General features: G+C 35.3%; 8 protein-coding genes and 3 long non-coding RNA genes across 19 annotated transcripts; 5 read left to right on the forward strand and 6 right to left on the reverse strand.

Moving 5' to 3' along the window:
• The first annotated feature begins 11207 nt into the window (after nt 1–11207).
• Nucleotides 11208–13579, forward strand: LOC103853485 (uncharacterized protein At4g22758). Its single transcript, XM_009130383.3, has 3 exons — nt 11208–12402; nt 12646–12850; nt 13063–13579. The coding sequence occupies exons 1-3, from the start codon at nt 12073–12075 to the stop codon at nt 13260–13262; spliced, it is 735 nt and encodes a 244-aa protein (XP_009128631.1). The 5' UTR covers nt 11208–12072; the 3' UTR covers nt 13263–13579.
• A 2181-nt stretch (nt 13580–15760) lies between these two features.
• LOC103853492 (protein cornichon homolog 5) lies at nt 15761–19156 on the forward strand. The gene is made up of 4 exons (XM_033285632.1): nt 15761–18139; nt 18331–18512; nt 18629–18751; nt 18897–19156. Exons 1-4 carry the CDS (start codon nt 18068–18070, stop codon nt 18925–18927), a joined length of 408 nt encoding a protein of 135 aa, XP_033141523.1. The 5' UTR covers nt 15761–18067; the 3' UTR covers nt 18928–19156.
• Nucleotides 19157–21786: 2630 nt separating this feature from the next.
• Nucleotides 21787–33911, reverse strand: LOC103853491. Its single transcript, XR_004455577.1, has 2 exons — nt 33824–33911; nt 21787–28710 (listed from the first exon to the last, which is right to left on the reverse strand). It is a non-coding gene; the product is annotated as an uncharacterized LOC103853491 (long non-coding RNA).
• Nucleotides 33912–36323: 2412 nt separating this feature from the next.
• Nucleotides 36324–42675, forward strand: LOC117132083. 2 transcript variants are annotated; one of them, XM_033285613.1, is made up of 2 exons: nt 36324–37670; nt 37759–42675. In XM_033285613.1, exon 2 carries the CDS (start codon nt 38361–38363, stop codon nt 40023–40025), a length of 1665 nt encoding a protein of 554 aa, XP_033141504.1. In that variant the 5' UTR covers nt 36324–37670; nt 37759–38360; the 3' UTR covers nt 40026–42675. The 2 variants fall into 2 exon arrangements, with proteins under 2 accessions (XP_033141504.1, XP_033141505.1); XM_033285614.1 differs by having other exon boundaries at nt 36324–37269; nt 37355–42675.
• On the reverse strand, nt 41988–46119 carry LOC117132082. The gene is made up of 11 exons (XM_033285612.1): nt 45651–46119; nt 45432–45515; nt 45216–45320; nt 45036–45134; nt 44505–44954; nt 44374–44430; nt 44223–44303; nt 44092–44148; nt 43783–44000; nt 43615–43696; nt 41988–43482 (listed from the first exon to the last, which is right to left on the reverse strand). The coding sequence occupies exons 1-11, from the start codon at nt 46005–46007 to the stop codon at nt 43300–43302; spliced, it is 1773 nt and encodes a 590-aa protein (XP_033141503.1). The 5' UTR covers nt 46008–46119; the 3' UTR covers nt 41988–43299.
• Nucleotides 46120–57013: 10894 nt separating this feature from the next.
• LOC103853493 (AT-hook motif nuclear-localized protein 1) lies at nt 57014–62957 on the reverse strand. Its single transcript, XM_033285630.1, has 5 exons — nt 58732–62957; nt 58149–58216; nt 57931–58062; nt 57682–57843; nt 57014–57592 (listed from the first exon to the last, which is right to left on the reverse strand). Exons 1-5 carry the CDS (start codon nt 59198–59200, stop codon nt 57545–57547), a joined length of 879 nt encoding a protein of 292 aa, XP_033141521.1. The 5' UTR covers nt 59201–62957; the 3' UTR covers nt 57014–57544.
• Nucleotides 62958–65465: 2508 nt separating this feature from the next.
• On the reverse strand, nt 65466–73670 carry LOC103853495. 3 transcript variants are annotated; one of them, XM_033285611.1, is made up of 7 exons: nt 73172–73344; nt 72469–72696; nt 71495–72291; nt 71214–71396; nt 70206–71059; nt 66985–67137; nt 66582–66718 (listed from the first exon to the last, which is right to left on the reverse strand). In XM_033285611.1, the coding sequence occupies exons 3-6, from the start codon at nt 72279–72281 to the stop codon at nt 67102–67104; spliced, it is 1860 nt and encodes a 619-aa protein (XP_033141502.1). In that variant the 5' UTR covers nt 72282–72291; nt 72469–72696; nt 73172–73344; the 3' UTR covers nt 66582–66718; nt 66985–67101. The 3 variants fall into 3 exon arrangements, with proteins under 3 accessions (XP_009128642.2, XP_033141502.1, XP_033141501.1); XM_033285610.1 differs by lacking the exon at nt 66582–66718 and adding an exon at nt 68807–69024 and having other exon boundaries at nt 66987–67137; XM_009130394.3 differs by lacking the exons at nt 70206–71059; nt 71214–71396; nt 71495–72291; nt 72469–72696 and adding exons at nt 65466–66186; nt 66281–66508 and having other exon boundaries at nt 73172–73670.
• A 245-nt stretch (nt 73671–73915) lies between these two features.
• Nucleotides 73916–91954, forward strand: LOC117132089. The gene is made up of 2 exons (XR_004455581.1): nt 73916–78104; nt 87997–91954. It is a non-coding gene; the product is annotated as an uncharacterized LOC117132089 (long non-coding RNA).
• Nucleotides 91955–99462: 7508 nt separating this feature from the next.
• Nucleotides 99463–100814, reverse strand: LOC103853497 (zinc finger A20 and AN1 domain-containing stress-associated protein 7). The gene is made up of 2 exons (XM_009130395.3): nt 100559–100814; nt 99463–100166 (listed from the first exon to the last, which is right to left on the reverse strand). The coding sequence occupies exon 2, from the start codon at nt 100136–100138 to the stop codon at nt 99620–99622; it is 519 nt and encodes a 172-aa protein (XP_009128643.2). The 5' UTR covers nt 100139–100166; nt 100559–100814; the 3' UTR covers nt 99463–99619.
• Nucleotides 100815–102648: 1834 nt separating this feature from the next.
• LOC103853499 lies at nt 102649–108289 on the forward strand. The gene is made up of 2 exons (XR_630258.2): nt 102649–107387; nt 107520–108289. It is a non-coding gene; the product is annotated as an uncharacterized LOC103853499 (long non-coding RNA).
• LOC103853498 (YTH domain-containing protein 1) lies at nt 108197–111311 on the reverse strand. 6 transcript variants are annotated; one of them, XM_009130400.3, is made up of 9 exons: nt 110745–111254; nt 110194–110276; nt 109913–110124; nt 109579–109830; nt 109420–109496; nt 109098–109359; nt 108728–108784; nt 108590–108642; nt 108197–108511 (listed from the first exon to the last, which is right to left on the reverse strand). In XM_009130400.3, the coding sequence occupies exons 2-9, from the start codon at nt 110270–110272 to the stop codon at nt 108451–108453; spliced, it is 1053 nt and encodes a 350-aa protein (XP_009128648.1). In that variant the 5' UTR covers nt 110273–110276; nt 110745–111254; the 3' UTR covers nt 108197–108450. The 6 variants fall into 6 exon arrangements, with proteins under 6 accessions (XP_009128648.1, XP_033141509.1, XP_009128645.1 ...); XM_033285618.1 differs by having other exon boundaries at nt 108590–108784; nt 110745–111288; XM_009130397.3 differs by having other exon boundaries at nt 109098–109496; nt 110745–111283.
• Between the last annotated feature and the right edge of the window lie 6397 nt (nt 111312–117708).

The raw sequence follows: 117708 nt of genomic DNA on the forward strand, positions 1-117708 counted from the left end.
ATAGTGATCTCGGCCATGAACAGCCCACACAAGAACAAGGGACTTTCATGGGAATTTGATCAGGCCAAGGCCTTAGGATCAATGAATCTTTCCTGTAACAACATAAAACATTCCATAGCACAACATATAAGAAGAAACAGAGTAGAAGAAGTCAGAGTAAGGAGTAGCCAATCGATCCAAGCCGGCCAGGCTCACACGGCCATCATCCGCGGCCTTGTCCGGTTACTCTTGGCCACACCTCTCACCTTAGGAGTTCGGTCTCCAGGGGCGACTTCCTTCTCCTTCTCCTTTGCCTTCTCCTTGTCTTTCTGTCTCAAATCCATCCTCTTGATCACACGCCCAAACACACCAGGAACACTCAAGAACAATCTCTTGGATCAAATCGGCCGATCCAAAGTTTCTGTCTCTCTTTCTCTCTTGAATTTTCTCTGTGTTTCTCTCTGTGTGGAATGAGTAAAAACCGACCAGAAAGATCAGAAATGAGAGAGAGAAGACGATTTAAACTGTCCCCAACCGCCTGGGCGAACAGTTACCAAAATCCCTTCCTTTCTTCCCAAAACCGTCCCATAACCGTCCCATAACCGCCCCTTGGCGGTTTCTCCCCTTTTCTTCCTTTGGCAAATCGATCACTGAGCCTCAGCTCACACTCTGGGAGCTTGCCCGCTCCCTATCCCAAGCCTAAGACCCATTTGGTCGAACCGTCCTGCACCCAGACCATCGGCTCGCCCAGTAACCGTCCCGGACTCGCCCACACTGATCCAAACCAGAACGCACCGTTCACTGGATTGAGCTGACCCCCAACTGTTCCCAGCTGATTGAGCTAGCCCACCAGCTCCTGTGAGCTGAACAGATCATGGTGAACTGATTACCAGCTGAACCGAGCTGATTGAACTCAAACCAACACTCGTCCAGCTGCCTAAACACTCACCCAGCCCCTTTACCCTTATTTCCATCGTATCCTGGTTAAGTCTCAGCTGACTGATGCCCTTAACCTTCATTCAGGGCCATGATACGCTTGTCTCAAGGTCTAATGACCTGACTGGTGCGTCTCCCCGCACCATGGCCCGTCCGGCCGATCCTATCTAGGATCGGGGACATGACAGCGTGGGTGTGAGAAGCCGGTTGATCAAGTAAACAGCCGTGGAGAAGGCATACGTCCAGTAGTCTTTTGGTATGGAGGCCGTGGATAGTAAAGTGAGGCCTGTCTCAACTATATGCCGATGTTTTCTATCTGACACACCGTTGTGTTGGGGAGTGTGAGGCGGAGACGTGAGATGTGTGATGCCATGAGCTGCTAGGAAGCTTTTCAAAGCAACATACTCACCACCATTATCTGAAAAGAGTGTTCCTATGGAGGTTTGGAACTTCTTTTCAACAAGAGCTTTGTAAGCAATGAACACTTCTTGAACCTGCGATTTCTTTTTGAGTGGATAGAGCCACGTGTACCGTGAGTAATGATCAACGAAAACAACATAGTATTTGAAGTTGTCAATGGATGTGATAGGAGAAGACCACACATCACTGAAAACATATTCATGAGGCCGAGAAGAAACAATAGAAGAGTTTGTGAAAGGTTGTTTGTGGCTCTTATTAATCAAACAATCAGAACAAGATAAGTGTTTTGAAGAACAAGCAATAGTTGGAAGAGAAAACTGAGAAACAATAGTGTTTAAAATAGAAAAAGAAGGGTGGCCGAGCCGAGAATGCCACGAAGAGAAAGATGTTTTCGGATTTGATGAGGTCACCATGGCCGTTGGAAAAGAGTGTTGAATCGGCCACTGATATAACTCATTCTTAGTCCTGCCTTGGAGCAATGGGACCCCCGTGCTGAGATCCTTCACCTGAAATGAGGCAGGGAAAAATTCAACCGAAACACGATTAGTGTTGCATAAACGGTACACTGATATAAGGTTCTTATCAATATCAGGAACATAGAGAATGTTTTGTAAAGACATATTCCGAGTTGGAGTTGAGAGAGTAGAAGAACCAGTGTGTGATATTGGTAAACCTGAGCCATCAGCAATGAGAACATCATCGCCACCTTGGTAAGGTTGATGGAGAGAGAGGTTGTTTAGGTCCGACGTGATGTGGTGAGTGGCACCTGAGTCAAGAAGCCAGTTCGTTGCTGTGTATGGGGAGTTAACCACAAGGTTTGCGCGTGGTTGCCAAGGTCGGAAGGGACTTGCTTGTTGGTTTGTTGGTGTCGATGCCTGAAGTTGCTGCTGGAGCTGAGGGCAGCGACGTGCGCTGTGACCCTGAGTGTTGCAGAGTTGACACTTACCCAAGTAGGGTTTGGACTGACGCTGCTCATAGCGCTGGGAAGACTGCGAGTAGTTGTTGTCACCGCTGTTGTACCTCTTGCTGTTGTTGTTGCGATTGTTGGAGAAGTTGTGCTGCTGCTGTCGATGTTGAACTGCATTCGCAGACAGAGGGATCACAGCAGAGGGAGCATCACGGTTGGCCAGGAGTTTGGCCTCATGGTTGAGCAGGCGTTCATGTATCTCAGTGATACTTGGAGGAGTATCTTTGCCCTCAATTTGATCCACAACCGTCTTGTAGTCGTCTGGTAACCCACCGAGAATCACTTCTACTTGATCTTCATGATCATACGGCTTGCCTAGGATTGCAAGTTGATCAAGTTTGGTGATGGCGCCTTGAAGATACTCATCAATCGACTTGTTGCCTTTGGTGTAGTGCTTAAGCTGATCCTTGAGTTGTTTGATGTGACCACGACTAGGTTTGGCATAGATGGAGGCGAGTTTCTCCCAGATCTGAGACGCAGTTGTCGTGCGAGACACGGTAGGTTGAATCGAGGTGGATATGGCTCCAAGAAGCGCGCTCTATATCAACTTGTCCTGACGAGTCCATCGAGTGAACTCTGGATTGTCAGAGACGAAATTGTCAACGGTTAGTGTTGGCGGTGGAACCACAGCAGAGGTGTCGAGATGAGTAGCAAGGGCATAACCATCCAGCAAAGCATGAACTTGTATGCTCCACATGAGATAGTTGGTGCTTGTGAGTTTGGACACATTAGACATGTTGATGTGAAGAACGGTAGTGTTGTTGTTGACGATGGAGATGACTTCATTGGTGTTTGATGAAGAACTCATGGTGGCGGCTTAGAGAATTTTTAGCTAGGTTTAGGAGCGTAAGCTCTGATACCATATAGATTATGGAAAGTGATGATTCTTATTAGAGGCCTTGTACAATACTTATACACGTTAGAAGAGAGTACTAGGTCTAAATTAATTACACATAAGGATATCAACTATCTATATTTACATATATCTTCAATACTATATATAAACTCATAAACTCATAATATATTTCACCTCAACTCATTATACAAATCTTCAAAACACCACAAAAGTAGTAATCATATAACAAACAACAAAAAACCTAATAAAATATGGATTAACTATATTTAACAAAATAACAATACACATAAGAAATAGGGAATTTTCATAAGAAACGTAAAAAGAAAGTTTTATTAAAGATATGGAAAATGTTCATTTCATCATTGTGAAATAATACTAATTGCATGCATATATCTATTTCTACGCTTCTATTTAAGTTTTGATAGCAATATAGAGTAAATCATGCATGTACACCATTGCAATTATTTTTCCTAATCCAAAAAAACTATGTAGGACTGTCTTAAGACTGCAATAAATCAACACAATAGGCAAAAAAAATTAATACACTCCAGTTTATTCATTTGCTATGTATCGTCTTCTTCATCACCATCATCTGTTAGATCATATCTTCAATTGACAAAAGATTTACATCAGTTTTGATCGAAGCGTAAGAGGAATCAAGAAAGGAGTTTAGGGTTTATAAAATGATGTGATTGGGTTATTTATATTTTATCCATTCTTTCTTTTTTGTTTGTTTCTTCTCCAGTGTTTCGCTAGAGAAACACGATGACAATAAAACTTGAGCTTTTCGAAGTTTAATTTCTCCGAAAGAGTCAGAACAAAGGAATAACAGATTTGAAATTTCTTGAATCCATAGAGAAAAAGGTATGGTTTATGTTGTGAGTTATCTCCATTGATTCTAGATTTTGCTTTCATGTCTTTTTTAAATTGAGACAATTATGACAAAGCAGGAAAAAGACAAGAACTTTGTGTAAGAAGCTTTGTTGTTCCTCTTCTTTTCAAATATGTTCTTGTATGAATGTCGTAACTGGTTAGTCCAAATTACTAAATCTCCAACATTTATGACAAATTTTCTTCCTTTACGATGAATACTATTGTAAAGTTCGAAACTTTTAAGGAATAATATTCTCTTGTCTTAGATTTGGACTCTCTTAGATTTGTACTCAAAACCTATTATTTGCAGGAGGAGACATGGAGGATGACGACTAGCCGGAAGAAAACAAATTTACATATCCATTATAGTCTTCGTCTTCCTATCATCCTTTATTTATTTTGATTTTTATGAAGCCTTTTTAAGAAAACACATATGCATATCTATCTTAATTTAATTGTTATCTGAAATACTCTTAAAATATAGGTTTTATTTGGAGGTACTGACATTTCAAATCTTTACAAACATAATTATATTGCCAGATTTTAAAACTTTTATTCGGATTAACTTAGTAATATCAGGTTAAAACTCATGCATACATATTACAAAATCTCTTATAATAATCATCTCAAACCCATAATGTATATCTTGCAAGCCTCCGCCTCCACTATCGTGTTCATGAAAGTTCCCGCTCAAGTAATGTTGTTGGATTATCAATTATCAATAGTTGTTCACAGTGTCGTCCCTAACATTTTAGTGGCCTAAAGCATATTTATTTTCATATGTGGCCCTATTTAAAATTATAATGGTACATATTTTATTAATATTTTGAAATTTTGAATAAAAAATATAATATATATAAATCATCACTAAAAAATTGATTTTATTTAATATTTGTAAATTTGGTAGTTTGGGTAAGCTAAAATTTTGGTTTTATAATTTTCCAAGCATGAACCTTTTTTCAGAAGAAAATGTTGACTTTACTTGGTTTTACGGTGTATTAAGTATAATCTAGTAATATACTGGTGGATTTTTTTATTGGAAAATTTGGTTTCAAAAACTAAAAATTTCCATATAGGTTGAAACCCATGTCTATAATGAGACAAAAAAACAAAAAAAAATGGAGTAAAAGAAGAGAACAAAAATAATTTGGTTAAATAACTTTAAAGTTGAGGAGACAATTGTATAATTGAGAAAAAGAAAATAAACCAAAACAAAAAGTGTGAAACCATCTCCTTAACAATATAATCGAACACATCAGTAACTAGAAAATTAAGTCACTTGAGCTATACATATTTTAGATACGTAGCCCAAATTTTGTTTCATTAATTGGTGGCCTAAATCAGCTACTTTACCGGCCTTATGGAAGGAACGGGTCTGACTTGTTCACTTTTAGATATTTCTTTTTTTCTTTCAATTTCGGTTATATTGGAAGCTACACAAATTCCAGTGATAAGAAAGAATGATGACCGTCTGAATGTTTGGTCTTCTCAAGATTAAAGGTGTTGGGCCTTTTTTTTTTTGAAGCAGGTTGTATTCAAATTGTAAAAAGAAAAAACCTCCAAAAAGATAACACACACCTCACAGAAGAGGATTGGAAGGAAAGAAAGAAAGAAACAACAGAGAGTAGAGACATAAGATAAAACAGTAAAGAGGGAAAGACACAATAGGTGCTTAAAAGGCGATAGTTCGCACACCCATAGAGATCACAGAACCGACTGTTAGGGGCTATAGATCATGGAGCAGGGCCTCTCTTCGAATGGTATGATCTAACCAAGCAGGGCCTCCTTGAGCCACATAAGGTGTTGGGCCTTTGGCATCTGAATTCTAGTGACGGTAATTACGAGTTTAGTCCAAAATAAAAATGCAATATCAGGTTATAAGATACATATAAATATTACTCCATATATTTTAATTCCTCAAATTAGTCTCATGATATATTTGAACATTATACTTTACTTTTGGAAAGATGTGTACTATTTCTTTTTGACAAAAAAAGATGTGTACTATTACACATGCTATCTGGATTAACTATGTAATAATGGATAACTTCATATCCATGTCAGTATATTCCTTATCTAAAATACTCCAAACATTTCGATTTTTGTTTGGAGCTAACCGACATGTAAAATCTCTGTTAACGGAATGATATTGTTGGTTATTACAAGTTTAACTAGGAGTTTTACCCCACATGCGAGCATAGTTATTTAACAAATACTTATTAATAAATATATTATTAGTTTAAAGATCAAAAAAATTAAATAAAACATTAAATTTATACTATTTTATGAATATTTTAATTTCTTAATTTCCTAATCTTTATTGATTTAACAACATTATTTTTGGGTAACAACACTAATATCTTGTAAATATGTTGTTATCTTGAACAAATTTTTATTATATTAATTTATAAACAATGATATAATTAAATAAACAAATATATAATTGTTAATATAAAGTGATGTTATTAAACCAAATTCTAGGAATTAGCATAACCTACAAAATCTCAAAATAAATCAAAATCACAAGAATGTTAAACCAAACTTAGCTTTACATATTATATTAGTCAAAGTAAATAAGAATATTGATATATGTATAATTATATTGTGAAATACTTCCTATAATAATTGAATAAACACTCAAGCAGACCAACTATGTTGACAAACAAAACATTAATATGTAATGTATATTTGAGAAAATTTTAATTTAAACAAAGTTATAATTCTTTAAAACTCTTGAAAAATTAAAATTAAATAAAGTAAATTTTCAATTTTCATAAATATAAGGTACTTGTTGTAACAAAAAAAATATTTTGAAAATATTCTTTGTTGAAAGTTATTCTTGAAATTAGATGATAACAATAAATATTTAGTAAAAATAAAAACAAAGAAATATTAAATTTTCAACTTAAATAACAAATACAAGTTATTATTGCAACTGAATGATAAGAACAAAAATAAAAATATCATGAAAATCACGTTAACAAACAAATATACATCAAATTTATTGTTATTGTTTATATACTTCTTTTTAGTATTTTAATACTAAAATAAATTTAATAATTTTAAAAAATATGCCATGACATATTATGTTTAAAAAAATATATAAATCAATTTTTCTTATTTTGTATAAAATTATTTATAATATTTTCATATAATGATAAATCTAATTATGATATGTGTATATATAATACTAATTATAAAAATAAATAAATAAGAATTAAAGATGTAGATAAACACAAAATAAATACATGGAATTATCATCTTTTTTTTTTCAAAAATGTTTTCCATTTATTTTTGAGATATTTTTATAATATTAGTTTGTAATCAGTTAAATAATGAATTATATAGTTTATTTATTAGATATTAAAACTTTAATTAGTCAAATTAAAATTAAAATTGTTTAATGACTAATCCTAAAATCGTGGAGAATATGACAAATAAGCAAATTCACTTCTCAAATAATAGTATAGATCAATATCCGGTTATACTACTCTGTATATTTTAATTACTCAATTTCACATTATGATGTACATACTTAGCATTTGTGTTTTTCTTTTTTATGGATATATTTAGTGACTATCACATGTGGTATGTAGATTAACTCTGTAATATACGATAATTAAAATTTACAAAAACTACATCTATTACAAATATAAAGTACAAACACATTAACAACACTTTTTCATTCAAGTTTCTGGACTCCAATCAGATTTCGTCACTTGCGAAAAACTGTCAGCTAACATTTCATTTTTGATATTTTTGAAGTTAGCTGTGTGTAATACCTATAAAAAACAACACGTGCCACTCATTTAAAATATCTTTCCACTCTCATCTACACATTAACATGATTTTTATTCTGGCAGAATACTGATAATTACTATTTGTTAATAGATTTGACAAATGGCAAGAGGGATATAAACTTCATTCCATCAACACTCTCTAGGTTTTCAAATACAAAAAATTTATGTTTATCTACCTATTTGCCGACCATGTTTTGTATATACATCAAAACTATGTCTTTTGTCTGCGAACGCGGACATAATCAGAAATACTTATTAATTTATGTCTTATTAATTTAAAAATCAGCATAATAAGTTTTTACTTGTGTTTTTAAATTTTTTAAATAAAACATTAAATTATTTATAAATGACAATTATTTCATCAAAATATATAATCTATAAGAACATGGTCCTATTATTTATCTATTGTTAATAAGTCATACTACGACCATCTAAAAAATTACTTAATATGACATATTTTATTATTTACATTAATAATAAAACAAATATAAATATAAATTTATTTTTAAGTATAGCAAATTCTGTTGAGAAACATTCTAACAATCTTAGTGATTTCTGCTGATGTGTTGCTCATAGCAGAACTTTCCAAATAATTGTTATAATTTGATTGGTTGATGGTTTTTAATTAATTATTTATTTAATTAAAGTTTTTAAAAAGAAACTAGCTCTAGAATTACCTAATCTAATATATGTATCCAAACATAAAATTAAGCATCTTAAATATAGATGAATTAATATAATTTATTTAAATAAACACTTAAATATCATATATTACATTATATAAAATAATCATATACATTTAAATACATATGATACTACGGAAAAAATTATAAAAACAGTTCTTAATATATTTATATTAGTAGTGAATATAATAAATCATAGATTCTAGAAAACTAATTAATGTAAACCTAATAATATTAATTAAACTCACTCATTCACTATATATATTCTAAAATGATTCAAATAAATGCAAAACAGTCAAATATATAATTTTAAATTTTTTTGTCATTTTCTAATGACAATGTGATATCATAGATAAGTTATCACTTTTAGAAATGATTTAAATATTTTTATATTTTATATGGTAAGTCATTTAAAATTACATTAATCATGAAATGTTATTTAATTCATCTATTAATATAAACAAATGAATTAAAATTATTATATGGTAAGTCACTTAAAATTATATTATATGGTAATTCATTTAAAATTATTATATAGTAGGTCATTTAAATTAAATTAATCAAAGAATTTTTCACATGCTTTTCACAAATTTTAACAAATTTTATACAAATTTAATTAATACTATTGGATCTCACATTAATATTAAGTATATATGTATAAAATAACAACATTTCGTTATTTAAAAATTTGAAAATTATTTTTTTCTTATTAATTAATCAGATTTAATTAAATGGGTATGTTTCAAAAGAAGAAATGGTTTGTTTAACCCATTTAAGTTTTATGCTAAACACTAAATAAAAAATGAGTGAGAAAGTGTGATATGTGATTTGACAAAATTATGAGAGAAATTACTTAGGCTACCATTTTCCTAATACATGTTTTCATGTTTACATTAACCAAATATCCTTGGTTTTAAAGAGATAAATCATTTTATATATTAATTGAAAAGTCACTTAAATATATTTTTCTTATGTATTGTTAATAGGTTGAATTTAAAAAAATAGTTATAATTTGATTGGTTGTTGACGTTTATTGGTTATTTATTTTAATCAAATCTAAAAAATAAAAGGTAACTATAGAACTAATTAATATAAATTACCAAATAACACTTGTAATATTACAAATAATGATTTATGGTAACTAATTGTAGAATTGGAGAAATAATATATATGTTTTATCAATTTCCTTTTCTTTATCAATTATTTATATATAATTAAATAAAATACTTTAATTTTTTTTAATATTAAAAAATTAATGGTTATATATTGTTATATAAAATAATTAGATTTGCAGGTAAAAAATTATTTGAACTTTTTATTTTCTAAAAACCACACAAAAACATTTACAAAATATTTTCATAATAAAAGCATCTGATCATTGTATTGATTCTACACAACAAACTCTCTTTTGATTTCTTGAAAGCTAGAGTATTCTCAATTTTTCACCTGTTAAAATAAGATATAAAGTAATTCTACAACCAATTATCTGAATTAATTATAATATTATTTTTCTGTAAGTGAAATATTTGTAATGATTAAGATTTACGTTGTTGATCTATTTTAAATATTGCTTTTGAGTTTTGACTAAGGTCTAATGAAAATTTTGATTATCCAACTATTTAAAATTAAAAATTAAAATTTTACTTATTATTCAAAAATTATAACAATATAAACATAATATATATTTCATCATATAATATAATTACCCGCAAATTTACGGACAAACATCTAGTATTTAATTACAAATTTATATATCTAATTATTTAAGTAAAAATCTATATTATTAAAAGAGAAGTACCAATATAAATTACCCCTTAGTTTTTCATTTTATTTACACTCCAATGCCACTGAAGTAATAAATGATCCTTTCTTTTAGTAATATTGTCTTTTACAAATAATAAATGTATTTCCTATTTCTAATTTTACCAACAAAAACGGGAAACAATGACTTGAACGTAATCTGTCTTTATTATTTAAACTACAGTGTAAAAAAATCTTAGGAAAATGAAATCGTTCAATAGTTCTTAACTATAGTCTGCAGCCTTCTTCTTCATCTATAGGTGATGAACATGGAGGATAACTTTAGTTTAAAAAAAATTAAAATTCATGACTTCAAATCGTCATTGCTATGATACATATATTAATAATTATTCTTCCGGAAGTTAATGTTCAGTCACGTTCTCATAGTCATAGATATATTACTGTAACCTATAACAAAGATATATACATATTTATTTCTTTATGTAAAATTCAAATCATCTATACAATCGATTTTCTAATCTTTCTAAACTAGCAAATCAATAAATTCAGAATCAAAACAGAATATCTTTTAATTTATTAGTCTATCCAAACTTATAATTAATTTCAAATCTTTATTATATCTATAAAATATAGAAACTATAGCCTAAATTTTTGGTAGCTATTATATTTACGTAAATAATAATATATATACTTATCTTTTATATAGACCTGTGAAGTTGCTCTTCATAGAAGAATGAAACACTCGATCTTTGTATTTGAAGTATATTATTCCCGAAAACAAATACAAGATTGTAAGAATAGTAACAAAACAAACAGTTGAACAATATATTACCTTCTGCACAAATTTTTTGGTCTTCTTCTGTCAAAACTTCACCTAAAGCAGGGTGGCTCAAGAACTGCAAATCTCTCAACTCTAATCAGACACAAAACATGTTTCCAAGTTATATATATATATATATTCACTGGTTAATAATCCCGCCGGTACTGAAGCCATTAAAAGAACACCCAATAATTTGTTAGGCACTGTACGAAGTATTTGAAATACAGGAAAGAAATACCATTCAGGTAATATTTCCAAAGGAGTTGCAAAAGGATCCGCAGGTTCACCAATCATTGATGGTTCTAAAACCGCTAAGCCTACGTTACAGGCAATGGTACCAAGAATGACTACTGGAAAAATATATAAAAGATCATTGGGCCATGCGGGCTCTCCGTAATAATTATGACCCATACCTTTAGCTAATTTAGCTCGTAATACAGGATCATTCAAATCTGGTTTTTTTGTTATTGGGATAGGTGAATTCTTATGGATCCATCCCCCGAGGGAACCGGACATGATAATTTTTCATCATCCGGCTCGAGCAAGAATTAACCAAACTAAATTAATACATACAAAAAATATATATGTGATGACGCTTACCTTCGTATTTTTTTGTTGAGCAACATGACTCACAATAGTTGTTTCATCTCTATGTTCGCACACAACTTTTCTGGAATCAAACACAAACAAAATAAATATATCAGAGTCAAAGAAACACAACGAATTCAGACAACCATATGAGGGACATCATAACTTTGCTGATTCTATTTACTTTCATTTAGTACAAACAAAAAATTTAAAAGAGAAAATTAATACCCGCGCGGTCGCGCGGATCCAGGACTAGTATATATTATTGAGAAAGACAAAGAAAAAGAACCGAAGTCATTGAGAATCCTCCATTTCACGTCTTTCCTAAGCAAACCAACAAAACTTGCTCAGCTTCTTCTTCCTCCTAGAGCAGAGACAAACTACCAAAAATGTCAGATTCATTTCACCGGAGAAAACTCACGTCATCGGACTTATACCGAGGCCGGAGCTCCAGGACCACTAGACGTAAGGTGAAGCACCAAGTCTCTCGTCGTAAGATTCGTTCAAAGTCTAATAAAATCCTCAGCCGAAGTTTCTCGGAGCCGAATCTCCACCAAAGCATCGCTGTTGAAGATGATGGTGATCGACTTTGCTCTACGCCGGTGGTAGATCTCCCGGAGGAGATCGTTTACCTCTCCAAGATCCGTTCGGAGGTTTTCGCTTCAGCTCCGTCGTTATCTGGCTTCTCTTCACCCTCTTCTTCTCCGATTAACCAACAGGTAATCATCATCAAATGAATTGTTTTACTTAGTCCTCCATGTCTCGAAGTTTTTGCTGTTAGAGCCAAGTATTTCAGATGTTACAAATTAACCCATTGACCAAATTAAAGTCCCTTATTCAGTCCTTCAGTTATCAAATTATATATTAATTCAAGCCACAAATTTAGAGTGTTATATATTAAACCCATCCTTATGTTATATATTAAATTCCATTTGGTTATATTTCTTTGATTATAAAATCAGGTTTACAAGAGAGAAGCAGAAAAGGTTGTGATCAATGTATTAGTAGAAGGAAGTCCAGGACCTATAAGGATTTTGGTTAAGCTAAGTTGCAGCGTCGAAGAAACGATCAAGATGGTTGTGGACAAGTATCGCAAAGAAGGACGAACACCGAAACTCGATGAAGATCTTGCCTTTGAACTGCATCAGTCTCACTTTAGTATCCAATGTAAGCTATACAAATTTTTGGCTAAGAAACCGAACAAAAGCGTGAAGTTTTCGAGCTATTTAGGTCAAATCATAGAACAAGACCTTCGTCTATTAGATATGTTAAATGTAGCTATATAATTCAACAACCTTAACTAAATGTTTAAACTCTTGATTTTGAATTTTAATAATTTGTAGGTGTTGACAAAAAAAAATGATAATAATCATTTGTAGGTTTGGAGAAAACCGAAATAATTGGTGAAATAGGTAGTAGAAGCTTTTACATGAGGAAGAAAGAACCTGAAAACATGATTCTGGTGATAAGGAATCTTCCGTCCTCATCGAACTTGTTCCAATCTTTTATCGCACAAAAGATTGGGAGAATTGTGAGGAGGACAAGGAAGGTATGGAACATGTTGGTATGTGCTCAGTGAACAACAAAACCGGTTTTAAACAGAAACAAAGTATTGTTCTAGTTATGTTTTACACTTGGAGCTACACATAATATTTACTTGTGTTAGCTCAACTTTTCTAAAAGAGAATCAGTTCTTTGTAAGCTTATTTACTTTATGACTTGCAACATATAGCTGATCCAAAAAAAAAAAGACTTGTAACATATAAGCTATAGCTATTATATACATTCGAATGTAATTGTACTCTAATTTTACTCGAAAATTTCATTTTATAAAAAATCGAGTTGTAAATAGAACAGTTTTTACATTTGTATATTTTTGGCAGTGTGAAGTTTTTTGTTTTTTTGGTTGTTGGCGGGGAAACTTATTATATACATGAAATCATCTTTTTCGTTATGTTTATCACTTTGGTTTGGTTTGTTTATTCGCCTGGGCGAAGCACGTCACCGGCGATTAGTAACCAAAGAAATTGTAACGGTAAGAGATACTGAAACGTGAAAACTTTGATATTTTGAAGAGGAAACTCCTGATATAGACAATCTGGTTCTACTTGATTTCATTTGATTCCACTTTAATCTGGTTTTAAACTTGACCACTTAGAATCGTCTAGTTCATATAATTAAATAATCATTCATTAAGAAAATAATAATAATATTATTAGGGAATATGATTGAATGAATTATATTTATACAACTGAGACATTGAAAACCTACAAATTTAAGTTTGCAATTTTAGAGAATGTAGAATATATTAAACATTATATAAATTTTGTAAAAAAAACACTCAGCCAATTCCTAAACTCAATTGTTAAGCCATAATATGATCAAGAATACTCTATCATTTTCTATTATAAATGATGAAAGTATATATAATAGAATCAAATCAGAAATATATTTGATGACAACAAAAATAAAATCAGAAAATCAGAATTATATTTGCTGACAATATATGTCAACAAAATGAAAAAATAGAAAATATATTTGGTCCAAGTTATTTCTCTTAGTTAGTGACGGTTGCCTATACAATATATTATATATGCAAAACTTTCTTATTTTGTTTCTGATAAATCTTTTAGCTTTATTATCTAGATTTTTCAGTGTTATAATTTGCTTGTAAACTCTTTTTTAACCTAGTCAATTCTAGATGACAAGAAAATAAATTTGTTACAATATTAGGTATCTCCAATAGTTTACCTCATTTTTTTCTTCCAAACAAGTTTGTATTTTACTCTAACGGTTTTTCTCATTTTCTTTCGAAAACAATATTTCAAATATATTATATTATTTTTACGTACTATTAATTCTAGAATACTTATTATTTCATAAAATTCAAAAGTTATACCCAAATAGAATTTTATTTTAACTAAATCTCCATACATAAGTTTAGTTTCTGTAAAAACATAATGATTTATAGAAACTTCTAATTACTAAAGTATTAATAATTTCTCTAAAGTATAAAATATAAATATTGAATCTTTTTAGATATAAAACAAAATTATATAAAAGTGTAAAGACTAAATAAAAAAAACTTAACACAAAAATGAATTTGTGAACAGTGTTCTCTCAAATTTGAGTGAAAAGAAAACACTATTCACAAATTCATTTTGGTGTTAAGGTTTTTTATTCACAAATTTGAATGAACACGAAAATAAAGATTTAGCAATTTAATGTAGTTTCTCTCTCCTCTATCTCCTTTCTCTCCCGACCCTTCGTTTCCAAACCAACCGTCTGTGCTCTCCCTCCAGCGAACGGCAGTGCGTACGCGCGCGTGCTGCGGCCGGTGGGGCTCTTGAAGATGCAAGTGGAGCTTGTAGATGTCAATGGTCTTCCGTGACTAACTAGGCGACGAAGTCACTGATGCTGGATGCATTAGTCGTTACTACATAAGGTATGCGGAGTGGTGGGTTACCATGTGGATGCAAGATATGTTGAGATGGAGAAGGATAAACTGAGGGTTTATGTCTTGACGTAGTCGTTGAAGTAGTTGTTGAGGCAATGTGTGTCAGAGAGTGAACCAGGAGGCATGCGGAGTGGTAGAGACCATGTGGACGCAAGATGCTAAGCTGGCGTGGGATAAACTTGAGGAGCAAGTTTATACCGTGGAGAAAAGGCAAGAGATAAACTTGGGGAGCAAGTTTATGCCTTGAGGAATAAGTACATTTCAAGAAAAGGAAAGTGTACTTATTGATATGGAAGTTGTCCATATTCATGTTCCTTGGAGACTAGGGTTTCAGGAACGTGGAGATCACTATAAAAGAGCTATGGAATCGTCTGTATTCCTTAAGACACTAGCTATTATTATAGAGTAAGGGTGAAAATCCCTTAGGGGTGTTCTTGGGTCGTGCTGAAGCAGATGCTAAAGTACTGATGGGAAAGAGACATGTTTGGGTAGATTAGGAATCTGTCAGTAACGTGTGTTAGGGTGTTAACACTGACGTGTAAAAGCTGATAAGCAAGTCTTGTAATAGATTGTTTAGGTGATTTCTAATAAAGCATAGTTGGTTGCTTGTATCTATTTTGTCTCTTGATTTATCTTCTGCATTACTCAATTGTGGTGTCATCTTTGCACTAACAGCTCTTTCCCTTCCTGATTTTCTCTTTTTGCTCTCCATCGTCTCTTCCTCTCCCCTTCCGATATGTGCGTTCTTCTAGGTCGGGGCTCGCGTTTCCGGTGGAAGCTCCAGTCGCGAGGAGTCTACACTTGGTGGAGGTGGCTCCTTCTCCGGACTTACGGCGAGGGCTGGGCGAGGTGGGGCGGATCTGAGTCGGATTTTAGGGTTTATGGAGCGGCTCCTTTTTTCCTTTATGGAGCGGCTCCTTTTTTCCTTTTTGGAACGCTCATGATCTCTGTTGTCGTGGGCAGATAGCGAGGGTTCGTGTCAAGGCTGGTTCGGTGGTGCTCTGCTGCTCCGAATCTGTGGCTTTGTGCTTGTGTCGGTTATAGTGGTAGCTATTTAGGGTCTCTTCGGGTCGGAGAGATTCCGGTACTTGCGCACCGTAATCAGGAGTGCTCCGGGTTCTTGTAACTTTGGAGGCGAGGGTTGAAGTTGGATGTGACCGTGGTGGAAGTGTCTTGTGTTGTTTCTCGTGTGTTTGCCTCTGGTGTTGTCTCGAGTTGTCGTCTATGGCTACAAGGGCTTTCCTAGTTGCCCCAAAACTCCTTCAAGCTCTCTTTCCCGGCTTCTCGTTCAGTTTATTCCGTGTGTAGGCGACGGCCTACTTTCAAGATATAGTCTCGCTCTTCATTGTGGTATCACTCTCCGTTGGCTCTCGGGATTGTTTGTTTCGTGGTTAAGAAATTGTTCTTTGGTACTTAAAGAATGTGGATGCGGAGACGGCTCTCGGGAGTCATTAGTCGTTTCAGAGTCAACATCTAGTCCTAGCTCACATCCCGGCTCCGTGGTCTTGGTCTTGTCCCAATCTGCGGTGGTGTTGCGGACTTTCTTGCGTGGGTACTAAGGCTGCTGTTCGGGAGGTGGCGATGGTTTCAACCCGATTTTATGCAGGTTCGCTGGATGGCAGAAGCGAGTGCTTGCTCGTTTAGGGATGTGGTTCAAACGTCATGTGGCGTTACTTCCTTCCGGCTTTGGTGGCATTGCATAGCCTTGGTAAGTTTTTGAAACCTCCCCTTCGGTCATCTTGAGCTTCATAGATAGAGAAAGTTACATGTTTGTGGAGATCATCGGGAACTAGCTACTCCAGAGACGTCAAAGGAAATCCCGGCATCCGAGGCAACGAGGAGAATCTCACTTTCGTGAAAATCGCGTTGATGGTTGAGAACAGCTACAGATATCGAAGGATTTCGAAAAACAAACTAGTGGAATATGCCGGATTTATTGGGTGAGCGAAGCTAGTCTTGTAATAGTTTGATTTCGACATTTTGTTCCAAACAAGCTTATAACCATATCTGATTTCCGATTCATCGGCAGATTATATATATTTTATTTAAAAAAAAAAAATTTTTTAAGTGAACACTATTCATAAATCTATTTTTTCTCACAAAATGATGAAAACGGTTTTTTTCTCATTTTTGATGTTTTAGAGATGGTTTTAGTTATTTTTGAAACATTAAGAAAATCACATTACACTAAGGGAAGAATATGCTTTTCGATAAAGGATATTCTTATATCAAATTTCTATTCGAAAAGCCAGTTGTTGGTCGGTTGACTCAGTTAATGTAGGGCCACCGCCCGAATAAAATTTTATTTTATATAGTCAAATAAATTTTTTTTAAATGAAACCATTGGACAGTGTCGCAGTCAAAAAAACAAACAATCGCAGTTATTTTAAATATAGCGTTAAAAAAAAAAGTATATCATTCACATTACTTTAGTTTTGTGTGTGTTTGAGCGTTGTATTCACATTAATCTCTTCGAGTTTATAACATAAAGTATTCAAACAATATAGGAAAATTAGTTTACAGACGGAAAATTAATATTCTTTGCCTAGTATGCAACTCAAGCACGTAATAGGCACGATCATTATTTACTGGCTACTTGCATACAAATGGAGAATATTGAGAGTTGTGGCTAATGTCAAACTTCCAAATATGCTCTAAATCAGAATATTGTATTAATCAGTGTGCATCACATATATATACAAGTAGATAATCCAACCGGGTTAAACAAAAAAAAGAAGATAATCCAACCGGATCCAGTGGGATTTTAATAGTTTTTTTAAAAACCAATTCTTATAAATTCCGTTTATAAATCAGATTGTACCTGCAATTCCCAAAGCTTTGACCAAAACACCGTCCGTGTTCGACAATACAGAGTCAGAGCAAGGCGGTAGCAACGACGGATATTGAATTTCCCGCCACGGCTAAAGATGGGCGATTTACTCGATTGGATTATCTCCTTCTTATTCCTCGTTACCCTTCTCATCATCGTGATCTACCAGGTTTTTACTTCTCCTAAATATATTGTTAGGTTAAATTAAACTATACCGTAGTTTAAAGAGAACAAATTAAAAAAATATTGACATTTTTATTGAATTTGGCTTCGATCTTCTGAGTGTAGTTTGAATCAGATGATAGGTTTTTGTAATTCGATTAAATTTGTCATTAATTAATCATTTTATTTGTAATGTAGCTGACATGTTTGGCGGATCTAGAGGCTGATCACATAAACCCTTACGATTCATCTACCAAAATAAACCGGGTGATTCTACCGGAATTCTGTTTGCAAGGACTTCTATGTGTGTATTATGTCTTAACCGGACATTGGTTCATGGCGATTTTGTCTCTTCCCCACCTTTTCTACAACATTAGACTGTAAGTAAATCATTCACACATCCTCATATTGGTCAATTTTTCGAAGTCAACAGGGTAATCGATTCAACATATCCGGTTTAACTGAATATTGTCTTTTTTTCTATTGCCGGTTAAAGATACATGAAAAAGGAACATTTGGCAGACGTTACAGAGATGCACAATACAAATAAAGGGGAGCAAAAGAAACGACTTTACAAGATTGGTCATATCGCTCTCTGCACTTTTATCACATCTTATTGGTAAAATTCTATCTTAAAGCACTATACGTTCATGTTATCCTCATGTGTTTTTTGTTTTTTTTTTTTTTGTAAACTGCTCTATCCTCATGTGTCTCGAAGCTAATTTCCTATTCTAATTATTTGTTGTATTCGTTTTGGTTTTAAGGTTGATCCACTCGGCATTGGGAGACATCTAAGGCTTGAGAAATCAAGTCACTGTACTTGACCAACTTTTATTTCTTACGTTTTAATCACCGATTCTTGATGGATTTTGTTGACCACGACAAATCTGTATGTAGTTCTTGATTTTTATGTTTTATGTTTTTTTTGTTGTTTTATTATCTTTTTGGCTTTCTTTTTAGTTCATTACACACCTCGTAAAGACGTTGATCAATTGCTTAAACTTTTGAAACTAACGTTGAAACAGTTTTTGGAAAGAAACTCTAGACCCTTGGAATTTAAGGTTCTAGATTAAGATTATCTTTTGACCCAGAAAAAAACGATTTAAGATTATCCATGTATGACCTTGTGCCGCTAGAAAAAGGTGAAACAAATCCAATTCGAATGTTGTAGATTATGTCAAGAGTCCTAACTAGATTTGATCGAAAGCGCAAGTTTTTTCTTACTTAAATTTACCTTATTAAGTAGAAGTACTTTAAGATTTGTTTGGAAACATGGAGAATAGTAAAAACTAAATTATGAAAATAATAATAATAGGTTTTGGAAACATGGATAACAGTAAATTAGGAAAAAATAATGAGCTTATGCTATTAAAAATTTTGAAAGTCCATTACATTATATCAAAAAGTAATGGAGTTATGTTACTTGATACACATGTTCAAATCAAAATAATAATTTAAAATTGATTTATATCAAAAATTCATTCAAAAAATACACATATTCAAAAATTAAATTTTACTGACATATTTTCTAATAACCATTATAAAAATGTTATCAATATATATAAGAAAAATACAATACAAATCTCAATTTCAAACACCAACTTAAATTATGGTTTTTATATTTCACATTAAAATATAAGATATATATATATGTGATTATTTATATGACGTATAAAATATTAATTATAAGGTTACTTATTTGATGATACGTATAAAATATAATTAATTATATGATAATACATATTTTTGTAACTTATGATGACACACATATAAGATATATAATAGTGATTAGGGGTGGGCGTTCGGGTTCATTTTCGGGTCTGTTTGGGATTTCGTGTTCGGTTTCAAATCTTTGAGGATTTAGTTCGGATTTGGATAACCAATTTAAATTATTTTAAAAAAATTAAAATTTATTATATGCTTTAATTTTTAAAAAATCTATAAACAATATAAATATTACAAAAATATTACATATAAATTTGAATAACATATGTCAGTGTACCTAGCTTAACATTTAAATTTGGTTTGGTTTAAATATTTGGATAGAGAATTAATAATTATTTAAGTATTTTTAGAGTTTTGAGTATATTTTAACTATATTTACGTTTGATTATTTGTACATATTTTCAAATATTTAAACGAACTTAAAGTATCATATATATATATATTCTGGATGTTTTTATATATTAAATCTAAAAATAATTAATATATATAAGTATATAAATCTATTTTGGATACCCAAAATACTTCGATTCAGATCATATTAGGTTTCAGTTCTTCAAATACCAAAATTTTGAATAATTTGGATATTTAATCAATTTTGGTTCGGATTTGGTACTATTTATTCGGATTGGAATCGGTTTGGATCTACGAATTCGAGTTTTTTGCTCAATCCTAAATAGTGACATCAAAACAAATAGCATCATATTTTTTTTAAATACATCCGCGCGGGTGAGCGGATCAAAATCTAGTCTTACTTATTAAAGTAGAAGTATTTTAAGTTTTTCTTTGGAAACATGGATAATAGTAAAAAATAAATATAATGATGTTTGGAAACATGGATACTAGTAAATTATGAAAACAATATCTACCTTATTAAAGTAGAAGTACTTTAGTATGGGTTATTGGTTGTTGTATTTTAATGGATTTGAAAATCCAAACTAAATCTAGTGTTATTGGTTCTATAATTTTCAAATTTGTATTAAATCATGTTTTATTGTTTTAATGATTCATAAATTCTATATCAAATTAAGTGTTATTCAATCGTACGGATTTACTAATAAATTTGATTTTATAATGGATTTGAAATGATTTGTTTGGATTTTTTTGTTAAAATACAAAGACTCAAATCCGAGGGAAAACCTATGGATTTGTATATACTAATCCGAAATAATTTAAAATCAGCATATTTTACTTGGATTTATAAATACTACTTGAATTTTTAAATCAATCAAAATATATAAACCAATAACACCTCCTAAGCTTTTGTTTGAAAACATGGATAGTAGTAAAAAATAAATATAATGTTGTTTGGAAACATGGATAACAGTAAATTAGGAAAAAAATAATGGGATTATGCTATTAAAAAAAATTGAAAGTCCATTACACTATATTAAAAAGTAATGGACTTATGTCACTTGATACACATATTCACATTAATAATTTAAAATTAATTTATATAAAAAATTCATCCAAAAAAATACATATATTCAAAAATTGATTTTTACTAACATATTTTCCAATAACCATTATAAAATTATTATCAATATATATAAGAAAAATACAATACAAAGCCCAATTTCAAACACCAACTTAAATTATGGTTTTTATATTTCACATTAAAATATAAGATAGATATATGTGATTATTTATATAATTGTACGTATAAAATATTATTAATTATAAGATTACTTATTTTATGGTACGTATAAAATATAATTAATAATATGATAACACATATTATTGTAACTTATGATGACACACATATAGGATATATAATAGTGATTAGGGGTGGGCGTTCGGGTTCGTTTTCGAGTCTGTATGGGAGGGATTTCCTGTTCGGTTTCAGATCTTTTAGGATTTGGTTCGGATTTAGATAACCAATTTAAATTATTTTTAAAAATTTAAAATTTATTATATGCTTTAATTTTTTTAAAAAATATAAACAATAGAAAATATTATATATAAATTTGAATAGCATGTGTCAGAGTACCTAACTTAACATTTAAATTGGTTTGGTTTAAATATTTGGATAGAGAATTAATAATTATTTAAGTATTTTTGGAGTTTTGAGTATATTTTAACTATATTTTGTGTAACTAAACCCCCTCTCCCGGCTCAAATATAACTTCCTTGTGGCCCTTGTTGGCATGTTTAGTATACTGCTGAGTCCTCCTCTCCAAGTTCTTTTTAACCTTCTAATGGAGCTCCTTGACATAAGCAGCCTTAGCTTCACAAGTTAAACTGACGATTTCTACTGGAGGTAAGGGTTTAAGATCCAAAGGAGTGGTCGGATTGAAACCATAAGCAGCTTCAAATGGTGACATCTTAGTAGCTTAGTGCTGAGTGACGATTTCTACTGGAGGTAAGGGTTTATGATCCAAAGGAGTGGTCGGATTGAAACCATAAGCAGCTTCAAATGGTGACATCTTAGTAGCTGAGTGCTGAGTCCGGTTGTATGCAAACTCTATGAAGAGAATCCAGTCCACCCAGTTCTTCATATTCTTCCCAATAGTGGACCTAAGCAGCGTAGTGAGTGTCCTATTGACAACTTCAATCTGGCCATCTGTATGGGGATGAGAAGTAGTGGTGAATAAAAACTTTATACCCATCTTCTTTGATAGTGTTCTTGGCTAATTAATTTGCTGCCTCGGTCGGATACAATGGTCCTTGGTACTCCATGTAAGCACACAATCTCTTTAAAGATCAGCTCAGTTGTCTTGGACGCGTCATTCACCTTGGAACAAGGTATGAAGTGTGCCATCTTGGAGAACCTGTCAACCACAATAAAGATGAATCCTTGTGTTGAATCTTTGGAAAGCCTAATAAAAAAATCCATGGAGATGTCCATCCAAGGAGCTGTAGGAATCAGCATTGGCATGTAAAGACCATGAGGTTGCACTCTAGACTTGGCTTTCTTTCAAGTTACACATCTTGCACAATAAGACTCTATTGCCTTCTTGAGATGCGGCCAATAAAAGTTCTCCTAACTACAGCCAGGGTCTTATCTACTTCAAAGTGTCCCATAAGCCCTTCTCCATGAGCTTCTTTGGTGATTAAGTCTCTAAATGAACACTGAGGAATACACAGTCTCCTGCCTTTGAATAGAAACTCCTCATGTAAGTAGAACTTTCTTTGTGGTCCTCTTGTACAGCTTGATGAGTAGATATCAGCAAGATCTGGATCTCCTCCATACAGATCTTTGATGAATTCAAACCCCATCACCTTTGCCTCCATTGTTGCAATCAGGGCATGCCTTCTTGAGAGTGCATCTGCTACAATGTTCTCCTTGCCCTACTTGCACTTGATGATATAGGGAAAGGTCTCTATAAAATTCATCCAGCGGGCATGTCTCCTCTTGAGATTGGTTTGGTTTCTTAGATGCTTGAGAGTTTCATGATCAGTGTGCACCACAAACTCCTTAGACAACAAGTAGTGTTGCCATGTTTCTAGAGCCTTCACCAAGGCATACAGCTCTTTATCATAGGTGGGGTAGTTAAGAGTTGCTCCACCAAGATTCTCACTGAAGTAAGCCACGGGTTTTCCTTCTTGAATCAACACAGCTCCAATCCCAATCCCTGATGCATCACACTCTACTCCAAAGGTCTTGTTGAAGTCGGGTAAAACCAGTAATAGGGCATGAGTTAAACGGTTCTTCAAGGCCTGAAAATCCTCCTGCTGAACCTTTCCCCAAGTAAACCCAAAACTCTTCTTCACCACAGCAGTAAGAGTTGCAGCTATGCTACTGAAGTCTTTGACAAAACGCCTGTAGAAGCTGGCTAACCCATGGAAACTTCTGATTTGACTGATGTTTGTTTGTTCTTGTCAGTCCTGAATTGCTTTCACCTTTTCCTAATTAACCTGTCATCCCTGTGAACTCACAACAAAACCTAGAAAAGCAAGTTTATCAGTGCACAATGTGCACTTCTTGAGGTTTACACTTCACCCAAAGATTACTAAGCTCCTTGACAGGTTCAAAGATGTGTTTCCAGAAGAGATCCCACATATTTTATCACCACTCCGAGTTATAGAACATCAGATAGATTTCATACCATGAGCTGCTTTGACAAACAGACAAGCTTATAGAGTAAACCCAGAAGAGGCCAAAAGCTAAGGAACTCATCAGAACCTGCACTCAAAAGCTCCTTAAAGATCATTAGTAGCACTGTGTGTTTGGTAGCAACAGCCTTTCTTACATAGCTAGGCCGGATAAGACAGTAAGACTTAATAGATCTCTCTTTCTCCTTAACCATTTGCAAATGTATTTCATGAAATTGTGCTGGTGTGAGAGGTGCTAAGCTTATCGTACGCTTATCATGCATGAATGTGTACATATTAGATCGACCATCATGTTTGGTTTCTCTGTCCCATTGCCATGGTCTTCCTAACAATACATGTCCAGCTTGCATAGGTACTACATCACAAACTACTTCATCCTGATACTTACCAATGCTAAATGGAATGGTTACTTGTTCTTTAATTTTAAGCTCAACCTTATCATCTAGCCATCTTAATCTATATGGATGAGGATGCTTAGTATTTTCTAACCATGTAAGCACTAGCAGCATTAGTGCAAGACCCTCCATCTATGATAAGATTACATACCTTGCCTTTTATGGTGCAACGGCTGTAGAATATGTTTTCTCTTTGGATGGTCTCAGCTGGCTGCACCACGACACTAAGCACGCGCATGATCATCAAGTTTTCTCACACATCTGAATATTAAATCTCTCCATACTCCTCTTGAACCTCAGGTGCTTCTTCATCATGGGACTCATAACCGCCATCATCAGTGAGCATCCTAACCCTCTGGTTTGGGCATTTTCTTTCCATATTTCCCCGACCTCTACACTTGAAGCATGTGATGTCTCTGGCTTGTTGAGGATTAGTAGTTCTGGCTGGCTTGGTTCTGGTATCCTTATTGGGTTCAGTGTAGTGGGGTTTAGGCCGAGTGTCTCCTTCAATAACCTTTCCTTTATCTACTGGCTTATTGTAGTTGCTGTTGTTTGAGCTCCAAGTAGATTGAGACTTGCTTTGGGTGCCCTTCTTCTTGATGCGTTGCGCAGCTTGCACAGCTAAGTGAAATAGGTCTTTGAGGTCGGTATAAACTTGTCTCTCAACCTTACAGCTTATTCTGTCTTGTAACCATCTATGAACTGATCCATAGTAGTCTCTTCATCCTCATTAAGGTCCAGACGGTTTCTTAGTTTCTCAAACTCTTCATAGTACTCTTCCACTGACTTGCTTCCTTGCTCAAGTGATCTGAACTTCCTATGCAAGTGTCTGTGAAAATGTTGTGGCACAAACGTCTGTCTCATTGCGTCATTCATGTCTAACCAGGAGCCTAATTGCCTCAGGTTACTTCTTCTTCTGTTGGAACACAGTCTATCCCACAAGGAAAGGGCATTGTCAGTGAGCTGATCAACTGCCAAGGCAATTCGTTTGGGACCAGGGTGGTTGTAATAAGCAAAGATGTGACCCATCCTCTTTTCCCAATCAAGGTAAGCTTATGGATCAACCTTTCCAGCAAAGCCTGGAGCAGTCATCTTGATATGTTCCTGCCCTTGATTATGGTTTTGCTGGCGTGGAGCTCTATGTAGGGGCAAGAAGTCCTCTTCCTCAAACCCTTGGTTACGGTTTTGCCGGCGTGGAGCTCTAGGTGGGGGTAAGTAGTCCTCATCTCCTTCTTCACCATAGTCATCTGGTTGCAGCCTTTCTCTCTGGTTTTGATAGGGAGCATACTGCTGACCCGTATCTTCATGAGTCTGCTGGTTCCTGGTACTAGTCTCTGGGTTGTCGTTGATGCGCACACCATCTCTCCTGTTGTTTTGACCAGTTGGAGGGGGATTGTGTTGGTTGGGATTTAGAATCCTATCGATATTCCGGTCAGCTTGCAAGGGAGGCCTCTGCTCAACCCTAGTCAGTCTATCTCCAAGGTCTTGGCGCATGAACCTCATGTCTTCTCTCAAAGCATTAAGAATCTGCATCATGGTAGCTTGTTTGGTTGCTTCTCCCATGGTACAAGAGAATATGGACTTTAGTTCTTAACAAGTAAATAAGAGAAGAACGAAAATAGAAAAACAAAGATAAAATGGAAATATGAGGTTTCCTCTTTTTTTAAAAAAAATTGGAAAGAGGCAAATACGAATTACTTTTTTTTTGAGTTTTCGGGTTTATAAATTTCAGAAAGTGAAAAGGAATAAAAGGAAAAAGTTGACTGCAAGCAAGTTTTTAAAAGAAATTGAAAGCATGCAGTGTCGTGAGAACGTTTTCAGGGGCCTAAGGCAATTTTTTTCTTTTGACAACATTTGAGGCAGTTTTTTTCTCAAATGATATTTTCATTTAAGATTTTGGTCTGTTCACATAAAACTAAAATAGTAGATATAGTGACTATGTTTATAATTGAAATCTAAAAAGAGAATCCAAACTAAATTCTAGAAAAAAAAAGATATATACAATCAACCTTTTTTTGTGCAGTATGTATGTAAACATATATAACACTAACTAATGCATTTATATACAAAATGGGGCCCTAAATATTAACTAAAAATTATAGGGCCTAAGGCCATTGCCTTTTTCAACAAGGGGTAAGCACGGCTCTGAAAGCATGGTCGACAAAAAAGGAAACTCAACCAGAATGGAAAAATCTCGACCAGAAATAAGGAAACTCTGTTATGCTACTTTGTAAACACGTTTTTATGATATTTTTTTGAAAATATATGAATTTAAGAGACAATAAATTCGACAGGATGAAGAACTAGAATCTCAATACGGATATTCTCGGATAAAATTATATATTTCATACTAAATCTATTTATCTGTATATTTATAATTATTACGATTTCCTAAATTTAGTATAATATTAATAATCAAATATTTCAATCGAGTTGTTAAGTTATTATTTGCATTGTTTAGTTTTCATTTTCCATTTGCCGTAGTTTTTCCAGTATATAAGGTTGCTATTTCATTCATTGATCACATAGTTATCATGGAAGCTATTATATCTTTCGATAGGTTGGACACTCGATCTTTGAATGTTTCTTTACGAGTCCAAGTAGTTCAAAAATGGACCGTGAGGAATGGAATGTTCGGTTACAATTGTCATATGATACTGATGGATGCAAATATGAGTATTGGTTATAATACATACAATACTCAGTAAATTTATATTGTATATTATAATATTTTGCTAACCATACGATTTGTTCTTATAGGGGCAGATGATTCAAGCAACCCTTAAGAACTCTTTAATGCTTAAATTCTATTATATACTAATAAGCATTGCTAGATTAGACTATCTAATTTTAAAGTAGCCCCTTCTATGGGAATTACCAGGGTAACTCGTCATAAGTATCATATTTGTTTTTCAAAGACTACTCGCGTTAAATTCATATTTCAAGAAGAGACATCCGGAAAATTCTCATCGTAAAATACAATGGGATTAATTCATCCCAAAATTTTCATTTGGTTATAACTCTATCCTTATCGTATGTTTAGGTAATTTTATTATATTACAATTGAATAAAAATGTATACTAACGTTTCTTAAACTTTATATTAGACATATTAGGGGCTCTAATATCAGTTGGAAATTTGGAGTTGGGCTTTAACCAAAACGTTGGAAGTGAATTTCTCAACCCTATCAGTATGATATCCTTAGCCTTAACTGATAACAAGTAAGTGTACATTTATATTATCAATGTTTTTTATTTTAATAATTATGCTTATAAAATTATATTATTCCTATATAATTGTGTGTTTGTTCAATCCTACCTTTAGCCTCGAACGAGTCACTTGTGTTGCATATGGGAAAATGGCAGGACATGTTGATACATTCTGGTTGCGTGCTACGATTCTGGAAAATTGACGTTCTAGACGGTTAGAATTTAACAGATCATATGTTTATTCCACTATATTTTATATTGACAGTATGATACAATGGTCCATATTTGTATAAAATATATAGGGGGATATAGAGAGATTACCAACATTCAAGGATGCTCTGAGATAATTTCCAATCCATTAATTGAAGCAGTTACAACGTTCAAAAAAATGTTCGTAAATATATTCAATTTATTTATAATTATTTTGGCAATATATGTTAACATGTTTTGTGTTTGACAGGTCAGAGAAAGGCAAAAGAAAATGGTTTCAGAGGCGTAGTGAACAATCTATGTGTTTTTTTTTTTTAATTTAAGTTTCGCTATATGTACTCTTTTTATTTGTTTTTCATAATATTTATTTATCATTGTTTCATCCAATTTTTGGAAAGTTGGCATAAGAATAAAATATTAATTTTATGAGTTAATATCACGTCATTAAAAGCTTTTCCCATATATTAACTCAAAAATGTACGTATTGAATTACTTTAGTTTGTTGCCAAAAAAAAAAAAATTACTTTAGTTTAAAATCGTCTATAGTGAAAATAAAGTTGGCAAGCAAAAACATTTATATTAGTGCTTCCCAACTTATATCATTTATGCTCAACATTTTTAGAGGTTCTTATAATCTCTTTATAAATGACTTATTTTTTTTTAATTACCAGACATTAATCCAGGACAAAACTCGATGAATAAGTTTTGTAGAAGTATCATCAAGAAGGACATAGCATATTGTTTAAAAATAAACAATATATAAAGCTTAGACTAGAGCAACTATCCAAGTGGAAGATTTGGCATTTAAGCCACTAATTAATTGTCAAAAAGATGCACCAAACCAGACAAAAAGAAATATTACCCGCTAAAAATAGATGTCTATAATTTAGTCTTGCAAATCTTGAACATCTTAATCACCATCATCATCATCTTCGCCATCCACTACTTCTCCCTCTGGAACATGACTCTATAGAAGTCGCAACATCCTGATATAAAATAATATGAAAGTGTTGTTTGTATTGATGTTCATGACTACGTATATATACACGGTATCATCTCCTAATACTACTAGGTATAAGTAGATATGGATAACTACAACATCAAAGTATATCGTTATCACTAACTCTAGTCCTTATCTCTATACCCCCCTCAAGTGGGCGATGAAACTTCTTGAATCCCCAACTTGGACAAAAGATACGTAAATGTAGTGGAAGGCAGTGACTTAGTGAGTAGGTCAGCAGGTTGTTCCTTCGTTGAGATATGCTCCATTGTTATGAGTTTGTCTTGAACAGCATCTCGAACCTGATGACAATCATTTTCTATGTGTTTCGTACGTTCGTGAAAGACAGGATTCTTAGCAATGTATATGGCCGATTGACTGTCACAAAATAGCTTCATCGATTCCTTGTGTTGCACGCCAAAGGACGTTAGAATCCTCTTCACCCATTTCAGCTCTCGTAACGTGTAGGCCATCGCACGGTATTCTGACTCTGCAGAGGAGGCAGACACCGTGTTTTGTTTCTTAGTTTTCCACGACACCGGTGAAGAACCGAGAAGGACAATGTAGAAGCTTAAGGAGCGACGAGTCAGCGGGCATGCACTCCAGTCAGCATCACAGAATGCAGTCACTTTAAGCGAGGAGTTTGATCGTAGGAGCACACCTTGAGATGGAGATCCCTTGAGATATCGTATAACTCGTTGAGCTGCATCCCAATGATCTTTGCGAGGTGTTTTCATGAACTGGGACAGGATGTGAACTGCGTAGCAGAGTTCTTGACGAGTAAAAGTTAGGTAGATTAGTCGTCCTACAAGCCGTCTATAAGGAGCAGGGTCAGTGAGTGGTTGGCTTTTAGACAAAGCGAGCTTGTGGTTGAGTTCAATAGGTACTGCTGATGGCTTGCATCCCAGGAGACCTGATTCTGCAATGATGTCTAGGGCATACTTACGCTGAGAGATAAAGATACCATCATTGTTGCGAGCAACTTCAATACCAAGGAAGTACTTCAGTTTGCCTAGATCTTTCATCTTGAAGCACTTGCAAAGGTAGTTCTTAAATTTCTGAAGTGTAGATAAGTCATTGCTGGCTATGATGAAGTCGTCAACGTAAATGAGGATGTGGAGATTGATTTTGCCACGGATGTAGGAGAAGTGTGAGTAGTCTGGCTTACTCTGGATGAAGTCGTATTTGATTAGTGCATCACTGAGTTTAGAAAACCAGCAACGAGGAGACTGTTTGAGACCATAGATTGACTTTCGTAGACGAGCCACTTTAGTCAGATCAGGACCTTGAAATCCTTGGGGAAGTTTCATGTAGACCTCTTCTTTCAACTCTCCATGAAGAAAGGCATTCGAGACATCCATTTGATGGACTTCCCATTGTTTTGCTGCAGCTATTTCAAGTAGTATACGGATGGTAGATGGTTTGGCGACTGGAGCGAATGTGTCTGTATAGTCGAGGCCCTCTCTCTGACGGTTTCCTTGTGCCACAAGTCTGGATTTGCGACAGAGGATTTGTCCATTGGAGAGGTATTTTGTTTTGTAAAGCCATGTACTACCGATCAGCTTCTTTCCTGGAGGAAGTGTAGTTACATCCCACGTCCCATTTTCAATATGAGCTGTATGCTCTGTGACCATAGAGTCGCGCCAAATTTCATCTTGTACAGCTTGTGCATAGGTCTTTGGGTATATGTCATCAGTTATATAACTCGAGATGGGATACAAAGTGTTGTTACCTGAGACCGTAGTAGAAGAACCAAGAGAAGAGTCGGGTAGAGCGAGAGGAGTGTGTATATTTTTATGAGCAGCATTGGTTACATAATTCTTGAGAAGAACAGACGGTTGTCGATGGCGATGACCGCGTCCTAGAAGCTCAGGAAGACCAGGTGATGGAGGTTCAGTATTACTCGCATGTTGGTCTGATGTAGGAGAAGACATAGTGTCAGTAATAGGAGTTGTAGGGGGTTTCAGATGTTACTGGTTCTGGGCAAGGAGTTGTGACAGTGACATCTGGTGTATTTGTCGCAGTGGGAGTTACCACCGGAGTTGTTACCATTTGAGGAACTGTAGTAATTGTGGGAAAGTCATCAGTAATGACATCAACTGAGACTGGTAAAGGAGTAGTTTGCTGATGAGTTTTGTATCCAGGGAACTGATCCTCAAAGAAGACCACGTCGCGGCTGGTGAAGAACTCATTGCTGTCGATATCATAGACATTCCAAGCTTTCTTGCCGTGGGGGTAACCAACAAATAAACAACGTCGACTTCGAGCAGCGAACTTGTCTGTGTCTTTTGGTCGTTTCTGTGCGAAGCAGAGGCAGCCAAACACCCGAAGAGAAGAGTAGTTAGGAGACGACCCATACAACAACTCATATGGGGATTTTCCACCTAAGAGCCGTGATGGTGTGCGGTTTATCAGGTGAGCTGCAGTGAGGATACTCTGTCCCCAGAACATGACAGGAAGATTAGCTTGAAATAAGCATGCACGCGCGACGTTAAGGATATGACGATGCTTACGTTCAACTCGTGCATTCAGTTGTGGTGTGTCAACCGAAGAAGTTTGATGTAAGATACCTTCTTGGCGTAAGAAAGGTTTGAGTTTTGAAAACTCTGTACCGTTGTCTGTCCGGAACGTTTTGACTGAGTGACCGAACTGACGAATTGCCATGGCGCAGAAGTTTTGTAATAGGATAGGAACCTCTGATTTTTCGAGCATAAGGTGAATCCACACTGCTCTAGAATAATCGTCAACAATAGTGAGAAAGTATACTGCACCACAAGAGGATGGAGTACGATAGGGACCCCAAACATCACAATGTACTAGTGCAAAAGGTTCAATAGCATTATTAAAACTCTCGTGAAAAGCTTCACGTGTTTGTTTAGAAAGAAAACACACATCACACGACTTGGTGTGACCAAAATCCAAAGCAACATTATCTAGAACTGGTAAAGAAGATAAAACACTGTGAGCCGGATGTCCTAGTCGTCGGTGCCAAAGTTCTGAAGAAGAAGAAATCTTTTCCTTTCCAGCTCTATTAGACTGTGCAACCGTTACACCCGTGAAATAATACACACCCTCTCTCTCTTCACCGGCTCCAATCAGGGTCCTCGTAAAACGGTCCTGTAAAACACACAAAGTATCAGTGAATATCGCAATACATCCAGTCTGCTTCAGAAGTTTAGAAACTGATATAAGCGTGCAGTTAAAATCAGGAACGTATAAGACATCTAGTAAAGAACATGATGAATTGAGAAACAGAGTTCCCGATTGTGTTGCGCGAGAAGTGCGACCGTCTGGGAAGGTAACAGACGATGAGGCAATGTCTCGAACGTTATGAAGTAGTGATATGTCTCCAGTCATATGATGGGATGCCCCTGTGTCAATTATAACGTCAGTCAAAGAAGGTTTACCGGACATACGATCAGTAGACAGTTGAGACTGCTGGTTCTGTAGCAGATTGATCAGTGCGGTAATCTGGTCCGCAGAGGCAATGGAGTTTCCCGAAGAAGTAGACGGTGCAGAACGAGAGGCATTAACGCGACCACAACCTCGTGAACTGTTTCCTCGTCCACCGCGACCTCTTTGAGACTGTCCAGACGATTGATTGTTCCTTTGTTGATCATTGAACCAGTCGAGATAACCATGTAAGAGAAAGCATTCTGAAGCTTTGTGACCTTTGCGATTGTAGTGAGTACAGAAGCGGTTAGGATCGCGACTGCGGTTTGTTGCAACGCCCGCTGTAGTAGGAGTTTCAGACGTGACAGCAAAACCGAGTACATCTTGTTTTTGTTCAGTGGTTCGCATGGTAAGGATGTGTTGCTCAGCTCGGATTACTCGAGAGTAGGCTAGGTTAAGATCAGGTAGTGGTTCTTCGTCAATGATTTGAGATCGAATAGCACTATATCGTGAATCATCAAGCCCAAAAAGAAACTTGTGGACTTTAGCATATTCACGTTCCTTCTCAATATGAGATGACGCATCACAAGTACAAACGTATGAGGATTTGAAGTTCTGTAGTTCTTCCCATAATTTAGATAGGCGACCAAAGTAATTGAGGACAGTTTCACCATTCTGTTTGCAGTTGGAGATCTCGTCCTCAAGTAGGTGCTTACGCACACTGTTCTTCACCGAGAACCTTCGTTTTAGTGATTCCCATAACTGAAAAGCATCAGGAATATGACCAACAGTAGATCGCACAAGAGGATCAATCGACGTGCGTATCCATCCAACAATCATCGAGTTGGCCGACGTCCATCGAGCTAGATCAGGGTTCGTCGAGGGTTTAGGTGTAGTACCATCGAGGAAGCCAATCTTCTGTTTAGCCTGGAGAGAATTCCAGAACTCTGTTGCCCATTCTGAATAGTTGTCGCCTTTAAGTATTACTGGCGTGATTAACGCGCCTGGATTGTCAGAGGGGTGTAGAAAATAAGGGTTTACAGAACTACTTTCAGTAGTAGGAGTAGAGGTAGTAGATGGAGTAATTGTTGAAGACGTAGAAGTAGACGTAGGAGATGAAGTAGAAGGAGTAGTAGCCATGACTGTTATTTTATCAATCACGTTGTAGGAAGAATCTTAATGCGGAAGCGAAAAAGAAACTTGAGAATTTTAGGTCAAGGATCGTTTCTGCTCTGATACCATAAAATAATATGAAAGTGTTGTTTGTATTGATGTTCATGACTACGTATATATACACGGTATCATCTCCTAATACTACTAGGTATAAGTAGATATGGATAACTACAACATCAAAGTATATCGTTATCACTAACTCTAGTCCTTATCTCTATATGATAGCTTGATCAATGTTGTGATACATCCCCTATTGAAGTGAAACATCAAGTGGAACAGAAGCTTCCCGCATTCTCCACAAATACATTGGTCTACCAATTAACTCCTCATCTCCTACAAGTGGTCTTATCACACACTGATGAACAAGGACCTCATGAATCAGATTAGGAAATCCAATTGGTTGTCGTCCATTTGATTGCCTTGTTGTATCCAATATCTGATCGTATACTAAACGACCAAAATCTATTGGCTTCTTCTGAACAAGAGCATATAAAACCGCATACGCTTTTTCACAAGGTACACAACATTTTTACCTGGAATCCAATTTGTCATGCATACATTGTACAAAACATGATATACTGGACTAAGATCATCAAGCCGAAAACTTTACCATCTGTTCCTATGACCTACAGTCAAATACGCAACAACCTTATCCAAATTATTTAATTCCCACACATGATCAACATTCGGAATTCAAAACACACTATTGATTAAAATGGAAGAAAGCTCAAATGTGTCTCCTCTAATCATGACTCCGTTACCAGATCCAAAAAAAAAATTGTAAGATATTCTCTAACAATTCTAAGAGAGAATGCTCTAAGATTCGTCAGTGTGTTCATCAAACCTACACTAACTATGATTTCGCGAACTTCCTGAAGATTAACCTCAGCTGTTGACATGATACCTTGAGCTAGAAATCCTCTCATGCAAAGATCATTGTACTTGACACGAGCTTCATCAGAGATGATTGAAGAGAATCACGTTCCAGACGACTTCTGCGTCTGCTTGGACCGGACCGGAATACGTTAAATCCGCCATTGATTGAATTAGGGATTCACAAAAGAGAAGTATAAGATTTTTCTCCGGTTTTCGTTTGTAAGAGTTGTGCTGAGAATCACAAACGTCATATCACTAATTGTTTAGCATGCGGGAAGCTTGATAAACACACATGTCGTATTCAGAACGCATCTTAATTAGCCCAACACAGTTGATATTAAATGAATATTGGGCTAATTATATACCTCAACTAAAAATCTCTAATTTACAAAAGTTCATAACCATATCATATGTAGTAGATACTTGAGGGTATATTCATATTTTGATCAACTAACACATTTATCGATTTTTCCTAATTATTTATGTATTAACCTATTTTATTTTCTTATTAATTTTTTTAAACAATAATCTTTTTATTAGAATCCAAATTGTAATTCATTTACTCCCTACAATTAAACCAGATTGATTCTAGATTATAACCCTTATTTGTCAACATTTAGGGTCAATAAAAACTACATAATATCTCCAATTTGTTAACAAACATTAAACAATTCACGATCCCCTAAATGTGAAAATTTAAATTTGCTATTTTCTGCATTAGACATAGATAGTAGATATATGTATCATAATTCATACATAAATTGTAGTTTTTTCTTTTTTTCTTTTTATTTTTTCATAATTATGAGATGCATATGTTAAGATGATTAATATAATTTAATAAAATTTAATGTTATTCTTCCATTATCAACAAATCACAAGTTCTCTAAAAAAATATCAAAATATTTATTTATTAAAATTATTATAAATTTAAACTATATACAAAAATTACTTATTTCAAGTAATATTTATATGATACAAGTTATGAGCCCGTTGCATTGCAACGGATTTTGTTTGATGTTTTAATTTAATAAAAACCAAAAAATAAGAAATAATTTTATCATAGTTTTATAATGTTTTTTGCATATGTTGTCTGATATTTATTTTATAATTAAAACCCGTTTTCACACATAAGTTCAAGTTTATATTTTTGTTTTATAATCATGGTGCATAGAGGAATTATTATAAACTTTGTACATAGGATTAGAGAAAATACTATACCTAAATGTTTAAAACTAAACACATCCTGAAATAAGAAATTGAAAGAAAAGTAAAAAGAAATGAAAGTCAAGTACATCAATCGAGACAATGACAACATTATGCATGTTCTTATGCACTAATTTAATTTGTACTAAATAAGTCTTTAACAGCCGTCTTGCGTTGTCCATATAGATGTGGAGCAACCTTTTTGGTTTTCTGAAGCTACATGAGTCTCTTTGTTGTTGTCAAAAAAAAAATTCAATTAAATAAATCTTTAACATTTTATTTTGCTAGGATTTTTTAAAAAAAGGAAAACATTCTATTTTATAAATCTCCTTTTTATTTATAATAAAAAAAAATTAAAAATAATATTAATTAAATATTTTTTAATTTTTTTTAATATTTTAGAAAAGAAAAATTACTATCATATAACCTATTACAATTATCGCTGTTTAGAATTTCAGAAAAAAATTGCTATCAGATAATTACTTTTAGTTATTAATAAATAATTAAAAATTACTATTTTACAATTCCTATCAATACTAGTTTTACACTTCTTTTGTTAATTAAATAAATTTTTACTATCACGTTCATCATCAAGTACTCTCTTAAAAATACTATCAAATATATTTTTACGATTATCTTTTGGGTAGGACTTAAAAATATGATACAAATTTGTTTTGTTTAAATCTTTTTATAAAAAGGGAATAAAACTATCCAATACTCTTTTTAAAGTTTTTTAGGATTTTAGAGAAGGAAATTAATATTCTATAATCTTTTAAAATTATATTTTGTCTAGGATTTAGAAAAATAAAAATATTTCTATCAAATAATTTTCTTGAGATAGTATTAACTATTTTTAAGAGTTGCCATTTTCAAAATTTGTTTTTTTTTTCAATATCTCTAATAGGTTTTACAATTTTTCTTGTTAATTAAATAAACGTTAATATCATGTTTATCATTAATTTTCTTAAGTAAAAATACTATTAAATAAAGTTTTAATAGAGAAAATAATAATAATAATAATAATAATAATAATAATAATAATAATAATAATAATAATAATAATAATAATAATAATAATAATAATAATAATAATAATATGTGGAAGCTTAAACCTAAATATAGATGTTAAATGATTGTAGCGGTTTTTGGTCATAATTTTTTAATATACAAAATAATAATTATAATAATATAATAATATAAATTAATATTTATTAGAAACTTTGAAGAACCAAGCTTGATATAATAAGATAATAATAATAATAATAATAATAATAATAGTAATAATAATAATAATAATAATAATAATAATAATAATAATAATAATAATAATAATAATAATAATAATAATAATAATAATAATAATAATAATAATAATAATAATAATAAGACTATTAAATAAAATTTATAAGTAAGTTTGAAGGAAAATATTTTTATTATTTTAATATATATATTTTTGATTATGAGATAGTTTAAGAGAAAATGACACAAAGAACACCAAACAAAGTTTTCCTCCCCAAACTAGCACTCAGGATCAGAAGTCACAAAAATAGGTTTCACTAAAGGGGTAATTTACCCTTATGCCCTCTTCTTTAAGTAATTAAAAAAAAATTTTGAAATCAATTGTCGCCGTCCTCGTTTCATCGCTTCTTCTTCTCTTCATCGCTGTCTTTCGTCGTCGTCGTCTCTCCGTCGTCGTCATCGTCGTCGTCTCTCCGTCGTTGTCGTCGTCGTCTCTCCGTCGTCGTCGTCGTCGTCTCTCCGTCGTCGTCTTCGCCTCTCCGTTGATCCGTCGTCGTCGTCTCTCCGTTTATTTATCGTCGTCGTCGTCGCTTCTCAATTGATCTGTCGTTTCTACGTCTATTCATCTCATTCTCTCTCTCGTGTGTCTGATTTGATTAAGGTTTGAATCATTTCATTTTGTTATACATTATCTAGGTTTTGTTATATATTATTCATTTGTTGATGAATTGAAGTTGATTTTGTAGAACAATGGAAGTTTTGTGCATCTGTGGACAATGGATCTCAAAAGAATCTCTCCAGTGGGAGTTTCTTGTTGATTTGAAGAGGAATGCATCAATCATTTCCATAGAAGAAGATCTACTGTATGAAGATTTGATGAAGATTGACTCTGAAGATTTTAGTGTTAAAGAGGAAGAAATCAGTTTGAGTTATGGTTTTTCATTGGATATGAAATGTATTATTGAAAATTTCCCCCCACTCTCGATAGGTAATACTCGTCAGCTCAGAACTTTCATTTCCAAGACTAGAGCATTTGATGGAACCTGTCGTTTGTGTGTTAAGGTTTGTATGATTTTTTTCTTACTTAGACTTTTCAGGATATGCTTCATAACCAAGTATTATGCCTTACAGAACTACTTGACTTTTGCAGGTTAGTACTGATCCAGCTAGCTGTAACACTCAAGCTTCTGATACATTTGCTTCTACTGTTCCATTGAATGCCAATCCAGTGATTCTTTCTATTGTGCAGAGAGAAAAACAAGTACATTGTCCCTAATTCCCTTTTTCTGTTTGTGTTTGCATGATATGCTTCATAATCAAGTATTATGCCTTACAGAACTACTTGACTTTTGCAGAGTCTTCTATATGAAGGTGTTTCTACAGTTCCTCTGAATGCTCTTCCGGATTTTAGTACTGATCCAGCTAGCTGTAACACTCAAGCTTCTGATACATTTGCTTCTACTGTTCTATTGAATGCCAATCCAGTGATTCTTTCTACTGTGCAAAGAGAAAAACAGGTACATTGTCCCTAATTCCCTTTTTCTGTTTGTGTTTGCATGATATGCTTCATAATCAAGTATTATGCCTTACAGAACTACTTGACTTTTGCAGAGTCTTCTATATGAAGGTGTTTCTACAGTTCCTCTGAATGCTCTTCCGGATTTTAGCCCTGTCCATATTGGACTTTCACCAACCACGAGAAAAGCTGGCGATATTAAGGTGAATAGCTATTTTAAGACAAAGAGAGAGTTGATGTTGAGGATGAAGAAATGGGCTTTAGAGTGGAAGTTTGAGTACAAGACTGTCTCTTCTAACAAGTCAAGAGTGCTTTTGAGTTGTGTTGATGAAAATTGCACGTGGAGGATGCGTGCTATCAAGCTACCTGTTTCAGATTTTTTCGTTGTTAAAAAGTATGTTCATGAGCATACATGCGATACAACACACAGGAAAGCCAACCATAGACAAGCATCTGCAAAGTTGTTGGGTTCTTTGATTTGCAGCAATTATGGAGAAAAAAAGGAAGGTCTCAAACCGAAACAGATCATTGAACAGGCCAGGATGCTGCATGGTGTTCACATCAATTACAAACAAGCTTGGAGAGTGAGAGAAGAAGCTCAGATTTTGGTTAGAGGGACTCCTGAAGACAGCTATTACAATTTGTCTAGGTGGTTGTATAAAATCACAGAAACAAACCCTGGTTCCTTGACTTATCAACATGTTGATGCTGCAGGAAAGTTCAAGTATGCATTTGTGGCTTTTGGTCCATCGAAAAGGGGATTCTCATTGATGAGGAGAGTTATTGCAGTAGATGGTACATTTCTGAAGGGAAAATTCAATGGGACTTTATTGGCAGCTTGTGCTCAAGATGGGAATTATCATCTATATCCTCTCGCCTTTGCAGTGGTTGACGCAGAAAACGGCGCCTCTTGGAAATGGTTCTTTAGAGGTTTGAGCCAGAAGATCCCGGACGCTTCGGATCTTGTTTTTGTATCAGACAGGGCTAACTCCATTTCTTCAGCGTTGGAGGATGTATATCCCTTATCTCACCATGGAATTTGCAGGATCCATCTGCTCCGCAACATCACTCCTACATATGCGAAGACTGGGTTGCTACCTCTGGTGGAAAGCGCTGCTGATGCCTATACGTGTCACGAGTTCTGGTTAATCTTCAAGGACAAAAAGGATAAATGTCCTGAATTGGCTAAGTATCTGGAAGAGTCTGATTTTAGGAAGTGGGCACGAAGCTATGCGCCTGCGAACAGGTATAATATCATGACTACCAACATTGCAGAGTCTCTCAATTCTATGTTGAGGATGCCTCGTGAGTTGCCCATTATCTCTCTTCTTGAAACTATCAGATTGACGATGACCACTTGGTTTTTTGAGCGACGCGAAGCGGCTGCGAAACATAAGCACCTGGTTACTCCAAAAGTTGTGCAGAAATTGGTATCTAGGTTAGGTGCCGCAATGTTGTTGAATGTGTATCAAGTTGATCGAAGCGAGTTTGAGGTGAAGAATGAAACAATGAAGTTTGTTGTTGACTTGGAGAAGCGGCATTGCACATGTAATGTTTTCGACATTGACAAGATCTCCTGCATCCATGCCATCGCTGCTGCTAAGCATATCAAGAGAGATGAAAACCGTTTTGTTGATGCTTCTCACTTGACAGAAATGTGGGCTAAAGCTTATGCTGAAAGCATACATCCTGGTGGAGAGTTGTCAACGTCCACCTATCCAGAGAATATTGATGAACTGTCTTGCCCACCTCCAGCTACCAAAAAGAAAAGTGGCGCCCTCCTACAAAGAGAAAGAGATCCGTTGGCGAGTTTGGGGTTCCTGGATCTAAATCTCAGTCCCACAAGTGCAGCAGATGTGGCACAGGAGGGCACAACAAGATCACATGCCAGAGGCCTATAGGATGAAGTTCTACATTTTTACATTTTTATCGATTATTATTTGGATGTTGGCTATTTGATGGTTACATGATATGCACAAGACCATATACATTTTTTCTTTTGGAACCCTATCCTGAATAAGTATGATTTCTTCCAACTTTTGTAATATACAACATTATCTTTTGATCTCATTTCAATTCTTAGTTTAAACTTCTTTGCTAGAAAAAAACACAGTAATATTCAACTATTCTGGAATCCCATCCAGAAATCCCGAGTTCCTTTCCAAGGTTTATAATACAACATTTTCTGTTAAGAATATTTATGTGGAAAAGTGTAACAGATGATTCTCCTCGGTCTAGCGGCTAAAACACCTATCTGTCGAAATTGTAACGCTTGACTCGACCCGGGTTCGATGCCCCTACTAATCAGAGTTTTTAAAAAAAATTTAAGTTGAATAAAAATAAAAGAAATATATTACTTTACTTACAACATGTAATGACTGAAATTAACTTGGCCTAGTGGCTACTACACCTTAACTCCCTCTTTCCTCCTAGTCATCTTCAGGTTCGAATCCTATGAGATGTGTATATATATTTTTTTTTTCCTCCAAAATTTTGCAAATCACATTATCAAATTTTCCAAATGTGTAGATATTAATCCTTAGTTTTGATCTCATTTTATTTTTTTCTAGTTTAAGAAAGAAGCACACTAATATTCATGTATATTATTCATGCATACTCTGGATGCCCATCCTGAACTATCAAAGATCTTTCCAATGTATTATACTATAAATTGTATGGCTAAATTCAATTATGTGGAAGCAACTAACAGATGATTCTCCTCAGCCTAGCGGCTAAACCACCAAACCTATGATACCGAAACATTTGTTCGATCCGGGTTCGACTCTCCTACGAGTAATGGTTGATTTTTTTTTTTGTTCAAGCATATATCTCAGGAATCGAAGAGTGTCTTCCAAACGACATCATGTAACTCAGTAACCGAAGAGTTTCTTTTCGTCAAGATGGCTGTTATATGATTGGTTATCTCAGTAACCGAAGAGTTTATTTTAACTGACTTCAATAATCGAAGAGTTCCTTTTAGTTCTATAAATATAAGGGACGATATCAGACTTTTTATTCACTCACTTCATTTCGTCTGATTTATCCTTTTGCAATATAAGTTAGTTTTCGATTTTTCTCATTTTCCATTCAATTCATGAACTTTTTTCTATTTCTATTTTATCGTAACATCTTAGTTTCGATTTTGTTGCAGGACAAAGTTTCAATGGAAGGAAGTTCAAAGAAGATGATGAAGCGTCCCATAGAGGAGGTTTACGGATGTGATGCCGCCGAAGGTTTCAATAAGGGAAAGAAGGAAACTGTGGTACATTACAGGGCTCTTCTTCGTTTGTCCAACGAATACAGGCTATCTGAGAATGATTGGAATCTGGCATCCAGCAAAGCAAATTCAATTGCTGTCCAAATCGAGTTGCTTGAAGATATTATCAAAGCTGATGGAAAATTTGATTTAACTGCTGAGTTGGAGAAACTTAAAGAAGAGCACTCGGAAGCGGAAGGAATGCTTGCTGATGTGAAGGTCAAAGTCCCTGATTGGGATAAACTTGGCGAAAGTTGGCTGTGTCATGAGTAATTTTATGTTATCATCTTCTCTTTTTATGTTTTTAAGGACCACATTATGTTTGATTTTCAGTTTTTATTTTAAATGAATAAGTACTTTAAGCCGTGTTCGATCCCCAAAGGAATTTGTTTTTGGAAAGCTATCCTTAATACCTAAAATGATATCCAGATTATATAAATCTATCGTCTGTGAATAAATAAGTTCACATTTACTCTGTTATCGAGTATCCACCATAGCCTAGTGGCAAGCCCTTATCACACAATAAGCCGTGTTCGATCCCCGTTGTGTATACTCACGTTTTTTTCTGTTTTTAATTAAATATTCAAAAGTTATTTTCGTTTTATTATAGCTTTTTGCAAGTATAACACCCTTGGCACAACGGCTGCACACTTTGATTCATCTTTCGAGAGTTCACGAGTTCAATCAACATCAGATCACATTCTTTTTCATTTTTTTTTGTAAACTTTAAAGGAATTTGTTTTTGGAAAGCTATCCTGAATACCTAAAATGATATCCAGATTATATAAATCTATCGTCTGTGAATAAATAAGTTCACATTTACTCTGTTATCGAATATCCACCATAGCCTAGTGGCAAGCCCTTCTACTCTTAGTGTACCCTTATCACACAATAAGCCGTGTTCGATCCCCGTTGTGTATACTCACATTTTTTTCTGTTTTTAATTAAATATTCAAAAGTTATTTTGGTTTTATTATAGCTTTTGGCAAGTATAACACCCTTGGCACAACGGCTGCACACTTTAATTCATCTTTCGAGAGTTCACGAGTTCAATCAACATTGGATCACATTCTTTTTCATTTTTTTTTTGTAAACTTTAAAGGAATTTGCTAGGCTATGGTGCATTTTGCTTTCTCACTCTTTTTCTGGAAACTCATCCTAAAAGTACCATAAGCATTTGACAATTCATCAATACATCCTAAAAATATTTCAATAACAATCTAAATGAAAAAAACGTTAGGGATAATTCATTACAAACTTAAACTTAAACGTTAGGGATAATTAATATCAAAGTAGAAAAACAGAGTAGAAAACAGAACAAATATGACATTTTCACTTCCTTTGACCTTCCTGGAAATCTTTATCCATAAACTGGTCGAAGATCTCACAACATAGCTTGCTTCGTAAGTCCATCGCAGTTTCATCATTTATATTAGCCATGCTCTTCAATCCCAGTGACCTGCATTCCAGCATCTTCACAACAAAAATACCACAGTTGTATGGAAATTTTGTCTTTGGAAGCCCTTCTGCAAACTTAACTTGAAATGGACTGATATCTTCGAAATTAACCTCTTCACCAAGAAGTTCCATCTTATGGCACTAATCAACACTGTCATAAATACCCAAAATTATACAATAAATCAATCACCAACAGACAATAAAACTGATTTTTCTACACTGAATGATAAAATTAATAAATCACAAAGAGTTTTTACCTGCCAGTTCTTGGATTTGATTAAGAGCACGTTTGATATTTGCTTTTGGAAGACCACAATGGAAGAGTGTGATTGTGTTGTCCATCAATTGTATCTCCACCCCAATATAGTGATAGCTCAACTTATCTTCAATGACACCATATATAACATCAACATCTTCCAGCCATACCTTCTTTGGATGTATTAAACCTTTCACAAGTTCGCCTACACAGCCCTCCAATAACGTTTTTTTTTCTTATGTGGCTTCCTGACAGATTCATAAGCGTACCCAACCACTTCTAAGAATTTGACTGGTACAAAGCATGCTGCTGGAAGATTGTTGTTGCGGAACCAAGCACCTTGCTCAACCCTCTTACAATTTAGCATTTCAAATGCAACATTTATGTGCTGCCAATGTAACAATATAGTTAGAAACTTCATATAGAACTGCTATAACATGGACATCTAGCATAGCTCAACTCAACCTCTTCCTAAACATATGACACAATCAAATAGAAGACAGAACAGAGTGTTGATTACCTCTTTGTTGAGATTGTTTTCTGCATCGTCCATTTTTTGAAAGAACTCTTTTTCAATTTCTTTTCCATTGATATAAAACGGTCTGTAGTTGATAAAATTAACTAGTATCAATCGAAACTTTTACAAAATAAATTAGGAATATTTATGCGAGGACAAAAAGTTGCTTACACACGATATATGCCCCGTAGATCCATCCAGTGTGCAAGCCTTGAAAACCGAGGAAATTCAGGTGTCACAAATGGATCAATTGGAAGGATTACCTCAGGTGTTACAGGTATAGGAGGGTTTCTAGGTCGTATTGGCCTCTTCTCTTCTCGCTGTAGAAAAGGAAGCAAATCTACTGGCTGAGCATTTGCTTTCTTCTTCTTACCAACATCAGGCTTCCCCTTTAATTAAAAATAAAGACAAAAATTCAGGATCGTTTTTATCTTTATACTTGAATGCCTTCCTAATATGAAGTAAAAATATTTTTTATACCTTTTTTGCATGATCGTCTTGACTTGGTTTCACACTCTTACCCTGCTTTACTTCCATCTGTGAAACAAAACCGATATATCAAACTATTGACCTGAACTTCAATTCAAGTGGATCTTATTCATTTTTATTACCTCTTTTGCCATTTTCCCAACACCATCTTCTGATGGACCAGCTGCTTCATTTTTCTTACAAGCGACAGCCTTCGCCTTCCCCTTTTTGAATGACAAAAATTCAGATACATTTATATCTTAATTCCTAGTATGATGTATAAATATTTCATACCTTTTTATCACCATCTCCTTCACTTGGATTCACACTCTGCGTCTGCTCTTCTTCCATCTGAAAATCAATACCGAGATATTAAACAAATGACATTATTTTTCAATTCAAGTGATCCAAGGCATTTGTTTTACCTTTTTTGTCATCTCCCAAACACCATCTACCCATTTTCTTGGTTTTCGCATCTCAGAATGGTGGAAGTAAATTTGTTCTTTAGAATTGTTCAAAGAGACAAAACACGAGCCATCAAACAAAATGACTTTAACTTTTCCAGCGCACCAGGCACCATTGTCGAACGCCTCCACGTCCTGCATTAGCTCATAACTTTTCTTCGCTCCAGATCTCTCAGGTGGTGGTTGAGGACGTATTCTGTCAATTGATACACGTGTCTCAACACTCCTTTTCCTCTTCTTTTCGTCCAGAGACGGGACGGAGTACTCAACTTTCACCATCTCAACCCCATCAACCAAATATGTTGCCAACACATTTCCTGGATACCATTTATGACAAGTATTGTCATCTTGTGATGAAATCTCCACATTTGCTCCGATCTCAAAGGGATTTTGAACTCTGCTTTCTACATCCTGTGATGGTTTAGATTCAAGGATATCCAGTCATTTTGATAGTTGCTGTATATTTATTAAAGGTTTTAATGAAAGTAATACCTTATTTTGCTCTGTTAAAAGATTTCTGCGAGCTCGGGTATTTGGCTGTGTGTCGGAAATGTTTGGTGAAATGATCTCATTCATAAGCTCGTGAGTCTCCTGAATTCAGGAATGGTTGAATGAACACGTACAAGGGCTTCCAAAAATTACTTGAAAAGTCCAATTTTTTAAAGAAGGTACCTGCTGCGTCTGAATTGGAGTAAGGACTGGAGTCTCAATATTCTGTTGAGCTATTGGAGAACCAGGTGTCTCTTTCGTGATCTCATTCATAGGCTCTCGTGTATCCTGAAGTCAGGAATGGGATTATGAACACGTACAAGAACTTCCAAAAATTAATTTAAGTACAACCAAATTCATAATTTTATAAATACCAACAGTTTTCAAAATTATACTTGCCTCATTGTTAAGTTGTTCATCTGCTTGATCTGCATTGGCTTCACCTTGTCTGGAAGCCGTCTCATGAAATGGAGTTGTGTCAGTCTGTGCAAGTACAACAAAAATTAGGAAGGCAATCCTAAATATGTATAACATCTTCCAAAATTACTTGACAACTCAAAAAAAAACTGAATCAAGAACTAGATAAACATTAATTTTAATTTCCGAAAAAAAAGTTACCTCATTGTTTGGAGTTTCATATGAAGTAACTCTTTGTAGTTTCTCTAGTTTTGTCACACGTTCTTTAATCTGTTTCCTGTCTTTTTCAATCAAACACAAACGATCGTTCATGATCCTTAAATTATCTCCCACCATCTCGCTGATTCTGTTGATCTTTGATTCCAAAGACTCCTCCTGATACGAAGAAGAAGCTTGACTCATCCCTCCATTCCCAAACAGTAAAGATGCTCTTCTTATTTGTTCATTAGCACCGTATAGGTCTACTGACATGTTTCGCCAATCTCTAATTTTAAACTTATAACCTCTCTTGGATAAATCGGCCATGTCATCCAGATCTTTATTAGCTTCGTCTTCCATGCAAACATCAGCTTCTGGATCATTAGAAATAGGAGGTAGGATGCATGTGACCTTAAGCTGAAACCATAAAAATAATTAGCTTTTAAATGGAGAATCATAAGGCAAAACAGAAACAAGAAAAAAATAATGTAAAAACTTACATGATCTTTGATTTCAATTAGGAGAACATCTATCAGCTGTGGAGAAGCTATTTGAAGGTACTTCTCACACAAAAATATTGGGGTAGACGGTTGAACGCTCAGAATAGGAACAACTTGACTGAATGCATACTGTAGCAAAGGTACTGACTCAAGTATCCATATAAGAAATGCCATAGGGAATCCTTGCAAATCATAATTGTTTTTGTCGAGGCTTTTGTCGACAGCTCTCTGAAGTGATTTTAACAGCAAATTATAAGCTGTTCTCCCCCATGGGTATGTCATCAAGACATCCATATCCTGCGCTATTTTCACATAATCCAAAGTAAAAGTTGTGCCACCGTCGAGAAGGCTCTTCTGTAGTAGTATGCTCTCAATCAGGAGGAGCATTGCAAGGCAGAATCTCTCATCAGAAGCATCTTCTCTTGTGTTTCTGAGCTGCTTCTCCACGTCCTTTACTGTATGAGTACGCCCTTTTAGGAAGTCCCACTTAAATTTCTCGGTTTCCTCTCGTGGTTCTCTTGCTTCACCACTACATTTCAAACCAGTCACCATGTGGAATTCTCTTATAGAGAACCTCATTGGCTGAGCACCAAAATGGAACCATGCTTCGTGTCTCTTCACTGTCTTGATGCTTTTGGTGAGAACTGCGTGCACTATCTTAGCTGATAATTTCAAAGACCTCTCTCCAAGCTTGATCACCGGTCCCAAAAACGTCCCTCTTATTCTGTTGAACTCATCATTTCCTAGAATTTCCTTAACAGTTTTGATATAAGCAACTATCGAGTGTTGGTTTATCGATATCGTCTTCTCTGGCTCTGATCCAATCGGATACCTCAGCTCAGGCAGTGCTAGTCTTAATGGTAATGGATCTCCCATCTTGTTTCTATCCTGCGTAAACAAGAAAAATTTTATTGTCTAAATTAATTAAAATCCAATTTTCAGGAAGGGTTTTCTGAAACAATACAAATCCTTCCTGAAGTCTATACACATGCTTTCACATGAACTAGAATTCTACCAATCATATTAGGTTAAAACGAGCAAGTCTATACACAAGCAAAAACCAGGAGACCAATCTCTCAGAAAGAAAACACACATAAGGTTGAATCTGCAACATACCTTAAAGAGATAGAGCTCTAGAAATGGTTTTTCTCGGAGAATAGAGAGAGCTCGCGTAAAAGATCGAGAGAGAGAGAGTTCTGGAGATGGGTTTTCGTCGGAGATCGAGAGATATGGAGATGAGAGAGAGATTCGAGAGGCGGAGACGAGTGAGATTCGAGAAGTTTGAAACGGCGAGAGTGTTGAGACGGCAAGAGTTTTGTCTTTTTTCAATCGAAATGTATTGTTTTGGAAACCTATCCTATATTAATTGGTTTAAGTATGCTTATGTAATATTCTTTAACAGATGATTCTCCTCAGACCAGCGGTTAAACCGAGGCATTTCATAACTCAAAAGTCTCTCTATCCCCGGGTTCGATAAGTGGTGGATTCAAAATCAATTTTTTTTTTTGTGTTACAGTTTGGAGTTAAATACAATTAAATGTAATTCATTAACAGATGATTCTTCTTGGCCTAGTGGCTAAACTCCCACACTATCCAAATACGCAAACTCTCTCCCTCTGGGTTCGATCCTTTGTGGATCTAAATTTTTGTTGTCTGTAAACATCACAATTTTAAGCTTACCATATACATGTCCAATCCTTAGTATATAATCTCATTTCATTCTTTTTTACATTTGAAACACTCTAACATTTTTTTCTGGAAACCCATCCAGAAACATTATTTTAACCTTCCAAGATATATGATACCCAAAAAAAATACTTGATATCCTTCCAATCTTTCTTATGTAACCAGACGCCAACAACATAACAAAATAAACAGTCATAACTAAAACCGAGTCTTAACTAAAACAAAAAATGTTTTCATTCATCATTCTCATTTCCCAAAGCTCTCATCCACAAATTGGTTGAAGATCTCACAAGACAAGGTTCTCCTTAGCTCCAATGCATTGTCATCATTAATCTTTGTCATGTCTCCTATCTTCAATGACTGGCACTCCAGAATCTTGACAAGAAATATCCCACAGTTGAAAGGATGTTTTGTCTTGGGTAAACCTTGTGCCTGCTCAATCTCAAATGGAATCATCTTCACTTTATCTACCTCATCACCAGAAGATTCCACCAGCAGTTCGGAAATCAACACTGTCATATTTATAAATCAATATCAAGATAGAATCAGTTGAATATTTCAAACCAAGAAACAGTTGAATACATCAAATACAAATTGTTTATACATACCTGCCAACTTTTTCACTTGAGGAATATCAATGCTGTTGCTTTCCTTTTGAAAACAATCATATACTGTGATTCTTTTCTTCTTCAAATGAATTTCCATCCCAATTCAGACATTGCTTTTTTTTTCAAGAGTAATCCCATACACAACATCAACATCTTCTCCCCATGTCTTCTCTGGATATACCTTCCCTCTCACAATATCTTTAAATAAATCGTTGAAAATCTTTTTACCTTTGACCTTTTCTTTCTTGTAAGCCAAATCATCAGAGAGCAAGCAATGCAAGAACTCCATAGGTAGGAAGCACGCCTTTGGAATCTTGTAGTTGTGGAACCAAGCAGCATTCTCATTTCTTCTGCAATTTAGCATTGCAAAGGCTCCATCAATGTGCTGCAAAAAAAAAGGCAAACATTATCTAATTTGTTACTATATAATTCCTGAAACTAAACAAATCCTTCCTGAATTTTTTTTTAAAAAAAAAGCTCAAGGCAAGAACATATGTAAACAAATTACCTCTTTCTTAAGGTCCTTTTTTGCATTTTCCATGCTTTGAAAGAAAGATTTCCTTATCTTATTATCATTGATTGATAGGGACCTGCAGTCGATTAAAGATTCAAAGGAATTACCAAACCTCTTATACATAAATATAAGAATATATAGACAAGGACAGAAACATGCTTACGTTTCATGCATGCCGGGCTTTAATGTCATCCAATTTTGAAGCCTTGAAAGCTTATGTTCCGCAGGAGTTGAAAACGGATCAACTGCAGGTATAATCTCAGGTATTACAGTTAAAGCCGGATTTCTGTCAGACTTGAATGGAGTTTTTGTGTCTCTAGATCGTTTAGGCACCCTCTCGCTCCTTCTTAGGAAAACATTATCCATTCCTGAATTTTGTGATGAGGCAGCAGCTTTCCTTTTCTTATCAGGCTTCACCTTTAATCAAACAATAGACACCAAGCAAAATATTATCAAATTTGTTGCAATCGGAATTTCTGGAAACCATTCCTGAAACTAAAATGTATGTATATCAAACAATTCACGTGAAGTATAATTCTAGTTATGATTTACCTTATCTGCCATCTTCCAGACTCCATCTTTCCATTCTCTATGAATTCGCAAATCTGAATGTTTGAATAGAATAGTTTCCATAGAAGTATAGAGACACACCGAGTATGTGTTATCACCAAGTACCATGCTAATTTGTCCGCTGCTCCAGCCATTGTTGTAAAAGGCTTCTACCTTATCCATCATCTCAAAGGATTTTTGGTCACTAGTTGGTGTTGCAGGACGTATTTTGTCAGCCGTGATAGTATCCTGAAGTTTTGAAGTCTATGTTGGTCTGTGAAGAGTGTCGTGTACTCAACTGTCAGCTCCTCTAGTCCTTCACACAGTTTAAGATCAACAACCTTTCCTGGATACCATATTTCGTCATCAGTAGACAAAATCTCAACCTCTGCGCCTATTTGAAAGTGAGCTAGAAGCCTGCTTACTTCAACCTATTAAAAATGAAGATTCAGTAACATCAGCGGTTTTAAATTGTTAGAATAATAATTAAAGATCAAATATACTCGATGCATACCTCGTTTGTTTCTGAAAAATCTATAGCACTTGTCTGAAGATGCTCTGTTTGCTGAGTAATAGGCGGCATCTTCGAAACATCTGTGGAAACTAGCTCAGTAGTAGGTTCTGTAGTATCCTTGAGATTTTCTTCTGCTTGATTCTGCTCTGATGGTGTCTCATCGGATTGCTCTCCCTCACTTGTCTGAACGTGCTGTGTTTGCGGAGTAAGAGGCTGTGTAAGAGGTTGTGTCTTCGAAACATCTGTGGAAACTAGCTCAGTAGTAGGTTCTGTAGTATCCTTGAGATATTCTTCTGCTTGATTCTTTCTGCTTGATTGTGTATGCTCTCCTTCACTTGGAGAAAAATATTGGGTCGCAGTTTCTGTCTCACTCTATAAGACAAAGGTAAATGGTAAGAGTTAGTTGAATAGAAAAATATTACATAAACATTTTAAATATTTCTTCTTACCAAAGCATTCTTATTTTCTTCAATAACTAGTGCAATTAGTGAAGACAATGGAGAGGAAGGTGTGTGATGCACAGCATGTGTATCCTCCTGTAATAACAGTAAAATAAAAGAGGTAGTTATGAAGAAGTTTCTACAATTTAAAATTCAAGTTGTACTTATGAAAGACATTTCTATGCTTACCTTTTTATTGTTTGCTGAAATGATCTCAGTCAATGGCTGTGTAGCCTCATACGTTTCCTCTGCAAAAAAAACAAAAAAAAGTCAGGAAGGGGATCAAAAACACGTACAAAAGCTTTCAAACATTACTTGAAATCTCCAAGATTTTTTGAGCATTTACCTGCTGTTTCTGAATTGGAGTAAAAACTTGAGCCTCAATACTCTTTGGAGATATTGGAGAAGAAGGTGTCTCATTCATTTCCAGTGTTTCTTTTTGCAAAACTTGAGTCTGAGCAGCAGGTGACTCAATCACAATCTGCAAAAAATATCAGGAAAGGCCATCATGAATACATTCAATTATAATTTCTAGAGTAAATATTACCTCATCATTTGTTTTTCCTTCTTCTTGATTAGTTTTGGGTGGTGTCTCATCAGTAGAGGTTTGTGTTTCCCTCTGCCAAAAATTAGAAAGGTCTATATATGTAAATCACCCAAAACTAATTGTAAACTCCAACTGTCATTGAGCATATACCTCTTTTGTCAAATTAGGAGTAAAAACTTGAGTATCAAGGGCAGGCGTGTCATCCGATGGCTCTCTCTCAATATGTAAAAATTATCACAAAGTCAATCCAGAGTACGTTCTAAAGCTTCCAAACATTAACTTAAAAATCTAAGATTTTTTTTGACCATGTACCTGCTGAGTCTGACTTGGAATATAAACGGAAATTTCAATACTCTTTGGAGCTATTGGAGAAGAAGGTATCTCATTCATTTCCACTGTTTCTTTCTGCAAAACTTGACTCTGAGCAGCAGGTGACTCACTTGTTAATTTCTCTCTCACAATCTGCAAAAAAATATCAGGAATGGCCATCATGAATACATTCAACTATAATTTCTAGAATAAATATTACCTCATCATCTGGTTTTCCATCTTGATTAGGATTGGATGGCCTCTCATCGGTAGACGTTTCTGTTTCTTTCTGTCAAAAATCAGAAAAGCCTTTATATGTAAAAAAAAATCACCCAAAACTAATTTGTAAACTCCAACTGTGAAAACAATATCATTGAGCATATACCTCTTTTGTCAGATTAGGAGAGAATACTTGAGTATCAAGGGCAGGAGTGTCATCATCTGATTCATTCATTGTCTCCTGCAAAAATCAAGAATGCATTCAAAAATATGTACAAAAGCTTCCAAATATTACTTCAAAACTCAACAATATTTTATTGGTTACATACCTCATGTGTCAAATTAGGCTGTTGAGACATTGGAGATAAAGGCGTCTCACTCGATGGTTGCGTGTAATCCTGCAAAAATCAGGAAGGCATTCAGAATTTTGTACAAGAATTTCCAAATATTTTCTTAAAAAAGTTTGAGCATATACCTCATTTTGTTATGACTTTGGAGATGCAGCTGATTCAATCATTGTCTCCTGCAAAAATCAGGAATGCATTCAAGAAGTACAAAAGCTTCCAAATATTACTTCAAAACTCAACAATATTTATTGGTTACATACCCCATGTGTCAAATTAGGCTGTTGAGACATTGGAGATAAAGGTGTCTCACTCGATGGTTGCGTGTGAGACATTGGAGATAAAGGTGTCCCACTGGATCGCTGTTTGTCAAATATTAGGAAGGCATTCAAGAATATGTACAAGATCTTCCAAAAAATACTTGAAAATGCAAATGTAAAAGAAGATGTTTTGAGAATTTACCTTTTGTGTCACGTTAGTGGGAAAAACATTGTTGTTTCCTTCCAACTCTGACACACGGGCTCTAAGATGTATGTTTTCTTCTTCCAGTAATGACATTCGATCCTTCATGCTCTTCAGATTCTCCTCCATTACCGTGATGATCCTGTTCACTTTTTCATTTACTGAATCCTCATCAATCGGAGTAGAAGCTTGGCCAGTCTCCTTATTTGCCATCATTTGAATAAGAGCATCCAATGTGTCAAATGTGTCTACATACCTATTTTCCCAGTCATCGGCTGTAAACTTGTACCCTTTCTTTGTTACATCTTTCACTGTTTCCAGCTCGTCACTATATTTGTCTTCAGTGGAGATATCATCTTCTGGATCATGAGGAATAGAAGGTAGTATGCAATGGACCTTCAGCTGAGAGTATTTAAAAAAGACCAATGAGAAACATATTAAAAAGAAGAAGCCAAATAAACTGAGAAACATATACTTGGAAAAGCTTACCTTTGTATCAGCTTCAACCTGTAAAACCCTATCAAGTGATGGATTCTCTACCTCAGTGTATTTTTCACACAAGTAAGTCGGCCCAGGAACCTCAACTGTTGGTACACACTTACTGAACTTATTCCTTAGCAAAGGAATCGACTCTAGTATCCAAAGAAGGAATACTAGAGGATAACCTTGCAACTCAAATTTGGATTTATTCTCCAAATGATTCGCGACAGCGTTTTGAATTGACTTCATGAGCACAATGTAAGCCTCTTTTCCCGATGGATATGTCATATCCTGTGCATTTTTCGCATATTCCAAAGGAAAACTCTCTCCTTTGCTCTTCCGCAATAATATGCTCTCTACCAGGATGAGCATTGCGAGGCATACTCTCTCCTCAGAAGCATCTTCTCTTGTGTTTCTGAGCTGGTCCACCACGTCACTTAACTTATGACTACGCCCCTTTAGCAATTCCCAATTAAATCTCTCGGTTTCCCTTCGTGGTCCTTCTAATGCACCACAACATTTCAAGCCTGTCATCATATGAAATTCTCTTATAGAGAACCTCATTGGCTACGCACCGAAATGGAACCAGGCTTCATTCTTCTTGACAGAAACGATGCTTCTAGTGAGAATGGCGTACACTATCTTTGCTGATAACTTCAATCCTCTCTCACTGAGCTTCATTATAGGTCCCAGAAATGATCCTCGGACTCTTATCATCTCATCTGGTTTTAGGATGCTGTCGACAATGGAGATATACTCTGAGCCGGAATATTGGTTGATTGCTGATTTTTCCTTTGGCTGTGAACCAATAGGATACTTCAGCTCTGGCAGTGCTAGTTTTAGAGGTACTGAATCTCCCATCTTGTTTCTATCCTGCGTAAACAAGAAAAAAAAAATCCAATTTTCAGGAAGGGTTTCCTGAAATAATACAAATCCTTCCTGAAGTCTATACACATGCTTTCACATGAACTAGAATTCTACCAATCATATTTGGTTAAAACGAGCAAGTCTATACACAAGCAAAAACCAGGAGACCAATCTCTCAGAAAGAAAACACACATAAGGTTGAATCTGCAACATACCTCAAAAAGATGAATTACGCTCCAACAACTTTGTGTTCCCACAATTCAAAAGTCTTTCATTTGCTTCGCTGGTTAATAAGAAAGAGTAACAAACAAATCAAAATCAAAACGCAAGCTTCCCAAATTTTAATTCAAAAACCCTAACTTTAAAAGTTACATAGTGATTTGTGTCCGATTTTGAGAGTAGAGAGTGTGACGCTGATGATTAGATAGCCGGAGAAGATGATTAGCGAGCCGGAGAAGATGATTAGCGAGCCGGAGAAGATGACTAGCGAGCCGGAGAAGATGATTAGCGAGCCGGAGAAGATGATTCCCGAGCCGGAGACGATGATTCCCGAGTCTGAGAAGATGATTCCCGAGCCGGAGACGATGATTCCCGAGTCGGAGACGACAGTGCTGGTGAGGGTTTGAAGATTCCCGAGAGGAGACGACACGATTCGCGATTGAAGGAAATGAGATTTTTTTTTATTCATATAACAAAGGGTAGTAGTGACATTTTACCCTTTAATGAATGTCATTTTTGTGACTTTCATTTCCTGGTGTCATTTTTGTGACATAAACTTGAAAGGTGTTCTTTTGGACAATTGCCCATAGTTTAACACATATCACATTTTTAAATATATAACTGACATGTGTTACAATCATGTTAGTTAGCAATTTTGAAGAACCAAGGTCAATATAATATTTTATAATAATATTTTTATTAAAATTTTAGATAAGGAAAATTATATTAAATAAATTTTTTTCAAATCTGTTTTTTAGGTTTTGAAAAGGAAAATTTATAAAACAATTACTACTAAGCATTTTTTAAAAAACAATTTACTATTAAATAATTTTTATAAGTAGTTTTTTTTCAAATTTGTTTTTATTATCTTATTACATATATTTTTAATCATTATATATTTAAACACATGTCACATTATTAGAAGGAAAATTACTATCAAAATCTTTTGTTAATATCTTAGTATATATACTTTTAATTATGAGATATATTAACACATGTCATAATCTTAAATATATAATTATCATATGTTACGATAATGTTAATTAGCAAGTTTGAAGAACCAAGTTTTATATGATAAGATTATTCTGCTATATGCGGAAAGTCATCTAATCTAATTGGGTATTTAATGAGTTTTGGCTCATAAATAAATGATGATGGCACTCATGTAGATACTGATCAAAATAAAGGGGATGTAAAAAAAAAAAACTGATGTTTTAATTGTAATTAGGTGTTTCGTCCGCACATGTGGGCATAATCATCTTACGAATACTTATTATTTTATGTCTTATTAATCTAAAAATCGGCATTATAAAATTTTAATTGGTGAACATGTTGAAAAAAAAAAATTATGGTGAATTATTTGTTCCTCAAAATTTATACCAGTTTTTCAAAATATATACCAATTATGTTGAAAGTTTAGTCAAATTATTGAAAGATAGATCCCACTTTTTTCTTATAAATTTCTCATGGAGGAATGAATTTATAAGAAAAAAATTTCCCTATGCAATTTTGATAAGGAACAAATTGAACAAAAATTCATATTTTTTTATTTTTTAAATTCCTCAAATGAAATTGTATTTTTTATTTTGTTCATTTTTTTCATTCTTCTAGTGGTGACCAACTGAAACTATGGTGTTTCACGGATTAAACTTAAACTGATTTAAAGTAAAAGCATGAAAATTTGTTTTCAACTCAGTCACAAGTTAAGTTATTATTATGATTTTAAATAGTTAAATCAAACATCAAATTATTTATATATGCCAAAAAAACGTTCATCAAACTTTGTACTTATTATTGTGTTAAAAAGTTTTAAAACACTCATATATTAGAAATAGTTTAGAAAATATCTTTATAAAAATATTTTTGAGTAATATTTAATTATAAACTGTTTTATATCTTAGTTTTTTTTACTTTATAATAAAGATATTGTTTTCAGATAGCAACACAATATATATATAAGAATTCTCTTAATTTTTAAATATATATTCACAATTTTATTATATTAGTTTATAATTAATTATTTAATATAACATATAAATTTAATATTATTAAAATAAAATGCGTGTTTTATTATATATAAAATTCATTAAGGGTTTTGTGAAAATTAATAAATACTCAGTTAAAAACTAATAATAAATCAGTGACCTATATAATAGCTTAAACCTAATAAAATATGACAAATAAGAAAATAAGAATTTTTATATAACATATAGATTTAAATATTATTAAATCAAAATTCCTTTTTAGTTATATATAAAATTCATTACAGATATTTTTTTTTAATTAATAAATTAGTGATTCAGCTAAAAATTATTAATAAATCAATAACTAAGTTAAAACCTAATAAAAACATGACAAATAAGCAAAATTGACTAAAATCATGGAAAACATGACAAATAAGAAAAATCAAAATAATTATATATCTAATTACATATTTTATAATTATATTATTTAAATTAATAAATTATGAACCCAACTAAAAACTATTAATAAATTAATGACTCAGCTTAAAACTAATTAAAACATGACAAATAAAGAAAATTACCTAAAATCATGGAAATCATGACAAATAAGTTAAATCACTTCATAAATAATAGTATAGATAGATAGTTAGATTATTGATGGATCACGAGAGATTGATTCTTTCTCTCGGAGGATGTCTGATGTGGTTCTTGTGCTACCGTACGAGGAATGCAGTTCAAAGAAACATGTTATTTTACTGAGATAGCAAACACTCTACTATATATATGGATATATGCCTGTCTGTATATGAATTTACAGTTTGGTGACACCAGTTTTGGAAGTTTTATATGATCACCGATAGAATCAAGATGGACATCTTTGTTTGTCAAGTACAAGCTCTGCTCAATCTTTATATGAAAAAGTGGAAACTTTTTTCAAGGTATTGAAATGATTCAACTTGTTTATAGTCATTTAAATTAAGACAGTGTTATAAGAGAGCATTTAACCTTGATAACCATAGACCGAAACTAAGATAATACTGAGGCAATACATGGATGATGGATACTTTGCAAAACCGGAACCATGACCGGTTTAAACAAATTTTAAGGAACAAAAAAAGATGATTCAAAATCCAAATACAAGAAGGAAATAAAGCTAGATCATGCAACAACAATGGAACCAGCTTATACGACTTTTAAACCCTTAAAACTACCAGTTTAGTAGAACACTTATAATGGCTAATGTTGAAAATCCGAAATGAACTTAGTAAGGAACAAAAAAATACAGAGGATGATTAGATTTTTCAAGTTAAATTGACGTTAATATCAGAAGACTTGTTTCTTGGATCACAAAAAAAAGGTTGATTGTATATATCTTTTTTTTTCTAGAATTTAGTTTGGATTCTCTTTTTAGATTTCAATTATAAACATAGTCACTATATCTACTATTTTAGTTTTATGTGAACAGACCAAAATCTTAAATGAAAATATCATTTGAGAAAAAAACTGCCTCAAATATTGTCAAAAGAAAAAAATTGCCTTAGGCCCCTGAAAACGTTCTCACGACACTGATCGGAAGAGACGAGACCGAATATATTGTCTGGTCATCAGCTGTACTAGAGATGGGAATCGACGCGGTTGGGCTCGACAACATGAAATCATGTCTGTTCTTTTTCGGTTAATGATCTTCCTGATCTTTTCCTGCTATGAAACTTCCTACAACCACCTGTTTGATTCAACAAACACATGAAACTTAAGTCTCCGGTTAAAGACAGCTGTAGCTCTTTGGACCGGAAATATCAGAAAATGGTTAACCTGAACCGGACTTGCGGCTACTAGTAAACCGGCAACACCACCGCCTACTACGCGCCCGTCAGGACTTGCTAAAGAAATGCTCATTCCTCCTGTTCTACTCCGAGTTCCGCCTATGTCATTAGGCATGAATGAACCGGACAATGATAATATCTCAAAGCGACCCTGAAAACACACAATAAACCATAAAAAAAATTCATCTTATACATCATCAACAACAAAATTGATCGATGAGATCTCAAAATCACATACTTCGTATGTTAATGTACCGCCGGATGAATCATGCTGACGAAGTGTTACACTTGAAATGACACCGTTTGCTGATAGAACACAAATGGCACGCGGTCCTTGTTGAGAAAACGATATTATCTTCATCGTTACATCCTAATTGAACCATCACTCATATCTCGGTATAAAGATTATAAAAAGAACTAAGAGAACCGATCCAAGAAAAATTCCGATGAGTTTACCTCACCGGCGTTGACCGCAATTACATGTGGTGTGAAATTACCACCGACGGAGCAAGGAACCCATTCACCTACACAAAACACAACCACAAGAGCATTTATACTCATTGATATTATGTTTTCAGTTCTTTTATGTAACCGAATTCTGTCGCTAGAATATAAATTAGAAACCTCTAAATGCACCTTAACGTCTAAATGTGTTACTAAATTAAGCTTAATGTTTTATGTTTTCAGTTTTTCATAAGGCAGATAGTATTGTCGGTTGTCGAATCGTCTATGTAATCTTTCTTATATCATAATTGTAAGATCATAATAAATCAGCGTTAAAAAAAAAAATAAGCTTAATGTTACATTAAAGAAGTGACAGTCAAGAACATGACTTATATATATGTGTACTTATAGCCCATGGGACACATCCATAAGCATGTACAAATTAAACACCGATACAAAAGAAAGAGGGGATATATTTCTAAGTTAAGGGGCCCCACTTTAAAAGCATGCATGAAGTTCTACGAAACTAGATTCCGACAAAAACTTTTTTTGTTGAAACTCAATAGAAACAGAGAAGAAAATAGAAAAGATTTACCCAAATTCTCGACTTGGTGATGAAACTTTGTTCTGTTAAAAGAGTTTGTTGGTTTCATTTTGCTGCGTTTTTCAGAGGCGGAGAAATCGATGACGTGTGAACTCGCCGGAAGAGGATGCGAGGGTGCCGGCGCCGATGAGATTGGCTTAGGAGATAACGCCACAACTGCTCCCTCTGGACCGTACTTCCTAGGTCGTCCACGTTTCTTCTTCATCGGTACGCCGGAGATACCTTCCATCATCGTCGTCGCCGCCATAGAAATTTGCGGCGGCGGAGCTACTATGGCGAGCTGGTTCGTGTGATGGGACTGTGGTAGTGGAGGAGCGACGCATTTAGGTGATGGATTTGAGCTTTCTGATCTCGCAGCTATGTGAAAATCTGACGGCGAGTCGGATCCCACAACCGTGATACCGCCGCCGTTACCGGCCGTTGATCTAACTTCGCCGGTAGACTCCATCTCTAAAACCATTAGCTTTTCCTTTTTATTCTGTTTTTCATTAATTCATTTAAATTTCGGGGTTTGATTAAAGATACTCAAACACGAGATTAAGAACAGAAAGAAATTTAATTAACAAAGAAATATAATTAAGATCTAAAACAAAAAAATCATACTGAAAATGTAAATATTAAGGAGATATGTTTTAAGGGAAGAAATATATGGCAAAGAACAGAACACACCTTGAAAATTAGTTAAAAATTTGAGAGGAAGCTGGGGAAAATAGATTTATTTATGCTTTGTGATTTACATGAGAAAAATATAGAAAACTTCTCCAGAATAACCATTTTTTTAAGTTTTTGTCACAAAAATAATACTCATTGAAGAAAAACACCAAAATAAGTTTTATAAAAAAATATTTTTTTTATTTTAGGATTAACTATTCTAGACTTAAAATTTAGAGTTAAAAAGTGAGATTTTGGAGTTAGGGCTTCAAAATTGTTTTAAAAAAAATATTAAAATTTTCAAAATAAAAAAACTATTTTAACCATTTTTTAAGGCTATTTTATGATAAAAAACTTAAAATGACTATTTGAGATAATTGACCAAAAATATATATATAAATTGTGTGTTTTTGATTTTGGAAATATCGAAATAAAATAATACTGTTTTCTCTTTTTTTTTCTAATGGGTTTTCAATTTTTCATTTATATTGTAAGGTGTGTTTCAGCTAATTTACACTGTAACTTTTTCCATGTCTTCCCATTTTATTTTAATCTTGAATAAATAAAATAATGGTGATAATGAAATGTAGAATTGCGTGTTATATGTGTTATATTAACTTTTTTTGGAATATATAGATATTCGTGTTTGTAGCTGGATCCGACGGGAGGGGATTAATAAATAGAAAAGTTAGTAAACTAATAAACAGTATAGTGGACAAAAATAACGTAGTATACAAAATTCATTTATTTTAAATAAAGAAACATTTTGTAAAAGGCGAACATGGCGTGCCTACAATTTTTCTTGCCGTCAGTTATCTATTTTATTTCTAAATAATAATTTTTCCAATTGAAAATAAAATTTCCTTAATTAATAATAATCGGGGTTGGAGTAAAGGAGAAGTAAAACTAGGCTGCTAAAATAATGAATAAATAAATAATACAGGAAATTATTTCATTTTAACTAACGCTAACAATTAAAGAAAGATTTTTTAACAAAAAAAAAATTTTAAGAAAGCTAAAGGCAAGAATGACAATTACATGGGGCCAGCATAAACGTATCAAGCGTCATAAAACTATATATATATATATGTAAATATTAAAGTCAGCCCAGATATACTTTAGTTGTTATCAAGATTATTATTTTTTATATGATTTGTGGTTTGTGTTCTAGGTTTACATTTTTTAAAAATGTATATGAGACATAATATTTTCTTAATTTAAAATTAACCAAAAAACTAAATACAAAATTAATTTCCTATCATTCTGTATTAAAGTTTTGGTGAAATTACAACAAGTTAAATTAGAAATATGAATCAATCATGAATTGTAGAAATATTTTAAACTTAATTTTGTTGGGACCACGAAGAAGCATTAAGTCTTACCAATAGAAATGCACATCTAATTCAGAAAATAAGAGTAATTAAACAAAGCGTCATGGCGTATAGATAAGAACGAACCATTTTAATCACCGTATATATATATATATATGTATATTTTTTTGCCTTAATAAATGGTTTCTGCCAATAAAAATAATAGCGATGTCCTCGATGTGCATTTTCGCTCCGACTTTATTTTATTTACCTTTGAATTAATATAATGATTTCACATTACTTTTTATATGTGATTTTCTTCTTCATTAATAATTGTGGTTGGAATTCTGAACTAACAATTTCCCTTATACAGCTCACAGGAAAGATAAGTATGTATAAAATATTAAAAAGGTAAATATATTAATAGCGATTACCTATTATTTTATGCTTATTAACACCACTTGATTGGAAACCCATAGAGTTTGAATTGATCAAAAAAAAGTAAGCTTCAGCTAAGCAACTTTTCGTATCGTATCTATGTTTTTACTAAACTTATAAACCCAAGTGTTGAAAACTTTGATGGAAGCAAGGAATTTGATACTTTCAAAATTTAATTCACCTAGGGTGGGGGGAGTCATGCAGATAAAAAAATGTAACGTGCTACTCTCTATTTTCTATAAGTTTGTCAGGAAAATTTTCTACACATCTTTTGGTTCGAGTTATTATTGAATAAACCATTATTATTCTATCCGTGTGAATGGTATTTATTATTCATACCACAAAAAAAAAGGAAATATCATTATCATTGATTCATTTGGTGCTGCTGTTGATATCGCATTTTTCATTTCTGGTGAAATGGCTACAAGGAATACATAGTGTTAAATTATTTTACGCATTGTAATTAAAAAACGTATGATGGCATATTGACAATATTTGCAATGCTCATCATCTAAAGCTTTTATACAAAAATAATAAACTTCTCGGCGTGCTTTATAAAAATATACAACTGGTTATCAATTCCAATTACAAGAGTTACGCATCGAAAAAAAAAGTTACACATCACCTATTTTATTACTTTTCATTTTCCAGTTTCATTTGCTCATGTGAATTTAAATTCAGCAACCAGCAAAGGTGATTTACGGTTTATCCGCGATTACAAAATTTTGTTTTCACTGAATAATACAAGTACTGAACCAAATAATATCAAGGTTTTATAAAAACAGATAATCAAAAACTATCACATTTACATCTACCCAAACATTACACAACAAAAATGTTACTGTAACATCCTGTCCGTGGTATATAGAAAATGATTAAGAGAATTGATTTGGTTATCTATATCATCAAAGTGTACTTAACTTTTCCGTCACACATTCGTTTAGAATTCCGGAATTAATCATGGTTGAGCTGGAGTAGTATAATGATGGATGACCTATCGGAAGTGATTCACGATGCCAAATCATAAGGAAATGTCATGTAGTGATTTCAGGGTCAGTAAACAAGAAGAATGAGCTTCTCAAGAATTAACGTACCACCAATCGGATGGGATGGGCCAAAGGCCGAGTGAGCGGGCGTAGGTGACCCATTAACTGTAGGCGGCCGAGGCGTTATAATTGGTATCAGAATCGAACCCAAACAAATTTGGAATCAATGAGAAACCACACTAACATGGATAACGATCTTGGGGTGCAACGAAGGCGTTGCGTTCTTTGAGAGAAGGTGAATTGTAACATCCCGGTTTATGGTTGTGACAATTCATCCCGCTCACTCGGAACCCGGTTCACAGCCCTGCAGGGCACCGACCCTAACCTCTCACATGTGAGTCCTCACTGACTCTCCCATGTAGGTTATTTGATGCGCTTGGCGTTACTCGAACCCAAGACCTCTCCCTTTAAGAACACTCCAATAGGATGAGTTGTCACCAATTGATCTAACCTACATGGGGGAGTCAGTGAGGGCTCATAATTGAGGGGTTGGGGTCGATGTCCTGCATGGCCAGCCTGGGGTTCACGGGACAGGTAGTTCCCACCGGGCAGATTGTTAAAATAAAAGTCGACTTTTTATGTTACAACCCATCCCGCTTACTCGGAACCCTGCTCACAGCCCTGCAGGGCACCGACCCTTAACCCCTCACATGTCAGTCCTCATTGACTTCCCCATGTAGGTTAGATCAATTGGTGACAACTCATCTTATTGGAATGTTGTTAAAGGTTGGGGTCTGGGGTTCGAGTAATGCCAAGCGCATCAATGACTTACATGTATGGCCGGGAGGGGTGCACATGAGAGGGGCTAGGGTCGGTGCCCTGCAAGGCTGTGAGCCGGGTTCCGAGTGAGTGGAATGGGTTGTCACAGTGGTATACGGAAAAGACTTAAGAAAATTGATTTGGCTACCTATGTCACCAAAGTGCACTTACCTTTTCGGACACACATCTGTTTAGAACTCCAGAGTTAAGCGTTCTTGAGTTGGAGTAGTAGAAGGATGAGTGACCTATCGGGAAGTGATTCGCGATATCGTGCGAGCGAGACCAAAGTACGGGAAAATGTCATTTGGTGCTTGTAGGATCAGTAAATAAAAAAATGATCCTCTTAAGAATTAAAGCAACGCATCGTCGGATGGGATGGAGGCCACAGACCGAGTGAGTGGATGTGTGGTGGCCCATTACCCGTGGGTGGCCGGGATGTTATAATTACATTCAGATTTAGAAAGATCTTTTGGCCAAATAGGGTAACCAGTAGCTACATAGGATTGTCTACAATCCTCCCTTGTAACACTTGAAGCAACTAAATGAGCACCAAGATTAGAATTGTTGAATTCATGCTTCAATCTCCAAAAGAAAATTATGTCTAACAAAGAAGTGAGGCAACGCAAGACTCCTTTAAAGCAGGCCACTCAGGAGTCCAATAAGATTCTTGGCTTCAGCAACAAAACATCACACGAGGGAGTTGAGACTATACATACTTTCAGTGGCCCAGTTCTAAATTTCAAGTGAAGCTTCGTTTAGTCTATGGAAACCAAAAAAGAAATACTTTCCACTATGGAGAAGAACTTTCCCATTTTTGTTTCTTAGAACCCAAACAGATCCAACAACTTCTGAAGATTTGTCTAATGAGGAACCAATATTATTACATTTTAACCAGCTTTGAGGAAGAGGCATCCAAGCATTAATATGGCAATAAAAACTGTTAACAATTCTCAAATCTTGTTGACAATCAGCACAATTCACTTAAAACCAACGGTTTAAGTCAATTATAGCTTTCCTAACAGTATCAGTTACACCGAAAGCCATTTCCTTCAAAGATGAAGTTGTTATAGATTTTCCAGAGCAATCAAGGGAAAACACGGGTAATCTGAACTTGAACTATGGAGTTCTTGATGTTTTGAGTCAAAAAGAAGATATTATAGAAGAGAGAATTGCTTTAAAAGCTATATCTTGGAACATGTGAAAAAAATATGATTAATAGATTCACCCTCCATTTTACAAACCTAGCATCTAGAATCAATATATAAAGCTATAGAAGAAATTCTATCTGCCAAAGAAAGAGCACCACTCGAAACTGTTCAAAGATTTTTTTAAATTTTTGTTGGAAGTCTGAAACTTCCGCATCCTGGGGTTTAGGATGTATATGGATGGTAGAGATGAAGCCACTGCAATCTCATCAGGTTTAGATAAATTGAAACCCAACCAATAACCTGATTTAACCTAATAATCCCCAAAATTTGTTATGATCCCAAATCCATAAATCATCTTCTTCAAAAACTAGTTTTATTTTGAGAATCAATCATGCTAGGGTAAATTTTGTGCAGATTCTTTGTATACTACATAGAAAAAAAATAAGCAGTAAAAGACAAGATTCAAGGATCAAATATCGATTTTAGTGATCAAGACATTCGAGAGTACAAGTTAACCAAACCCTAATTATAGCCGTCTAAATCTATATTTGAAACTTTGAATAGTCTATCCACTGTTCTAGGTTTTGAAACTCCTTTTATAGGTTGTATTTAGTCGAGAATTAAGATAGATTCTTTCATATCCTGAAATATGGAAAGAACTCTTTTTAGTAAACGTTTTCATTTTACAGGGAAATAGAAGAAAACAAGAGAAGTAGCCAACAACCTACTCCTTAGCAGAAAAAATGACGTCATGGATTAATTATCCCCAACAAACTCCACACCATGGAAATAAAAGATCATTGAGCTTATCCATATCCCACCATTTTGATGCATGATCAATTATGTTATACTCAGTCTCAAAGGAGGACGAGAGATGTGACCATCATGCAACCATTTTCCAGTCCATATTCTTCACTTTGACTGTTTTTAATGCAAGATTTGGATTGACAAGACCTGATTATCTAGATCATAAGATAATTGGTAGAAGCTAAAGCATTATTGATTGACTGAAATCATCTTTGATTAACTAAATAACTATTCACAAAGAAATTTGCTTTAGGGGTTTATTGAACATATAAAACCTGATCTTAGTGAACATAACATATCCAACCTGATCTTAGTGAACATAACATTACATCAAACACCATATTGAGAAAACAAGTTTGTGAAGGTTTTCTTGTTATTCATCGTTGGGTCAGTGACAAGTGTATATACATAGAGAACTTCGTAAAACAGTTGGAAGACCATAAGAAACATACTATGTAAATATATGAATCAACTTTGCTATCGACATAATTATATATTCCAAGGATATGGATTATCCTTAACATACCATCTGAGCAACTGTCTAGCTTACTCTTTTTCTATTACAATTGTCTCTAAAACGTGAGTTTTGTAGAGTTAAATAATGTTGTACAGCTTCAAAGAAACCTCCATTACAAAGAAAACGTACAAGCATCAAGGAACAAACTAAATATAACTAACCTTGGTGTTGTGTGTTCCAATTAGTTACATGCACTTATAAAATCCATATCCCACAAAAATACAACTCACAAATATAACAGAAGAAGAGATTTCATCGCACACTCACAAGGACTCGTTAGTAAAAGGGATCTCTTGGAACTTGAACGAAGCATTACCCGCATTCTCGCGTTCAAACCTGAACACATCCTCGTCATCCGCCAATGGCATCACTTGTCTGTCACCGACCTGTCGCGGTGGCAATGCCTCGCGAAGCTGTGAAAACTCCATCGAATCTAGCGTTTCGTTACTAAACAGCAAGTGGGTGCTGCTCCTGGGAGGTGAGGAGAATGCAGCGGTGGCGGAGGAATCCCAGAGAATGACGTGGAGGACGATGGAAACCTTTGCGTGACGGTGAAGCGACAGTTTCTGGCTGAGCGAAACGGTGTCGTAGCAGCGAATGGCTCCTGTGGATGAAACCATCCACGGCAATACCTTCTGGCTACCGACACGTGAAACCACCAGACGACGCGAAGCTTTGGCTGCGTCTCTGTATAATGAGCTCAGGCCGGATCTTGCAGCTGGTGCACTCTCGTCGTCGTGGTCGGTCACTGACGAAACATAAATGAAACCCTGTCCAAGATATATATTTCATTTCAAAATTCAAAGTGTTATAGGAGCATTTTCAGACACATGATTTGAAACCTAGTCCATTAGTGATACATACCTCTTCAGTGCGGCTGATGGAGAACCCTAGTTTGGTGTCATCATCTCTTAGTTTGATTTCGATTGGCAACTCAACGCCAAGAGGAGCATACCAAAGCCGAACTGCTCTAACCACACCTATATCAACTCCATGATAATCCTCAAACCCATATAGACTGGCGTTTGCAAGATTCGATAGGTCAGAAAGCGATGTCGTATTAACTGTCGCCGAGGCGGTTTCTCCAGATATCTTTACCATGTAACGAAAATTAATAATCATTTCTATATTCAAACTACCTACACACAAGGTATAGACATCTGACCTTGGTAAGCAAAGATTCAGTCTGAATATTCATGAAGACGATAGGAACGCCATTGGCTTGTGAACAACTTAGCCAAGCATTTGCACGAGCAAGTGTGTCTTCCAAGTCGTTATACCGAGAACCGGCCCTTCCATAAGCTAAATTTTGTTTTTAAAATTGTTAATATTCACGTATATGATATATGTATATAAAATTTAATTGAATTTTTACCCCCCAAAAAAAGTTTAATTGAATGAATCCATCACTAATAATTTCAACAGTGTTAATTACCAGATGCTAAAATTTTGTTTATAAATTGTTAATTTTCACCACTTACATATGATATATGCAGGGGATATATGTATACATAGTTTAGTTGAATATAATGATTATATGACTAAACAATTTCGGTATTGTTACTTACCAGAAGCTTTGGGAAGGAAAAGAATGGAGAGGAAGTTGCTTGAGCCGGAGATTGGCAAGGCTTCTTGCATTCGTCTTTCCCATGGATATGAAACGTAACCATCTTGAAGCTTTGCTCTCACCAATGCTTCCACCATTCTTGATCCTCTTGATGCTGCATATCATTTTAACCAAAAAATAGTGAAATAGTCTAGATTTTTTTTCCAACTCTATGTAAAATTATTATTTTTATTTCCAGCTTTATACATTCTAATTAAAATTCAACATACTGTAAATCTTACTTAAATTATTAGGTTAACGTGGTTACATTTGATATTGCAAATTTGTGAAAAATCCAAAAGATACAACTTCAAAATACAGAGAAAAGTATGTCTTCTATTGGATGTCCGAGACGAAACATTCTTAGTTAACTAATTAGTGTTTATAATATCATCAATAATAAAGTGTACATATAAATGGGTGTCTTCCAAGAAAAACATAACTGTGTCAAATTTCTAGAATATTACCATAAATGGGTTTTTTTTTTTTTTTGAGAAAAGGCTTTACCATAAAGAGTTCTTAGATTGTAGTTAATCTTAAGTAGTAGTAATCAATATGTATAAAACAAATTGAAATATTTTGTGACCGTTTATAACACATTGATATTTTGCAACTCAAAACATGTTTGTATGTGAAAAGATCATCTACTGAAATCAAAATTGTCCTCTTGAATATTTATAACCGTCTCTCTTATAATTAATGATAAAAATATAAGAGATATTAGGACGTATATACACCGTTTTTGCCGAAATTAAACGACTATCACCCTACGCTTTCCTTTTTTTTTAATACCACTATGCCCCTACAGCCCACCGTCTCACCCTATGGGATACACTGCTCACAATGTCAGTGGCTTTCTACAGATCAGAGTATTACACGCCATGTATCTAATTGTCATCGGAACTCGTTTATTTAAAAGAATAAAATATAAAAAATATTAGAAGAAGAAAGACATTAAAGGGCAAGCGAAAAGTCCCCTATTTCCCAATTTTAATCCACGCCGATATATTCTAGAGAACTAGATCTATACCCTTTTAGTTGTCCATAAATTAACTTCTGTCTCTGTAGAAACCATTATCTGAGATTTCAGAGATCGAAACCATGGAACTCACGCAACTACCAGAGCGGATGTTTGCAGCCGGTGAAGAACCTGTTGGGGAGAGAGTTAACACTTATCACAAACCGAAAAGGATCGAGTCCATTCTAGACGCACTAGAACCGGAGGAGGTAGATTTCATGCGGAAGACGACGTTTGGGAAAATCATTTCACAGGCAGAAAACCCGTCTTTTTCCGGTAGTTTTGGCCAGTTTGTCATTGTGCGAATTCTCCGAGTGAAGAAGAAGTATGAGATATGGTTTCTATTTGCCGGGAAGCCGATTAGGATGTCTCTGCATGAGTTCGCTCATGTCACAGGCCTTAACTGCAGGAAGATCCCGAAGAAAAACATAAAGAGGAAGAAGAATCCTATCAACGAGAAGCTCTACTGGGGTGAACTTTTTGGATCTCTCAAGTTCTGCGCCGTGGACACCGCCATAGAGATGCTGAAGAAGAGGAAAGTCAAGGACCGAGAGATGCGACTCAAGTATGCATGTTTGGCGTTCACTTCCTGTGTTCTACTACCGACTTCTCACTCTCCTCGGATCATCACTGAGCATGTGGAGATGATACGTGATTTTGATGAATTTCTTAAATATCCGTGGGGGAGAGTCACCTTTGAGATGCTTGTTACCGGAATTAAAAAAAAAAGACGAGATGTCGCTTGCTCAGTCCAGCGTCGCCTTACCTGGTTTTGTGGATGCGATCCAACTCGTATTCATTGCGGCTGTTCCTCAGATAAAAGAGGTAGTCACCCCTGTCGAGCCTGTTGTTGTGATTGACTCTGACAGCGACTCAGATTCGGGGGATAGCGAATCGCTTGCTGATAAAGTTGAAATGAGCAAGCCCCCCAATGCACCCCCTGCGAGTGTTCGATATTGTGTCAATCCCGCACATGTTAGAGACCTGCACGACGAATGCAAGGTAAGATGTTAGAGCTCACACTCAATATGTACGCACTAACAGTTTTCATTACCGCTTATGTATAGGGATAACTACTAAATTTTATTTAACGTGTTAACAAGTGCAATTAGCAAACATTATACATGGTTGGAACTTATTGATTAGCGACCACGTTTCCATTTTCTGCGTTAACTATTCTGATAGATGTTAACATAATTCGTTTCAACTACCTTTTTCTTTTATGCCATAACGACATGAACGTCCGTTTATAATAACAGTTCCCTATACTGGAGATTAATGTACAACATGTCACACTTGTGTCTGTGAACTAACATGTGTTTCTCTTATGGTTTTCTTAATTTACTCCTCTCGTCTTACTTACCGTAGGTTGAAGTTACCTCCATGCTTGTGGACGGAACCCATACAGCGGAAGAACTGACGTGGGAAGATGAGGTCGACGATGTAACAGTTGATAATCTTGTACGATCAATTGAACAAGGTCACGTGCTAACCAAGGCAATGTTCAGTGGGGGCTTATCGGCTTCTGATCTGGCACGCATGAGATCTGAGAAGAAACTAAAAGAAAAGGAACAGAAGGACAACAAAGAGAGGGAGAACCAGGCGGACTCACCAGAAGGAGAGATTGGGGAAGCTTATGACGTCAGCCACATGGCTAACCTTGTTGGTCGCATTGTAACCCCTAAGATTGAGGATGCCGTTTACAAGTTAGGCGACAAACTGGAGGAGCGCCTGGCTAAACTGATCAAAGCTGAAGTCCTAAACATGCAGGGGGCTGTTATTCAGAGTATTATTGGTTTATTAGGCAAGCCTAACCCGAGCGCGGGGGTTGCGAGTGATGAAAATGGTGGCGCTGTCGATCAAGCGCAGAATGGAAGGGGCTGTACATCGGCGGGAGCTTCATTACTAACTGCCGATGCAATAAGAAGCGAAGGACAAACCACCACAACATATGTGCCTACATCTCTCCATAACTCCACCGAACAACCACTTGTCGACCTCGCTATCAACTTGACATGACAGTTAACCATCACACATACGTCCTAACTTATTCTTTACGACCCAATAAAAAGGGTACATGGTTTTGTGATAATTAGTTGTTATCTTCATTCGTATTCCGAAAAGAAAAACATTTTCATATGTAGATCCTCAAAATGTGTATTTACCTTGTGGAGACCAGCATATATAGACTGGTGCCTATCCGAGACGAAAACGAGATCGTAACCATCAGATACAACGGATGATAGTTTCTGGAAGAACCAGCCCCACGACTGGTCATTTTCTCCATCGACTATAGCAAAAGCTATGGGAAAGATCTGATAATTGGCATCTTGTGCACTCGCACTCAGAAGACATCCATTGTATTTCCCCTTAAGGTGTGTCCCATCAACAACAATGACTTTTCGCATGTAACGATACCCCTTAGCAGAAGCACCAAAAGAGAGGAAAAGATATTTGAAGCGCTTGAGATCCTCTTCTGAAGGAGCTGTTTCGATGGCTACCACTGAACCCGGGTTTGCCACTGCCAGCTGCGACAAGTAGGCAGGCAACATTCTGTAAGAATCCGCTGTGTTTCCAAGTCCACGCTCCTTGGCTAGCTCTCTCGATTTCCAGGCCTTCCAGTAGGATATAGGTACGTGATGGTCAGTTCGCATGAACTCTCTAAGTGCACCTGGCCTTGGACCAGTACCACCACTGCCAAACTTGTTCCTCACCATTTCTCCAATTAGGTTTGAAGTCGCATGCCTCTTGAAATCACCACGCTCATCAACAGTGCAGGTATGTCCCTCATCCAGTTTCTTTATTTGGAACTGAGGACACCCCGGAAGCTTAGAGGCATACACTCTCCACTTACACTCACTCCCCCGACATATCAGCACCATTTTACCAGGCTCAGACCTACGACACAAGAACCGGAACTTGTTCGCCAAAGCGTAGAGAGACATGTGAGTCTTGAAAGCCGTACGGTCCATGAAAACCTGCCCAACAAAAAGATGCTTCTCTGCTTCCTCTTCCGAATCTGTTAAAATTCAACAATAACCGATACTAATCAATCAAAACAGCCAAGCAGAAGATTTTATAAATCTTAACAGCCAACTATCTATCAGTACTGCTAACACACATTTTTTTGGCGATTCCCATATGGTAACCGCTATGACAAAACATTTACACACCTTCATCTGTCGTGTCTGCATCTGGAATAGGATCAGGAAAGTTTGGGTTAGACATTAACGGACTACGCGGTCCGCTATTGTAGCTTCGCTTCTTCTTTTCTTCGCTTTCATTGCACACTTTCTCTTTCCCCTTCGTAATGTATTCAAGTATGGAATATGACTTTCTCCCAGGTTCGGCCTCAACTGTATCAATATAATGCAAACGCACTGTTAGCTTATACCAAATTTTCATGGAGCACCACACATAACACTCCAACCAAACATGGAAGAAACGAACTTACCAATGGCTAACGCCTTGTTTGCCACTGCAGGCGCCACAGGCAGTTCCTCTGCCAAACGGATTATCCCACTTTCGAATAGCTCATCCCCCTTCTCGCATGGGTGAGGCGAAGAAGCTGTAGAAGAGTTTGTCCCATCGCTACTGTCTATGTAACCATCAGTTGGAGGCATCCTCTCGGCTAATGCAGCATTCCCCCCCAAAGTTACATCTTCATTTGCGCAGACATTAGTTAGGAATTGCTGGCTTGCCGTGACGATGCACTGCGCCAGCATTCCTTCCCAGAACCCCGACCCATCAGCACCAGGGACACGTGATGCATTAACATTAACAGTCTTCTCGTACAGGCTAACATCAGTTCGAGGCGGGTAAGTTCGTGTGTTATCACTGGTTACACCCTTTGAGGACCCGATAACAGTGTAGTTATCACGTCTCTGGAACAGATAGCGGGCAACCACATCGTTACCGATCGTAACCATCAGCCTAGTTGCTGGCAGCTCAATCCTGATCGACATGAAGAGCTCCACATCCCCATCTTCTCTAACATCAACTGGAGGAGGTGATAGATCTCCAGGTCCCTTCATCCACTCTGGAAATTCATAGGTCAGAGTAACAGCGGTTTCCAGGCCAACACTGTAGCGTGTTCTTACAAGATCCAGGACACTTGCGTAAGTCTGGTTCTCGTGGACCATGACTTCATGTTTACGCTCTGTCGGATCTTCCAAGAACAGCCATCCACGTTGTCCGACTTCCTCCCACACACCAACAACAAGCTTCACCAACTGCCCCATTAAGTCAGATCTGCATCCATAGAAGATATTAATTCCTCAACCAAAACTGACAGCCTCATTCAACCGTCAATAAATATTTTCACAGCAATGGAGTAAATGTTAACAAATCCAGGCGGAATATTACTCATTCAATCACGCTAACAAGTAAGAAATTTAATGCTGACTAACAAAAACCAAAAAAAGTTACCTCAAACACAAGGGATAACGACTACTGTTAAAGAATCTTCGCAACTGCAGCAATCTTACTCTAACAGGTTTCGTTCTCTCTCTATCAGGTCTGCTTCACATTTATGTTTCTCCAGGACTCCATTAAATACACCAACGATAACCTTAAAGATTTGGGGATAACCTTTAAATCCAGCCATTATACGATACAAGGAGATTTCCGTTAGACAATCCTTGTTTTCCGCTGCTACTGTGCACAAAAAAGAAAAACAATTTGCATTTCAGGCGGATAATGGCCGTAAATATATGTCATAAGCGTATCTGCTCTTTGTACTTCAGAAGATCACGCCGAATCGATCCCTGTTCACCTTTTTGCCTCGACTTTTGCATACGGTAGGGGTATTTTGGGGAAGGGACACGCAAAAACGTACGGGCCGAACTAGTTGTTCTTTCAATCGGGTATTTACTTAATTCCCTTAAGGATGGGGTATATAGGCCCAATTGTCTCAAAATATAATCATATACTAAGATTTAAATACAAATATTATATGATTTGAAAAACAATAATTCCGCACGATTCCATCCAAAAAAGTACTATTAATAGCAGAACAAATTGAATTTCACCAGCTGGGAAGCACGATGTGATGCTGATGACGTTGATGATGAAGCAAAAATCAACAAGCAAGCTTGAAAAGTCAACAAAAACAGATGAAGAGTTAACTCACCTTGTATACCGAGGCAATCGGACTCAGTCCGATCCGAGAACCCGACTGTATAATTCGGGTCATCAATGGATCTAAGCATGTACTGTTTTTTACCGGCGGAATCGTTAGGAACAATACAAGCAGAGAGATCGGATAAATCGTGGGAGCCACGTCTTTTAAACAATCGAAGCTTTGGAAAAATAGCCGAACCGGGTCCTGAACCGATCCGGATTTCTTCAACTATGTCTCCGGTTTGAAGCATATCGCCGCTCCATTCGTCGCTTTTGGAGCTTCCTTTAAGACAGTCGATGGAGAGGACGACGGTGTTTCCGGGTCGGGTCGTAGATTCGGGTTGGTGGGTGCGATCCATTGGCGATGTTACTGGGTTTGCACGAGAGAGAGAGAGAGAGAGAGAGAGAGAGAAAGAGAAAGAGACGAGCTTATAAAATGTGTTTTGTTGGGAAGTGATTCGATACGCGGAATCTTTGTGAGACCATCCAAAGTCGTATTTGGCATCGAGAGATTTTATTCTTTACTAGATTATTATTATTATTATTATTAGGATTATACAATGACACTTGTCCAACAATTAGACCTTCTAAAATTTTAAAATTTATTTTGGGAAAGCCGATTTGATTAGTTATTATTTTTTTAACGCTGAGTTATTATAACATTACATTTATGAGAAATATTACATATACGATTCGATAACCGACAATACTATATGCCTTATGAAGATCGACGCTTAATTGCATCTCCTATGAAGATCCATTCCTGACCATATTTACTTGCACCATGTTGAAGATTCCTTGTAAACATTTCTTCATTAATAAATCGTTTTTTCCGGGACTTGAAACCTGGATTTCCTGTAATCTGCAAAAAAGTTACATAGTCTGGGGTTCGAAGCCTTTAAACCTTAACTAATAGGCTATAGTGCTTCCACGATCGAGTTATTATTAATAAAGATTTATTGGAACCAGTACGTATGAACAATTTAAATATCGCTTTGGTTTAGTTTTGGTATTTTAGGTATCAGGTTGTTAGGATAAATGATTAAAGGATCCATCCATTTATTACCGAACTTATTTTTGGTAGTTTCGAATACATAGCCGCTGGGTGATTTTAGGTTAGAAGCTCATGTAGCTTAACATGATATATAGCCCGATCCATGCAGTCCAATATGATCTATCGATTTGGTCCAGTGTTGGCCTATCGATCATTGCCATAATATTTTGAGATTAATGCTTAAAGAGCGTATTAGACACAAAGTATTCAACATCAGTAGTTAAAAAGGATCTTAAACAATATATAAGATAGATTGGTCAATCTACTTATCACCAATTAGTTTTAGGTTGGAAGCCCATCTAACTTAACAACCGGTTGGAAACGAACTTCGGATAGTTTCGGATTCAGTTCGGTTCGGATAGTAAAACTAACAACAAAAAAACACCCAAAATTTTGGGCTCTCATTTGATTATGGTAACAAATAAGTTATTTCAGGTAATTTGGATAATTAAGGTTAAATATCTGGTATATTAGGTAAAATAATAAAAGAAAAAATTGCTAAAAGAGAACAAAAAAACAAGGTTGTTGTCCCCTTGGTATAAGCCCAACATAAAGTTGTCTCAATAGTATATTTTTTCTCATAATCCCAAAACCAACCCTATATTTAATCTAATTAAACATAATTTAAAAGTTAATTTGAATTAAAAAAAAAGTTAATGGAAAAAAGAAAAAAAACAGTTGAAAGGCAATCCAACAAAAAGAGGTATATATATGCATCATAGAGAACTAGAGAACAAGAGTTTGTGGAAAAAATCAAAAGAAAAACTATGGAAAAACCATAGATTGATGAAGAAGAGAAGAGAGAATTGTTTTTTTTTTTAATTTTTTTTCAAGTAAAATCGACCATAACACGTTTTAGGAAGTTAGAGTATTTCTAGGAGATTTTTAGAATATTTTCTTAACTGAAATTTCATTAATTTTTGCAAAAAAAAATTAGGTATTCTTATCCGTAGAAGGCGACTTCTAAAAGTTTAGAAGAATGATAAAAATTCTGAATACACTTTCTACTTTGAGTAGACGTAAGAGTACATTGTAGAAAACACATTCCCTGAAATTTAGAATACTTTATAAAAGTAGAAGATGCATTCAGAAGAAAAGTGGATACTTTTACGATTAGTAGAATGCACATTCCTCTTTTTTAGAAATTTAGTAAATAGTAAAATGGGTTTTCTAAAAGAAGTAGATGAACATGTTGATTTTAGAAATTGTTTTCTACTATACCATTTTCGTAGAAGACACATTCAACTTTTAGTAGAACGTATTTTAAAAATCTTATTTTACCAAGTTTTTGAACAAAAGAAAATTACCAGCTTGTGTATATGGATGTTTTATTAATTGTTTATATTTTTAATAATTTTTTGATTCACAAAATAATTTATTTCATTAGTTTTCAGAAATACAAAGGGTAAAAAGGAAAAAAAAATGGATAAAATTGATTTTATACCAAAGGGACAACAATCTGATTTTTTTGTTCTTTTTTGGCAATTTTCCCAATATAAAATAAGTAGGATTATTCTGATAAAAATCTTGGATATTTCAAATAAAAATATCAAGATACTTTCATATATTTTTGGTAGTTTGGATATTTTGTAATAATTTAGTTTTAAAAAATATTTTTTTATTAAATTATAAATATATATTTTGTTATGTTATATGAATATATAACTAATATTTTTATATATTCAGATACCAGTTTGGTTCTCGGTCCAGTTATTTCAGATACACAAATATAAAAACTATTTGAATATTTTGGTCTACCTCTAGTTTGGATCTTTGGTTCCGATATTTTTGTCCAAGCCTAAGGAACCACATATCATTGATTTGTGTAGGGCATTGGGAAATTAGGCCAAGTATACACAACTAAAACTACAATTTACTAACTAACCAAAACCTTCTCTTTCTCCTACTTTATCTTCCTATCTCTCTTTACCTTCTCAGCACAAATCTAAATCTCTTTTTTTTTATTGGTTATTTGGCAAATAAACCTTTCAAATTTTCGGTTACTTTATTATTTGTTTTTTTTGTTTAAATGTTGTTGGACTGACCGAACTATATTTCAATTCGTTTTAGGTATTACTTGTGTTCTAATCTGAACCAATTTCTATACAGATTTCAAATTCAATTTCAGAAAATTGGGTTTCTTTAGTGTATCTGATTGCTATTTGTTGAACTAATTGCTTGCCAAACCAAACCGAACTGAGAATCGGTCGGTTCTTAGCCACAAACCAGATACGAAACCAAAGCTAAAAAAGCTCGGTTCAATTGGTTTGGTTTACTTTGGTTGTCGCTAAATGCCCATGGCTATTCTCGTGTGCTACAAGAAATAAATTAGCTGTGGAAGCACCGTAGCCTATTGGTTAAGGTTTAAAGGCTTCTACACCCAAGTCTGGAGTTCGAATACCAGACTATGCAATTTATTGCAGATTACAGGAAATCCAGGTTTCAAGTCCCGGAGAGAGCGGTTTATTTAACAATTATGCAGACTACAAAGGAAAGGCTTGCAAGGGATCTTCAACATGGTGCAAGTAAATCTGGCCAGACGTGGATCTTCATAGGACGGCTCGGATGATGCAGTTAGGCGTAGGTCATCGTAAGGCAGGTAGTATTGTCGGTTGTTGAATCGTCTATGTAACATTTTTCATTAAGTTTTACGGCTGACATAAATCACCAAAATCAAATAGGCAGCATCGATTGTATAATGAAAAAATGGAATTAAGTTTCTATTCTCGATTTGTTTACTATTGACTCTCCATAAGTGATTTTATTTTCTACCTCTATAAAATTATGCTTTAGTTCTCGTCTTTGTTTTACTGATATGAGTTAAGTTTCCTTTTTAACTTCTTCTATGAATTCGGTGAATTACATAAGTGTCAAATTTATAAAAAAAAAGGACATCTGTAAAAATTAGTTTCACTCGAGATACATATCTAAGAATCAAAATTTTTAAAAAAATTCACCGGCAAACTATATTAACAGGTTAGTGTTCAAATCAGCTGTTATAGAATATAAATAAATATTCGAAATATAAATATCTGTCTACTATATATTCACCAGCTCGGTCTAAAATCATATAATTCTTGAAAAACAAAAAAAAAATACTAATTTTACCAGTTCGGATAATATTTGAATCCGAAGGGGCAATATATTCGAACCCGAATGGATATCCGAAGATAACCAAACTTAAATATACTTAATCCTATATTTCTAGTTTACTTTTCTTATTTTATTCAAAAAAATTATATTAATGATGCTTATTGCTCAAAATTAGATAATATACTTATAATTATGAAAAAAATCATTTGCTACTCACTTAAAGCACATATCAAGCTCGTGTTTTTTGCATTAACAAAAATTGCATCTAGAATTTCAAAACAATAACTAAATTTGTGTCTTTCTATTTTTAAAGTATTATCTCCAAACCTATTAATAGTTTAATCTTTTAAAAATTAGAAAACCAGTTAAGTTAAAATATATTTTAAATACAAAAAACTTAAACAATGAATACTTTATTTATTTTTTCTTCAAAATTTAAATATCTGAACCCGACTCAAAATATCCGAATAAAATACATGAACCCAACTCAATGTGTAGAAATACTCGAACGGGTTCTATACCTTTATACTGAAATACCCGATACGACCCCGAACGTGTGTCGGAATGCCCACCCCTATGATATATGATCATTTGTATCTGGCTTGAACAAAAAAACGTTAAACCATTGATCACAAAGTTTTCAATGTTAGACTTTCACCTTTTTTTTGTAATTTATAGCCGTTTTAAAAAATTCAAAAATATAACATATAAGAAAAAATCTAAACAGTTTTATTATGTGCTAAGTGTGATTTTTTATTTTCTTTTAATTGTATAAAATTAAACAAAAAAGAGAGAGGTTAGAAAAGTTGTTATCAAATATGTATTATTCATAATCATTAATTTTCATATATATGTAAACCATATTAGGTAATTCCGTAGCTTTTAATTAAGAAAATAAAAAATATTCTTTTTTATACAATTAATTAATTTGATAGTTAGTTTAATAAAAAAACATAGTACATGTTTATATGGACCAACTTATTTTTCTAACAATTCTAAAAATCATTCTTGTGATGACACGTGGCTACAAAAACATGTTGTAATGATCGAGGATTAATATATAGGGGATAACCCTAGATGATAACCTGCGCGCATGCGCGGAGGGAGTTTTTATAATAATGTTTATTTATTAAATAGTTTTAATATTTTACAACACTACAATATTTATCGATTATAAAATGACGAATATAAATGTTGGTCTCTTAAATATATCATCGTTGTTGAAGAGTTAACGTATTACATCTCATTTTAATTATTTCTAAGACTTCATATGCACAAAAAAAAAAAAATTTCGGTTGATACAAATCACCAAAACCAAACAAGCAACATCGATTATATAATGACGAAAGCGGATTAGGTTTCTGCTCTCAATTTGTTTACCATTGACTCTCCATAAATAAGTTCATTTTCTACCTCTATAATATTGTGCTTTTATTCTCGTCTTTGTTTTATTGATATGAGTTAAGTTTTTTTTTAACTTCTTCTATGAATTCGGTGAATTAAATAAGTGTCAATTTAAAAAAAAATGGACATCTGTAAAAATTAGTTTCACTCCAGATACATATCTAAGAATCAAAATTTAAAAAAAAAATCACCGGCAAACTATATTAGTAGATTAGTGTTCAAATCTAATATATCGAGATGTTATATAATATATAAATGCAGACTCGAAATATAAATATTTATCTAGTATATATTCACCAGTTTGGTCTAAAAATCATCTAATTCTAGAACAACAAAAAAAATTACTTATTTCACCAGTTCGGGTAATATCTGAATCCGAATGGATATACGAAGATAACCAAACTTAAGTATACTTAACCGTATATTTCTAGTTTACTTCTCTGATTTTATTCAAAATATTTATATTAATGATGCTTATTTCTCAAAGTTAGATAATATACATATAATTATGGACAAAATTATTTGCTACTACTTAAAATACATATCAAACTCTTGTTTCTTGCATTAACAAAAGTTGCATCTAAAATTTCAAAACAACAACTAAATAAGTGTCTTTCTATTTTTAAATTTTTATCTTCAAACCTATTAATAGTTTACTATTTTAAAAATTAGAAAACCAGATAAGTTAAAATATATTTTAAATACAAAAAACTTAAACAATGAATAATTTATTTATTTTTTCTTCAAAATTTAAATATCTGAACATGACCCAAAATATCTAAATCCGGACATAAAATACCCGAACCCGACTTGAAGTGTAGAAATACCCGAACGAGTTTATACATTTATACTGAAATACCCGATACGAACCCGAATATGTATCTGAATGCCCACCCCTACGATATTTGATCATCATTTTTATCTTGCTTGAACAAAAAAAAGAAACTTAAACCATTGATCACAAATTTTCAATGTGGGATTTTTACCATTTTTAGTAATTTATAGTCGTTTTAAAAAATTGAAAATATAATATATAAGAAAAAATCTAAATTTTTTTATTATATGTTTAATGTGATTGTTTAATTTCTTTTAATATTATAAAATCACTACAAGAAAACACAAGTTTTACGAGGGCAGTTTTCCTCGTTACTTCGTCGTAAAAGCAGTATTACGACGAATTAGCGAGGAAACCCGTTTCGTCGTTATACGTTTGTCGTAACGCATATATCCTCGCTAATTCGTCGTAAAGTAGCGAGGAAATAATTTCGTCGTAAAAGCGAAGGAGGATATTTCGTCGTAAAGACCACGTAAAGATTTCACGTAAGGACGTCGCTAAGTTTCCTCGTAAATACCACGAAAAACATTCCTCGTAAAACCCACGTAAACAAATACTCGTAAAATAAACGTAAATACCTTGACAGCTTTCCACGTAAAGAAAACATAAAAACCTTGATAGATTTCCACGTTATTTCCTTGTAAATGTTTCCTCGTAAAAACCACGTTAAGCTTCCACGTAAAGAAGCCGCAAAATTAGCTACGAATTTACTTCGTTTCATTATTTTATAGAAATATAAAAATTATAATTATAAATATAATTTAAATTATTTAAATTATTAATAAAATTAAAATTCTAAAAAAATCAAAACCAAAATATTTTATATATAAATAAGTTTTGAATTCATAATACAAGAACCGAAATTAAAAAGAACTAAGGGTGGTCGTTAATCGCCTCGTAGAATTCATCACTCCTCGCCTGAACATCCGCCTCGGCATGTGAGTCGTCGGTCGGTGACTGGCCTGGGATAGGATTTTGTTGTCGCATGGTCCTCAACAAAGTCGCCCATTCCGGATTTGTGGCCGCTACAACGTCCAAGAAGCCCTCGAGTCCACCCATACGAGATCGCAGCTGAGTAGACTCTCTACGCAGCTCTTCGGACTCCCTACGCAGCTGAGAGACTTCATCATCCCGTCGCTGAACATAAGACGATGTCGCTCTCGGAACATCGTTGACGGAACCAATCCCCAACGTCCGTCCCTTTTTTTTAGGGACAACCTTAAAAACAAAAAATAAATTTTGTTAGTAAAAATTTAAAGTTAAATTAAATGAATATTTAAGAAAATTAAAATTTTAGAAAATTTACCTCCTCGTAAAGCTTATCCACTTCAGGTGTGGATAAGGTGACGGGTAATCCATCGGTGGACTGTTGGGTCAGCTGGGTCTGGCGTTCTTCAACCCGAGCAGCCAAATCGTTGTAGATTTGCTCGGACTTGCCATCTATAAATCGGCCCGCCTTGTTCTTGTGGGTCCTCTCGTAAAGTTGCATAAGAGACGGGAATTCTCCCGTCTCTTTGGCCTAAAAAAACATTTAAGAAAGTTGTTAATTAGAATATATATAAAAATATACTAAAAATTTAATATAATTAAATTTTTAATTACCATTTCCAAACGGACACCGGCGTGGGGTTTTTGGCCCGTAGTGTGAAGCATCGGCCCGTTCCCGTGCTCATCGACTGTGTTACGGGAGTTAGAGCAAGACTGGGCGATTCTAATGGAATCAGGAAGACGCCAATATCGGATGAGGCCATCCCAGACATCCGTGGTGAGCTCAGCGGGTTTGCCACGCTCATACCCCTTCACGATCCAGTCACCCTTCCAGTTGGAGACCGTGTCCAACAAGCGAACTTTCGCCTTCGCGACAAACTTCTTCCTCACCCTCTCAGTGATCCCCAAGGCCCAATTATATTTTTGCTGTTGGAAAAAATAATTTATAATTAGTTTTTCAGAAAAAATATATATATAAATAATAAAAAAATTTAAAGATATATATTTAATTAATAGAACTTACAGCGTAAATTTTGAACCACGTCTTTCTGACGTAGTGGGGCGTCGTTTTCCAGTTCGGATGTGGCATGGAGAAGTAACCTTTTATCGTGTCGGTTACGTCCGATGCAAGACATCCGTCAATCCCCCACCTGAAAAATACAAATTTAAAATATAAATTATTTTTTAAAGTTATAAAAGAATTTAAAAAGAATAAAAAAATAATGAAACATACCATAAAGTTCCGTCCGGTCGGTCGGGGTCGATGACTGGTAAACCTTCTCTGCCTGGCAGACGGAGAATGTCCTCTACGGTGTACTGCGAGTAAGGAGCACTCGGAGGCACCATCAAATCGGGATGAATCTCGGCCGCGGGCATCGGAGGTGCCGGCATCGTAGGAGGCACAGGAGGAGGAGCCATCTGGGGAGGCACGTGAGGAACCGATGGTGCACTAGAAGAAGGAGATCCAATGACTCTCTGAGTGTACTGAGTCTCGGGGACAGTCTCCTGACCCGAAGAACCGGGAGCTGAAGAAGACGACGGGTCTAAACGACTACCCGGCTCACCGAACATCTCTCTGTAATGGGCAGTAAGTCTACCTTTTCGAACCTGAGAAAAAAATTTAATTTTTTAAATTTTCGTGAACAATATACTTCCCAACATTATCCACCTAATCAACACTAAATAACATAAGATCCGTAAACCTATCTAAATTCCCTATACTAACCACCTAATCTATCCTAAACTAATCAAACTAGAGAGGAATTAGAGAGACTTACCATTGCTACGAATTAGGGAGGAAGTGGAGAGGAAGTGGAGAGGAAAGACGGAGCGAGCTCGCTCGGGATATATATAAGATTACTTGTCCTCGTAATTTCCTCGTAAACTTACGAGGAATTACAGAGGCCCGCGTTTTCATTTACGACGAAATAGCGACGAAATACAAAGGCCCGCGTTTTCGTTAACGACGTTTTTACGACGAAATGGGTTACGTGGAATTAACGAGTTAACCAGTTACGAGGAATTAGCGAGCCTTTATTTTCTATAAATACCCACAACTTTCCTTCTCAAACCACACACACAAACTCACAAAACACACCCTATCTCAAATCACACTCCTCACCAAAATACTTTTCAAATTAGAAATATTTGAAAAAAAAAAAAGAAAAGAAGATATTAGAATTTATGTGGGTGAGACTTAAGTCTCGCCACATATAATTCCAGTATCTTTCTTTTTTTCTTTTTTTCTAGTTTTTATACTATGAGGAAGTAGCTAGTCCGCTTTTCACCAAATTAGAAAATATTTGGAAAAAAAAAAGAAGAGAAGATATTAGAATTTATGTGGGCGAGACTTAAGTATTATAATTCTGGAAGTCTTGCCACATGTAAATCTGGTGTCTCTCTTCTTTTCCTTTTTTTTCTAGTTTTTAATTCTACGAGGTTTTTACGACGATTTCTGTTACGAGGTGTTTACGACGAAATCATCCTACGTGGAATTAAAGAGTGCCTCCTTCGTCATTTACTTTACGTGGTATTTACGTCAATTTACCTTACGAGGTCTTTACGACGATTCCGTCCTACGTGGAATTAACGGGTTTCGCTTTCTTTATTTTTTTTTACTTTCGTCGTTATTTCCACGTAAGCTAACGAGTTCTTTACGACGATTCTGTCCTACGTGGAATAAACGAGGATTACGTCGTACATTCGACGTCAAATTACGAGGAATTAACGAGCAGTACGTTTAAATCCCTAAAATCCGAAACCCCAAACCCCAAAACCCCATATTCCTTATCTTCTACTTCATATATTCCAAACCCCATCTTTATTTCCATTCCAAACCACAATTCCCACATTTACTTATTTATAAAACAAACTCCCACAATTTCTTATTCATAAAACAAACTCCCACATTACCTTATTCATAAAACAAACTCTCACATTACCTTATTCATAAAACAAACTACACAAAATCAAATACATCAATCGGATACATCGACATTCTCGTCATCACTAGAAATATCATCATTTTCATTAAACTCGTCTTCTACAGCTTCGTCTGTGGCATCATCGGTAAGATCTTCGTATTCGTGATTATGCGGATCAATGAGAAGGATGTCATCAACTTCTTGTTCAGGTTCCTCGACTTCATTTATCTGTTCTTCTTGCAATGGTGGTTCTTCTCCACTGATGATTCGTCCTCGAGGTGTAACTTTGATCACTGCTAACCAATTTATACCCGAATCTCTCATCCGAGGGTATGGAAGGAAGCTAACTTGGTCTGCTTGTGAAGCTAAGATGAAAGGCTCGAATTTGTTGTACCGACGTCCACCGTTGACATCAACTACACCAAATTTGTTAGACCGAACACCTCTGTTGACGACGGGGTCGAACCATTCACATTTGAAGATGACGCATTTCAGCTTCAGTATCCCTGGAAATTCGACTTCAATAATCTCCGTCAAGATCCCGTAGAAATCTGTTTCCCCTTTCACACATATTCCATAGTTACTGGTCGCCCGCTGTCTACCATACTCATATGTGTGAAAAGTGTAGCCTCGTGTGAAATACATCTGTGATGTGGTGACCTTTACAAGTGGAGATTGAATTACTTCGTGTAACCACTTAGGATAATCTGCATCGTCGTCATAATCAACCTGCAAAAATAAAGAGAACATTAAAATACAAATCATGTATGAAAAAATAGTTTGAGTTATAATACCTGATTCCGCAACCACTTAATGAAGTGCTGATCTTTCCTTTTGTCTACGTCACTTGTGGATATACCAGGAAATGTTTCTTCGACTTGAGAAACAAATAGGCTGTAAAATTAATCACATTTCATAGGAATGAATCTCTTGCAATTATATAATTAATTATATGTGTTTTGAAGTGTCCATATATGTTACCTTTCAAAATAACGCATCAATGGATCCTCGCAATTGAGTAGAATATAGGTGTGTGCACTATGAGCGTCTTGTTCACTCGACCACCAAACCTCTTTAGACTTCCCACCGAGTCGTCCAATCTGGCTAAAGATGTCTGGAACACCAGCAACTGCATATGTTGGCGCAACTCCACCATCATCATATCTTCTTGGAGCTCTTCTACGGGTACGTACTTTTGACGCAAAGTAGTACGATGTGAAGTGAGAAACTTCTTCCGTCAAACTTCCAGCAATTATAGAACCTTCAACTTTGGCGAGGTTCTTTGCTTTTCCCTTCAAATATTTCATGGCTCGCTCATACTGATACATCCATCCGTAATGTACAGGTCCACGAAGCAATGCTTCATATGGGAGGTGGACAGCTAGATGCTCCATGACGTCAAAAAATCCAGGAGGAAATATCTTCTCCAAGTTGCACAATAAGATGGGAATGTTCTCCTGAAGCTGTTCTACAACTTCTTCTTTAAGAGTGCGTGTGCTCAGATCCCTGAAAAATGCTCCAATGCCTTTTATATTCCAAAAACAATTAAACACATTGTTAGTCGTATATTATTTTGCAAACTAGACCGTTATAAAATTATTGTGATATAAAACACTACGAACCTGCAAGTGCTTCATGTACGTTTGTTGGAAGTAGCTCCGCAAATGCAAAGGGCAGTAGTCGTTGCATAAAGACATGACAATCATGACTCTTCATCCCAGAGAACTTTTGACCCTTTTCAACACATCTAGAGAGATTTGAAACATACCCATCGGGGAACTTCACTTCTGATGCCACCCAGTTGAACAACACCGACTTTTTTTCTGAAGACAGTCTGAATATCGGAACGGGAACTTGTCCATTGCTTTTAATATGTAACTCGCTTCTTGAGCAAATATCCGGCAAGTCCAACCTCGATTTTATGTTGTCTTTTGTCTTCCCTGGGACATTCAATATTGTATTCATGATGTTCTCAAAGAAATTCTTCTCTATATGCATCACATCGAGGTTGTGGCGCAGAAGAAGATCCTTCCAATATGGCAACTCCCAAAATATACTCTTCTTGTGCCAGTTGTGATGAACACCGTAAGAATCAGGCATATTACGAGGGACATGCCAATTACCACCCCAACGAACTGTTTCGTTAGCTCCGTAGTAGTCGATTTGTGCTTCAATTTGTTCTCCAGTTAGATATGGTGGAGGAGTGTCTCTCACAACCCTTTTGTGCCTAAACAAATTCTTGTTTCTTCGGTAAGGATGGCCAATGGGAAGAAATCGACGATGACAATCAAACCAACTTGTCTTCCTACCATTCTTCAGTTGAAACGCATCTGTCGTTCCATTACAATATGGACAAGCTAATCTCCCATGTGTAGTCCATCCAGACAACATCCCATATGCAGGAAAGTCACTTATGGTCCACAAAAGCATAGCTCGCATCGTAAAATTCGTCTTCGTTGAACAGTCATACGTCCTCACCCCTGTTGACCACAAATCCTTCAACTCTTTTATCAGTGGTTGTAGGAAAACATCCAGGGACCTTTTTGGATGGTTCGGACCAGGTATCAATATCGTCAAGAATAGCAACTCCCGTTGCATGCACATCTCCGGTGGCAGGTTGTATGGCGTAAGAAAGACTGGCCACAATGAATATTGTCTCCCTGACATTCCGAACGGACTAAATCCATCTGTGCATAATCCGAGATACACATTCCGGCTATTGCTAGCAAAATCCGGATGTACTTTGTTGAAATGTTTCCAGGCTCTTGCATCTGATGGATGAGTCATCTCACCATCCGTCTGAGTATGCTCGGCATGCCATCTCATCTTTGCAGCAGTCTGCTCTGATTGATACAATCTTTTCAATCTGTCTGTAATTGGTAGGTACCACATCCTTTGGTACGGTACCCTATTACGTCCCCGTCCTTGCGGCTTGAATCGTGGCTTCTTGCAGAATCGACATACTTCTAGCTTCTCATCATCTCCCCAATAGATCATGCAGTTGTCGATGCAGACATCTATCATCTCCGAAGGCAACCCAAGACTATAAACTAATTTCTGAATCTCATAATAAGAATCAGCAGACACATTGTCTTCCGGCAAATACTCTTTAAACAAGTCCGCCCATTCGTTCATGCAACTTTCAGGTAGATTGTGATCAGTTTTAATATTCATCATTCTAGCAGCCAACGACAATTTAGAGAGACCTTCTCTACAACCACTGTAAAGTGGTTGATTCGCCGCGTTTAACATTCCGTAAAACTTTTTTGCATCTATATTAGGTTCTTCATCTTCATCATGAGCTACGAATGCATCAGCTACCATATCATGAACCCTATCATAATCTACCATCTCCTCCTGATGGTAACTATGTTCATTATGCAAATGATGATTAACCGGTTCTTCCTGAAAATTGCTATTACTACTACTAGCTTCATTCTGATCATAATTATAACCTTCCCCATGTTGAAACCAGATATAGTAATTTGGCGTGAAACCTCTATTTATTAAATGCTTCCAAACATTTTCACGGTTTGCCAATTTCGAATTGTTGCATTTCCGACAAGGACAGAACATCTTACCACTTTCTTGGGCGAGCGGTGTTGAATCTGCTTGGTGCATAAATGTCTCCAGCCCCGCAAGGTATTCTTTCGTCACTCTCCCGTTAGCATCTCTATGCATATACATCCAATTCCGCAACTCGTAAATAGTCCCAGAGCCAGCCATTTTTTTTTCTTTCACGTTTTTTGTTGTTGGTGTGTTTAAAATGATGTTCAACATCCATATTTATAGAAAATTTCGAATCTGGTAGTTGTAATTTTACTATGAAATTACGACGAAAATTAATTGTATGGCCAAAAAAAAACGTGAGCCACCTACCAAGTTGGTGGATTCAAAATTTCCTCGTTAAGTACACGTAAAATATTTCGTCGTAAAGCACTCGCGAAATTTATGTGGCTTTTACGAGGAAAAACTATTTCCTCGTAAAAGCCACGTCAATTTACATCGTCTTTACGACGAATATGTTTTGTCGTTACCTTACGACGAAATAACGATGCTTTTCTTTCTCCACGTACTTTCCTCGCAAAATCAATGTTTTTTTACGAGGATTATTTTTCCTCGTTAAACTTCCTCGTTAAAATTACGTTTTCTTGTAGTGAATTAAACAAAAAAAAAAAAAGAGAAAGGTTTTTTAATGCTGATTTATTATGGCATTTCAATTATGAGAAAGATTTCAGAGACGATTTGACAACCGACAATACTACCTGCTTCATGAGGTTCTACGTCTAATTACATCACCTGAGCCGTCCTATGAAAATCCACGCCTGATTGGATTTAGTTGCACCATATTGAAGATTCATTGTAAGTCTTTCTTCCATAGTCTGTAGTAATAAATCGCTCTCTCCGGGAGTTGAAACGTGGATTTCCTGTAATCTGCAATAAATTACATAGTATGGGATTCGAACCCTAGACCTGGATGTAGAAGCCTTTAAACCTTAACCAGGGCTACAGTGTTTCCACAAAAAAAAGAGAGAAAGGTTAGAAAAATTATTATCAAATATGTATTATTCATAATCATTAATTATCATATATATGTTAATCATATTAGGTAATTCCATAGCTTTTATTTAAAGAAATAAAAAATATTATTTTGTACACCACTAATTAATTTGGTAGTTAGTTTAATTAAAAGCATAGTATATGTTTATGTGGACCAACTTATTTTTCTAACAATTCTAAAAATCATTCTCGTTATGACACGTGGCTACGAAAACATGTTGTAATACTCCATGATTAATATATAGGGGATATGTATAGTTGTAGTTTGCTATAATGTTCTTATCATATTTCTTTTCCTTGAAGACTTTTAACTCTTAAACAAAAATTACAAAAGACCTGTTCGTTTGTTGACTAGCAATAACGATTGAACCAACGACTAATCGTAGTGACCAATCACAGTGACCCATTGATCATAATTTTAAATCGCTAAATTTTATAGCCGCGGATTTAAAATCGTCACAAAATTTTCAGCTACAGATTTAAAATACTTATTGAGAGTAAACAATTTCACTGTGTAATGCGACTACATTCTAAATCTCGGTTGTGAAACCTTTATGCCCTTCTCTAGCATTGAATGCTGAGCTTGCATATTACCGAGCAGCGGCTTCAATTTAGGATTTTGGAAGCATACATACTTTAGTTTTTTTAAAGTATAATATAACATGGATTTGTATCGGTTGAGCTTCCCATATGCTGAAACATGTTATAATTAAAAGTAGAAACAATAAAGACAATAACTTGAACAAAGAGACGAAGACAACTCGCTATTTCATTTCTCGAAACTTTAAGTTCACGAATTATACAAGCAGGGACGAAGCCAGAATTTTTTTTCAAAAGGTGCACATCTGTTAAAAAATAAAATATATGCTTACACGAGTTCGAACTCGCAACATCGTGGGTGCACAATAGCACTACAACCGTCTCTCCTAGCTTGTTTTTGTATAATTTCACATTCTAAATACATAATATCAACAAAATTACGGATGCACGTGCCCACTCTCTTCATGCACTGGCTTCGCCACTGTATACAAATAGTATGTTTATATAGTAGATGATCAAAACCCTAAGAGCATCTCCAATCCCACTCTATTTTTCATTCTAAAATAGAGTTTAGAGTAAAAAATGCTCTAATAGTACTTTATTTCTCACTCTATAATAGAGTGAAAAATAGGTTTACTTCAAATATAGAATAATTTTTTTTTTTTTTATCATTCTATTTTTTACTCTAAAATAGAATATTATTAGAATAAATTCAAACTCTATTATAGAATTACTCTATTTTAGAATAAAAAAATAGAGTAAACCATTGAAGATGGTCTAAGTAACATGACTTCTCAAACTTTAGTTCACACGCACACACTTGATCCAAGAACGTCAAAATTTTTGTGGAGCGTGGGAGTATGAGCTGTCTCGTACGAGCATTGCTTTTCTGCATTGGATGCTCTGTTTCTTGTCTCATCTGCAGAAATCTCCATTAACTCTTCTTCAGTTGTAATGGGCTTTTTGTCTTGCTGCATGCCCAAGTCTGAATCTGTCTTGAGTCCACTTTAGGCTTGTTGTCAATACTCATTGGTTTTTGTCTTTAGACAGATTTTAATGTTGTGATTTGCTGACATTCCCCCTTAAAATTTTTGTGGGTGGTGACTGATCCACACCAAGTTTGAAACTAAGCTCGACAAACGGCTAAATTGGAAAGGACTTTGTAAATATATCAGCCAACTGATAGGCAGAATAAACATGATGAACAATCAAAGCTCCAAGCGCAACTCTTTCTCAAAAATAGTGGAAACCAACATCAAAATGATTAGAGCTTTTATGGAGTTCAGGATTTGCTGACAAATAAATGGCAGAGAGGTTGTCAGAATAAGATTTTAGAGGAGATGTTTGAGAAAGACCGATATCACTGAGACGATAACCAAGTCAAGTGAGTTCTGCTGTAGTCTCTGATAATTTTATATACTTCGCTTATGTTGAACTACGAGACATTGTATCATGTTTTTTAGCTGACCAAGAGATGATATTCGAACCAACGAATATATAGAAACCCCAGTAGAGCTTCTTGTCTCTTTGCAATTTGCCAAATCACTATGACAATAGGCTTGGATTGTGAAATCAGTGTGAAGTGAAAAAGATACCAAAGTTAGTTGTACCTCAAAGATAACATAAAATGCGCTTCAGAAGATTAAAATCAGAAACCCCTGTAGAATGCATCTTCTGGCAATGTCCAGCCTTGTGAGGGTGAGATATTGATGCTTGCCGGCTAAACTTTGAAAGTAAGTTGGATATGAGAAGAGTACTTCTTAATCAGGAACCAGATGGAGTTGAAGTGGCATAGGACTGGGCATGGATGTACACTCATACATCCCATCAATAAATAGAAGATCCTTAGTGTATTTTCCTGATTAAGAAAGAGTCCAGACTCATGAAAAGTTTCTTGAATTTCCAAAAAATAATGCAGACGCCCTTTATTTTCATCTTGAACTGATTATTCAGAGCCTCAAAGAACTTAGAGATAAGAGCCTTGTTGTTTCTTGTCAGATCATATCATTTACATATATGAGCAGTAGACTGATGTTGTCATCCTGATGATAAATAAAGAGAAGGATCCAATTTTCTGCAGAAAAATATGAAGGCCAGCAAGTAATCACTGAATTTGTTGAACCATTAGAAGATTGCTTGAGTCCATTATATAGCTTTGTTTATCTTGCATACATAGACTGGATTGTCTTTATCAATGAATCCTCGAGGCTGATGCATGTAGACAGTCTCTGTGAACTCACCATGAAGAAAATCAGTGTAACATCCAACTGCTTTATATCCCACTGAAAAGAAATAGCAATATCAAGAACCAATATTACTGTGGCTGTTTAACAACAGGGCTATAGGTTTCCATGTAGTTAATGCCCTCTTCATGATCAATAACCATTTGCTACCAGACGTGCTTTTAGATTTTTCAATGTCCCACCAACATTTAAATTGGTTGGTTGTACCCAACCATTTACAACCAATAATATTCATATTAGGTTGATAAGGTACCAAGGTAAACATGTCTGTTTCTTTGAAGGAATCAATCACTTTTTTTCATTTATGCTGTCCAACTAGGGTGTTTGAGAGAAGCACTCACTGTCTTTGGTGCAAGTGGAGTAGATTGGATTGTAAGAAGAGCATAGCGCTTGTAGCTGGTGGAGAACCTACAACTGAAGAGTATGTGAGCCGAAATAAAGTTGCTATCATCAGAGACACTTTGATCTACATTCAAGATAATCTACATTCAAGCTGATTATCATTTAGGCAAGTAGCTTGTGTGTATTCTTTTTTCCTTGATTGGTTGTTTTCCAATCAAGGTTTTTAATGAGGCCACAAGTTGCTTCTCTTACCTCCTAGATGATTGATCTCGGTGTGTCCACATGAAGACCTTATGATATATATTTTTATCTAAGTTTTTGAGTCAAACATTAGTCTTGCTTGAGGACAAGCAAAATGATAAGTCTGGGGGAGTTGATATACCATGAATTTGACCCATTTTCATCCATGATATATAAGTGTTTTACTATCTATATACTATATATTATATCCTATTAGGTATGTTTTCAGGTTCAGAAGTATCTTGAAGTAAAGTGATGATTATGGAGCATTTAGGAGCTTAAAAGAGATTTCATCCGAACTGACCATCAGAGGTCGATACGAAGAAGAAGAAATCGATCGATGTACATCATTTACCATCGATCGATGTCGAGACGTGGAACGCACGACTTGGTTCCAGCCGACTTTAAACCCAAGGCTTTACCAAATTACAAGATTACCCCTGACGAGTTTTTAACCTAATAGTTATATACTTGCCTAAGTGTTAGGAGGCAAGGGAGAGTTTTTTAGAGAGTTTCAGCCACCATTGTATTCTTACTTTCAGAGGAGAGAAGATCATAGAGAGATTTGTGATTGGAACTCCATTGATTCATCTATTCTACTCTATGCAGTTTTTATCTATATTTTGTATTATGAATTGCTTAGCTATGTCTGAGTAATTTACTTGTTAGATTCAGGGTTCAAATAGGTTAGAGGGATTAGGCCCAACTATAGATTTGCTAAGTTGTGATATTCATTGATTGATTGTTCTTATTGCTTGTTTTAGCCTTGCTAACTAGAACATGAACCTAGAAATTAGCATGTGTCAAGCATCCTTGATCATCTTGTCCTGAATCTAATCTGTCAAGCTAGGACTGCTAGAGAGAGCTAACCGCTGATCTAAGAGACTAGTGATCATTATCAACCCACGCCTAGGGCTTAGCTAGAAGCATCAATCTATATTGTCTTCTGACAATCGATCGATATTTGCGAAAGGTGTATCGATTGATATCTCTATAGGATCATCGATCGACACTTTCTTGTGATCAAAATATGACAGCTGGGATCCAAGATCATAGTTAGTTAACTAGTGAAACATTTCCATCACTGATCACTGTGATTAAGGAGTTGAGTTCTAATATATCATGCATGCAACTGTTAGGCATCTATAGGATTATAATCTCCAACACCTGAATAGAAGCCCTGCATCTAATATCTTCCAATAAGTTACACCCCCAATCATCTTGTTAGTCGAACAATAGACTTGCTCAATTAGGATTGCTATTTACTTTTAAACCCATAAAACAACAAATACTTAGAATTAATAACTTTATTAGATTTAATAGGTTTCCTAGCTCCTTGTGGATTCAATCCCTAAGTACTGCAACTGAACCTCTTATTTGAGAGAGTAATTCACTCCTTAGGGTAATTTGAGTGGTATCATTGGTGTCTGAGTTGAAATCAGAAACCAAATCTGAGTAAGTACAATTTCTGATTATCGGAAACAGCTGCAGTAGAATAAAGAAAGAAAGATAAATAAAGTGAAGTAAACTAGTATAGTCAATGACAAATCAAAACATAGACAAGAAGTTATAACATTCATAAAAGAGCAATATATTAATGTAAAGAAAGACACTTAAACATCACAAAATTTGAGACATTCATTTAGTTCAAGCAAAAAAAAAACATTCATGCATGTAGAAATACTTGAAGAGATAACATACTATGCAAGTAGCAAGCAAGAAAAGGTTACAAACACGTAGAAAAAAGATTTTTAAACACAGTATCTTTCTCTCTCTTTTCCTCTCGACCACAAATTCAAGTTAGCCTCTCCACAACTGGTTGGTGTGTGGCTGCGCGTGATAGCGCCGGAGCCTCTCTCTTCTTCCTCTTTTATCTTTGTTTACCCGCGTTGTAGATTTTAAAACCCACACTAAGGATTTGATAGTGATTGTTTTGTAAAATATTAGGGAAAAAATAATGTGAGCAACGATATCCTCTAAACACAATGATGTAATCAGATTTTGATTGACAAAAATTGATTTTTATTGATAAGAATTGATTGAATACAATGATCGAAAGAGATCAGGTTACAACTGATATGAAATAATAACTAAGAAAAAGTATCAAGAGCGAGATAATGTGTCACATCCCGGTTCTCCTAAACCGGAATGGTTTTGTTTTTTTTTAATTGGTAACTTGATTTGGACCAAAATCCATTAGTTTTTATCCTTCTTTTCTGGTCCGTGTAGTAAACCCTAGGGTTTCCACCTCCTTTCTTATAAAAAAGAGCCTCTTTCTTCTCTTATCTCCCATTTAGAAATCAAAGCAGAGCCCTGCAGAGATTTGAAAACTCTAACCACCAAGGTTTCTCTTTTCTCTTCTTTCTCGATCTCTTGGCTGACCTCTCTCTCTCTCTTTTCGCCGGCGTGCCTCTCTCCTTGCTGGTTCTCGTTCATTGCACGCCGGAGCCAAGCCATCGGAGATCCCTATCAAGCCGATCTCTCTCGTTGTCTAGATCTGTCCTTTCTTCTTACTAGATTTGGTCACTGGTGAATTAAGGAACCCTAGTGTCATTTTCTTCTTCTCCTTTCTATTTGTCTTCTTAGATCTCTTATCCCGGGTCTTTGGTGGTAGAACCTACCCGTTTAATTTTAGATCTGGTTCGTGGAAAGCCTTAAGTTTCAGATATGCTTCTTCTCTCTTTTTCATCCGTAGATCTAAGGCCAAGGTGAGGACTGTTGTGACCTCTTCTTCCTTCTTTCATCATCACTTCAGTGTAAGAGTTTCTACAGTAGGACCTCTATAAATTAATACTCGCTAAATTAATAATCTCTATAAATTAATAAATTTTGTCGATTCCGACTTGCACCGGTTGAAAATTTGACATAAGTCGATAAAATAATAAGATAATAATTTCTTTAAAAATTCGATGTAATATATGGTCCCATTAAAATGATAAATTAATAATTTATATGTATACATATTTTATAAAAATAAGAATCTATTATTATATTGTTTTCTTTATATTCACAATGGAATTATATTTATATTATCTTATACCACATTTAAGTTCTATACAATATATATTATATACACCAAATAATGTAATAATATTAATATAAATGTTAAATTTTTAAAAATAACAATTAATGTGTATACACAAAAATCAGATATTTTTCTTATTTTTGAATAAATATATTTTAAAATAAAAATCTAAATAATGAAACTTTTGTAAATTAATATCTCTAAATTAATAAAATTTCAAAGTCCCAACATTATTAGTTTATAAAGTTCTATTGTATATATACCTATATATTGTATTGTAATGTGTGAACGTTTAGATCTATTCATAGGTTGCTAAATTTAATACGGTTGAATGATGTTTGAGGATTGATTGTATGTGACGATTGTATTGATTGGGGTTATGGTATATGAGGGCGATATATATTTGGGAGATGTATATGAGTTAGAGAAAGGCTTAAGGCCTATACGTACCGGTGTAACAAGGTGGAATGATGTATATGTATGTTTCGGGCGTTACATCGTTTCTTGTTGTTTGATATTGCTTTACTGGATGTTCTAGGTAGAGCTTTTGTTATGTTGTGTGGTGAATGTTCGGGTGGTGATTTTGGGGCTCTTGGAGCTTCCCTCACTGAGCTTTTGTCGAAATTCTCACCCTCCTTCTTCCCTTTCTATTTCAGGTTCGGCTCATGTTGGTGAGTTTTTGTCAAAGACGTCATGGGATCCTAAAGACACATTGTTTCGGCCTTGTGGCTGGAGATAAATGTCATGATATAACCGACCATTTCAGCTATGCTGGGTCGGGGTGTCACAAGTGGTATAAGAGCCATGTTAGACTCTCTAGTCCTAACCTAGAGGGTCAGTCTGGACTCAAACCAATATGAATTGAACCAATTCCTAATCTCTTACTTAATGGTTGAGTTCTCCCTAGCTCTGTACGGAATTCGGGGTGAATTCCTAGTTAAATGGGGGAGAGTTGTCACACCCCGGTTCTCTCAAACCGGAATGGTTTTTTTTTTAATTGGTAACTTGATTTGGACCAAAGCACATTAGCTTTTGTCCTTCTTTTCTGGCCCGTGTATTAAATCCTAGGGTTTCCACCTCCTTTCTTATAAAAAGGAGCCTCCTCCTTCTCTTGTCTCTCATTTAGTAATCAGAGCGAAGCCCTGCAGAGTTCCAGAGAGATCTGAAAACCCTAGCCGTCAATGTTTCTTTTTTCTCTTTTTTCTCTCTTTCTCTTGGCTGACCTCTCTCTCTCTCTCTCTCTCTCTCTCTCTCTCTCTCTCTCTCTCTCTCTCTCTCTCTCTCTCTCTCTCTCTCTCTCTCTCTCTCTCTCTCTCTCTCTCTCTCTCTCTCTCTCTCTTTTTTTTTTTCGCCGGCGTACCTCTCTCCTTGCTGGTTGTTGTTCGTTGCACGCCGGAGCCAATCCATCAGAGATCCCTATCAAGCCGATCTCTCCTGTTGTCTAGATCTGTATTTTCTTCTTTCTAGATTGGGTCACTGGTGAGGTAAGGATCCCTAGTGTCATTTTCTTCTTCTCCTTTCTATTCGTCCTCTTAAATCTCTTGTCCCGGGTCTTTGGTGGTAGCACCTACCCGTTTATTTGTAGATCTGGTTTGTGGAAAACCTTAAGTTTCAGATCTGCTTCTTCTCTCTTTTTCATCCGCAGATCTAAGGCTAAGGTGAGGACTGTTGTGATCTGTTCTTCCTTCTTTCATATCACTTCATTTTAAGAGTTTCTAGTTAAATCATTCATATCTACGTGTTATCTATAAGCATACACGTCAGTGACAAAAAAAAATCTGTAAGCATACACGTAGTTGTTTGATAAATGAACTATATATATATATATATTGTATTGTAATGTGTGAATATCTAGATCTATTCATAGGTTGCTAAATTGAATATGGTTGAATGATGTTTGAGGATTGATTGCATGTGACGATTGTATTGATTGGCGTTATGGTATATGAGGGCGATATATATTTTGGGAGATGTATATGAGTTAGAGAAAGGCTTAAGGCCTATATGTACCGGTGTAACGTGGTGGAATGATGTATATGTATGTCTCGGGAGTTACATCGTTTCTTGTTAGATCATGTGGCAATCGCGTGAGGTTGCATGATTAATTATAACATTAGAAATCGTGATGCCGTGGAGGCAACGTTAGAAATCGGGACGCTGTGGAGGCAACGTTAGAAATCGTGATGTCGTGGAGACAACATGTAAATGTTATGGCACCGTTCAGGTAGCACAGCGTGATGTCATGGAGACAACATGATGTGGCGGGAACGTATGTATGAGGTGGCGGATCACGTGTGGACCGGTTTTGATAACGAGATTGCGTGAAGGCACTGAACTCACGGGTACCAGTGAAGGTGGTGAGCTCTCACGCGACAACATGAGGAATGCGGGTACTGATTTAGGTGTGTGTCCCATGTTGGCACCGTCAGGGTTTATCCTCATTTCTTGTTGTTTGATATTGCTTTACTGTATGTTCTAGGTAGAGCCTTTGTTATGTTGTGTGGTGAATGTCGGGTAATGATTTCGGGGCTCCTGGAGCTTCACTGAGCTTTTGTCGAAATGCTCATCCATCCTTCTTCTCTTTCCATATCAGGTTCAGCTCATGTTGGTGGGTTTTTGTCAAAGACGTCCTGGGATCCTAAAGACACATTGTTTCGGCCTTGTGGCTGGAGACAAGTGTCATGATATCGCCGGCCATTTCAGCTATGCTGGGTCGGGGTGTCACAGAATGAGAGCTTGAGGTCGAGGTCGTGTATAGGGTGCTAGGACTCTAGGGTTTCCAATCTCATTTCTCTCTTTCTCCCATTCCCTCTTAAAGCTGCACTTCATCTCCGAAGATTGTGGAGAGTGCCCTTGACCATATCAATCTCGCTTCCTTTATAATATTGGGCTCGTCTCTTTAATTCTACTGGGCCTAATGCTTCTCTTCTGTTTGAACCTGACTTTGCTAGTGGTTATACCAAATTAGGCCCAACATGCGTCATTGCTCCCTTGTTGTTTTGCTCTTTGTTATGGTCTAGCGTCATGATTTTGGGATAAATGTTCACTTGCGGGATTGTATAGTACAGCGGTGTATTAGCTGGTTTTGGAGACATGGCACTGCGGTGTGGAGTAGTCTTTGTTAGTGGGAGTTGGGCGCAAATCTATTTTACGATTCAGATCCAGTCTTGTATAGTTTTGCCTCTCTTCCTCTGTGATGATGTAGCATATCTTCGATTGGGTTTCTATGGTGGTTATGTGGTTTTCTTGAGGTAGCGATGGGGTTTGGTGGTTGGATGCAGTGATGGATCCATGTAGGCAAATGGGGGTATCTGATACCTCTTAAAATCTATTAAAAATTATTTTCTTCACTAAAATATTGAAATGATGAGTACCATTATTGGCAAAACTTTTCACCTGACACTCCTAAAGCATGGATCGAGACCAAATGGTGACACCTTTTATTTGTTTTTTTTTTGTAATTACATAGTTTCACCCATGAAAAATTTACTCCTCGGTCTGCCACTGGTTGGATGTGTGGTTCTTCACGGTGTCATGGTTGCTCGCCTCCTTTATGCTCAAGCCAAGTAAACTTCAGTAGTTTTGTTGCCTTGGAGGTGAGCTGTGGGTTTGTGTTGGAGGCAGGCAATGGTTCCCGGCTCAGGTTCTGGCTTGTGAGAGTCAGTGGAGTTTGTTATATCGGGTGGAAGTCTGTGGCCACGTGATTACTTCTTGGCAGTTCTCTTTATTTAAGATTTCTTAATTTGTGCTTGTCATTTCTTGTCTCTCCGTTTGCCGGTGACGACCTTCTCTTCTCGGAGGTTGAGTCTCGTAGTTCTTTTGTTGCTCTCCCCTTTACACTGGTGAATCGTTTTTGGGAGTCACATGCATCCGATTTTTTCAGTCCTTGAAGTCGGTAAATGGCGTCGCGATCTTTATCTGGTCGTGATAGTGTCTTATTTGGGTCAAGTTCGCATCCTAGTGCTGGTGGTGAGTCATTATAACTGTTATTGGTAGTTATTAGAGTCCCACATCGTGGGATTATAGTGTGCTTGGGCAATATATATGTGTATGGGCAATCCTCCACTCTAGAGCTAACTTTTGGGTGTGAGTTAGACCCATCACTAATATGGTATTAGAGCCCATGGTGAAAGCCCAGCAGATGATTACCCATATAAACAGTTTCCTACCTATGTAGCCTGTACAAATGGCCCATCTTGCTGTGGTATGTCCGAGATGTTGGGCTTGGGCTGTTTTCGATTGACCGTTTCCCACCCACATCTCGAGAGGGGCTATTAGAGTCCCACATCGTGGGATTATAGTGTCTTTGGGCAATATATATGTGTATGGGCAATCCTCCACTCTTGAGCTACCTTTTGGATGTGAGTTAGGCCCATCACTAATTCACACCCAAAAGCTAACTCAACAGTGGAGGATTGCCAATACACATATATATTGCCCAAGTAGTGTTGCTTGGATACTTTTGTGTGTTTTGCGTTGTCGTTAGTTAGTCTCTCCTTTAAGTGTTTTTCGTTGAGTTCGCGTCCGACTTTCGCGACGAAAGCGGGTTTGCTTTGTCCTCTCTCTCCTTTGTTCGTGGAGATTCAGTGGTGGGGATGACTACAAGCTTTGAAAAGTTCACCGGGAGCAAGTTCTATTAGAAGTGACTTGAAAAGTTCTAGGATCTAAGACAACGAGGTAACTCATCTTCCCGGGACACTCGCTAAAATACTGAATCCGAACTAGTTGTTGGGGATAATGGTCGAACAAACTATTTAGAAAACGGTTGATTTAGATTATTTTGTACGAGTTGGTTTGTATCAAATTCCCGATTTAAAATTGTAATGGAAAATTGGTGAAATAATCAAAACAAAAAATAAAATTAGACTTTTGGAGAGAAGATAGAGAGATAGAAATATAGAATGGAGTTTGGTTATTTTTAAAATTTTTGTTTTCTTGTTGGTTATAAGTTGTAATTTTTCTTATTTTAATATAACATAATATTTTAAAAAAAAAAAAAAATCTAATAAACAAGTTCAGACTACGATTATGGAGATTTGAATCTCAAAGGCCAATTATGGTAAAACCAAGAGCAGCAATTTTCATTTTGCTTCATAGAAACCCAACATCCAACATGATCACATCACATCGACATCCAAAGAAGAAGTTGATCAAATGCAGAGAAGATAGAAACCCCAAATTACTTTATAAAAAGAAAAGGTTTGATATTTTTCATATCCTTTCGACTTTATCCGCCTTGATCACAGGATTGGCCTTTGAGATTGCATCACGTCCAACTTCTTTGAAATCGAAGCTACACTCGTGCTTCTCCGGGTACCTATGGCTCCCGCAAAACGTGCTACCGCATTTGCACTTAAACCCCATAACTCCAACCTTCTTGTTACAGCTGAAACACCTGTTCGTCCGCGCAGGTTTCGACGGCTCTGCCTCCTCCTGTCCCGTGGCTATAGGAACTGAAGACGGCTCAGCGGTTACAACAACAGAGGCTGGTTTGGTTTCAAGAGGCTGTTTTTGCTCTGGTGTGATAATGAGACTGCAAGATGGAAGCTTAAGTGAGTTCTTGACAGCAGCTTTTGCTACGGCGGTATGATCTTCCTCGGCTCGGAGACTTCTGTAGCATTTGGAACAGAGGTTCATGTTGGAAGGTGACCCGAAGAAACCGCATCCGTTGTCGCAGAGTTTTGGCTCAGTTGGTGGGAAGCTTGTGCTGTTGTTTTGCTCAGAGCTCATTGTTGTTCCTTTCTTCCTCTTCTCAAATCTATTAAACAAACCAAAATTTATATTCTGACAGTAACAGAAGAATGTTTTTTTTTAAGGAATCACCTGCTCCCAGCTACAAGATAGAATCAATTAACCCAGATTCGATATAATCAATTCGATTCAACACAGGTCCTATATAACCATCAAATGAAAATCAATTCGATTTAAACCCAGATTCGATATAATCAAATTGATTCATTTCGATTTAAAAACCTAGCATCAAACAAGATCTATCATCGCGTCGATTCTCCCCAAATCCAAACGTTAAAGATTCAACCGATGCACCATAAATATCCGAATTACAAATACTAATAAACATTTTTAAACCAAGGCTCAGATCCGTCAAATAACAAATAAAATGAAAAGAACAATTCAAAAAGGAAAAATTACCAGAAACGTGCAGATCAAATGAAATTTCTTCCTCTAATTTCAAAGCTTCTTCAACGAAATTTCACAAAATAAAATATATTTCTGATCTTTCGAAGAAGAAATAAAAGTGGGTTTCTTGGTTTTCTGTTCAATATTGATCAGAACAATTTTTTGCAAATTTAGGTGAGCGAGATGAGAGAGACAAACAAACACGCAACAATAACAAATGGTTGATTAGAAAAAAATATAACCATGTTTTTTTTTATGGGTCAAATATAACCTATGTTTATATTATATAATTTGAGTACAAAACACGGTTATGTCGGTCTTCGGTTTATTTTCTTTACGTCAGCTTTGCCGTGCTTTTCAATCGTTTTACGCCGTTGGATCTGTAGGACCGACGTTTATGTGACGTTGCTCTTCTATCATCGAACGGCTCACGTAGAGAAGGGTATAAACGTAATATGTTGGAACTTTGAGGTTAGAAAGGATAAGTTTGTTTAACATATAATATAACTAGATTTTTATCCGCGATTTAAAAATGCAGAATGCATTGTGATTCAAATTCCATTAAAACGTTACAAATGTTTTGCTAATTTATAAGGTTTTTGTATATTTAAATTTTTCGTATTTAATGTATTTAAAACCAATCAAGACTTGTGGTCGGCTTATATCCATGGCCGAACCGATAAATCTAAAAACCCGGTATATCAAATTAGGTTTTAAAAATATCTATTATTTAATATTATGTTAAACTTAAAAAATAACTACAAACTGAGAAAACCAGATTATTATTATAATTATATATTAAATTCATTAAAATATTTACATACGGTTCACCCAATGTTAATCCACTAATCCAGTGGCCGAAAATAATTTCAGTGTCCAAATAAAATTTTAAAACCTTGATTAAAACATTTTTTACTTTTTATAATTTTTATAATATGCATTTTTATAAAATTTTATCAAAATGGTATATAATTTTATACATAATTCTATGTATATTGATCATATTTTGAAAGCTAATATATGATTTATTTGTTCTTTCTGATTATAATATTATTTGAAGACATTAAGCATTCATTTGTGATGAATGTGTTTTTCAAAATATTAAGTTTAGTAGTTATATAAGATAATGTATGTAACCTGTAATATTGTTTTACAATTATATGTAATTTTTTTGGAATATTTGGTAGTTACCATTTTTAAAGATTACCAAATATATTTTGTTAATGTACTAAAATTTAAGTTTCCTGAATGGAAAATCTATATATATAAAGAAATGTTCGCCTCTCTCCCGTGAAGCCACGTCATCAATTCGTGCGTTCTGGGAGTGACACGTGTCCCATTTTATATTTAGGACCAAAATAAAATAAATGTAGTTAAGGGTAATTGAACCCAGCACCTTTAGCACTGGTAATTTTTCTTAGAACCACTAGGCTAAAGTCACTTTTTATAAATATGTGGCCGCGAAAATACTTATTATCGTGTCAGCTGGAAGCTCATGCTTCTTCTGCTTGTGGCCAGGACCGACACTGAACTGACGTCAAGATGAAGATCGTGAAGTTAAAAACTTTGCTCCAAACAGTTTTGCAATGTTTCCAACCTTTATAACTTGATGCATATGATATATATCAAAATACATTCGTTGGACACGCTTTTATTAGTTTTGCTTTTAAAAGAAGGTATTTACAGTTATAAATGTTTTGTGCCAGTGAAGTAATGGTTGAAAAATCTCTATACATATGTCATTTTAAAATAACACCTAACTTCTATATATAGTCAATACATATGTCCATGTTATATTCTAGACTAAATATTTTCTCTTTTAAAAATATAGAAAACAATTTGTTTAGTCTACAAGCAAATGTTATAGAGCAAGTATATATTATACAAAATAATATATATTTAAAATCCATACACAAAAACATAAAAGTTGTTATAGATCTCTTTCTAACACATGCACACTCCAATATGAATAAGAATTTTAAAAAAAAAACAGTATTGTCATCAAACTTTATCACAACTCCACATTTGTACATCTATAATTATGAGTTGGACAATTAGTTAATTTGATACAATACCAAAGCAAGAATAATCGAAAAACAACTATACCACCGCATACTAATAAATAAGACATAACAGATAACCAAATTCTTGAATCTTAAAACAAATTTCAACTCGAGCATTTAGTGAATATCAAATTAACTAATATCCCGCCCGTAGGGCGGGCCTACCCTAGTAGTTAAATATATTTAAGTTAAGTTATTATATTTAATTAATGTATTCCTTTTGTTCTGTAAAGATGGCCTAATAAACAAAAGCAATATGTAAAGTATATTTTTTTATAACTGCTGTATATATATCTTAATTAACTTTGAGAGTACACATAGTTTTTTTTATAACTGCTGTATATATTTTGATTGAAATCGGAACAAACAAAAGAAGAAGAAAATGATAAACAAAAACGGTGATTAAATGTATCGATCTCAAAATATAAAATACGAAAATTAAATTATGGAAATCAAAAAAGGCCTAGATGTTAAAGAGAGCAAGAAGTAAAACAAAGTTTTAAATGATGAAATAAAATAGAAACAGTTAAATACAATTAAATGATGATAGTTTTAACCAATACGAATATATAGTTATGGATCAAAATAATTAATATTGTTAGACATAAATATAGGAGTGGCGTACCATTGTAAATAAATTATAAAACTAAAGATAATATCTTATTAGGGATTATCGTTTAATAGTATAGATTAAAGTAAAACTTAAAAGTTTGACTTTGACCTTTCGTAGATATATTTGATTGATTTGGCTTGTTTAAGATAAAAACTAAAGTGAGGTTATTGTTGCTTACGGGGCTGGTTTACATTTGCCCAGTGTTTTTAAACCTGGATCAAACCGGCGGTCGAGCCTGGTTGAACCATGAACCGAAAATAATCCGGGTTGGGTTAATGCTAAAACCCAACTAAAATCAAACCAGTTAAAAACCCCAATCGAACCGTAAAAAATCTAGAAAATGGTGACTCAATGAGCAGTCAAACCCCGGTTCGTATGTAAGCTAAATTTGTGTTAACGAAAAAATTAATTTTTCTACTTTTTTAAGTAAAAATAAAATTTATCAAAAATTAATAAAGTATCGTTTCTCGTCTTTTTTTTTTGTCGTCTCTACAATTCATAAATTACAAGATTCACAAAGTTTAATATTCACGTCAAGATATTGTTTTTGTCTACTTCTCACTTTGTTTAAATTTTTATTTCACGATCACTTGTTTTGAAGACTTTAAATAATTGAGATATTTACGTTTTTGAAATTTGTATTTCAAAATATAACTCTTACCTATTGTGTATATAATTTTTTTATAGGTGATGAAGATTTAGAGTGATAAGATTTTGCAAATAAAATTTAAATGTGCTTTTCATATTGATTTTAGATTTTCATTGTTTTTTTTTAAGTTTTCTATACATTATGGCTATTTAAACATTTTATTTGATATGATCTATTTTTAAAAAACTATACATATTATTTATAAAATGTCATTAAATTTAGTTTAATCAACTAAAATTTAAAATTGTTTAAATTTATTTATAAAATGTCATTAAATTTAGTTTAAAAAACTATGCATATTATTTTAAAAAACTATGCATATTAGTAAACTCGGTTCAGATCCGGTCGAACCACAATGATCCATGACCCAAATAAATTCTGGTTTGCTAGCCGGTCTTGTTTTAAAAACACTGCATTTGCCTTGAACATTTAACTTTTTCTTATGAAAAAGATTTTTTTTTATAGTTTAAACGAATTTCTATATTTTTATTATTTAAATCAACAACAGAAGAAAATGCTAAAACAAATGAGGTAATCATTAAATATTTTTATAGATACAAAATAATTGGTCTTGTCAGATATGACATTCTTTTTAGCAAAACCACGAATCTTATTGTAGATAATGCTTAGATCATCTCCACCATGATTCATAACAATTCTATTTTCTAATTATATAACCATTTATTCTGTTTGGCCATCAGCTTAGATCATCTTCCATGCCGATATACTTTTCATAAGAAGTTTTTCCATCAGCTCAGCTCATCGCCGTAAAATATTCTGCTGGAGCTACACTAAGAATGGCTTATACACGGTTAAGTTTGGATATTGGATAGCTCAGAACATATTGAAAGCTGAGAAGGAGAAAAAAGTACTAGAGCCAAGTATTACTAAGTTTCAAACATTTGCTTGGACGATAAAGACACCGCACAAGATATGCCATCTTATATGGCACCTGATAACAGATCATGTGGCAGTAACGAGAAATTTGGTGCGGCGTAACATAAGATGCGATAACTATGGCCCACGATGTGGTGAACCTGAAGAATATGTTATCCATGCCATTTTTGAGTGTCCGCCAGCTCTACAAGCTTGGTCCATATCATCGACATCAACAAGTTTAGATATCTTTCCATGCTCGAGTATCTATGTTAATATGGATTATCTTTTCTGGAGAAAGAACAACATTGTCGAGCTATAACTAGACAGAGATCATTATCCCTGGATAATTTGGTACATTTGGAAGGTCCGAAATGACAAACTTTTTAGAGGAATTGATAGAGATCCTTTGGAGTTAGTGCGCTATGCAGAGATTGAGTATCAGGCCTGATTCGATGCAAACGAGATGGTGACTCCAACTCCACAAGGCCATAGTATTGAGGAACCTCAAGTCTTAAGCTTTGGTAATATATGCATGATAGATGGGTCATGGACATCCACATCATAGTTCAGCGGGTGTGGATGGGTTTGAATAGATAGCTTGGGGAAAGTTTAACTTATGGGGACACGAAATTATATACAACGAAAGTCTGCCCTGCATTCCGAGGTAGAAGCATTGCGATGGGCGATGGAGAGTATGCTTCAGTATTCGACAAGTCAGAGCTTTGGAACGGATTGCAAGGATTTGATCGCCATGATAAAGGAGCCTCATGCTTGGCCAAGCTTTGCAACATAACTGGAGAGGATAGCGACTCTGAAGATATGCTCCCCGGATTTCAAAATCACTCATATTCCACGAGCGCAAAATCAGATTTCAAATTCTTTAGCTAGGACTGCGAGGTCTTTTCATAGAAAATTTTGTTGTGTTGGTTGTTTTATTCCGGTCGGTTATTCAGACTACTTTAAATTTGACTAATAGACTAACCATTCGTTGCCAGAAAAAAACCATTAATCCTGTTGAAATTTGGCTTCGAATGTTTACAACCGTCCCGCCCCGCACCATAGTTAACAGTAACAAAAATCTCTACATATATTATATATCTATACGTTTTTATAACTGTTAAAACCGCACCGCAGTTGAACCACTTGTGCCGCACCGCTCAAACCGCAGTTACCGAGTTGAAGGTTTGACCGTAACAACATGATCTTCTTCTTCCAACGACTTGTTTCTTCTCTGTAACGGAATCAAATCCACCATTGTTACAAGAGAAAAAGCTTATGTGCAAAACAATAAAGAGAGATAGTGAATTAATAATTTACCATTCTGAAAGAGATATACCCAACGTCATAGGAGACCTCTAAAACTTGGTTGTCTTGCGTTCTTCTTTTAGCTTTCTCTGTTCTTAGCAATCACACTAGTGACTGGAGTCGCGAACTGACCATACGTGAGAGTACCTGGGAGAGAGAACAAAGAGAGAATTATAGATTGGGTTAGATCAATCGAAGAGCAAATCAATCAAGACGGATACTTCGACACTAATTATTTTTATTCTTATTAGATTTATACCTTACCCAATCCAAAGCAAATTGCCAGTGTGAAATTGATCATCGACGTCACACAGTTCTTGTCCTCCACCTTTCAAATTCAAACACGGTGATGGCCCGTCCATCCCAATTTCAAATCTACAAACCTTAATTCCAAAATCCATTTCAAATTTGTTTTCCTTTCACCCTATTTTACAACCATTACTGTTACAGACTTCTATTTAATTCATAAGACGAATGATTCATTTTGTAGAGTTTCATTTTTTATAGCTCTCTCATCTATGAACAATGTGTTATATCAGTAAGGTTCTTATATCATAAGATGAGTTTTTCTTTCTTTTTTTGCTAAATTATATTCTACTAACTTGCATGAGAATAAAAAAGTTTACAAAGCCTGGTTTAGTGGCAAATGCCTTACAAATAATCAAACTTGAAGCTATTAGCAGCCCAACTAAAAGTTTACTTGCCCAAGCAAATTAGTTAGCTAGCAGAAACAAGACGGAGGATTGAGAGAGGATGGGTGATATAGAGTTGCAGATCGCCCTAGGAGGCAGTGAAGAAGAAATCAGTGGCGCCATGCTTGGAACAAAGATGAAGAGAATTGTGGATCATTCAATTCGAATTGCCGCAATCCTTAACTTGATGGTTTTATCAATTTCCTTGATGATAGCGGATGGGTGTCTGAATCTGTTTATGTGGAGTCGACCGTTCCGTTCTGCCCAAATGCAGTAGATAGTAAGTAGCCTGCCAAGCCAAAAGCGTTAGTAGTCTGATGTGTTGCGGTGATTTCAGCCTTTCCAGATTACCGAGTAATACATTCCAATCTCTTGGTGTAGAGAAACCCGCTCTTCCTGCGATCGAGTGCCAAACCTCCCAAGAGTAAGAGCAAGCGGAGAACAAATGGTCCCTTGATTCAAGTTCCGAATTACAGAGGATGAAAGTTGGATCAGTGTCAATTCCCGAGTCCACCATTCTGTTTTTGGTAGGGCATCTGTCAAGGACGAACAACCAAGATAAGAATTTGTGACGTGGAATTCCCTGCGAGAACCAGATCTCCTTACACCAAGGGACTCGTTGTTGCCTCACACACAGCAGGTTAGATTGCCTTTGTTGAGTAGACATTCGTTTTTTTTTCATCAGGCATCTATTCTAACCTATCTATGTCGTTGGTGAGCGATAAGGTAGCGAGATATGATAGAATATTAACTTGTGCTTCTGATCTTGCAGGTGGTAGTCTCTAATTGCCTAACTCCCATAGTTCCGCCAAGGTCGCCGTCGCCGGAACTCCAGTGGTGCGAGAGCTTTCTCCTCGAAGGTATTTTGAGATGTTTCCAAAAGGTGACTAGTTACTCGACTAGAAATAGCAAGTTTCGCCGTTTCCTACAACTTGTTTGATCCAATCAAAGACGGTGCAACAGTAAATAGTTAGCAAGCCAAGAGTTCTTCTGTTTGGTGTTTTTTTTTAAAATATGATATATTAATTTAATCAGCACCAAAATGGGAGATCAGAACAGTACACTTTGCCGGCGAACTGGGAAACGTCACGGCTAGGTTACATACAAGAAGAGTGTAGATAAACACTCTAGGACTTCTGTGAGATACCAAGTAGCCCAAATAGAGTCTTGCTTGAAGAAGAGTAGCCAGATCAGCTTTATGGCAGATACGGTGTTCCAAGAGACCCAGTTCTTCAAACCCCAAACCTCCTTCCTGTTTTGGAGCACAGACCTTGTCCCAAGCAACTTTGGAGGCCCCACTGCCATCCAGTTTTCCTTTCCATAGGAACTTAGAACAAAGGGAGTCAATTTCCGATAAGAGGAGTTTTCTTTTCGTAAAGTTATATCAGTAAGGTTCTTGCTTTGTTTCTTTGTATCATGACAGCTTGAGAACTCATCTTTAAAACGAAATCACAAACCTAATTCAGGATTTAGATTTCCAAAAGCTTTAAGCGTTGCCGTATTAAAAACTGTACAAGTTTTGGCAAAAAAAAAAAAAAAAAAGGAAGAAACTGGTTAGCTACACTATTCTGGTTTCTGTAAACCACCAGAATAAATGAACATGAATACAGCATGACGACAACTTCTCCATCACCATGCTAACAAAATGGACAAATTCTTGGGCGTTTTTGATGCAATTAGTGGTAGAGGTTCGAGCTTGAACACTAGGATGAATCCCGTCCTCTCTTTCTTGATGATGACCGGTCTTTCGAAGAACCATTGCTTCTGATTAAATGCCAGGAAACAGACAAACTAAGAAAAATGAAGCTGCCCTTGATTCAGTAGCAGGTTTAGTAAGCTTACCCATCATCTGTTTTACTTGATGGCTCTTGTGTGGCATGCGATTGTGGAATCACCTGCACAGAAAGAAAGAAAGAAAGAAAGAAAGTCAAGCCATAGGTTTAGAAGAGTGAATATTAAACAACGATGGACAATACTGACAGGCAGACCAAGTTGTCTCATGCATCTGCTGTGGATTTCAACGTATTCTTCATAAGACTGCAAAAACAACAACAAACAAAAGAAGCAATCACAACACTTTGTCAAAGATTAGACAACAACAACAGCAAAACCAGAGCTCATGATGCTTCTTAAGAAAGCCCCTGTTAATGCAAAACTTGAGCTAAACCCTGAGATTATATATATATAAGTAATATAGTTGAATATGGATCACAAATATCCCGGATGTTAAAAAATAAAATAAAACAACAAATGTTTTCACCAAGTTTCCAGTTGTGTCCCATAAGCATCTTTGAACCAAACCAACAATATGATTTACAAACAGATATGTTACAAGCAGATATGCCACTACCATGTTAAGAAAATCATCATCGGTTAGGGTACTCGCTAGAGGGCTCTCCAAAGGCAAACCCCATGAGTTGAATTGTAAATACTTTTCTTGCTCTACACCATATCCTCCCTGCTGTGCAAGATGGAATCTGCTGAGGTCATCCTGGTTTGAGTAGACCGCAGGAGGGTAATGGCCCCACATATTGTTATTGTACTCTTCGTCTCCTGAGGAAGATGGAGGTTCCACGCGAGACCTTTTTGTTGAGTAATCATCCCTAGAAGAGCTGTCACACGCCAATATCAAGAACAAGCAGATATAAAGAGATCTAAGAACCAAACTATACCTATTCAGCAAACCGTCATCGCAGCTATGCGCATCAAGGAGTTCACAAAGTGCTTCACCAATATCTCCCGGCAACTCCTAGAGAATGCAAACATTAAAAATACTTTATTTTTTTCTAGCATTTAGGAGAGAGACAATATCTTAGAAGTTAAGGTGTTACCTGACAATCTCGGCTAATCTTAACAGGCTTGTAATCATTCAAAGGATTCTTGAGATGAAGTGTTTTCTGAAAAGGCAACTCACTCAGCCTCAACCATTTCACTTTAAAGCTGCGTCCCCAAGGGTTGTTCTTACCACCTCCCTGACTCCATATGTGGTCTCGTCTCCAACCCACAGGAGACAGCATCTCTGCATACCCTTGGAAAAATCCGCTCATGTTCACGCTGAATATTAAAACCACTCGACCAGAGTTCTACAACAAATAATCAGTATATCAAAAACCACTAAATGTTAACATTTATATTTAATCTTTTCTCTAGTTAGAGGTTTCTTACATGAAAAGCACCTTCCAAGATAGGCTCATTCATGACTTGAGTAGCCCATATCCCTCTCTCAACCGAGAGTTGAATATTGTCGTAGTTTAGACTTTTGATGATGAAGTATCTCGTTTGATATCCTGGTTTACTCTTGTTCTTACTTCCAAGAAAGTGACCTCGTACAGCATTGGAGGGCTTACGATCTTCTTTGCTTCTGTAGCAAGAACTCTCTGTCCATCGTAATTCAACAAACACAGTTAAATAAGACAATGAGAATAAACTGCTAAAAAGAAAGACACCTGGATCATCGGAGTTTGCTATATCTTGTTTCCAATCGACAACAGCTACATTTTCCTTGGCAGTAGTATCAGAAGACATGCCTCTGTATATCCACAAAACAATAATATAATATCAATCAAATAAAAATCCACACTGATCAAAGAGACCACAACAAAATAAAAAGTCACTTTGAACATTGAAGAACAAGAGTTTGCTCAGTGCATCACTTAAATCATAACCAGAGAGATGTTGACACAATCAAAATCGACTACTAGAATGAGAAACTAGTGTAGTTCGTAAGCTTTTTACCAAATCAAATAGCACTACCAAATAATAAGTAAGTTTAATTAGTAATCATTAGTCTACCACAAAGAGAAATTAAAGGAAGTTCGACAGTAATTGTCCACAAGAACCAAACAAAAACCCAGAAACCTTTTAATAAATAAGAAAAAAAACAATAAGCCATTTCGATACAAAACCACACTTTCTTAGAACGGCAACGAGATCAATTCTAACAGACGACGTTTACAGTTAACAAAAGTACAGTTAACTGTAATTATCAAAAACGAACCTTGATAGTATCTTAAAAGCTTCTCGGACAGGGAATGAGAGAAACCCAAGTGAAGAAGAAGAAGATGAAGACACGAACTCTTTTTCCTCTTACTCAAATCCAATGAAAGCCCTAATCTTCTTCTTCTTTTATTTTCTTTCAGTTTTTTTTCTTTTCTTTTTTTTCTGTCGATGTAGTTCTCAATTATGGTAGAGTAACATGTAGGTGAGGAAAGGTGTAAATTGAACGGACAGGATCCGATGGAAGATTTAAATCTAACGGTTTATCAGGCTTTAGTTATACCGCTGGTGGTGTATTGTATAGACGGCCCACTCTATTAATAGGCTCACCTGTTCGGCCTTCAAATGTAGATAAGCAAACCAACCAGTCTAGCCAAACCAGGTCCTAAAATACTTTGAGGAAAACTCAAGGTTAGCCTATGAGTGTTCGTTCATAAATCATGCGTATTCGCTTATGGGCTAAGGCAGGACAAGATGGATCAGAGTCAAGCTCAGACTACTCTGCCTTTTGGGTTCTTTCATCTCCGGTATATAGGTGTACCTTTATCAAGGCCGGCTTAGATAGGGGGCGAGCGGTGCAACCGCCCCGGACCCAATCCATTATCCTCCTATTTTTTAATAGATAAAGATCTGATATTTTTAAAAAAATACATGTTTTTATATTAAAAATAAGAAAAGGAGTCCAATTTTTTTATATAAAAGTATTTTTTTTATTTCCATAAATTTATTTTGTAAAATACTCTGGTATTTTGAAAAAAACATATATCTATAAGATTTTTTAAAGAAAAATGATAGGTTGGAAATTAAATATTTTTTACCCCAAGGTCCATAATACCATTGAGCCGGTTCTGACATTTATGTGTTAATAAAATAAAATAAAAATCGACGTTTGGAAAACTAAACTCTCTCCTGTGCTGGTAGACTTCAGCTCTGTCCATCGGTTATCAATGGGATTACAAAATTCTGGTCCAGCACAGTCATCATGCCTAGGTGGTAACCGATGAGATAGATTCCATGTGTGGAAAATTCCTTTAGAAAAGTAATTATGAAGCTCAAGCCTCGGCAAAAGTATCATGGAAATCGTGTTGTAATGAAAAGAAGGAAGGTGGTTTTGGACTGAGAAATCTCACTGTGTGGAACAGCGCTTTAAAAATTGATTTACATTTTGTGCTTTGGGTCATTGGGTGTCATGGTTTATTTGTGAGGTGCTAAAAAAGAATTTGAATAATTTATGGGTTATTAATATTAAGAAAAAAACACTCTTGACTAACGAAGAAGATGATCCAATAGAGGTCCTTAGCTTACCCCTAGATTAAATAAGATCGTGAGAATGTAGAGACTTGCCACCTCTAATCATGGAACTGGGCACCTTATGGAAATATTTATGCCTATCTCAACCATCATCATCGTCTCCCTATTGCTATAGATTGTACTCTGGTTCAACTGTGGGAAAACAACTCGTAGATGCCCCCTCCAGCATGGTCAGAAAAGCAGGTAGGGATTCTATCTTTCCTTTCACCTTTGATCATATATGAGACACCTCAATCCTACTCTTTGGTTACCAAATGGTGTTAACTCCTCCTACTTTTTGACTGATCAAATCTACACTCTTCTTTGTGAACCTTTTCAAGATGTAGGCTGGCATCGAGAAGTATGGTTCTCAGGGGGCATTCTAAAGCATAAATTCCTAACATGGCTTGTTGTGCTTAACTTGTGACCGCCTTCTCTAATGGGGGCTGAATACTGACCCATGTGTGTGAGATAACAAACTAAGTCTCACATTGGAGAATTAGACAAGGAGAGTCTAATATATAAAAGAGATGTCCAACTCTAATAGTACGAGGCCTTTTGGGAAGGAAACCAAAACTAAATCCATGCGGGCCAGCCTCTAAGGCCCAAAGTGGACAATATCGTACTAATAAGATAAGATAGAGTTGGACATATGATTTAGCAATCCCAACAATTGGTATCAGAGCGAGGTTGACGAGAAATCTGCAAGAAAGACCGAAATACCCTTTGAATGATGAATGAGTGATGAATGGGTATCCTATGAGTTAGGAATGAGAGGTGTGTGGCAGAAATCAAGTCAGAAGATCCTGGAAGTCAGTTGTGGGACACGAGATGAATGTGATCCTTAGTTTGAGGGGGAGAATGTGAGATAACAAACTAAGTCTCACATTGGAGAATTAGACAAGGAGAGTCTAATATATAAAAGAGATGTCCAACTCTAATAGTACGAGGCCTTTTGGGAAGGAAACCAAAAGTAAATCCATGCGGGCCAGCCTCTAAGGCCCAAAGTGGACAATATCGTACTAATAAGATAAGATAGAGTTGGACACATGATTTAGCAATCCCAACAATTGGTATCAGAGCACCAGGTTGACGAAGATCTGCAAGAAGACCAAAATATCCTTCAAGTAAGAATAAAGGAGGTTCAGCAGAAACAGTCAAGATGATCATGAAACCTGTGATGACAATCTCAAAGGACCGAGATGTAGTGGGAGAAACATTCTCAAAGAAAGCCCTGCGATTAGTGGTACAAGGTGGTGCCGAAGATGATTCGCCGAAGGAAATATACGAGATGAATGTGGTCCTTAGCTTGAGGGGGAGAATGTGAGATAACAAGTTAAGTCCCACATCGGATATTAGACAAAAGAAAGTCTAATATATAATGAGAAGTCCAACTCTAATAGTACGAGGCCTTTTGGGATGGAAACCAAAAGTAAAACCATGCGGGCTTGCCTAAGGCCCAAAGTGGACAATATCGTACTAATAAGATAAGATAGAGTTGGACACGGGATTTCGTAATCCCAACAATGTGGTCTTTTAAGCAACACTCACTTGGAATCCATCCATATGTTCTTCACTTGTGACTTTTCTTGGTCAATTTGAGAGAGACTTGATTCTACCAATTACTTCTCTCCTGAGAGAAAATAGAACTTGTTACTCGCTTAACTATTTGGTTTCAAAGGAAAAAAATTCCACAAAATTTTAATTCTACTCATCTGGCAATAAACTATCTACATGTTATGGAAGGAAAGTAATAATCGTTTTCATCGCTAACATTTCACCTCGTCTCCCTCTTTTGTCAAAGACATCAAGATCACAGTCGAAAGAACATGATTTCCAGTATGTACAATGATAGACTAGCGTTCTCCTCTGCTTTGATGCAAGTTTGGTTTACACACTAATACAGTTTCCCATCCTAACCTCGAACTCTCTTGACTACTTACAAGGTTCTCTCTACCTAGAGCTCTTAATCTATCATTACTATTGGCATGTGATTCAAGTTGGTTTCTCTATTATGTTAAACATGGGCTATTTTGAACATTTCCAAAAGACACTCTATAACTTCAAATATGAAGTTTTTTGTTCTCTAAAAATGAATTTTGAAAGTTCAAATATCAAGTTTTGAGTAGTCACTACTCAAAATTTCAAATTTAATGTTTCATATTCTTATTTTCATTTTGGTCCTTACGATACATATTACATTTTATGATTCTTAAATATATTGTTGTTTATCATTTTAATACTCATTTTTATAACACTTTTAAAATAATATTTTAAAAATTTTGAAACCAGATTTAGATAAAAAATAATTACCAAAGAAACTTAAAAAATGCACTAATTGATTATATATGGGAGTATTATGAAAATAATTTTATAGAATAACATGCCTATAGAATAATGTGATATTTTACTTGTAATTTAAAACTAAATTATGTATTAATATGTAAAATTCTATATTTAGTGTACATTTTATTAATTAATATTGTTGTTGTATTTTTAAATATGTGCTAATTTTTCATGGATTTAAATTAATTATGACAAATATAAAGGAGCATATTATAAAATATAAATACTTTTGAAGTTAAGTTTGAAGTTTTTGTTTTGGAGAAGAACACCTTTAAAGTTCAAATATGAAATTTTGCACAAAATATGAAGTTTTACAAACTTCAAAATAGTTTTTTTTTTTTTGGAGATGCTCTTAGCCATTGAACATCGCCTTGTAAAAACTTTTTATTCTCTTTTTTAGATAGTAAAATTATTTCTCAAAAAATATCTGAAGTAATACTTGTGTCTCTTTCTTGCTAACTTTTGCGATTTTTAATGACTGTTATTTTTGTTTTCTATTACAGTTACAAACTCTCACGGGTCATATGTTCTGCGCACTTTACATTGAGGTCTCACCAGGTGGACAGGTAGGTTAGTTTAAATCTTTTGCTTGATGTGTCTATTTATCTTGACTTTTTTGTGTAAACACACTAGTTTTACCAGAGTTGTACGCTTCTATTTATGACTCCAAATGGTGATAGACAGCACCGTTCCCACCGCTGTCAATAGTAACTAAAATTTGTACATATACATATGTATTTATATATTTCTTTTTATTATTAGAACCGCACCACAGATGTTTTACAGCTTTCTTGCACATTACCATTCGGACCTTATATGATGTTATCTCGTAAATAGAGATATGTCTTTATCAGAGTTGTAAGCTTCAAGAAGATCTTTATGCTTTTTGGCACTCATTCACGTTATCTTAGTTGTAAACTTCCCAATTGCATTATACTGTGTATTTAGTGTTTTCTCTCTTACTTAGTTATTTAAGGGTATATTTAACTGAGTTTAAAGTGATTTGTATCAAAATTACAATTAATTGTTATTCATAAATTTTAAAAATTCATTTAAAATTAGCACATAAGTTGGGATGTCACGTGACATTTAAAAGAACGTGAGGAAGGTGATCAAACCTAAGGTTCAATGATAGCTTTCTTGCTGCGCAAGAAACAAGCAAGACATCGCTTAAAACCGTGAGACCACTTGATCTTGACGGAACCACATCTCCGACGACATGGCTACACCAACCGCTGACGCACAGCTCACGGCGGTATAGATCCACAACCGGTGGTGGTGAACGGAAACGATCGAACTCGGCAACGCTCCTGCTTGGTCGCTCCTTCCATATACAAATGTATCAACAATCATAGAAGAAGAAGAAAGGTGGGAATGAAAAAGAAACAAAGAGAACGTGAGGGAAGAGAAGAAGAGAAGGACATGGGTGGTGCAAGCAACGACCATGGCGGCTTGCCATCGAGAGAAAAAGATCATTATATCTTATATATATAAAAGTTACCTTGTGCTCTATTCTCAGGCGTCCACGTCACCAAAGAAGATGGGGCGTTTTTAGACACGTGGTGGCTCGGTAGTGTGTCGGTGTTTCTCACGCGTTTATTTCTTTTAAAAAATTCTTACGCTCACGCGCATGACATTTGTTACGGTGAAGTGTTGTTTTCTCTAATTGGGCTTCATTTATCTTTTTTAAAATTGAGCCCGCTTCTTATTTGAAGCCCATATGTATTAGGTTCTTCTTTCTTCTTTTTCTTGTGGCTGATTCTTTGCCGGCGAAACCAAACCCCGACTAAAGACGACGCCCTTTGATAACCGTAACGTTTCGCAAATTCTTTAATCCGTCATTTAATTTGGATTATCCCTTCATTAGTCCATAACTCCCACATTAAAATTTTGATCTACCTTTTCATTTCTATTGTAACCCCTTGAATCTATGTGATGGTTATACCGATTCTACACCAATATTATTCTATATATATAGACCCACAGTGAGTCTCCTCCACATATATTTCCGTCAAGCTTCCCGGGAAGACAATGATGCTGATTCCATCTGGTCGCACTTTTATATATATAAAGTTGCCTTGTGCTCTATTCTCAGTCGTCCACGTCACTAAAGAGGATGGGGCGTTTTTGGACACAAGGTGGCTCGGTAGTGTATCGGTGTTTCTCACGCGTTTATTTCTTTTAAAAAATTCTTACGCTCACGCGCATGACGTTTGTTACGGTGAAGTGTTGTTTTCTCTAATTGGGCTTCACTTATCTTTTTTAAAATTGAGCCTGCTTCTTATTTGAAGCCCATATGTATTAGGTTCTTCTTCCTTCTTTTTCTTTTGGCTGATTCTTTACCAACGAAACCAAGCCCCAACTAAAGACGACGGCCTTTGATAACCGTAACGTTTCGCAAATTCTTTAACCCGTCATTTAATTTGGGTTATCCCTTCATTAGTCCACAACTCCCACATTAAAATTTCAATCTACCTCTTCGTTTCTACTGTAACCCCCTGAATCTATGTGTTGGTTATACCGATTCTACACCACTATCATTCTATATATATAGACCCACAGTGAGTGTCCTCCACATATATTTCCGTCAAGCTCCCCCCCCCGGGAAGACAAAGATGCTGATTCCATCTGGTCGCACTTTCGTCGAAACGGTTCGGTGTTTCTCCAGCATCAAGTCCGTCGAGCTCCTCTTAGTCGGCGACCACGGAGACTCATGATCACAGATGAACAAATCCCTCAGAAACATCGTAACCTCAATTTCATATGTTTTAGAGATGTGAACATGATTTAAAATCGGAAATAGGAGACAACAAACCCGGAGAAAGACGCTCTATTTGTTACATAAGTTAAATTTGTGTTAATAACTATTACCATAATTTTATAGTAATAAAAAACTTTAATTTGTAAAACGTTTGAACTATAACTAAATAACAATACATCGCAATTCATACATCTTATTTTCTAAGTCTTTTTTGATCTTTTTTATTTATTTTAGTCTTCACTAAATTAATATGAAGATTATAAATTTGATAGACAATAATTAATGGAAAATTTTCAATTGAAAAATATAACTTTAATGAACACTAAATATGGAAGAGTGGAAAAACTTTTCTTTCATGTTTCTATTTTGTTTCATATTTTTATTTTCAAAATTTCAAGCTTTGATTTTAGTTATAGATTTGATTATTTTATTTGATGGTAGAGGCATTTTTACTTTTTTGTTCATTTATTTGAACATGTAATATATTTTTAATAAATGACTGTATTGACAATATGACTCTAAAATTCATATAATATGATCTCAAACAAAATAATTATGTTTTTTGGTA

Source organism: Brassica rapa, chromosome A02 (assembly GCF_000309985.2).
Source record: "Brassica rapa cultivar Chiifu-401-42 chromosome A02, CAAS_Brap_v3.01, whole genome shotgun sequence".
Taxonomy (NCBI): domain Eukaryota; kingdom Viridiplantae; phylum Streptophyta; class Magnoliopsida; order Brassicales; family Brassicaceae; genus Brassica; species Brassica rapa.

Excerpts from the sequence above, each read along its gene's own strand:
- LOC103853492 (XM_033285632.1), top strand. The coding sequence starts at position 18,068 with ATGGGCGATTTACTCGATTGGATTATCTCCTTCTTATTCCTCGTTACC. Across the intron at positions 18,140-18,330 it reads TCATCATCGTGATCTACCAG|CTGACATGTTTGGCGGATCT; the intron begins GTTTTTACTTCT and ends TTTGTAATGTAG. Across the intron at positions 18,752-18,896 it reads ACTTTTATCACATCTTATTG|GTTGATCCACTCGGCATTGG; the intron begins GTAAAATTCTAT and ends TTTGGTTTTAAG.
- LOC103853495 (XM_033285610.1), bottom strand. The coding sequence starts at position 72,281 with ATGGGGCAGTTGGTGAAGCTTGTTGTTGGTGTGTGGGAGGAAGTCGGA. Across the intron at positions 71,060-71,213 it reads TGCAGACACGACAGATGAAG|ATTCGGAAGAGGAAGCAGAG; the intron begins GTGTGTAAATGT and ends GAATTTTAACAG. Across the intron at positions 69,025-70,205 it reads TATATGCTGGTCTCCACAAG|GTCTCTAACATGTGCGGGAT; the intron begins GTAAATACACAT and ends TTCGTCGTGCAG.
- LOC103853493 (XM_033285630.1), bottom strand. The coding sequence starts at position 59,200 with ATGGTTTTAGAGATGGAGTCTACCGGCGAAGTTAGATCAACGGCCGGT. Across the intron at positions 58,217-58,731 it reads TCACCAAGTCGAGAATTTGG|GTGAATGGGTTCCTTGCTCC; the intron begins GTAAATCTTTTC and ends TGTTTTGTGTAG. Across the intron at positions 57,593-57,681 it reads TAGCCGCAAGTCCGGTTCAG|GTGGTTGTAGGAAGTTTCAT; the intron begins GTTAACCATTTT and ends TGAATCAAACAG.
- LOC103853485 (XM_009130383.3), top strand. The coding sequence starts at position 12,073 with ATGTCAGATTCATTTCACCGGAGAAAACTCACGTCATCGGACTTATAC. Across the intron at positions 12,403-12,645 it reads CTTCTCCGATTAACCAACAG|GTTTACAAGAGAGAAGCAGA; the intron begins GTAATCATCATC and ends TTATAAAATCAG. Across the intron at positions 12,851-13,062 it reads GTCTCACTTTAGTATCCAAT|GTTTGGAGAAAACCGAAATA; the intron begins GTAAGCTATACA and ends AATCATTTGTAG.
- LOC117132083 (XM_033285613.1), top strand. The coding sequence starts at position 38,361 with ATGTTGAGGATGAAGAAATGGGCTTTAGAGTGGAAGTTTGAGTACAAG.
- LOC117132082 (XM_033285612.1), bottom strand. The coding sequence starts at position 46,007 with ATGGAAGACGAAGCTAATAAAGATCTGGATGACATGGCCGATTTATCC. Across the intron at positions 44,001-44,091 it reads AAGACGATCATGCAAAAAAG|GGGAAGCCTGATGTTGGTAA; the intron begins GTATAAAAAATA and ends TTTTAATTAAAG. Across the intron at positions 43,697-43,782 it reads CTACGGGGCATATATCGTGT|ACCGTTTTATATCAATGGAA; the intron begins GTAAGCAACTTT and ends TATCAACTACAG.
- LOC103853497 (XM_009130395.3), bottom strand. The coding sequence starts at position 100,138 with ATGAGCTCTGAGCAAAACAACAGCACAAGCTTCCCACCAACTGAGCCA.
- LOC103853498 (XM_009130396.3), bottom strand. The coding sequence starts at position 110,272 with ATGTCTTCTGATACTACTGCCAAGGAAAATGTAGCTGTTGTCGATTGG. Across the intron at positions 110,125-110,193 it reads AGCAAACTCCGATGATCCAG|AGAGTTCTTGCTACAGAAGC; the intron begins GTGTCTTTCTTT and ends TACGATGGACAG. Across the intron at positions 109,497-109,578 it reads AGATTAGCCGAGATTGTCAG|GAGTTGCCGGGAGATATTGG; the intron begins GTAACACCTTAA and ends TGCATTCTCTAG.